The following is a 144,179-nucleotide window of genomic DNA, read 5'->3' on the forward strand; positions in this document are numbered from 1 at the left end:
TTTTTGTTAGTTTAATAACCACCATATGTCAATTCAAATATGCTATTGTTTGTCTTTTAATGAAGATGGTTTATATTGATTAATAAATTTTTTAATTGTATGCATATATGAGGAGGTGTAAAACTTACTCTCACTTATTGATCAAGAATTGCTTAATTTGATCTCGGAATAAAATTGCCCTTCAGGCAGTGAATTGCATCCAGTTTGGATCAGGATAATGACATACTAACCTTAAGCAATTGCCATTTATCGAGGTAACTGGTAGTATTCACTAGAAAAGTTAAAGAAATTTAGAGATTTAAAACTCTAACATAAACTGAATGACAATATTTGCTGTTTTTCATCCTCCCAAAATTACCAATTTCTATTTAATGGCGTACAGTATAACAATATTACATTCGATGCATTCATTATAGTATGACCACATTCCTAAACATCCTTGAGGATTCATTCCTGAGGATTAACTGACCTTTCACTCTTTAAAATATTTCACTCTCCTTAAATTTCAACTTCAATTTCTTCTCTCTGAAACCAAAGAATCTCACCACACCAGCCCCAAATTTAAGCATAATTGGCCTTAAATCAGTAGTAAATGATCAGATAAGAAAAGAAAGAGAATACTATTAGGAAAATCATTGTGATACAATCCTAAAGTATAATTATCTCATTAAATAAATGAATAGAAAAGACTTCTTCTTCCAGGGAAGGCCCATATTCTTCAGACAAATAAGATTACAATTAATCATTTGTCTTAAGGGGCCCCATTATGCCCCAAAGAAATCTAATTATCTGATAGCTCAACAAAAGCCTAGAACTGTATTGTCCAGCAGCTACAATGAATAATATAGAATCTAGCTCAAGAGCACAATAGAAGCCTAGAATTAGTAATCTAACTCTATGCTTTCAGGCAAATAGGCTTTGGTGATTCTACAAAGACCCTCGAGGACCCATTAAAATAAGATGCCTTGGGCTTCTCTGGTGGCGCAGTGGTTGGGAGTCCGCCTGCCGATGCAGGGGGCGCGGGTTCGTGCCCCGGGCCGGGAGGGTCCCGCGTGCCGCGGAGCGGCTGGGCCCGTGAGCCATGGCCGCTGAGCCTGCGCGTCCGGAGCCTGTGCTCCGCCACGGGAGAGGCCACAACAGTGAGAGGCCCGCGTACCGCAAAAAAAAAAAAAAAAGATGCCTTCCTATGGTTACAAAGCTAGTTGTTGTCTTTTTAAATAGTGCTCAGGTTGATAAAATGATATTATAGGACACTAGTGAGTTCATCACAACAAGACCAGTTTCTTTAAATACATCACCCCTCTCAAGCCTCCTTTTGTTAATCTAACTGTAATTGTCCCCCGCTTGACTAGACTCCCTTTCTCCAGCCCCTTCCCCGGAAGGACTAGCATACATTACTGGCTTTTTAGTTCATATGGTCACTAGTGGTTTTGGCTAGGAGGAATCAAAAGCCTAATCATCCCTTGAGTGAATCACTAAAACCGAGTCACTGAATTTGCAAAACCAGAGATTACAGTCAAGATCAAGGTATCCTCACCAAGGTGAATTTTTGTCCCATGGACCCTACTGGAAACAGTCTTCAACTTTAGTTAAAAGAAATGTACTAGAAATCAGAACAGAATCACTACCATTAACTTTCTTCTTTTAAACAACAGGGAAATGGGCCCAAGATTAAAATGTTATCAATAATTTTTAGTTCAAAATGAATTATTAAAATTATTTATTAAAATATATGCTGCTGCCTGTATGTGACCTTAACGGTTCTCAACTCCTACTGGGCTGTGAAATAGAAACTCGGGCTGCCTCAGCCACATCTTAGACCTACTGGATCAGAATCTCCAGAAGTAAACTCATTGACTGATCTGGAGGCTGTGACTAACTTTTATTGTCACATCATGTCATTTTTTTCTATGCCTTTATACAATATTTCATTCATATTAACATTTTTGAACACCACATATTTTCTAGGCACTGTACTATATAGTTTCACACACCATTTAGAATACATTAAGATTTAGAGATGGAATGACATTTTATATTTAACAACATCGATATGATTCACATCCCTATTAACAACAGAAACAAAATATTTTAATATTGATAGGAATACAGCATAACTCATTTAACTCAATACTGACAGTACGGCTAGTCAGACTTCAAATATTAAAGACTTACCAGATTACTTCTTTATTTAACAAGTCAAGCTAACACTACCAGCATGGGTTTAATAATCCAAGCAAAAATTTCTGCACTTCAGGTAGATTCCATTAAAGAATAGTTGTCAAAATTCCACTTCCTGAATGTCTTCTAATACTTCTAATATTTCTTCAAATATCTGAGCACTAAATAACTAAAACTAAACTAAAACACCTTTGGGGTATGATATTCTGTTTAGACTACTTCCCTTACCTTTCTGAATGCCTCTGGGCATAACTGAAATACCCTGTTACTTTTCCTGTACCATATGTTAAAGTTTAAATGCATTACATAATTGAATTAACAATTTTTAGAAGATTAATTAGCATCCAGAACAGATGGCAAACAGAACGTTTCATTAATACTTTAATCTTGATAGTACCAGTTTCCCCCTCAGAACACTCTGAATTCCCAGAAATGGCTTCTAAATACGGAGCCTCTATTTACGTAATGGAGCTTTGCACCCCTGAAAGGAGCTCTGTAGGGTGCTGGGGAACTCAGGAAAATGTGAAACGGGCTGCTTATGAATAAGAATGCAAACTAGGCCCTCTCAGCCTTGCAGGTTTCAAGCGCTATATATTCCTTACCCTGATTGCAACTTCAGCAGAGTGGAGTGGTTTGTTTGTTGAAATAATGAATAGTAGATGGCATCCACTTTAGTGGAAACTTTTAATTTGTGATTCCCTGAGGCTGTGTGAAATGAAACACCCTTATTTATTCCCATAAATGAAGCCGAATTTCTTCTGAAAAAGACCATCTAGGAACACTGATTTGACATATTAGCCTGTGAAATAAAACATTTAATGAATGTACTTTTGTAGTGAAGAGCACTATTTCTACGAAGATTATTGAAGTATGTTCTTATCTGATTAAGTTTCTACTTTTAAAAACTGATGCTGAGGGGCTTCCCTGGTGCAGTGGTTGAGAATCTGCCTGCCAATGCAGGGGACACGGGTTCGAGCCCTGGTCTGGGAGGATCCCACGTGCCGCGGAGCAACTGGGCCCGTGAGCCACAATTACTGAGCCTGCGCGTCTGGAGCCTGTGCTCCACAACAAGAGAGGCTGCGACAGTGAGAGGCCCGTGCACCGCGATGAAGAGTGGCTCCCGCTCTCCGCAACTGGAGAGAGCCCTCGCACAGAAATGAAGACCCAACACAGCCAAAAATAATAAATAATTTTTTAAAAAGCTGATGCTGAGGTACATCAGTATGTTTAAGCTTGCCTCAGAAATTCAGAAAATAAAAATGTCTATCTTGATTTTACATCTGTTTTAGTTGAAATATCAGTTACTACTGAAAGCAATCATTAGTGCCCCAATAACACATTATTAAATTTTAATAAACAAACAATTCAAATGGATTAAACAGTAGTGAGTGTTGGGAAAGAAGAACTAAAGTTTACCCTTGCAAAATACAGAAAGAGAATTACCTTAAACATTAGTAATTTTAAGATTGAAGAGAGATTTAAATTGACCAAGAGAACAAAAGCACCTTCAAAATTCTTAAATACTTAAGAAATCTCCATGATGAATAATTTGCTGTGCTGCTTTTATATCAATTTAGCTATTTATTAAATCTTCCCTCAGTGGTATTACAGGAAATATTAGGTTAACCTATTCCTTTCCTGATACGACTAAACAGCATTTACGTAGGAATGTAGATACTCATTTAGGTTTTAGAAGATTATTAAGTGTCTACGTTTCAGGTGCTGTTCTAAAGCCTGAGGAGACAGTGGTGAACACAATGCTTACTATCGATCCCTGTCTCAGTGGAACTAACATCCAATGGGTAGGAGTGGGGAGGGGGTGGGAGGACAGAAAATAAACAAGGCAACAAATAAGTAAATAAGATAATGTCAGGTAGGTAAAGGAATAGAAATAAAATAAAACTGAGTAATGGATAAAAAGTAAAGGGGTGGGGAGCTGAGTGCAGGTGATAGAGCTGAGACCTAAGTGATAAGAGACATCTATGGGGAATCTGAGAAATTGCAAATGCAAGCTGGAAACATCTACATGTAGACCACTAGCACACAGGAATAGAAACGTAACATATATAAAAACAGGCCTTCTTCTAACATTTGTGGAGTCCAGGGCAAGAATACAAATAGAGGCTCATATACCATATGTCAAAATATTTATAACTTCTAACTCAAGATAACTGGTAAAGGCAACAAATTCCATCCTCCTACGTACCTTCACAAGAATGTGGTGGTATGAGCTCCTGACCTACCCCACCCCCTCCTATTCTGGACTCAATTGTATACTGCAAGGAACCTTACACCCTCACATGTGGACAACCCAACCTACCCATCTGAGCCCATTCACAGATCCTTCCCACAAAGAGATATGCCTTGGCTAACCTTCAGGAGGCAAGACCCAAATCCAATAGACACTCCTGAGTTTTTCTCATGTTTAGCTTGACAGTATACAACGCTGAAACACCCTTTTATCTTGATTTCCACAACATCATAATTTTTAGTTTTCCACAAATTTTTTTGGCAGTTCCTCTGCCTCCACCCATGCCTTAAACATTTTATCCCTTCAGGCTCTGTTTTAATTCCTATTCTTTCTCACTTTACACATCTTCCCTAGGTGATCTCATTCATTTCCATGACCTAAATTATCATCAGCAGGCCAGTATCTATTTCTCTAGCACTGTCTTTTTCCCTAAGACTAGCTGCCTACTTGATAATTACACTTGGAACTCTCACAGGCACCTCGAGCTCGGTGTCTTAAACTGCTCTTTACTCTTTTCTCCCCCAACCTTGTTCCAGTCTTCCCTGCTTCTGAAAATAGCACCCTTCCCATCTGAGTTGCACGAGTAAGAAATCTGGAAATCACCCCTGACACTGCCCTTTCCTTTGCCTCCTTCCCCCACATACCACCAATTCTGTTTGCTCAGTATCTCTCATATCCATTTATCCATAACCCCCATGGCCGCTGTCTACATTGCTCAAACCACTATTACTTCTGTTACTACCACAATAGCCTCCTAACTTGGTGCTCCTCAAACTTTTTCATGTAATGGCACAGGTTGAAAATGATAATATTGTAAGATACTCTGGAATAAACTGGAAAAGATTTTAAAGAATCTATTTGGGCTTAACTTAAAAAAAAAACATTGCTTTTCTCACACTGTAACTTTGAAAAATAAATATAAAGCATTATAATGTTAAACATTGGAATTTTATAAATATCAAATACATTTTTCAAAATTTTAAGAGAATTTTTATAAGTTTTCCTTCATAAATATAACTTTTTAATATAAGCTTTTATAATTGAAATGCCTACTATCAATCCTTATCAAGACTTTTTAAAGATGAACTCTTCAAATTCCTGATAGGCATTATCTAAGAGAACTTATGTTCATAAAAGGAAATGAAAAAAATGTTTAAATATTTTTACAACATTTTAAAATTTACAAGTTGAAATCATATTTTAAAACTCTAACAGCTCTTCCTGTTATTTAAATAGCAAATATAGTGTTCAAATTCCTTCCAATAACATGAATGGATTTTGAAACCAGCTGAACTTTTTCATATCAAGTATTTCAAAAACAATGATGGAAATTTTATCTGCAGGACACACGGGGACCGTCAAATCAGTTGCCTTGCAGCTAGCACAGTGGACAGGAACAAAAAAGAACATCAGCTGCAAACAGAAATGTCAGCTATGTGTCATGTCAGATAATGCCTTGGAGCTGCACCTCTACCCCACCTTTCCAAGCCCTCTCTGACCAGCCACACTGCAGGCACCTGGAACAAAAACCCTCCCAGCAGCCCCATGGACTGTGAAAGATCTAGAATGAAGATGTGTGGAGTAGAAAATACAGAATAAACCCAAATATCAAAGAAATGCAGGAATTTGGGGAGCCACTCTCCATTCAGCCACTCACCGAATTGCTAAGGGGTTGGCTATCTTCTGCATACTGCAGTTTTGAATATAATGAAGCAGAAAACTATTTCTGAACTTCCTGGAAAGAATAATATTTGACTGGGGTGGGCTAGCTTAGTTCTGGAACAGGCAGTAAAGACACACTTTCTAAGAATAGAGCTCAACCTGAATAGACATGAATAATGAACATTTGTTGGTTGCATTCCCAGCAACCATTCCCTGCTTTGCCCCTCTTAAAAGTCTCTAGATTTTTCTTCTGGTTAGCAGCTCCTCCTTCTCAAAGCTCATGACTCTTTGAGTCCTGGATCTAGGATAAACAAGACATTCACAATCTTAAATGCCTGTCCCCATTCTTCACTCAAGGGTACAGTTGCCAAGGGCTTAAAGTTCCCTGCTCTTCTGAAACGGCTACCAAAAGAGATGCTCTCTGTCACTGTACTGGACAACGTGACCTCATATGAAAAATGAAACTGCTAGAGCATGCATTCTTAATGGGGGTGATATCATTTCCCAGGGGCTGAAAACTGGGGAGAGAAAAAAAACTTACTCTCTTTAGGTATAAAGCATAAATATGCATACCGTACATAAACATATACACAATATATATGTGGTATTAAAATGCTGGGGGGCCATGAAAAAAAGTCTTAAAAGGCTCCTTAGGGGATCAATAATGGGAAAAAAAAGTTGACAAACTCTGTTCTAGAGCAATGGCAAATACCACAAAAAGCAGAAGACAATAATGGAAACTAAATTATTGATGTTATCATTGTTTATGAAACAAATGACACCTGAAGCCTGTTCTAGCTCTTAGCTTCCCACTTAACTAAGCCAATAAATCCTCTTTATTGTTTAAGCAATGTTACCTTGAGTTTCCTGTTACTCATCACAAAAGTCCTATCAACAGATAAAATATGGAACTCTTTCTCTGAGGTATTATATTGACACCTGGCAGTGCAACAGAATATTAAAGTGAAACTATTTTAGTCTGCTTCTGCTAAGCCTCCATGAAATTAGGTGTCAGATACCTTCATATCCCAAATGAGCAAAGTAAGATGAGAATCCCACTTAAAACACACAAAGAGATGGTGAGAAATGGATTTCAAAACTCTTTGCCCTCATCCCCTGGGTACTATAAAAGGGTTAAAACTGAAGACAGAGTTGAAGGTTAGAGAGTAGTTATTAGGACACTGACATGAGGATGGGTGGTGGAGAGTCCTCAAACTGGGAGGGAATTCAAGGAGACCAGTTAAATAGCTTGATGTGTATCTCTGGAAATTTGTGGAGATGCAATCGACTAGTGACTGAAGTTGACATGAAATTGTGAGGTTCAAGCTTCCATCTGTAACTCATGAATGTTAAAGAAGTTAAAAGGAATACAAAGTCAAAATTGAGCTAAACTGAGACAAATTCTCCTCCCTCATTTCTCTGGATTCAAACTACATTGCTTAGGATTCTTTGATTGCAAGTGACAAAAATACAGGTTGAATCAGCTTAAATGAAAAACGGTTATTTATCGGCTCATGAAGTCAAAGCACAGAATGGGAGGGGAAGATTGGACCTTGGGGATGACTAGAGCCAGAGACATAAGCAGGGCTGAGAGCTGGGACTTTATTATCAGAAGCTAGTGAAGAGGTGCCAGATAGGGAGGGAGGGAGGGAGGAAGAAAATCTGCAAGCAAATAGGACAAGAATTGATTTTCGATTACTATCAATATCAGAAGTCCAAATCGGTGCATAAAACACAGAAGGAGAAGTACAGTATTGGGGTAGATGTTCAAGATCATGTAGGAAATTTACTTTGAAATGCATCCAACAAAATAAGACAGATGTATGAGTGGATGGATAGACAGATACATGATAAAACAGGTATAATAAAATGTTAATGATAGCATCTTGGTGGTAAGTATATAGGTGCTTACTGTAAAATTCTTTCAACTTTTCTGTATGTTTGATGTTTTTCTTAACAAAATTTGGGGGGAAAAATCAAGCATAACAGCATCATGGCTGTAGTGATTAGTCCCTTATCAGCAGGATTCTAGTCCTAAACTGAAGGTATAGAAAACAGATCTTGCACTCCAGGGAAAGTGAGGACTGGCAAAACCTATTCATTCAGCTAGAACATATAACAAATATTTCTTGAATTCCAAATATTTCTTGAATTCCCACTTGGTAGCATCCATTGTATTAAGCTCAACGTGTTAAAAAGAGAAATTAGATATGACCTGCAGAGTGAAAGGACAAGGTTAAGAGGTGACCATCGTAGTTTGGGAATTTGAGTAAAAAAATGACAGGTAAAAATGGTTATCCCACTGATTTAATATGCTTCTATTTGGTTACTAGTGCACTAAGCATCACTTCACATGTAGAAATAAAGCTCTGATTTCTCACTTGGACAACTGAGTAGATGAGAGGATCCTTCATGGAGACACAAAATGCACACGGAAGAATGTATCTGTGGTGGGTAATAACTTCTGAATTCGCTTTTGGAATCTTGAAGTTTGGGTGCTTACGTTACATCTAAATAGAGATGTCCAATAGGTCCGGAATTCAGGAAAAATTTTAACAGTGGGAGAAATTGGGAGTTATCATCATAAAAGTGGTCAAGACCCTGGGTAAGATCATCCAGAGATTGTGCTGTGAGAAGAAATTATTCTTTCTTTCATTCTCTTACCCGTTCACCAAACTACCATTGAGTGTTACTAAAACTACAAAAAATGACAGAATGTTTTCCAGGAGTTCATACTTCTTAATTGCCAAATTCAATGACCTATTTGCAATCCCAAATGAGTTAAACTTACTTCTCTACAGCATTTATTTGGCTGGCTATTCCTTAACTGAAAAGCTCTCCTACAGTGATATTCCGATCACCATTCCCCCACTTTTTTGCCTGTTCCTTTTTGGTCTCATACTGAGACTTAGAATTTGACATTCCCAGGGTTTCATCCTTGGTCCTTAAACCTTCATCTCTAACTCCAATTTTCCCAGTTAGGCTTCAGGTCAAACTGACTAAAGTTTAACAGCTAGTTTAAAACTAAAAATTGTGTTGATAGTATTGATACAACACCGGCATTACTTTCCGCCTTATAGATATTCGGACTTAGGTTCTACTAGCCTGTGAGAATCGTAATTGTTTTACTCTGAGCCTATTTTCTCACGTCCTGAAAATGGCAACAAAAATATTTAACTTGCAAGGCTACTGTTAATGATTAAACTATAAATGTAAAGCATCCAGCACAGTGCTCTGCACTCCAACACGTACCATAACACACCCCATAAATTCAGATGAACGACAAATTATGCCAAATTATAAGTATCTACCTTACCTAATATTAACTTCTGTTCGTGAGGCTACATAGTGTTAATCAGGTTACACGCGCTGGCTCGCTGTGTATTATTTTCTTTAGAATTTCTCATAGCATCAGGGACTGGCTCAAAGTAACAGTAGCAACCGCTTCCTTCCAAACACATTGAGGGAAACACGTTTTCCAAGGCTTTTTAAGAAATAGTTCAGTTTAGCTTAGGGGTGAAACTGAAAAGTAAGCTTCGTAACAAAAACTCAAGCCAACACTACCGTCCGTCTGCAGGTCTCTGAGGGAAAAGGGAGCGGGGTCACAACATAGTTCACGAAGCAGAGTACAAACCGAAGGTTTTATCTTTCCCGCCGGTTCGTAGACGACCAACCATACTGATATTCCATCATGCTCTGCGCCACTTCCGTTCGCGCGTTTTAATTACGTCACGCGCCAGTTCTCGCGGTATCTTCCGGTTGCTGAGGCCCTTTAACAGAGATCTCGCGAAATTTGTCCAACGGGTCCAATCTAGCCTCTCACCCTCCCCCACTCCACCCCCAACCCGTCCTTCCTTTCTCTGTCTCTGTCACCAAACTCTCTCCTCCCCTCCCTTGAGCTCACCGCCCACCTCTGGTTTCCGATTTTAGGCCGGAACCGGAAGTTTTGTGGGCGGGGCCCGGCGGAGGAAAACGCAGCGGAGCCTGAGCCGGGACTCGGCTGTGGCCGCAGCCCCTGTCCCCGCCACGGACCGCCGTGGCTCCAGGTTGAAGGTCGGTCCGGAGGCCGGTGGGCGCGGGTCTCCCCCGGACTGTCCGGGCCGCAACCATCCCTGGCCCCCCGGGTTCCGCAAGGGATCATGTCTACAGCCTCCGCCGCTTCTTCGTCCTCCTCGTCTTCCGCCGGTGAGATGATCGAAGCCCCCTCCCAAGTCCTCAATTTTGAAGAGATCGACTACAAGGAGATCGAGGTGGAAGAGGTGAGCGAGGCCCGGCACGGAGGCGCCGGCCCCGGCCGGTCCAGGTCTCTTCCTGGTCCCGACTCTTAAGGCGCCTCCTCGACCCCTCTGTTTCGTGGGGTCCACCCGGGTGTCCCCACACTCCACGGAGACCGGGCGTAAAGGGGACTCTCCGCGTTCACCTGCTCCGGTGTAGCTCTCTTTTTTCCTCACTTCGGCACTCTTGAGTTTGAATTTGATATTCCGGTGCCTGGATTTGGGTCATCTCAAACAGAGAAGAATGAACTGGTGCGGTCGTGTGGTCCACCAGTTCTCGAATCTGTTCCGTAGTAAAATTCATCAAAGACCATGGCCGTTTTGGAGTTTTGGTTCTCTAAGGCATAGTGTTGTTAAGGGCTAAGGATTTTATTATGTTCGGCTTCCAGCTCAGCGTCTGGCGCCCAGTGAGTGTTCTATGGATGCTTGATAAATTAATACATCCCCAGGTCTAACACAGTTTTTCCCCGAGTACGGAATGGTTCTCAGCTTAGCCGATTCCATAGAGCAGTAGTCGTAATAGTAAGTGTTCTGCCTTCAATTAGACTACTTTAGATTGATTTCACCTTTAGTACTGTAGACTGCTATACGATGAAAAGATGTTTCAAGTAGCATATTCTGAAAAGATAACTAATGATTTCGGTGACAACCAGAATATATCAGACCAAAAATCGCTGTTAGAAAACCCGAATCCATTCTTTATTCTGCAATAAATTATTTTAGAGCAAGGTAATAATGTGCCTTTAATAACTGCTTCTTTCCAAATTCACAGAGATTGGTTGTAAAGTCCACAAAATTTAGAAAAGTAAAACCTGTATATATGTAAAGATACACTTTAGAAAGTGTTAAAACTTTGGTTGAAAACTGTATCTGTTATTTACCATTTATCATTTTTAAAATGTACTAAGCACCTTACATTACATACACCAAAAAGAACCCTGTATGTCCTATATTATAGACTGTCAATTACCTCTACTTTAAAAATTGAAAATTATTTTTAGGTGGTGGCAAGCTAAAAGTAGTGAGATAATTATCCTTCAACAAATAATTTTTTTCTATGCATGTTTTGGAAGAATAATGGACTATTTAATCATATTTTTACTTGAATAAAATAACCTTAAAGGTCACTGAAAACAACCTCATTTTACAAGATAGTGTAAGTGGGAAGAGCAAAGCCTTTGGAAGGAGTTAGATGAAGGTTCAGTATATCAGCTATGCCACTTATTAGCTGTATGATTTGGAGCAAGTCTCCTGACTAACCTTGTTAAGCTTTCATTTCCTTAACTGTAAAATAGGGATAATAATTTCTATTTCATTTTATTTGTATAACAGATTTTATTAGGTAATACATGCAAAACACCCAACACTGCCTGACACACATTACTAGGAAACTGAGTTACAGAGAGGAACAGTGACCTGCTTTAAGGTCACATGGCTAAAAGAAGGACCCATAGTTTGGAAAGAGGGGGGAATTTGTGTGTGTGTGTGTGTGTGTGTGTGTGTGTGTGTGTGTGTGTGTGTGTGTGTGTGTTCTGTTGAGGCTATGATAAATTCCTTTTTAAGAATTGGATAGTTGATCCAGCTTTCATGGCTAACATTCTTTCTTTTTTAAGAATGAAAATTTGGTGAGTCAGTATAAAAGAATTACAGTTTTTAAATAAGCATTTACGTCTGCTCTGTGGTGAACTGTTATGCTTGTAGACTACAGATTGTCATATAATAATAACTTATACTTCATGGTCTTCCAAATGCTTTCACAGACTTACATCATTTGGTTTTTACCACCTTAGTTTTCCCACACTACTTTCTAAAGCATTTTACATTCTTCGTTACTAAGGTGTCATTTATCATTTTACTGCTCTTCCTCCGAAGCCACTTAACTTCTGATTGAGGTTCTGTTTCCAAAGACCCTTCCTTCAGTTTAGATAATATTTCAACTTTTCTTTGGTATTTTTAGGACATTCCTGAGGAGTAAATTTTTGTTTGTAGCTGAAGTTTTCTAATGTCAGGCAGTCATCTAATTTTATTCTTCTCACTTTTTTATTACGCAGTTTAATTTCATGTTAGAGATTGAATTTAGACTTTTCTAATGTTAAAACTGTTACATAATTTTCATTATATTCTTTATTTTCACATTAAAACAGTGTTACATAATCTAGGGTGCACAGCACTCGGTAACTATTTCTTAACTTAGATTCTACTTCTGGCTTAAAATCTTGAATAAGAGAACAGAGAAAGGTGACTAAAAACAAAAAGTATTTTATGTTGCTTTCAGTATTTTATGTGGTACCGGTATATTGCGTATAAATAAAGAAAATCATATTCTGTTTCTCAAATAAGTGTAATTGAATCAGCATTATATCGATTCAGTTGGAAACTATGTAAGAAAAATACTCCAACCATAAGCCAAATATGCATTCATTTCGTAGGTGCATATTTTTAAGGCATCAGCTGATTTTACGCCTTACATTTCTAATATCTGTAATATCATGACTCAGTAATATCAGCGTGGAACTTCCTAAATTCAGTTCTGATATCAAATTATGTCAGGTCTCAGCATCAGAAACCTATGTAGGTACTTTTTTTAAAGTCATTTAGCTTTTGTCGTTGTGGATCTGAGTGTAGAGACTGTTGGAATAAACTGTGAGGTATGCACATTGTGGACTAGCTTGCAAGAAGTGGTGAAGGCAGTGTGTTGTGGTAAAAAAGTGTACCCAGTAGGCTGGGTATTTAGAAAATGTCAGTGCCATACGGATTTTGCCATAATGTGTTTCAGTAACTTTGAGCAAGTCGCCTTATTTTTCTGGGCCTCTGATTTCTCATGTAAAATAAGAGATTGAACAAGATCATGTAAGGTCTCTTCCAGTTCTAAAATGAAAACACATTATTGTTTGCAGTATTTATGCTGTGTTTCCACAGTAAGCTTTAAGAACAGTGATCATGACCTCTTGTGGACTGTAGTTTGTGACTAACTAATCCTGGTTAAATAGGGCAAATGATACCCCCATTTTACAGATATTGACAAATGGTCATAGAATTTGATTTGCCAGAAGCCTCATGTCTAATTAAATGGTAGAGCCAGGAAATGAATTTGCGATTTCTCACTCCTGAGTCATTTGCTCTTTCCATTTGGATTTACAGGGTCACTTTGGTTCTTTCTGAAGTACTCTGTAACCAAACCTTATTGTAAGAATGGGGAAACAAAATACTGATTTCCTTTATAATAGTTGGTCTTGAGCATTTAATGAACAGTGTCTTTTGTGGATAATACTGCTAAGATTATGGAAGATGAATAGAAGGATCCTAGGATTCTCTCCTTAAAAACTTTGACTTACTGTGAGGCTAGATTTTTAGGACCACAAATTTAAAACTATGAATGTAATGTAAATTGAGCATTTAACCCATAATTTGAAAGTAGAGTTTATCACAGAAGGCTCCATTGAGTGGGAAAGATTTTGAAACTACGTTTTGAATAAAGTAAGCATCAGAGATTGGGAAAGATACTAAGATGAATTTTCTTTGCCGTTGTTCCTCTGCCTCTAATGCTCTTCCCCCCAGAACTTCAAATGGCAGACTCCTTCTCACCATTCAAGTCCGACTTCAAATGTTACTTCCTTAGAGAAGCCTTCCCTGAGCAACCTAGATCTTTGTCATTTTTGTTATCCTTCATGGCACTTACCAGTAACCAAAATTATGTATCCCCCCAGCAAAGTTTAACCTGTCTTATTCCCACTTGTAACTCCAATGCCTAGCATCTAAAGGTTTTCTATAAATAGTTGCTGAGTGAGTAAATGAAGTTACCACAGCATAATCATGAGAATTTTAGTGTCCATCTGGTTCTCTTATATGGTCTGGTTCTTTTATGTGATATAACCAGAGGTTAAGATAAGTTAGTGATTCGGCTAAAGTAGCATTTACACTAAAAATGAAATCTGATTCTCTTTGCAAATGTTGATTCCATTACAATCCATTATACCTAGCAAATACTTTGGTTTAGCCAGGGGTAAAAGATGCTGCAAAGGGTGAGGTGCTGAGAGTAAGCCATGTATTGGTGGGCCTTTACTAAAATGCTAAAAAGACCGTATTTAGTATGGTTGCTTTTTAAAGGGGAGACCCACAGTGTTGATGTCAAGAATAGCATATGTGCAAGACACATATAATCATTGCAGCATTTATATCTTCTTAAGTTTCATCATGGAGACATGCAAAGATTTTGTTTTAAAGGGAAATACAGGAAGAACTTTGGTAGTGATGTACATTTTGTAATTTTACGTTATAAGTATATGGGCGACTGATAACAGAGAAAAACCTAACTTACAGTGGCCTGAATAAACTGATTCTATAGATTTGTTAGTCAGAATTAATATTATGAACATCCAAAATTATTAATAAGCTCTTCCACGTGAAGCTTAGTAATTATTGTATTCAGTAGAAATCTGTAATTGTTCTCTCAGTGAAGAGGTAACCACAGCGATAACTTTTATATTGTGCATGTGTAGCTTAAAAGATGACATGGGCATATTATTTGAAAGAAGGGCCTATTAAACAGGTCGGATGTCTTATGGCTGCTTTTAAAAGACTGCATGAAAAAGTCAAAAGAAAGTTTGAATAATCAAAGTTTTACTTTTATGTTATCAAGTCTGTCTTGTCAGCAGATGGCAGTTCTACTCTGCCACAGTTTATTAATAGATATTGAAGTTCTGAAATAGTTGGAGGCTCCAGGTTCTAACTGATAAATGTTAAGATCTATGCTTGTTCTGTCATGTTCCAAATTTCTAGCCAGAGTAGTGGCAGCACAGCCACTACAGGGTCCATTCACATAGACCACAGAACAGAGCCAAAGCAAACTGACAGCTACAGTCACTGAACTAAAAATAACATGAATTGGGCACAATTAAGAATTATTTCATAGTAAATTAAGAGCACAGTGGCATACATGCTTTTCCATGTAGTTTTAGTTTAGGTGGTTTTTTGTTTTTAAAAACCTAACTTGAATAAAGGAATGGAGTAGTCTTCCGTCTTAGAGAAATTAGTTTTTAAAGGAGTTGCTTTCTTTAAACACATACACCAACTTCTGATTTTGGTTTTTGTGCCTTTTAATACTAATTGCATGGAAATATTCTATAATCATCTCTCTTATTCTTCTGTACTTTTTATTAAGAAATTAAATTTAAATCTGCTTTATTACATGAGACTAAAGTTGTGGACCCAAAACCATGAGGGCTAAACCATCGGGGGAGAGCTACATATAATAAGAGAATTAATCTGAGAACATTTTAATTTAGAAAACATTCATAAATTCAGAAGGAAATATTTCTAATTTGATTTCCCTTTTAAAACCAAAGTTCTCTTTGCGTTCCTCTGTTCTTCTATTTTTACATCTGAGGGATTGTGAAAAATATCTGAAATATTTATTTCTAGGTTCACCATTTTGGATGGATGTGTGTGTTGCAGGGGATACTTGTAATTTGGATGTGCACCATTTTTTACACTCTTGGTGAAAACTGATCTTTGGGGAAAGCTGTCAGTTCAAACTAATTGTTAATGATAATATGTCAAAGAACCTTACTAAGATATGAATGCAATCCAAAAAGCATATTTGATTGTGAACTTGAATTAGAAATTTGGTAGTAAGTAAAATGTGACTTCCTTTCAGTGTTTTGTAGTTTGAATATTAGTTTTTTCATTGTTTACCTCAGTTGCCATTGTGTCGCAGTTTGCCATCTGTGCCACTCTTTTCTCCTGATCTACCATGTGTCAGGAAAAACATTAGGTTGCTCACAAGAATTCTCCTTTTCCTTTCTTCCTGCCCAAGATGTCATGTCCATATTATTTATGGAAAACTTCAGCAAGGGAGGGCTCTCTGGTCTATGTCATGGTTTCCAGTGAAGTGTCCTGTCTCACAATTTTGGTTTTAATATAACCTAATACAGTAATTCTCAAATATCACAGTCACCTGAAGGGTTTGTTCAAACACAGATTGCTGGGCCGGACCCTCAGACTCAGTAATTCTGGGTGGGAACCTGAGAATAACATCTTCTCAAATTTCCAGGCAATGAAGATGCTTCCAGCCCAGAGACCACACTTAGAGAGCCATTGGCTTAATGCTTTTGCTGTTTTTATGTCTGCTTTCTTCTTGAAACTCTTCTTTTTTGGCTTCTTGTGGCACATTCCGGGTTTGCCTGCTACCTTATTGACTGCTGCATCTAAATGTTTGCTGGTTCCTTCTCCTCTGTGTTCTAAATGTTGAAGTGCTTCAAAGCTCAGTTCTGTTCATGTTATTTTTTGGTCACAGCATCCAGTTGATTGACTAGAAGTACCAACTGAATGCTGATGACTCTCCCAAGTTTTCATCTCCTGCCTGACTTCTCCCTGACTCATGTTTCCACTTTCTTTCTTGATATCTCCGCTCGGATATCTAATAGGCATCTTAAGCTTTATATGACTAAATCAGAACTCTGTGCCGTTAAAAAAAAAAGAAAGAAAATCTGCTTGCTCCAGTCTTTCTTATCCTTCATTAAACTGGTGCTGAGTCTAGACGTTATCCTTGATTCATCTCTTTTCCTGTCCACCTGTCCTGCCTGCAAGGAGATCATCATTGACTTTACCTCTAAAACCTATCCCAGATCTGCCCATTTTTCTGCACTACCATCAACCTTGTCCTCAAAGCTCTTCTCTCTTGCTTGGGCTGCTTTTACAGCCTCTACCTGGTCTCTCTTTGTATATATGCTAGCTTCCCTACAATCCATTCTTCACACTAGAGCCAGAATGATTTTTTTTTTTAATGCAAAATCATGTCACATTCTTCCTTAAATTCCTCTAATTGCTTCCCATTACTTAGACTGAAATCCACACTCCTTTTCATGGTGCCAAGAGCCGTTCAGGATCCAGAGTCTGCCTCTATCTCCAGCTTTATCTTTTTTAATTTTTTTAACATCTTTATTGGAGTATAATTGCTTTACAATGGTGTGTTAGTTTCTGCTGTATAACAAAGTGAATCAGCTATATGTATATATATGTCCCCATATCCCCTCCTTCTTGCGTCTCCCTCCCACCCTCACTATCCCACCCCTCTAGGTGGTCACAAAGCACCGAGCTGATCTCCCTGTGCTATGCGGCTGCTTCCCAGTAGCTATCTATTTTACATTTGGTAGTGTGTATATGTCAATGCTATCTCCACCTTTATCCTGCATCACTCTTCCCTTTTCCCACTATGCTCCACTCACAGCAAACACTCCAAGTATTCCTCTAGGTCACCACTAAAGTATCACCTTTCTCAGTGAGGCCTTGCAGGACAATCCTGTTTAAAACGGGGGTGGGGGTAGTGCACACACGTGTACACACACACACACACACACAATTATGCTGCTTTTCTTCTTAGTGCACTTATTAGTTTCTAAAATATATCTTTTTTTAAAAAAATAAATCTCGCTTCCTCTTTATGTGTCTCCCTCCACGAGAATATAAGTAGTTAGAGCGAGGATTTTGGTTTGGTTTGTTCCCTTCTTTATCTGGAATGCGTAGGATAACGCCTAGTCTCTAGATGGGGTTCAAATATTGTTGAATAGGAAATGAGGGGGTTTTTTCCCCCTTTAGGGCCTTTACATTAGTTGTTTCTTCTTCTTTGCTCGGTTCCATGTGTCATTCAAATATCAAGTTAGTAACCTCCTCAGATGGCATTTCATACTATCCAGCCATAAGTTTCACCAGTCTCTTTGTCACATTATTCAATTTTTTGGTTTTCTACACAGCATTTATTTTACAAGCTGATATTTTTCTTATTCATTTTTTTGTCTATTGACTGTCTTTTCTTTCCTCTCCCGGCCCCCCTTAAATTGAAAGTACATTCCTCGTAGATCAGGGCCTTTGTCTTATTTACAGCTGTATCTCTTGTATCCCAGATGGATATAGTAGACATTCAAGAAATATTGGTTTAAGAAGTAAAGAAATGAAGTTCATCATTCTCTTGGCATTAGCCTCACTTCACCCCTCGAAAGCAGGAGATCTTACCCATTTTTCCCTGCTTGCTGACTAGGCCTTCCCCTTTGGCTTTCATTGATCCTCTGAAATTCAGCTGAGCTCTACATTTAGCTCCCTGTATTTGAGCTGTCTACCATCCAACAGCCTCCTTCCTGCAGTCAGAAAACTCTTCAGTTACCTTGTTTTTCTCTTGGCAAGAGTTTTTCTGTATCATTTCCCTGTACTGTCGGGGCTGAGAGAACCTGGGTAGGGCCTCCCTCTGACTGTCTCCCTTGCCACACTTACTCATTTGCAGCTTCCCATGTTGGCAAAGCATATCCTGTGAGGCTGCTTCCTCCTGGGGATCTCAGTGAGAAGTTGGGAGGGAGGGGGCGTGGGAATAAGTCTTTCCTGCCCTTGAAGCCCTAAGTCTGTCCTGAAAGCCGCCATCATGGACTCTCACTTTTGGCTCTCTTCAGCCGGGAAGTGTTTTTTTTAAAAATTTCAATGCTGTTGTTTTGTCTTGAATTTCTTCTCTACCTCATTTTCATCCCACAAAGGCAGGAATCAATTCTTTATATATTTTTTTTCTTTCACTCCTAATATTTATGCCATTTGAAAAAAATGAGAAGTCACATTTTGATTCTGTGATATGGTGATTCATAAGAAATAGGTACTTGGTCGTTCAAATGATCAAAATATATTTCTCATATATATGTTTGGTCTTTGTCTACAGTTCCTGGCTCACAGCTCCCCAAACTCTCTGATTTTCGTAAGTGAAGAGAGAGATAAAGATGTCTCAAGGTTAATTTTGGACCACACCTAAGGATGGGGCTGGTTGCCAGGAGAACCAACAATGTGATTAGAGGGTTGGAATTTTCAGTCCCACCGCTCTGACCTCTGGGGAGAGGAGAAGGGCTGGAGGTTGAATCATTCATGGCCCTGTGATAAAGCTCCATATAAACCCAGAAGGACAGGGTTCAGAGAGCTTCCAGGTTGGTGAACACGTGAGGATTGGGGGAAAGTGGGGCACAGAGAGGGTATGGAAGCTCCGTGCCCTTTCCGCTTACCTTGCCTGGCTGTTCCTGAGTTATATCCTTGTGTAGTAAACTGGTAATCTAGTAAGTAAAGTGTTCGAGTTCTGTGAACCACTTGAGCAAATTAATCAAACCCAGGGGAGGGGGTCATTGGTACCTCCAGTCTATAGCTGGTTGATGAGAAGCACAGGTGATAGATAACCTGGCTTGTGACTGGCCTCTCAAGGGGGAGGGGTTGCACTCTGGTAGAACTGAGCCCTTAGCCTGTGGGATCTGATGCTCTCTCCAGGTGGATAATGTCAGAATTGAGCTGAACAGTAGGATGTCCAGCTGGTATCTGAGAATTGCTTGGGAGTGTGGGGAAACCCCCCTCCACACATTGGAACTGGTGATCAGAATCATTAGATACACAGAAATATAATTTGTGAAGCAATGACTCTGTGCCTCTAACCTTTGAATTCACAGCAGTTATTTTTTCTATCATGTGTTTCAGTTTATGTGTACAACCTTGGGCATCTTGGACTTACTTTATTATCATTTTAGATCTGTTGTTTCACCATACATGTGAAATATAATATGGCCCTAATGTGAGTGGAGGCTTCTTAAGTACCTGGGCTCTCATCTTACATGAATATGCCTGTTTGTATTTCAGACAGTTCAAAAAATTGCTTTCTTAAACAAAAGGGAGGAAGCTTATCATGTCCTTGCTTACCCACATTTTGTTACCATAGTTTTACGTTGCAAACTCAGAGTCAGCCATCATCTCAGCACTAGGTGGCATTTGTGCATCACAATTAGTCATGCACACCTTACACAGTTTTTACAACAGATGTATGATCCACAAATGCAATGTTTGGAATCCCTGCAGGGACATTTCTGAGAATAGGAAAATGAAACAAGAGGAGACCTACCGAGTACCAGTTGCTTTGATGTATTTGTAAATATATAATTGAAGAATGTATTAAATTACTTCACAATCATTATTTCATAGTAATATCAATAAGTTGGCTGGTCTCCATCCATGCTTTCTTAGCCGACATTGTCATAAAGTTGAAATTCATTTTAGGACCTGTTTGCTATTCATAGTGGTTAATTGTGAGAGAAATGAGGAATATAGCTCCTGAAACTGATTCATACTCTACTCCAAGCACTTATTATTCTTTTGTAATATTGAAGAATATGCCTGGTTTTGACTTATGAACACTATAGATATTCGCTGAGGAAAATGTAAGCATCTCCCTTTTACTGTTGAGAAAGCAGAAGCTCAAAGACATTAACTTGCCCAGTATTGGTAGCTAATAGGCAGACAGAACCTACACTTAAACTCAAGTCTGTTAGGTTCCAGATCCTAGGTGTACTTTTTCTGTTATTCTGATGGTACCAGGTTTAACCAATAACCATTCACGTTAAAGTAACTGAATGACAAGTCCAAATAACTGATGTTGGTTCCTTTCCCTCATGAGAGGTGTGGAGGAGGGCTAGAGCCTAAGCAGGAGGTCCCTGAGCACCCAGGGCTAGGAATGGAAAAAGGGAAAGTCACTAAAGGAAAGACAGCCCAGTTTCCTTTAACTTAATGACATCCAGAGGCTGAATATAGAGTGAATTGGTCATTACATACTCTAGGCTTCAAATCCTGGCTTCTCTGACCCTGTGATCTTGGGCAACTTGCAACCGTCTGACTCAGTTTACTACTTACCTTAATGGAGGAGGATTAAATGTGTTAATGCATGAAAGCACATAGACTAGTACCTGGCACATGATAGGCATTCAATAAATGTTAACCATTTGGGTGGTTTTATACATTAAGCAACATGAGAAATGTCCATACTGCTTTGTGTAATGTTTGAATTGGAATTTGAGGTATGGCTAGAATGGCCATCCATCTCAGTTTACAACTACTGTGCTGGTAGTTATAAGCACCCCTTTCTTACTCTACAAGGAGTCCCTGTACATGTAAGTTTGCCTAAAGTGAAGACTCCTCCTCCAAGAGAAGATATAACTGCTCCTTTCCGAAATATAATACAGATATATGTGTACAAATCAGGATCTCTAACATTCTGGTGTTAGACTTCCTGGCATCAGACTGCACTTGCTCTTTACTAGCTACATAGCCCTGGGCAAGTTAGTTGATTTCTTTAAACCTAGATGCTTCATCTGTAAAATGAAGATACCTCTAGTACCTGTCACCTAAGGTTGTGTAAATGATGTAATGTATGTAAAGCACTTAGCTTAGTGCCTGCTATATAGAAAGTACATCATAAATGAGAGCTGTACAGGGAATTAGATTTTTTGCTTAAGGAAGTACTTAGGTCTGTTGGAAGTTGAAATGGAGTAGATGGCACCTAACTAAGGTCATGTACAGTGATAATGTAGAATGATTTTGTTCTAACAAGTATCTAAAGCTATTCTTTTGTTGTTGTTTTAATATTTTGGCAAATTTCAAACGTTAATAGAAGTCGAATAGCCTGAGAGAGGAATGAATTCATGAGCTACCCATCAGCTTCAACAATAATACAACATATTGTCAATTTTTATTTTTAACTTTAAAAAAAAACTTTAATGAGATATATTTTACATATCATAAAATTTACCCATTTGAAGTGTACAATAATTTGTACAAATTTGCTAAGTTGTACAAACATCACCAGAAATCAGTTTTCAAACATTTTCATCACCTTGGTGTAGGATTCCTCCTACCCATTTACAGTTAATCCCAGTTTCCACTCTTAGCCCCAAACAACCACTGATCTACTTTCTACCTCTAAAGATTTGCCTTTTCTGGATATTTTATATAACTGGAATCATACAATATATGATCTCTTGTGTCTGGCACTCGAGCGTAGTGTTTTTAAGGCTCATCCATGTTGTAGCATGTATCAGTAGTTCATTCCATTTTCTTGACAAATAATATTCCATTGTATAATACGATACTAGCATGTATCCGTAGTTCATTCCATTTTCTTGACAAATAATATTCCATTGTATAATATGATACTATGTTTTTACTGTCCTTCACAGTGGCCAGTTTTTTATCATCTCTATTTTTAATCTTTCCCATCTACTCCCTACCCCCACTGAATTATTTAAAAGCTACTTTTTAATTTCATAAATATGAGAGCTTAAAACATTGATTATATGTTTCTGCTTTTTATTTATTTTTTTCCAAGCCATCTTCTCTCTATCCTCTCATTCATCTTGCCTGTTTTAATTTGTTTTCTGTCACTAAGAGTCTTTTTTTTTTTTTTTTTTTGGTACACGGGCCTTTCACTGTTGTGGCCTCTCCCACTGCGGAGCACGGGCTCCGGATGCGCAGGCTCAGCGGCCATGGCTCACGGGGCCCAGCTGCTCCGAGGCTTGTGGGGTCTTCCCAGACCGGGGCACGAACCCGTGTCGCCTGCATTGGCAGGCGGACTCTCAACGACTGCGCCACCAGGGAAGCCCTCTAAGAGTCTTTTTTGTTTGTTTTCAGTTTTGAGAATGAAGAGATGTCTAGACCATAAACTTTCAAAGATAGAGACAGTACATTTCATTATCTCCTCACTCTAATGAAAATTCATACCTACTCAGTGGCAAATCCAGATCGTGATGATTTCTAAAAATCTTCTTTAATAAATCTTTCAGATTGGCTTCATTGTTATGCATTAGGCTGTTATTTGTTTCTGATTCTCGTGAGTTTTTTTTTTTAAAGGTCGTTGGAAGAGGAGCTTTTGGAGTAGTATGCAAAGCTAAGTGGAGAGCAAAAGATGTTGCTATTAAACAAATAGAAAGTGAATCTGAGAGGAAAGCTTTTATTGTAGAGGTAAGTTGAAGTGTCATTTCTGTTGTGTAGTTCTTCACCTAAGATACTCTGTGAATTTAATATTATGAAAAAAAAATGTTTCTCGGTTGTCATTTCTCTGTATACTTGAACATCAGCAGTTTGGTTGAACCAAAGGGAATGCCATAGGAATATTTTTTCATTCACACTCTTAATTCTGATTAAAAATTAGGGGAAAAGAGAATTAGCTACATAAATGAATTTGTCCCTGAATTAAAATACAATCTCTTCCATGTAATTCAGGTCTATTTCAAGGCATATAATTTAAATTTTAAAATAGAAAAGAAATGGTAATCTCTCCCATTATCTAAAATTAAGAAGGGAAATTTTATGCACTCATTTTTGACTGAACATTTTTAGAAATTCGAATGAGATTATTTTAAGGAAAAACAATTTCAAATTGGTTTCTCTCATTTAACACGAAAATTTACAACTCTCTTCTCTTACATATTTGATGATGGAGGAGAATTTGATAATCATGAGATTATTGTATTACCAGCTTCATTCTTTTATGCTGTTTTATATATTAGATCACAGTATTTCAATAAATCAATGGTTTTATCACTTTTTAACTTCATTGGCCAGTAGATGAGTGGTCTTTACCTTTTAAACCTTCTGAATTTATATCTGTGATTTTATTTAATTATAATTTCAAAATATACTTCATGATACTTTTTAATGTATAGCATGAAGAAATGAGAACTTAGTTGTGAGATGATGAAGTGGATTTTTGTAATTAGTTGAATGAGTTGAGAAATGCTGATGAATGGTTTGATGTCATCATGAAGAAAGATGATCTATAGTAGTATGTTCCAGGAGTCTGGCTTTATCTTGCCTTATTCACAATTTTTGTTTATGGTTTATATGAGGTCATTGAATGTATACTGTTGTATTGGTAGTTTCCTAAAACTAGGTAAAAATATGTGTTAAAGGCTAGCAATTCAGAGTCAAAAAGATCATAATAGCTTGGAGAAAAAAGTTTCTCATCAAAGTTATGTATACATGTAATTTGTTGATAAATTGTCAAATGGTTCTCCATGTATTCTTACTAAAAAAAAACATTAATCCCCATACCTCCTCGCATCAAGTTTTCTGCTCCCAGAGGCAACTACTTTGAGATCATCCCTTAGTTTTATATGGTATCCCCCAATCCAGAGACTCACACCTTCTCTATAGAAGGTATTATTATATTTCTATCTCTGTATTTATCTCTATATTAAATATATATCTCTATATTTAGGAAGGTATTACACCTTCTGTAAAGAATCAACCTCTAATCTTTGAGACAGTAAAGAGGCAGTCACTAAGCTGTTTGAAGTCAGGGCTGGAGGGAATCTTTGGTCTAACTTTTAAGCAATCTCTCTGCTCTTTTATTAGCTTGTATGAATAGATACCTGGTACTACCACTACTCCTCCACCTTTTGGAAGGTTTGTGAGATAAATCTGGTTGCTTCTCACTTTTTCTCATTTCTTTTAGGTCTGCTGTGTTAGTTATTGCTAGTCATTTGTTGTCCAACTTCCAAAAATATGTACTGTTTTCTCATTTCACATTCTCTTCATCCTTCTGAGTTTATGCCTTGAAAAAAGTACCTTTACCTTCTTAGTGGTATTTGAGGAGGGAACAGGAATAAATGCTTGAATAATCTGCTATCTGAAGCTCAGTAGTGAATCTTAACGAGATGAAATATAATAAATAGTGATATTAAGTCTGTTAGGACTGAAAATCTACAAATGTTGGCTGTAGAAAAATACAGCTTTCTAAGTAGCATGTAGTAAAAAGGTTTACCTTAGTGGACTTCGTATGAGCCAGCAGTATAATGTAGGTAGTAGAGAAGGAAAGGAAGAAGAAAGGGGGAGAAGCAGAAAAGGGAGAGAAGAGAGAGCAAGGTGCAGTTTGGGGGGATATGTTAATAGAAATTTGAGATGTAGAGAAAGGGAGATGAGTACAGCCAAACCCCTCACTGACCTCCATATGAATCATTGGATTGGATTGGATAAAACTGGAAGTAAGGAGGCCAGTTAGGAGAAGGCTGTAGTAATTACTACAGTGGTTCAGGTTGGAATTGCTAAGGCAGTGGTAGTGGGAATGGAGAAGAGGGAGTTAACTCAAGAGATGGAAGATGGAAGGAAGAGAATGCAGATTTTTAGTCAGACCAAAGTTCAAACCCTGGCTGTACTGTTTCCTAACTAGGGTATTTAGCAGCTCATTTAACCTTCTCTGAGCCTTATCTTAAAGGTACCTCATCTTTAAAATGAAAATGATAATACCTACCTTGCAAAGTTGTGAGGATTATACAGTATCTATAAAGTGCCCACCAGTGCCCAGCGTAGAGTAGGTCGGCTATTCATTCAACCATCACCTTTGAAGATGATGATGATGATGATATGGCTTCTTCTGGTTTGGATGACTCAGCTCAGTGCCATCTCGGGGATGGCATCCTAACATTTCTTGGCAAAGTTAATTTCTTCTTCTAATTTGTACTTATGCCTTGTACATAACTCCTGTTATAGCACTTGGCACATTGCTTTAATTATTTGTGTACATGTCTCTCCCCCAGCTAAACTGTGAGAGCTCTGGGCAGGGATTCTGTGCCATTCTGGGCAGGCACTTACGACCACAGTGCCTGCTATGTGGGAAACAGTAATTGCTGATTGATTACGCTAATGTTTTGTACAATGTTAAGATTTGAATGATACTGTGAGATCACTTCGTTAAAAGTTAGCACTTTTTAAAAGAACCCTTAATTTGTCACAGCTTCGGCAGTTATCCCGTGTGAACCATCCTAACATTGTAAAGCTATATGGAGCCTGCTTGAATCCAGTAAGTTTGTCATTTTTTCATTATACTCTGTCTATAAGAAATGATGTGGCAGATACGTGCAGCTGTGTAGTTTATGAAGCTATTTTGATCTGTCATATTATTTCAAAAAAAATTATATGTGTTTCTAATCTGTTAGCAACACAATATAAGGGAATAGTTGTCTTAGGTGGTCTTATCCAGTAACCTCATCTTCTTAGGAGGCTTACAATATCCTATGACAGCACCTGTTCATTTGCACTGGAAAAAGTCACCACAGATCTCGTGATTATGTTTTTATATACATCTCCACTCTTAGACAGTGGTCCCCTAGAAGACAAGGTCTTAGATCATAGATACCTTTTATTTCCTCTAGCACTATTCACATAGTAGGGGACAAAAGAATGATTTTTAATGCATTTATAAAATCAAAGGTTGAACTAAGTTATCTCTCAAGTTCCGCAAGATGGTATAGCTCTGTGGTTAATTTTTCTGGCATATGTTTCCTTTAGGTGTGTCTTGTGATGGAATATGCTGAAGGGGGCTCCTTGTATAATGGTGAGTGTCATTAGACCTATCTTTATCTAGTAGAGTGAAATAATTGAAAAGCTTTTAATATAAATTGTAAGTTACTTAATGTTCTTCACAGTTTATCCTCAGAGTCCCCAAAGGAGGTAATTTAAAAAAGAAATCTGCTAAAGATTAAAAATGAAAAGACAAGATGCTACAACATTAGTATGTGAAATTTAGAGGTCTAAGGATATCAATCTTTTAAATTGATGGTACTCTGCATAATGTTAAAAGCATTTAAGTAAAGTCAAACTTGCTTTTTAAATAGATTTTAAAATATCTTCATACTTTTAATTTTTTCTTTTTGCCCTCTCTTAGCTTTCAGTCTCCTCTTCTAGAACTCTTTAACCGCACATCCTTATTCTGCTTTATTTTGCTTTTTTCCCCAAAAATAAAATTGTGAAAATTCACTTCACAAAACATTTTTTTTAAATACAGCAGGTTTTTATTAGTTATCTATTTTATACATGTTAGTGTATATATGTCATTTTGATAACAATGAAAGGAAACTGTATCGTTCAGTTACCTTTATAGAATAGAGCTAACCCTTTCACTGTAAGAAACACCAAACATATATATAAATAGTCTCTTGTCACACCATTTATATAAAATAAATTGTAGCATTTTATTTTTTAAATTAACATTATTTTATATAAACTTTTACTTATATTTACTGCTCATGTGATCATCATTGTTAATGGCTATCTGATACTCCTGTGTTTTATTTGGTTGAACTATTTCTAGTTTTTAGCCATTATAGAAAGCATAATTGTAAACATCTTGATGCACATTTTGTTTCCTTCCATAGTATTTCTCTGTATCTCTCTTATAGTAGTATGTCATCACATTGCTTATAATTTATAGTATTGTGTGAAAGACTGCATCTGTCAATATGAAAAAACCTGGTAATGTATATTAATTTTACTTGAATATATGTATAACAGTTAATGGAATCCTATTAAATGTTAGGTACTTATGTGGTAGTTATCCATTTTAAATCATTAACTATTTCCATCTTTTTATTCGGAAAAGAATGAAAAGCAGGACCAATGGGAGCATGTGTAGGAAAATACCCAGTCGTGTGTTCTGATAGTGCTTGCATTCACCTTGTGTCTTTTGTTATATGCAATAAAGTTCTTTTTAGTTTGTGCCTTTCTTTTGCAGTGCTGCATGGTGCTGAACCATTGCCATATTACACTGCTGCCCACGCAATGAGTTGGTGTTTACAGTGTTCCCAAGGAGTGGCTTATCTTCATAGCATGCAACCCAAAGCTCTAATTCACAGGGACCTGAAACCACCAAAGTAAGTTCTAATAATGTGGTGTCTCTCTCTCTTGCCATCCCCTACCCACTCCCTAATTTAAGCTGGTCGTTGCACATCAGTTTTTCTTCTCTCATCCCCTTTGGCTTGCTCAAGAATGTTTGTTTTTTATTTTTTTAAGATTGTTTACTTTTAACTCACCTTCATCATTTAGTCATTTATCTAAGCTTGCATTTTAGAATGTTGTCTTTAGTGGCATTTTTATTTTAGTTGAATTTTTATTTTTAATAACTTCTACCTTAGATTAGCATAATTCTAGAATCTATTAGTTTGTAAGTCCTATTTTGTGCCCACGGTATGTATTGTTTTCCCTAAATAGTTAGTTCCATGTGAGCAGAGACAAGTCTGTCTTGTTCCCCACTCTATCCCTAATAAGCACAATATCAACATTACACAAAAATATACAGAGTGGTTATTATTTGCCTTTTCAGAGGAAGGCAAAGGGCATTGCTGGCACATCTGAGTAGAAATTGAAAATATTCTGGATTTCTCCTTATTGAGGATTCTGGGACTTTGAAAGAACTTCAAAATTCCCTACATAAATATTTTTAAAGGCTAAAATTTTGTGGATTTTTTGTTTCTGTGGGTACACAATTAAAGAAAACATACATATTTTTGTCCCCATTTCTCTCTAATTTTTTTCTTCTCTGTCCACCTGTGAGAAAGTAAAAAGTCCCCATATGCTCTTTCCCCTCTACCCCTGGCCACCACATCAGTCCTCAGATAAGAGGTATCCCCTAGGAAATCAGTCTCAAGTATTCCATTCTCTTGATGCTGGTTTAAAGCATTAAAGCATCCCTTCTGGGTATAACTTCTCACTCTCCTATCTAATCTGATACACTCTACATAGGTTTCAACTCTTGGAATCACTGTTCTCGCTAGTGTACCTTATTTCCACCTCCAAGCTTAAACTGATTTCCCTTTCCCCAGGTCCCTGGTCAAATAATGTTTAAGCCCTAGATTTATGATACTTTTATTTTTTTAACTTGACTCCTAAGGTTGTTGTTGCAGCTACCTGTCTTGGGTAGTAAAGAAGAAAGCACTTTTTTTTTTCCTAGTTTTGGAGACTGTGTCCTCCATACCCACCTCCCCACCCCATTTAAAAGAGTTGAATTATCAAAGCAAACTCATGAAAATCGTAGCTCTTATCCAGCAACAAATTGGCTGATTTAAAGGATACAAGCAAGTAATCAGGCACAGACAAAGCATTCTTTTCCTGGACGAGCCAGAAACCATTAGATGCAACTCCCAAAAGTCACCCGTCTGCATTAGGGCCTTTTTGGCTTTGGAATAACTGAAGAGTTATTAAACAATATACTTTAAAATATCTCACAAAAAAGTTATTTTTGTTTTTTAACATCTTTTATATTCCATAATTACACAGCTTAAACAGCTACCTCCATTCTCCATCCAACCATACCCCATAAATCCGTAAATGTTAGGTTTATTTAACCGACGTGTTTAGACAGACCAGATACGTCCTACCAAAATCATCTACAGATGGGGACTCTCCTTTTGCTAATAAATACCATTAACATATTTAGAAGAGGTCTGGTCTGTCTAGGTCATTCATTTCTCTTGGGCATCCTCATGGTTGGACTCATCCTGTAGTGTTGCACATTTCCTGTGGGGCACCCAGCATACAAATTGGGCTTTAGAATTAGAATTGATTTTTCAGAATGTACTGGGGAAAAGAAAATTCTTTGGAATGACTGCTTTCATATATAATTGTATATACAAATACATGTACTGTATCTTATTGTCACTGGAAAACCTTTTGATTCTGTGGTCAGGAAGAGTTCCTCAGAATGGCATATAAAGAAGGGACCTGATGATGTGGTTAGGTGTTTTATACAGTATCAACTTGCACTAGTGCCCCTGTTTTATTTATCTTTTGCAAGTTCATCCAAAGTCTTATGAGTAAAGGAGTACTAATTGTAGCAATAATAATATAAAAGTCATTCAGAAAAATTATTATGATATTTTGAATGTACCAGGATGAAACAAGGAAGTCAGTTACAGAATTCTTATCTTGGGTTAAAAGTAGTAAGAACTTAACAACAATGAAACAAGGAAAAATTTTTTGTTTGTTGAAGTGCATGTAATTTGCATTTAACATTCTTTCCACTTAAATTGTCATAGAAGTATTGGTAGCATTATGGAGATGTGAATAGTAGTTTATCTGGCTTATCTTAGTCATGTTGGACTAAAAGAAAACTAACTTTCTAAGTAATCTCTCCAGTTAGAATTTTGTAACAAAATTATATACAAAGAATTTATTAACTGTAATTATAATGAATCCCCAACCCGATGTTGAATATTGCTACAATGTGATGATGCAAATTATATTACCCATCTTTATTTCTGTTTGTCATCAAAAGGAAAACCTGAATAAGAGTATGCTACCTGGTGATTATATTTGCGTAATATAGCACCTAGAAGAGTTGGAATCTTAAGTTCAGAAAATTTTCTGGAAATCTTTTATTGGGTCATTTTAATCAAGATAGGGTTATACTCTTACCACACACACATACTCTAAACATAAAAATGGTTTTGGGATTGAACATTTTTAGAAACATCTTCAAAATAAGGACATTAAAAATAAGGATAGGGCTTCCCTGGTGGCGCAGTGGTTGGGAGTCCGCCTGCTGATGCAGGGGACACGAGTTCGTGCCCCGGTCCGGGAGGATCCCGCATGCCGCGGAGAGGCTGGGCCCGTGAGCCATGGCCGCTGGGCCTGCGCATCCGGAGCCTCTGCTCCGCAACGGGAGAGGCTACAGCAGTGAGAGGCCCGTGTACCGCAAAAAAAAAAAGGATAGTTGTTTTCTTTCTTCTATATTGTTCATTTTTACCTTACCTTCTTTAATTATGTATATGTTGTTATTTTTAAAAATGTAAAGTAAGTCTTTTCTGCCTCCCATTTCCAATCCTCAGAGATAAGCACTGTTTTGTTTTTTAAGCATGCATAGATTACACTATACATAATGTTGCTTTTTTCACTTACTGGGACTTTTTTTTCATATTACTATATACAGATATTTACCTCTTTATTTTTAATGGATAAATAATATTACTTACTACCTCTTAAGTAAAGTGAGTTATTAAAATAGAAACTCTTCTTGGCCTGATGGGCAGTCTTAGACTGGGAAGATTTAATTTATAGAGCTGTTTTTAGAAAATACCATGCTGCCGAATCAGTTGACATTTTTGTCAGGCCCTGTAAGGCCCTAAATTCCTAAATTGGTGCTTCTCAGCTTTCCTCCATACCCCCCCACCCCCCAGAACAAAGTTATGATGTATATAACCTGAGTAAGTCTGAGAGTAGGGACAAAGCTTAAAAAGCCTTCTTAAGGAAAGTTGCGTAAGAATTTTGCATTTGACTTCCTGTGTTAATGCAATTTGTTTTGAAGTCACTGTTAGGATGTTAAAGATACTTACAGTTGAGTAAAAATGTTGGTCCAGGGAGATGTGCTGGCTTTAACCCGGGGCTCTGTTGGCTCCCTGCCACTTATCCCAGCATACACTAATATATTGGCAAAATTACATACCTTATTTTGAGAAGCACATGAAATTTAAGCCATGATATGTATGCATTTAAAATCTAACATCCTGTGTGTGCTCACAGGGATAGCTTGGACTCTTATACTCACATGATAAGAATTTTGACACTCCAGCAATATGGCAAACCAGATAAACTGAAAAAACATCCTACAGCAAGCACCCAGAGATGCTACATATTACAACAAACATTCTTTTACATGCATAGGTGATCTTAGAAGAAAATAAGGGAATCATTAAGCCAAAAGATGGAGAGAACTGAACCCGGAGTGGGAAGCCAAGGGCTCTCCTGTGAGCCTCTGCCAGTATCAAGAATGTAGAGGCCCAAATTTTAACGGCTTCTGTTTAACGGGATGCAGACCCTTTGTTGTGCACCAGGTGAGGGAGCAGAACTGAGACCTCTGCCTAAGTTCAGTATCTTGGACGGAAGAACTAAAAGAAAAGTTGACTAGAAAAAAAAAATGCGTTTTCTGACTAGACAAGCTTTTATTTTTTTAACTGAGAGTCTCCCCTCATGCTGTTGTGAGTTTGAATCTGCTCTACTTGCCCAATCAAAAAAATCCCAACAGGACAGGTTAAAAGTGCTTTGGAATTGGTGGTGTCTCAGGGCATTCAGGGTGACTGAAAGTATTTTAAAGTCATATACTTTCAATTCAGGTCTTTAGGATTTTTCCAGATTAAGATCAATCAAATATGAAGCCACAGTAAAAATTACCACACCCATAAGGATGCAAGTTACCATGAGTAAAAGTCAGCATAAAAAACACAAAATGGAATAAAGCCGTCAAATAGTAAGACGCCAGATATTTGGAATTATCAAATATGGAGGATAAAATATATATGCTCAAATTATTTACAGAAATGAAGGAATTAAAATGTGCAAGGAATGAAAACTATCAACATGACCAAAAGAACTAAATAAAACATTTAGAAATAATTAAAATTTTTAAATGGCAGATACGAAATAGGTGACAAGAGATTCAGTGAGCTGTAAGATATATCTGCAGTTACCCAGAATGCAACACAGACAAATAAATGAAAAAAATGATAGGTTAAGGAACATGGAGAGAAGGAAAGGGAGGACTAACAGCATAGAATTAGAATTCCAATAAAAGAATATAGGATGGGGAGAGACTAATTCAAGAGGGGTTAGCCAGGAATTTTCCAAATAAAAGATATGAATTCTAAGCAGGATAAATGAAATCTCCCCTACGACACACCATAATGAGGCTACAGAACAGCAAAAACAGAGGGGAGATTTTTCAATCAGCGAAGCGATTACCTGCAAAGGACTGACAGTTAGACTGAGGTATACTTTTCAACACCAACAATGGAAGCTAGAGGACTGGAATCATAACTTCACAGAGCTGAGAAAAAATAGCTCTCTACTCAGAATTGTGTACCTGCCCTAAATTACATTTAAGATATTGTGAAGCAAAACCTGAGTGAATTTATTGTAAGTAGACCTTCCTTAAAGGTGTTTGGGGAAGAAAGAAAATGATTACATAAGGTGAGCATAAGATTCAAGAAGGAATAGTGAAATAAAATCAGTAAACATACATTAAAATAAACATTGGCTATATAAAACAGTAGTACCTCTTTTGCATTTAAGAGAAGATGGTTGGAAGGGATTCAAAATAAAGAATTGTTTCTTCTGGTTTGCAGAATAACCCACATGCCTATAAGCCTTTTAGGTAATGATGTACACATTTTTGTATACAAAATGTATACATTTTTAAATGTATAATTAATTTTTAATAATAATAAGCTAATAAAAATTATCTTTTATGTTCATGGTTCTTTTTACACTTTCAGATTGCTTTATATATTTCAGTTCTTAAAGGAGTACCAAATTGCATTGGGATATGGAAAACCTAAGACTATGAGTACCAGTTCCCTAAGAGACTCTGATAGCTGAGTATAGTAGTTGTTTTAACACTAGCTGCTATGGCCAACATGAGGCTTATCACAGCAGAAATTTATTTCTGACTCAGGTGAAATCCAAAACATATTCCTGTTTGACAGATGACCTTCCATATGGTCATTCAAGGGCCTAGTTAGGCTCCCTCCATCTTGTACTTCTGCCATCCTCCAGGACTTTGGGGACCTCTGCATTCAGCCAGCAGGTAAAGAGAATGAAGCTGATGTATGAGAGCTTTGTGGAGCCAGACCCGTGGAGTGACCCCTGTCCCTTCTACCCACATACCAGTGGCCACAACTCAATCTTAGCCACACCTACCTGCAAGAGAGGTTGGGAAATGTCTTCTGTTCTCCAGAGGAAGAAGGGATGGATTTGGTGAGCAGCTGGTCAGTCCCAGCCACATGTGCATGTGGTTTCTACTACTCTTACCACACAAGTAGAACCACTTACTGCCCTTTGCCAGTTAAACATCTTGCAATCACCACCTGGCTCACAGTCCAGGATCTCAGGATGCTGTGTAGTCCTCTCCAGCAGGTCTGGATGCAGCTCCTCACGGTCTGGAAACAAATGAATTAGAAAGAAAAGTTATCTGTCACCCCCCACCTCACCCCTCCCAGCACACGTACACACACACAAAACAGTAGAAGAGAGGCCCATCAGTAAAAGGCTCCATTGGGAAAAGGAAACAACAGAAACATACAGCAGCTACTGGTCTGTAGCAATGAAGTCCTGCATTTTCTGGTCCCTCTGCCCTGGAGTTGTGAGAGGTTTGTCTTTTGATCAGACTCTGATCCTGCCCTAGGAGAGGAACTCCTTTTTCCATTGCTTGTGACTCCTAGCTTCACCCTTTAGTAGGCTTCTCCTTGTCCATTCTCTGTAGCAGTGTCAGGAGTAGATGTTGGGCCATATACTCTCCTCAGAAGCTGTCCAGCTTTCATAGCCTGCTTCCTGCTTCTGCACATCTGGGGTCCGAGGGCATTGTACGACAGTCAGAAGCGTCTTTATTCCAGGCCTGTGGTTCCGTTGGCAGTATAATTTCCTCAGACGCGGGCTTTTGATCCCCCAGGTTCCAGTCAGTTCCATGTTCCTGTGACTAATACTACCACAGTTCTTTCTTAGACAAAATCTTGAGCCTGGTTTATTGGATTCCCGGCCTCAGTGCCTTTTCTCAACTAAATGGAGGCAACTTGAAGTCATGAAGCTGAGATGGGAAGTACTTTTCTCTTAATTTGTTCTTTGCTGCAATGCTGTCTTAATGGGCCTTTGTGAATCTTATTTCCTTCTGTTTGGAGTTGAAGAAGACAGCTTTTCCAGTCCTTTAAAGCCACAAATCATCACAGGAGACAAATTTTACCAAATGTTTTGCCACGTCATTACACGGATCTCTGTCTTTCCAGCTTCCACTTTCAGTGTTCTTGCTGCCTACTGCTAAACCAACACCAAATATATTAGATTTTTGTTATAGCAACACCCATTTCAATACCGTTTCTCATAATGGTTACAGTGATGCTGTTATATAAGCCCTGAAGTCTCATGGCTTAAAGTACAAAGTTTGTGGGGTTTGCTCGTAAAGTCCAAAGTGAATGTTCCTGATGCACATGGTGGGTCAGGATCCCAGATTCCTCCTGTCTTGTAGTTCAGAATCCTGTGCCTTCAGTGACATACGGGGAAAGGAAAAGGAGTTTATATATGTGAGAGTTCATATGGGCCGGGCTTAGAGGGGAAGTACATCACATTCTATTGACTAGAATTGTCATATAACCATACATAATTGCTCAGAAGGCTAAGAAATGTACCCAGAGAAGAAAGGAAATAGGGTCAGTGAACAGCTAACCAGTCTTGCTATGTTAGGCTAAAGATTCATTTCTGCTCACTGCAAAGCAGGTGAGCAAAGCAGGTTTGCAAACTTCAGGACCATCATCCACAGTAAGAAATACTCGACAATCTATCGTGTGTACATATTAATGTATATAGAACTAAAACTGAACTTCCCTGAAACAATGTTTAATCTTAGTAGTTGTGATGCACTTTGATATTTTCTATTTTATTTTTTAAATGCTGTCATAGTCTACTGAATTGGTTTTGTGATGTAGGTTTCCAGATCTGTGATCTAGAATTTTGTGACTAGGTTTCTGCCTGTAGCTTGAAAAACACTGGTTAAGGTTAAGTATAGGGGGTGAACAATTTATGAAAGTATTGATATACATCCACTCCCATTTCAGGACACCATAATGTTCACTTGCTAGATGCTTTTTAAACCCCATGTTTTATTTTGGCCCACAGAGAAGCATAGTCACGAAAAATTATGGAGATAGAAATGGAGACATCAAAATTTGGGTCTAGCAGTCTCCCTAAGAGAACTAGGTTAAGGTCAATTTTTGCTGATATTCCTCTGTATTATTAAGCTGTTATAGGTGAGTGGGTAACATTTCACGGAAGTTGAATGGTGACATTTTGCTTAACCTTTTCTGTTTCCACAAATGTCTCTTCTTTTATTGTAGAGTCAAATATTGGTCTTATAACCTTTTATTTTTTAAAACAGCTTGCTGCTGGTTGCAGGGGGGACAGTTTTAAAAATCTGTGATTTTGGTACAGCCTGTGACATTCAGACACACATGACCAATAATAAGGGGAGTGCTGCTTGGATGGCACCTGAAGTTTTTGAAGGTAAAATGGCAAAAGCATGATGTGACTGATAATCTGCCTTATTACTCCATGTAAATCCAGTGTGTTTATGGCTTTGCCCTGTTTCCATGCTTTTATTTCTGCATAGTATATAATTATAAGATATATACTAAAGTCTAAGGAGGTATTAAATAAATATAGCCTTAGATCTTGAGTCTCACAGCAAGATTTAAGTTGTCTAGCACCCTCTATGAAGTTCAAGCATATGTACGGTTGATCCTCATTCTCAGGTTCCATAACTGCAAAATTGCCTACTTGTATCCTAAAATCAGTACTCATAATTCTTTCATAGTTATTCACAGGCATGAACAAAGCAGGGAAAAATTTAGTCACCCAACACACACCTTCCCAGCTGAGGTCAAACAAGGCAATGCTCTGCCCTGTTGTATCAGTTCTTATATTTTATCACTTCTGTGATGTATTTAGTGCCTCATTTTTTTCCTTTTTTTGTGCTTTGTGTTGATGATTTCACCATTTAAAATGGCCTCTACGAGTAATATTGAAGTGCTTTCTAGTGTTCCTAAGTATCAGAAGGCTGTGATGTGTCTTACAGAGAAAATACATGTGCTAGCTAATCTTCATTCAGGCATGAATTACAGTGCTTTTGGCCATGAGTTCAATATTAATGAATCAACAATTTATATTAAATGAGGTGTTTTGAACAGAAACACACATAAAACAAGGTTATGTATTGATCAGTTGACAAAAATGTCAACTGATCAGTATAGGAGCCCAACCCTGTAATTCCCCGAGGAGCAGATGATTCAGTGTTCACTAATTCAAGGTTCGCAGCAACTTTGTAGAACAATACTGGGAATAATGAGGATCTACTGTGCTTTGTGTTGGTTTCCTAGCGATTAAGAATTAGCAGTTTAAAGTTTAAATGAGCATGCCTTAGAAAGAATGCAAGGACCACAAGTAAAGATACTAAGGACCTTAAGTAAAGGATAAGCTTATGCCTACTTTGTTTTACGTCTCTGTGTCTTACTGAAGTTCTAAAAGAGTGGTCCATAAATTGCATATGAGGTTTCTATATAAAAACATCAACTTATCTTTTAAATGAGAAAAGTTGAACTGAAGATGTGTGATTCATGTTAGGAAGTATGAAAGCCCATAAAATTCAGAAACATTTAGTAATCAGATTCTGATTTTGACTTATTTTTGATGAATTTAAAATTTTTTGTTCTTTGTTTTTAGCCACCAAGAGAAAAAAATTTGCTATGCAGCTGGTCACTTGAGTGGAGCTATTTTGCCACAAAATTCAGTTAAAAAGTTAGTGGACAAGCAAGTGTTAAATTATATAAAATTAAATAATGCCGCCTGTTTTCAAGTTTGTATACAGAATGCATATAATTGGCATTGTTTTAAAATTATTTGTTTATTTCATGTGCCTTTCTTTGAGTTAAAATAACACAGTTATTACTGTAGTATGGAGAGCCGAAAGATTTGTTTATACAAAAGAACCTAGAAATAAAAGTTGCTGTTAATTGTTTAGAGCAACAAAGCTCAGACTGTTAGCCTATGTAGATTTCTTCATTTCTGAAAGATGTCAGCACCTGTAGCCCAAATCAGATTGTAAAGTCATTATAACTCTTACAGTGCACTGCCTAGTGCCTTTGTAAAGTACATGCATAGCTATTGCTGTAATAATTGGTCACTGTTATAGTGGGTTGTTCGTGGGTTTGGGGGGTTTGTTTGGCTATTTAATTGTGCTGATTCACCAGCCAACTTAGTAATCATATATATTTTGCTGCATAATCTGCTTACTGTAAATTTGTATTCATAGTTTTTCCTGCTTACAACTTATTTTTAAGTTTGTAAATTAATAATTTTATCTCACCAGATATTTTGAAAAGAAAATCTTAACACTAGATTAGAAATTTTTTCTGCTTTGATAGTAGCATCAAGAGAATGGGAGAAGAACATTTAAGATTAAGAAATTATAGAAAGGAGTGTACAAATGTTTTATACTTTGCCCCAGAGAAAATATAAGTCTAAATAAATAAAAGATAAGGTCTGTTTCTTGATGAGAAGGTAAAAAATGACCAGCTTTCTAAAGTGGATTTTTTAGTGCATTATTAATACTTAACTCATTTTAAAAATGTATTTATTGCAAAGACTTGAGGTCTTCAGAAAGAGTAATTTCTCAGCTCTACATGGGACATTCTCTTGTTTTTGTACATGATGCTCATTCTTAAAGTTTATGAAAGCAATTGCTTCTGTTAGTCATGTGGGAAAAAGTCTTGAAACTTTACTACCTTTTTTTTCTAGGTAGCAATTACAGTGAAAAATGTGATGTCTTCAGCTGGGGTATTATCCTCTGGGAAGTGATAACACGTCGGAAACCCTTTGATGAAATTGGTGGCCCAGCTTTCCGTATCATGTGGGCTGTTCATAATGGTTTGTGAAATTTTTTTCTTCAATATATTTTATATATTTTATTCCTATTTGGAAATTGTTTCTCCCCCAAAGAAGACCATTTATCCCTAATATTAAAATATACAATTTCTTATTACCAGTCTCCAGCCCTCCCCCCTACTCTAAAAACAGGCAAGGGCTGGGAGCAGTCCTGGCTTTGCACAAAGCTGAGAAGGTTTGCTGGCTGTGCTCATTAGGGAAAGGCCATCAGTAGACAGCCAGAGCCAACTACCTCTGTTGGCTCTCTGGAGGGGACAGAGAAGCACTGGACTGGACTCTCTTGGAAAAAATAAAATTTAAAGATTAAATTAAAATCTCTCACATGGTTCAGATAATTAGGGAGCTATTGCCTTTTTCTCCTTAGGAAGCAAGTGTCTCATTGAGGAGAGAAAGCAAAGCATAATACAGTAAGTCCCCTACATACGAACGAGTTACATTCTGAGAGCATGTTCTTAAGTCCAATTTGTTCATAAGTCCAACAAAGTTATCCTAGGTACCCAACTAACACAGTCAGCTATGTAGTACTGTACTATAATAGGTTTATAACACTTTTCACACAAATAATACATAAAAAACACAAAAAGTAGAGAAAACATTCTAAACCTTATAGTACAGTATCTTGAAAAGTACAGTAGTACAGTACAACAGCTGGCATATGGAGGCTGGCATCAAGTGAACAGGCAAGAAGAGTTACTGACTGGAGGAAGGAGAGGAGGTGGGAGATGGTAGAGCTGAGGGATCGTCAGCAATAGGAGACAGAGGGCAAGCTGCAATTTCACTCACACCTGACGTTGATGGAACGCATGTTCATATGTTTGAAACTTCGCAAGTTGAAGGTTCATATGTAGGGGACTTACTGTAATAAGTGTTGTTACTTAAGCTAGTCATAAAGGCAAAACACAAAGTGCTTCACAGAGTCTTTCTTTTTATCTTCTCATTCACTCTTATGAGGCGAGTACTATTATTGCCTCACTTTACAATTTTACACATTAGGGAACTGAGACCTAGAGCAGTTAAATAACTTGACTGAGGTCACAAGATTAGTAAGTGGTGTTGCTAGGATTTAAATCTGGATCTTTCTGGCTCAAATGCCCATATTTTTAAGTTATATTGATTTATGGACACAGTGTCCTTTCATCCCTCCTATTCCTTTTATACCTGTAGTTACAATGTTTCTGACCGCTCATGATATTAGAATATATCCTTATTAATCAAGTTACTTCCCAGCTGCTTTGGGGAAATAAACTTTTCATGAAGGGAAATTGCTTAACCTTCTAACTTTTAACATCACTCTCTGTTGTTTAATTTCTATCACTTGATTATAATTATTCTGATTAATGGCATTTTTAAAACACTGTTCCACATGTGATAGAAATAAATATATGCCTCACTATTTTGATCATTCATAGACATGTCAGGCAGTAATCTGAGTAATCTCAAATGTGTTTACCAGTTTCCTATGCTACCTTTCATTGTACTACCTTTCTTGTCATTGTAGAGAATGCTAGAGCATTGAACAGGACAGTTTGTTTTCTTTTTCTGTCAGTTGTCAGTAAATAATTGAATGTCCATGAAGTAAGGAATAAAAGAACTAACTTATTAATTGATAAACTTACAAAGATTTCATTATACTTGAGGCCTTCTTTAAGTTAGGGACCTTACTAATGATATTACAGTCTTGTTAATTACACAAAAGTTGGCAGTTTTCAGCTTGTGAAATGATTGATTCACAGCAACCCTAAGACCTGTCTCCCACAAAAGAGCCATTTGGAGGTCAGTGAGTATAACACCATAGTTGATGACTTTTGACATATGGAAGATGATTTGTCAAACACATTTGAAATTGTTACGATAAATCTGAAAATATAGTTCAAATAAGATTACCTCAAGCCACCATTTTATTCTTAGTAAAATACACATTAAGCCATTATTATTTGTTAAAAGAGTGTTTATAGCAAATGAAATATTAACTTTCAGTCATAATGTATATAAAATTTTAATTTGGCTTCTCAAAAGGTGTAGCTTCTGTTTTATGAAAATATAATGTTAATCCAAAAGACAAAAAAAAAGGTACTTTTAGTCCTCCTAAAAAAATCTTAAATTACAAGATCTGTAAAATAAATAACACTTCAGAAATGCATATTTAAAAAAAAACTTACACCATTCTTTGAGTAAATACATTCTTTTCTCCCCTCCTCTAATTTTCAATTGTAGGTACTCGACCACCACTGATCAAAAATTTACCTAAGCCCATTGAGAGCCTGATGACTCGTTGTTGGTCTAAAGATCCTTCTCAGCGCCCTTCAATGGAGGAAATTGTGAAAATAATGACTCACTTGATGCGGGTATAATCCTTCTTTTGAGGGGCTTTGGGTTTAAGGGAATTTTATATATACTGACTTTTAATGGGGTTTTAAATTAAAGGGACAGTATTGTTCTTTTTTTGCTTCACACTTATCTGTATTTTCCATGTTAGAATGGGTGTTCGTTACTCATATAATCAGAGGAGGAAACATTCTTTTGAAAAAAAAAGAAAAAGAACTAGTTTTTTATAATTGAAAGATGGCAAGACTAGGTTTCTGGACGTGCTTTTTTCCTTCTGCTCAACTTAGTTGACAGATGTGTTTGTTTCTGGGCCTGTTGCCTTATCTGTAATGTGACAGAAGTTGAATTAGGTGATCTCTAAAGCCTTTACAGGACTTAGGTATTTTATGGCTCTAATACTTGCTAAGTTTTAAATTTTCTTTAGTAGAGATCTTTATCAAGCAGTCATTTATGTAGTGCAGTAGAGAGGTTTCATTCCCAGACACATTTATCTAAGTAATTTTTACCTTTGGTTTTTCATTGCATATTTTCAGCTTTTCATTTGCCGTTAAAAAGTTAAACTTTCTTCTAGGCTCTGTAGAATTTTGGAATTTAGAAGGATCGTTTTAAATGATTATTAGAATTTCCTAATCTATAAATCAAACACTTAGAATTATTTGAATAATTTTAGGCCTCTGGTTTTTGGTGCACTAACAAATCTATTGAGTGGTACCTTGACTTTAAAAAGTTTATGTACTTATGAAAGTGCCTAATTTCAGAACAATTTGCTAAGTAGAAGAATCTTTCAATCTCTTTAAATATAGATTAAGTAATTTCCTAAATGGCCAAATATTTAGTTTTTTCATTCTAATGAAAATAACTTAGGCAAACCAGCTTGAACTAATCTGATTAAAGCTTAACTGCATATTTGGATACTAGCTATAAATAGAATCCTAGGACCTGAAGATACGTTCATAAGAAGAGAGCTCAGATACCTTAAAACTTCGGGTTACATAAATTGTTCACGTTTTAACTGTGCTTTTATGTGCTTTGTCTAATTTGAGGAGAAAACCTTCCTTTTTTTCCCGAAATTCTAATTTTCACCCGACAAATATATCCAGTATTTTATCTCTAGTTCATAGAGGGACATTCATAATCCTTGATATTTAAAATATAGGTTCTAACAAATTATGGCATACCATTTCAGTTGTCAGACTAAGTCATTTCAACAATTTGGAGGTTTACATCACTGCTGTGAGAACATAAATATGTTTCATTTAATTATGAGGAATAATACTACTGTATTTCATATGTTCCTCTAAAGGAATATTGGCAGTTTTCTTTAAGACTATCTAGACTATCTAGACTATCTATCTAATAGATATGTAGGTAGGTACATGGCATTGATAATAGTTGAAATTCAGAAGAGTAGCACATTATTGTCTTTGTAAAATCAAAACCTTAGGTATTTACAAATTCAGTGTATCCCTTAGTGAAAATAAAGCAGCAATTTTTGCTACATTCAAATCTCAAAAAGGAAGTAATTAAATGTACCTTTTAAGTTAGTTTTCACAAGATTTAATTTGTATTAAAGAAAGTTTAAATTGTTGTTTACTTTTTATATATATAGTACTTTCCAGGAGCAGATGAGCCGTTACAATACCCGTGCCAGTATTCAGATGAAGGACAGAGCAACTCTGCCACCAGTACAGGTAAATGGATAGAGTAGAACAGTAATAACCTAAATTTTTGTGTCTCTATTCCCATGAAGTTATAATCAAGAAGCAATGAATGATGTCCTCATTTGCATTTTAATTGCAGATTGACTTCAATTTGAATTTCCAGGTGCACCATTCTTCATGCAGGTACCCAGATTAAAGAGCTGCTGAAGACCTGTTTCCAAGTCTTGAAATTCTTACGCAGTTATATATAAAAAGATTGGATATTATATTGCTGTGAATGTCATTCTTTATTTGAAAAATAGTTCTTAGATACTGCTAGATCAAATAGTATCAGAAATTATTGTAAATATATATATTATAAATATATATCATATATATAAACATATATATGTCATATGTATATATATACACACATACATACATATATAAAACAACGTATTTCCTTTATCATGAACACCCTACTTTTTGGTCTTTGTAGAACAATCTACAGAGACTCTTATTTAAGAAGCTGTGTTTTAGTTCAGGAGTTCCTCAGCTCCATAGTTTGTGGTCATCAAAAAAGATAGTAGAGGGACTTCCCTGGTGGTCCAGTGGTTAAGAATCCACCTTCCAATGCAGGGGATGCGGGTTCTTTCGGGGAACTAAGATCCCACATGCCGTGGGGCAACTAAGCCTGCGCACTCCAGAGCCCAAGAGCCATACCTAGAGAGCCCACGTGCCGCAGCTACTGAGCCTGCATGCCACAACTAGAGATAAGCCCAAGCGCAGCAACAAAAGATCCCACATGCCACAACTAAGACCCGACACAGCCAAATAAATAAATAAATGTTTTTTAAAGAAAGCTCCCCCAGCCCACTCTCCCCACTGCCTGTATCTGCCCTTCTACTCTGCACTCTCTTCTGTTCTGTGGCTGAACTATCCATGCTCCTAGCCAAAGGCAAGCCTGTCTCCTTTGTGTGGCAGATCCCATCTGCTCTTCCTAGCAATTTTTCCCTGCCTCTTGCATCATCAGTTTTAGCCTTTCTGCTGGGATCATTCCCAGAGCATATATACAGTAGTCCCCTCTTGTCCACGGTTTCACTTTCTGTGATTTCAGTTACTCCTGGTCAACTGTGGTCCAGAAATGGAAAATTCCAGAACTAAATAATTCATAAGTTTTAAGTTGCAGCCATCTTGAGTAGCATGATGAAATTTCGCTCCATCCCGCCTGGGACGTGAATCATCCCTTTGTTCAGTGTATCCTGCTCTCTTGGTTGTCAGATCAACTGTCGAGGTATCACAGTGCTTGTGTTCAAGGGACCCTTATTTTATTTAATAATGGCCCCAAAGCACAAGAGTAGTGATGCTGGCAATTCGGATATGTCAAAGAGAAGCCATAAAGTGCCTCCTCTAAGTGAAAAGGTGAAAGTTCTCAACTTTAATAAGGAAAGAAAAAAAAAAAATCATGTGCTGAGGTTGCCAAGATCAGCAGTAAGAACTTCTATCTGTGAAATTGTGACAAAGGAAAAAGAAATTTGTGCTAGTTTTGCTGTTACACCTCAAACTGCAGAAGTTACAGCCACGGTGCAGGATAGTGCTTAGTTAGATGGAAAAGGTATTAAATTTGTACAATAAGGTAGTACAATTTGAGAGACCACATTCGTGTAACTTTTATTATGGTATGTTATAATTGTTCTATTTTATTGTTAGCTACTGTTGTTAATCTCTTACTGTGCCTAATTTATAAATTAAACTTTATCATAGTTATATATGTATAAGAGAAAACACAGTATATGAGGGTTCAGTACTATCCAAGTTTGCAGGCATCAACTGGGGATCTTGGAATGTATCCCCCCAGGATAAGAGGGGGACTGCTGTAGTCTGTATTTGTATTTCTCTAGCTTCTCTCTTTCCATTCTCTCTTGTGCCCACTCCGTTCAGTCTTTTATTATACCACTACTCCAGAATTGCTCTTGTCAAGATCACCAGTTATTTTCACATTACTAAAATCTAAATGAATGATTTTTCAGTTCTCATCTTTTTTGATTCTCAGCAGCCTTTGACACAGTTCACTACTCTCTACTTCTTTCAGCACTTTGAGTTGATCTCTAGGATACCATACCAGCCTGGGTTTCATCTTACATCTCTGGTCACTTGTTCTCATGTTTTCCTATGCTGTTTACTCCTCAACTTCCCAACCTATAAACGTGAGAGTGCTCAGGGCTCAGTTATTCAGCTCTTTGCTTATCTATCTAAATTCATTCCTTGGTAATCTCATCCAGTGTCATGGCTTTGTATACCATGGATTTGCCAATGTTTTGCTCCATCCCAGACCTGAACTCCACACTCATATATCCAACTACTTGCTTGATATCTACTAGGAACTCAAAATTACCATTTCCTAACTGAGCTCACTTCAAGTCATTCCTCCCGTGGTCTTCCCCATCTTGATTAATAGCCACTCCATTCTACTAGCTCAGGCTAAGAATCTTAAAGTCATCCTTGACTATTTGAAGACTAGGCGTTTTGGTTCCCTTTTTGTGCTATCCTTAAATTTCATTTAAAATGGGTTTGTTTGGGTATCTTCATTAGCTTGAAAAGTCTTCAATTTTATTTCTATTTATGTCTTGCTAGTTTAGAAAAGAATTTAAGTTGCATCTTATTGAATGAAGCATTTTGTATTATTCCCAACCTGTAGTCATAAATGTTTCTGCTTTCCTAGGCTCATTCATGGACATCACTTCTACAAATACCAGTAATAAAAGCGACACTAATATGGAGCAAGTTCCGGCCACAAATGATACTATTAAACGCTTAGAATCAAAATTGTTGAAAAACCAGGCAAAACAACAGGTTTGTTTTGTTACTAAAATAACAAAAAGTAAAATCTTTTGGTAACCTAACCAGTAGTCATGAGCATTATACTAACAAGTTAATTGTTTGTCCTCTTCCTCTATATAAGTCCTGAGTCTTGTTCCTGAAACAGACAGGCAAGCTTAAGAGTAGAGATGTGTAATGATTTTCTCCTAGAATTCACTACCAGTCAAATGATTTCCTCTTCTGATGATTGCTGCCTTTGCCACCTGTGCAACTCCTGCCTTACAGTGATCCCTAACTTGAACGGTTGATGGTTACAAATGTAAAATGCGTATTCCTTCCCCAGTTAAAGGAATTGTTCTAGATCTCTCATTTCATATTATCCAGATTTATTATATTTTTGCTATTACTGGTTTTAAAACATTTTAAGGAGTGATTTTATTCATCTTGTCTGATGCATTTAGGTTAACCAATATTTGGGGCATGTAACTCCCAGCTCTAGTGACCAGCGTATCCTAAAGGCCAGTATCTGCAGCTTGTTCTCCCTCAGCCTTACAGCTCCCTCCCCCTGAAAACTTTCTATTTCTTTCAGAACAGACCCCCTAAGAATCCCAGTTGGTATATTCCTCCTTCTAGGCTGTCCAGGATTTTTAAATATAAAGAGCTTTAGTGATTCAAATTGACCTGTATTTTTAACAGAGCGAATCTGGACGTTTGAGCTTGGGAGCTTCTCGTGGGAGCAGTGTGGAGAGCTTGCCTCCAACCTCTGAAGGCAAGAGGATGAGTGCTGACATGTCTGAAATAGAAGCCAGAATTGCTGCAACCACAGGTAAAATGAAAATAAAAGTCTAAAGAGGAGTGAAAATGGTAGTTTCAATTGCTTCAGTAGTGGGAATGTCAGTGGTTTTTTTTTGTGCATGTCCTAAATTTTTTTTAAAGTAGGAAGTTAGTTTACAATATACTTCCTATGCTTCTAGCAAAAAGTGTCTCAAATTCCAAATAAGGAAAGCATGATTTGTAAAATTATTTGGAGTATAAAATATACCTTCCTAATTACAGATTTTATCAAATGTAATTCAGCTCAAACACGAGCTGAAAATCTAAGTGAGAAATTGAAATTTTGCCAAAACCAGGATGTTTTGGAGGATTTTGAGTGATTCTACTAGAATTTTGCGCTGAACTCAAGTAATAGCAAATGCTTTGTTTTGAAATTAGCAGGAAAATGTACTCCAGATCCAAATATAATTTGGCCTTACTATCTGCTGCTGCTCCTACTTTCAGTGGCAAAAGTAGCTAAGTTTAGGATTAATTCTTTTAATTGTAAAATAAAAGATCACGGTAATTTTATTTGATCTTGAAAAAGCTAGCATTTATATTCCATTTTGTCAGAAAGACTGGTCAGCACAAAAATAATTACATGTTTTGTTACCTGAGTGAACTTCTAACCTTTTCTAACCAGGTTCATTTAGTAATGCTGGGTTAAATTGTTTTCTTTCTGATTCCCCCAGGGGTGGAGAGGAACTGATTACAAATACATTTCTATTGTGGAAAATGTGGAAATATAAACAAATAAAAATACCAGTCTTCCATAATTGTCCCACTCAGAGATAAACAATTTGTGTATTTACCTCTAGTCTTTTAACTACATATGTGTATACAAGTATATTTCCAAGTGTATTAGCCTACTTTTTTTTTAACTTAGCTAACCAGGTTTTTGGGTTTTATTTGTTTGGTTTTTTGTTTTTGTCCTCTTTTTTTTAGGTCTTTATGGTTTTTTTCTAAATAGAATATTTTCATTTTGTGTGAAGCTCTTTTCAGAAAGAAGTTGTCCAGAGGACCATCCTAACTATACTTGTCTTCAACTAATCACTTATTTTATTAGTTAGCATTAGAATCAGTTAGATATTACAGAATATCCAAAATAACAGTGTCTTTAACATATAAGCTTTATTTTTCACACACAAACAAATCTGGAGGTCGGCTCCATGATCGTTAGGTAACTGGGTTTCTTCTGTCTCTCTGTGTCATAATCCCTATTGTGTGGCTTTCATCCTGAAGGTTACTTTGTACTCCATACTGGCTATTACAGTTCCAATCATCACATCCACAGTCCTGGCATCAAAAAGCAAGAATTAGGGGAAGGGCTCATGCCCAGGCTTTTTTAAGGAGCATTCCCAGAAGTCCCTCCTAACAACTCCCACATAGATGTCATTGGCCATAGTGATAGGGTCAGATGGGAAGGAAGAGCCCTGTGCCTCCATGGGAAGGAAGGATCTGCAATCTTTTATCTAGGAGCATTGCTGTCCTGAGTAAAGTTGGGGTTCTGTTGCGCTGGTGACCAGGAGTCTCTGCCACACAGATGGGTTTTTAGAAACGATCAAGTTGAATGGAGGTCACCAGCCACTGTCAAGCTTTCCTGGCCTCCATGAGTCACAAGCGTTTCTGTGTGGAGTCGGGGTGTCGCAGCGTAGTGTCCAATGGACAGTGTACACAGGAACACATGCTTACACTTCGGCAGCCTTTTTCATTTCAGGAATATCATTCAAGTTAGACCTGCCAAATAGTGGTTGCTACCCTAAAACAGGAAATGCTCTGTAATGTAATAACAGTAATTTTATATCTGCTTGTGTCAATTTTTTAGTCAGGTACTGGTTTATAAGTATTCTTTACAGAAGTGTTATTTCACTAGATTAAAGATAACCACACATTTGAATTACCCTGTCCTTTCTCTGCCTAAATGTAAAACAGATGGTTGAACATCCGTTGGTGAACTGTCTTACTTTGAAAGGTTCATATTTTCCAGCCTTTCAATACTTTTCAAGTTTAGCAGGAATACACCCTAAACTTTGGAAACTACAATAAATATTCAGTTTACCAGAAGTATGTTTAAATATTTACAATTATAAAAGCATAAACATTTCATACTTTGATTCAGTAATTATCATTTAATCACTGAATTTTACTTTATAGCACACTTCAAGAAACACCTAATTGGACATATATTCCTGTGTTTGTTCATTTAAAACAAATATGGCAGCTTATCTCTTTTTAACTCCTCTTTTCCTTCCCAGTTTCATCCTAGACCCCCGCATTGTACTTCAGTGGTTTCACTTAGGTAGATTATTTCTATGAACATGTTTGAAATCTAGCTTTCTCATTACCCTGCAGCTTTGTTTGTCTTGGCCCTATTTTTTTTTTCCTGCTAATTAAAGCCAATATGTGAAACATCTTGTATTGGTAGTTGTTTGCTCCTTAATCACGCCTTTTCTAAGCATGGATGAAAAGTTAGATAGTTCTGCATGCCATTCTGCATGAAGTGTTATTAACATAACTATTTGAAAAGTATTCTGTTTTTGTTCATCGTTTTCTATTACTATTTGTAGTTGTTTGCATGTATACTGTATATATGTGTTTTTGCAGCCTTTTCCAAGCCTAAACGGGGCCACCGTAAAACTGCTTCATTTGGCAACATTCTGGATGTCCCTGAGATCGTCATATCAGGTATCATAGACCACCTGAGTCGGTCTAATAGCTGTGGAACTGGAGTAATGATCCCTGGTACTTAAAAAATGCTTCTTGCTCCAATTTGATAGAACGTGAAAATAGATACCTTGCATGCAGTAATTAGGGAGACAGATTAAAAACTGTATACATTTATCTACACTGAAGTGGGCTTGGCAGGAAACCTCACATCTCCAAAACTGAGGATAAAATAGAAGGTAAAGTGAACGTTTTCACGGAAGGGAGAATACCAGTCCAGAATTCTGCCAAGTTCCTCTCATCTTTTAAGTGAGCAGAAGAGCTGAACCCAGACCTTTTTTGCACCCAGGAGAAAGAGGAAAAAATCCTTTAAAAATATTTGTTGTCCTTCACTCCTTTCCTTCCTTCGTTACTACTTTGGGGCTCCCTCTAGGCATTCTATCCCAGCCTCTTTCTGTTGGGAACAAGTGAAATATGAAGTTGAGAAAAGAGTTGCTAAATACCGTTTTGCCTTAACCTAGAAAACAGAAATGAAGTAAAACTAAATGAGATTTGCTGTTTTGTTTGGTATCCTGCCAAAGAATTACGGTCAGTTCTGATTCCTGTGTATTATCAGGAGAATCTTCTTGCAAATTACGTGTTTTTATACCCAACTCACACACGGTACCTCCATGTCTCATATTGGCAAATTGCTTTTATTTCTTATGGTGATCATTTCACAGACGCATCTAAATCACCATTTTCAATAGAAACTTAAATGGCATATGTGACCTTCAGTATTGGTTAATATATGTTATCAAAATCATCATTTATTTACCCTTCTGCTTTAAGTTTTCCTCCACCTCTTCCCCTGAAATTTTGACAGGGAAATATAGTTTTCCCCACACAATCATGGGCGTAGTTAGGTGAATGCTCCAGCACACTGTCCTTTGCCTGGGATTGTGCTTTTAGCATAGTATTGGATTATATCTGAATGCCTAGTAGTTCTTTTCTCCTCCAGTAAACTGAAACATGAGGATAGAGACCATGCCTTTGTGATTAATTATTGATGGCACCAGCAGTATCTGGCTCAGTGCCTCACACATAGTGTTTAGTAAATATGTGCCTATTATATAAATGAACAAACCATTATTGAGCTCCAGCAGCTAGGAACTATGATACATGTAAAATTTGTATATAACAGATATGTGTAAAATATAAGTTATACAATTCTTAGGGGCCATTTTGTCTATACCTAACCATTTTATTTCTAGAGTAATTAACTTTTATTCTAGTTATCAAAGTGGTTTACTTTACAACATTTTCACTGTTGCCATTCAGAGAATACCGTTAACCCTTTCTTCACATAGTAATTTTATTTATTGAGTCATGAGCTGCTTTCAAAATTAGCAGAGTACTTAGGATCATTTTACCTCTACACTGAAAGGTCCCAAGTTTAAGGGAATAATATTCTGACTGAAGAAGTGGCAACATTTAAACATACATACTGCTGAGCTGTGATTATCTTAAACGTTTGAGGGAATCAGGAAAATTGAGGCAGATGGCACAATAATCTTAATCCGGTCTTATGGGTAAGCATTAAGAACAGATACACCCACACATAGTGGGTGAAATAGCCAATGGTGTACAAGATAACAAGGGAGAGAGAAGAGGAGAAAGAATAGTAGTCTCAGTGGTTCTCCTCCAGGGTGCATTTGCTCCCCAGGGGACATTTGGCAACGTCTGGAAACATTTTTGATTGTCAGAACTAATAGATGCTACTGGCATATGGTGGACAGAAGCCAGGGATGCTGCTACACGCTCTGCAATGTCCCGGGTAGCTTCCCACAGCCAAGAATTATCCAGCCGGAGGTGTCAGCAGTGCCAAGGTTGAGAAACCCTGGTTAGATGTGCTGTGTGGCCTATAAAGTAGTTTAAAGCACATCATCTTAATTACCTTCGTAAGTCTTATAACTAGGTTATCAGATAAAATTACAGCCATTTTACAGATGAAAATCCTAGACCTGATGATGTTGAATGGTTTTCCCAGAGTCACACAGCCAGGATCCCATCCTAGATCTTCTGATGCCAAATTACATCCATGTTCTCTTGTTTTGTTTGAGTCAGAGAAGTTAGAATAATTCTGCCTTGCACTTCGTTAGGGTTTGTATTAAATTTAAGTGAGCTCTTCAGCCAGGAGACGCTTTTTTATGACATTGGATACTTATGGAGTCAGAAAAGCTTAATTCTGCTCTTAATTGCCAGAGTAACAATGCTGTTCAAATGGAAATATCATTCGGTAATACATTTTATTAAATATTCTTGTTGGGTTTTTTCCCAGATATTCAAACATTAACCTAATAGGTTTCACTTCCTTTAATAAAAGGATGCAAGCACTGGAATTGAAACAATTGGACATAAAAGCTAAACATTAATTTGTTCTTAGGTTATATTTTTAAATTAAACATAAAGATATAACCCATGCTTTGGGAATATCTCAGATGTCTTACATGGCGATTTTAATTGTAAAGGAGGATGAAATTTAATTCCCCCAATTTTGTAATACCTTCTAGAATTTTTTTCCTCAAGGTTGGTTTCCCTACAAGCCCTGTGATTATATTACCAGATACTTCTTGATATATCCAAACTGGCATTAATTAGCATTGGATCCCATTTGTAAGCATTTTTTAAAATATAGCTGTACTTTTTATCTTATCTGTTTTGGATAAGTAGTTTCAATAATATTTTCCTTTGGCCAAGTGCAGTATACTGTCTAATGTACCTCTTGGAATAAACGGCCTCTTTTTAATAGGAGTGATCATTTAAGCATCACATAAATTTTTATGTGTATTTATTGGCAGTGTACAAATGTATCTTTTCTGAAGTGTTTGTTGTTTCTTGCATTTTTTAAAACCTTACCAAGTCTTAAAAGTTTTTAAATACACACTATTACTCTAAAGATTTTTTTTAATATATCTTTATAATGACTAAAATGCCTAACCTAGTCATAGGGTCAGCAAATTTAAATCTTGTGTTTTGCTTGCTTTTCAACACTATTATATACTCTGTCACCAACAAATGAGGAAGAACAAGCAACTTACAGCTAACACCAATATTCATCAATTTAACAGTCTCTCAGGTCGTGCAGAAATGGACCTTTAATACCTCAGGACTTCCTATGGATCAGACTACACAATATTTTGTACCCCTTCTACCTTGACCGTGGCTGTAAAGAGGTATTGGCAAACTTTGGTATGGATAACCCTTCTTTCCACTTTCCCCTGCCCACAGAGAGTGGCTATAGATCGATCTGGCTTCTTTTTACCAAGCAAGACACATAATTAAGAGCAAATTATCAATAGAGTATGACATTTTGCTAACTCTTCATTTGTGAAGAAGGTCCTGCCCAATAATGGTGTGCTACCTAAGCAAAGTTAATGTAAATGTAGAAGTCTCTTGCCCAGAATTTAAACCATTTGATCTATAGTTTTCTAATGCATTTGTTTATTGAACATTATAAGACTTCCAGGAAAGGAAATAGGCTTTCTTAAATGTTTTCCATTAAAACTTGGAGTTTTAAAAGCATAATCCTTTCTCCTTTTCAACCAGTACATTTTAATTTGTATTACTTTTATTTGAAGAAAAGAGAATGGGTGGCATATTATTGGATTGCTTTAAATGTTTCTATTTTTTTGTCCTTTAAGACTTTAATAAGATCATGGATTTTTGTTTATTCAGCTCTTTTTACTTGGATTTTAGAATGCTTTGACCAAAGAGCATTACGTACTCTCTTATGTACTGTTCTTAAGGATTTGATAAAGAAGATTGAATATGCAAATGTTTTGAGTCAATCTTGTTAATATATATAAAATATTTTTGCCCAGGTCCCTGAATTTAATTGATATTTCTTGTTTATAATATTCTTGAAGCTGAAAAGAAACTTTACGAATCCTTATGATTTCAGCTGCATTTAGATCTCTTAACTGAGAAAATTTTAATGACTATTCATTCACTTTTAATTTCAGTCAGGTACATTTAGCTCTATTGTATATTGGGTATTTTCCAAAAGTAAGTGTTAATATATAGTTAAGTAGAATAAGTAGAATATGGAAAAGGCCAAACATAATATTTAACAGAAAGTAAATGGGTAGTTAGCTTTCTAATACCTATGTGTTGTTTTCCTCCTTCAGAAGTTTCAAATATCTTAGGTAATTTAAGTGGGGGGGCCAGGGGTGGAGGGGAGTGGTGAGGACCTTGCAGAATGCTGGGCAGCTGGAGGCCGAGATGCTGTGCAGAGACACCTGGGCACCACTTTGCTTTTTCCATCAGGACGGAAATATAACCTTCTAATACTATATTTGGTTCAAGAGCCAGTAGGTACTGTTTGTAAACATTCCTATAACTGTATGTACGTAAATTATTAGTGCAATTCTTCCCCTTTTTAAATAGTGCAGCGCCAATATGAAGAGACCATGAGATAGAAAGAACTGAGCTTTTCTAGATCTTCAAGTTCCTACCTTGCACACAGTGTCATTAACAGCTGTAAACCTTTATTTAGGGACACTGAGGCCCAAGGAGAGCTCTACTGAGATATACTATACCTGCTTCTGCCAAGGGTAGCCACCGCACCTTCAGCAGAATTCTATATTTGTGACTAATTAAATAGGGAAGTGCATCTAACCTAACAGTGAATATTTAGGTAGTCTCTTTGCACCATATTGTGGTCTACCAAGATCACTTTTTTTTATTTAAATAATTGAACTCTAACCTAATAAAGTAGGTTTATTAGAAAGCAAAACTTATCAATAATAATTGCTTTCCTTTAGTGGGGGGAAATAACCCCCACCCTAAAGGAGGCTTTATTCTAAAAAACCGCCAGGTACTTCCCTGGCAGTCCAGTGGTTAAGACTTGGCCTTCCAATGCAGGGGGTGCAGGTTCGATCTCTGGTCAGGGAGCTAAGATCCCACATGCCTCGCAGCCAAAAAACCAAAACATAAAAAAAAAAAAAACAGAAGCAGTATTGTAACAAATTCAATAGACTTTAAAAATGGTCCACATCAAAAAAATGTTTTAAAAAAAAAAGAAAACAGCCAGAATTGTTAAAACTAGTAAAGGAATATGAAACTTGTGCCAACTTTAATATATATGTATATTTTTTTAACATCTTTATTGGAGTATAATTGCTTTACAATGTTGTGTTAGTTTCTGGTTTATAACAAAGTGAATCAGCTATATGTATACTTATACCCTCATATCCCCTCCCTCTTGTGACTCACTTTGTCCCAGCTCACCCTTCCCCCTCCCCGTGTCCTCAAGTCCATTCTCTATGTCCGCGTCTTTATTCCTGTCCTGCCCCTAGGTTCCTCAGAGTCTTTTTTTTATTTTCAGATTTCATATATATGTGTTAGCATACAGTATTTGTTTTTCTCTTTCTGACTTACTTCACTCTTCATGACAGACTCTAGGTCCATCCACCTCACTACAAGTAACTCAATTTCGTTTCTTTTTATGGCTGAGTAATATTCCATTGTATATATGTGCCACATCTTCTTTATCCATTCATCTGTCGATGGACACTTAGGGTGCTTCCATGTCCTGGATATTGTAAATAGAGCTGCAACGAACACTGTGATACATGACTCTTTTTGAATTATGGTTTTCTCAGGGTATTCGCCAGTAGTGGGATTTTTGGGTCATATGGTAGTTCTATTTTTAGTTTTTTAAGGAACCTCTATACTGTTCTCCATGGTGGCTGTATCAATTTACATTCCCACCAACAATGCAAGAGGGTTCCCTTTTCTCCACACCCTCTCCAGCATTTATTGTTTGTAGATTTTTTGATGATGGCCGTTTTGACCAGTGTGAGATGACACCTAATTGTAGTTTTGATTTGCATTTCTCTAATGATTAGTGATGTTGAGCAACCTTTCATGTGTTCATTGACAGTCTGTATGTCTTCTTTGGAGAAATGTCTGTTTAGGTCTTCTGCCCATTTTTGGATTGGGTTGTTTGTTTTTTTGATATTGAGCTGCATGAGCTGCTTATACATTTTGGAGATTAATCCTTTGTCACTTGCTTCGTTTGCAAGTATTTTCTCCCATTCTGAGGGTTGTCTTTTTGTCTTATTTATGGTCTCCTTTGCTGCGCAAAAGCTTTTAAGTTTCATTAGGTCCCATTTGTTTATTTCTGTTTTTATTTCCATTTCTCTAGGAGCTGGGTCAAAAAGGATCTTGCTGTGATTTATGTCAAAGAGTGTACCTCCTATGTTTTCCTCTAAGAGTTTTATAGTGTCTGGCTTACATTTAGGTCTTTAATCCATTTTGAGTTTATTTTTGTGTATGGTGTTAGGGAGTGTTCTAATTTCATTCTTTTACATGTAGCTGTCCAGCTTTCCCAGCACCACGTATTGAAGAGACTGTCTTTTCTCCATTGTGTATTCTTGCCTCCTTTATCAAAGGTAGGGTGACCATATGTGTGTGGGTTTATCTCTGGGCTTTCTATCCTGTTCCATTGATCTGTATTTCTGTTTTTGTGCCAGTACCATACTGTATTGATTACTGTGGCTTTGTAATATAGTCTGAAGTCCGGGAGCCTGATTCCTCCAGCTCCATTTTTCTTTCTCAACATTGCTTTGGCTGTTCGGGGTCTTTTGTGTTTCCATACAAATTGTGAAATTTTTTGTTCTAGTTCCGTGAAAAATGCCATTGGTAGTTTGATAGGGATTGCATTGAATCTGTAGATTGCTTTGGATAGTATAGTCATTTTCACAGTGTTGATTCTTCCAATCTAAGAACATGGTATATCTCTCCATCTGTTTGTATCATCTTTAATTTCTTTCATCAGTGTCTTATAGTTTTCTCCATACAGGTCTTTTGTCTCCTTAGGTAGGTTTATTCCTAGGTATTTTATTCTTTTTGTTGCAGTGGTAAATGGGAGTGTTTCCTTAATTTCTTTTTCAGATTTTTCATCATTAGTGTATAGGAATGCAGGAGATTTCTGTGCATTACTTTTGTATCCTGCTACTTTACCAAATTCATTGATTAGCTCTGGTAGTTTTCTGGTAGCATCTTTAAGATTCTCTATGTATAGTATCATGTCATCTACAGACAGTGATAGTTTTACTTCTTTTATTTCTTTTTGTTCTCTGATTGCTGTGGCTAAAACTTCCAAAACTATATTGAATAATAGTGGTGAGAGTGGGCAACCTTGTCTTGTTCCTGATCTTAGTGGAAACGGTTTCAGTTTTTCACAGTTGAGAACGATGTTGGCTGTGGGTTTGTCATATATGACCTTTATCATGTTGAGGTAGTTTCCCTCTGTGCTTATTTTCTGGAGAGATTTTATCATAAATGGGTATTGAATTTTGTCAAAAGGTTTTTCTGCATCTATTGAGACTGTTATGTGGTTTTTATCCTTCAATTTGTTAATATGGTGTGTCACACTGATTTGCGTATATTGAAGAATCCTTGCATTCCTGGGATAAATCCCACTTGATCGTGGCGTATGATCATTTTAATGTGCTGTTGGATTCTGTTTGCTAGTATTTTGTTGAGGATTTTTGCATCTATGTTCATCAGCGATATTGGCCTGTAGTTTTTTTTGTGACATCTTTGTCTGGTTTTGGTATCAGGGTGATGGTGGCCTCACAATGAATTTGGGAGTGTTCCTCTCTCTGCTATATTTTGGAAGAGTTTGAGAAGGATAGGTGTTAGCTCTTCTCTAAATGTTTGATAGAATTCGCCTGTGAAGCCATCTGGTCTTGGGCTTTTGTTTGTTGGAAGATTTTTAATCACAGTTTCAATTTCAGTGCTTGTGATTGGTCTGTTTATATTTTCTATTTCTTCCTGTTTCAGTCTCGGAAGGTTGTGCTTTTCTGAGAATTTGTCCATTTCTTCCAGGTTGTCCATTTTATTGGCATAGAGTTGCTTGTAGTAATCGCTCATGATCCTTTGTATTTCTGCAGTGTCAGTTAACATATATTTTTAAATTACATATTCAGTTTACCATGAAGCAGTAGTATAATCCTGCAGTGTACAGTGCTGTGTGAATTTTTTAAATCTTGTGTATTTTACACATAAGGATAGTGTCCCATAATTTTTAATATTCAAAACTTATGAATATCAGAATTTCCAATATTTTATTTAAGAGATGTCTCCAGAAAAATGTGTTGATTTTTACATGAAGAGAGTCTTCAGGAAGTTGGAACATAGAAAAATGTAAGTAGTTAAGGTAAGGAAACCGATCAGAAAAACCTCAAGAATTACTCTCTGGGACCCAATCCAGCAGTCTCTGGAGGGACTCTATAATGATGACTTTCAAATACCAGCTCAGGAAATCAGTTGTACTTAAAAAGAGCAGCTTTTTGAAGAGATGGATTTTGTTTTAGTGTGGTAGTTATGATCGACCTATCAGCTGCCATTCCAGCCACCCTGTTGGGTGGGGGAGGGGCTTAGGGATATAGTATATTCCTTTTGTTGCTCTTACTTAGAAAAGTTATTCTTGAAAAGATCATTTGTTCCCTACCCGAAGTCGTGAAAGTTCCAGAATTCGTTACAGAATAAAATACTTAGGACATCATTTACAGGTTTCATATTCCTTGATTAAGCATCTGTTAACATCATATTGTCCCTCACTTCTACTTCTTTTTTCCTTTATACTGCCATGTGTAATATAGTTATGCACATATCAAAGAACCCTGAAAAAGTATAAAGTTAGTGAGTTTCTGAATTAGTGTTTAGTTACCAAAAAATTCAAAATCAGTCTAAATTTACTGAGCACATACCCAGTAATTTTCATTTGCGATAATAGGAGCTTGATGTTTTTTACATTCATATTTCTAAATTATGACTTAAAACTTAATATTGGAGCAACAAGTATTTGTTGATTGCAGTCCTTTTTTGCTTTGTCTGAACTGTTTGCCAGATGGTTTCTGCCATGGTTATGCTAATGAAGTGCATTACCTAGTATTGCTTGCTTTGACTCATAATGTAGCTTGAAGATTTCTCATTCTAAGGCATTTGTTAACTATCAGCTCTCCTTTACCCTACTTAAAAGCTTTTATTCCCCTTTCCGCCTTCCCTCACCTAGATTGGAGCTTGTTTTTGTTGTTATTGCAATGGTGATGTACTGATTTTTAGACCTTGTGCTGGGTGGTTCCCCAGATTCACAAATGTTGCTAATCTGAAAAGAGAATTCCAGACACTTTTACAAGCCTGTCTCATCTAAGCTAATTTTAGAATGATTGTGTAGAATGAAATGTGCCTGAAATTGCTTATTAGTCATGGTGGTAGGGATCCATTTTGTCCTCTGGAAACAGGGATAATTAAAAGTTTTCACAGAAATATCTTAATGTGCCTGATTCAGTAAATGTGCAGTTTGTTGTTATGTCAAATTTAATCGAAAGTTGGAGCTTGGAATAAAATGAAACTCGAAATAAATTTGAGTTAAGATTATGCAAAGAATTCTAAAACATAGCTTTAAATAGAAAAGAGTTATACTTTCAAGGTGGCTGTAAATTTGATTTATTCTGTTCACTACATGCATTATTGCATTAAACATTATTCTTCTGTTGTAAGGTCCTTTTAGTTTATGTAAAAAATAATAGGGTCATCTTGATTAAGATGCTAAATATATTGCTGATTGGTTTAAATAAGGTACTGAAGGTTATGGAAATACAAAATTTTAAGAATGAATTTTGTCTTCTAATCAGGCCACAATTATTAGAGTACGAGATCTGAGTGCTGCCCACTAGTTGAGAAATTACATAATACAGCTTTCAGAGTCAAAAGAATTTTGACTTTTTTGTCAGCTGTTACTTACAATATTTTGGTGTTTCCTTTTAGACAGCTGATCTCTCATCTTAGAAGATACTGTATAAACAGCCCTATTCCCAAGTAAAAGTGCTGAGTGAAGCTGTTGTTTAATTCATTCCATTTTACTGAAGACTTACATGTGTAGAGTTCTTTCATAAACTGATTTTTAATTAAATTATTTTTAGCATAGAAGTTCCTGAAGCAGGATTAACACACTAGCCCATTTCAACAAGCTGTGTATTTGGGAATGGAATGAGAGTCATTCATCTCCACTAGGAAATTAAGAGTTGTTGTTCACAAATAATAAATTACTAGATTCTGACAAAGACTAATGGGATTAGGTAAGTGTGACTCAGTGTAATAAATGCAAGCCTAAGCATCCTTTCAGGCCCTGAATCAAACCAGGTACTGCTATTGGTTAAAGTCATTCATGGCTTACAACCTGCTAGCTGTCTTGCTGTAGAAACTGTAACGTAAGGCCCTTGAAATAGATGCCGTCATCAGCCCCAGCCCCCAAGCATTCATCTGTTTAAACACATGACAGAAGATGGTAGAAGAGAATTCAGCAGCTCTTCGTGTAGTAGGAGTGGTTATTGTATCAGGACATACTTTGTTGTAGGCCAGCAACTTTTGAGTTAAAATACTATAGCTGTTTCTCTTCCTCTCCTTACATCTTTCTTTCACTCTTTTTTTTTTTTTTTAGGCAATAAACTCACTTATTTTTCTCACAAATATTTTGTGTAGATCCAAGGAGCAACAGATTCCAACTTTCTCCTGTAGCAGTTAAACCCTTATTGTCTCTTCAAGTAGATTTCAGTATTTTACTTCTTTTATTTTTTAAAAGGGAACGGGCAGCCAAGACGTAGATCCATCCAAGACTTGACTGTTACTGGAACAGAACCTGGTCAGGTAAGATTTAATATGTGAATTCTCTGTCTTTGAAGAATAGTAATGGGCAGAAATCAAGAATTAACTATAGTATATATATATATATATATATATATATATATATATATATATATATATATATATATATATACACTCTGCAAAATTAGTTTTATGAGTTGACCTAAAATTATGATAGAGAAATTCATTATCACCAGAACTTAAATACTTGAGGGAAAAACAGTATAGATGCCATTATTGATTTAACTTGAAGGAAAATTTGTGAAAATATGTTGATTAATTCAGTAGTGCTCTATGTATGTTATATGGTTTTTATATATGCTTTAATAAGGAAGTATTCAATTTTGTAATTTAACAATTTGTCATTAACATTGTCCTCTAAAATGAATCATTAGTATTATCTCCTTTTTACTAATGAGGGGAATAAATATTTCCCCAAAAGATGTCACTCCTCTGGGATCACAGGCACTGACATACTTGGCGGACTTTTAACATCTTTTAATTTGTCATATCCCCTAGATTTATATTTTTGTGAAACATCCTTAGGACAGTATTTACTAAGCAGATGGATAAACTCTAGAAAGTCTTCAATCCCAGTTGTTCAGGTTTTTATTCTTCATCTTTATATTTCTGGATATTCTTCTAAATGCCCCTTACCTCTTTGTAGATGACCCAGACAGTGCTATAATTTAAGCCATTTCTGACAAGTGCAGAGTTTTAACCAACCAAGTATATAAAAGTAGCAGTCATTGCTTTTTCTGTTACTCAGGTCAATAGACTTAACATATATAATTTATATCACATTCTTAAAATGAATTGAAAACTAATTATGGGGTTTTGTTGCTTTCAGTTTTGCTGAAATAAATTTTAAGACTATAGCATGCATCTGAAGTAATAAAAATACCACATTATGGTTCATATTCATGAAAAATTATAGGATTATATGTTATAAATAATGTGATTTAATTTCTGGTAAAATGTATTAGTACTTTTCATCTAAAAGGTGTTTTATTATTTCATTTTTATAACATACTTGAAATTTTAGAGATTCTTTATATAGTCATTAATAAATATTTGAAAACCTTTTCTAGCCATCAGCTAACTTAACTAACAAAACCACTTGAGATATTTAAATGATAGATAGCCTTGATCTTCATTTATATCTGGAAATATTTTTATTTCTCGCAATACCCATACACATACTCAAATACATATATACACACATACGTACATATAATATATATACATAATACATATTAATTTATTATATATTTTATGATATTAAGTGACCTTAAATCTTGGTTTTATTTATTTAATAGCAGCTTTTTCAATATATCTGCTTTCATGAGATCCCAGAACTTTTGAATGAAGTTTCCCACTTTCTCCCACTCAAATACTTAAAGTATTAACCAGGGCATTCAGTAACAGATAGCTTGACATCTGGTATTTGCTGTGATTCCTTAGAGGCTTGATGAGCTCAGTCTTTTTAATGCTATTTACTATTGCCATTGACATTCCAGTTATGAGAAACTCTGGCCAAGTATTCTCCCTTTGACTAGGAATGGGAGGCTTGCTCTAAGACAGTTCAGGAGCATCTGCCAGTGCCAGTGCTCTTCTCTGTATTCTATATTAAAGGCATTGCTGTATTTCTGGACTGACCTAACCATACCAAGCCTTAACTTATTTCCTCACAAACTCCATATTACTTGAGACGTCGATCATTACCATTTTCATCTATAAAACACTGGAACTGAGGCCGACTTTGATTGTGGGACAGTCACCTGCATGAGTTGTCATGGACTACTCCAGGAGATTCAGAGTGAGGGGGAGTTTGATATGGTGGTAAAACCTGTTCTAAAACAGGTGCTATGTAGCCATTGTCTAGCCAGTTTTTAAAATTGCTCCGCTCTTTCAGAATTACTTAAGTATTACAAACTTAAAATGCCTAATATCCAGTTTGGGGTGAGAATGACAAGTGGTAATCCTCATATACTATGAAAACATTTTCCCCTGAAAATGTTATGATAAATGAGCGTTAAATCTTTTTAATTACTACTGAAAATAACGTTCATTATTTGAAGAAGAAAAGTATGCACAATCTGGATTTTCAAAATTGAAGGTATAGTTCTTTTTAAAATCTGGCTAAGCAGTGATTAAACAGATGCATAGCAGGGTTTTTTGTTTGTCTTGGCCATGGAAATTGATAAAGAACATAAAAGCATTTGCCCAGTCAGTACAACCATCAGAGGAAAAGAGAGAGCTTACTAATGAAGTTTACTGTCACATCTCATAGGGGAAAGTGATCTGATGAGAGTTTCTACTATGACTCTTGATTCGAGACTGATCTTAATAAAATCACTTAAACTTTTCATCTGTCAACTAAAATTAAATTGGTTGTTTTTATACTGCCATTTCTATTGAGAGGAGGAATAGTGAACGTAGCAAGCTTCTTAATTAAAAGTGGTTGTGTAAGTATTCATGTAAAAGATTGCATCCACACAACATACAACTCACTTTTAAATTAATTGATTAAGGTTTTTAATTAATTCAGGAAGCTCATTAAGCACATGTAATGGATTTGGCCTCCATTTGAGAAGATGCTGAGAAAAAAGCTGCCCTTGATGTCCAGGAACTGATCTGATACTAAAGCCTTGGTGTTGTTAGAAGCTGGACATAAAGAATGTCTCAGAACACCAATAGACAAAGTGACTCTGAGACCATGATAAAATGAGACAAAACAAGACCATTTTATAGTGTTGTCCAAGCACAGACAAAAACAAGGTCACTGTGCCACCCACAAAATACAAACATTGCCCTCTCCCAGTGGATATGAGTGACTGATGCTTCTTTACCAGATGCAGCTTTACCCTGACCCTAGACTGCCCTCCCTGTAGAATTGCCACTGCTTGCTGACAGTAGCCAATCTAGAGTGAACGCCTCTTTCTTTGGAGCTTCCTCAGAGTCATTCAACAAAAGCCCAGATCCTCTAGTAAGCTCTTTCTAAAACCCTCTTACACCCCAGAGTGCCCCAGGGGGAGCACTTTGCTTTACTGCAGCAAATACTAAACCCAACTAACTCCACGACCGGTGTGTTTGTGGTAGTCTTTGGCCAGGGTGCATTGACAGTACCAAAAAGGCCCAGTCTCCCAGGAGCTTATTTGGGCAGATCAGACTTATGCCCAGATCATCTAGAGAACTTTAACAGTAACAGCTGCCTTTTATTTATTGTGCACCCATTTCGTGCCTTTAATGTATATTATTTAAATCTTAACCCTATAAGTTTGGTACTTTTTATTTGCCCCATTTTGCAGATGGATAAACTGAGGGTTAGAGAAACTTACCTAAGTCTTTACTTCCCTTACACTGGCCAGTAATTGCTATAACCAAGTTTTGAATCCAGATCTGATTCCAAAAACACACAAACTCTATACTCTTTCACTCTGTCTTGCATATAAAACTGAATGCAGTGCAGGGTAAAGTAATCCTAGACCTCTTCAGTTTCAAGTGTTTTGGCTTCAGGTGGTCTACATCATCATTAATCATTTAAATATTGTTTATTGATGATCATTTTTTGTTGTATTATATTGTTGAGCAAGGCTAACCCACCTTGATAATAAATTTCTTTTTTTTTTTAATTTACTTATTTATTTATTTTTGGCTGCATTGGGTCTTCGTTGCTGCGCGCGGGCTTTCTCAAAGTTGCGGTGAGTGGGCACTACTCTTCGTTGAGGTGCACGGGCTTCTCATTGTGGTGGCTTCTCTTGTTGCAGAGCACCGGCTCTAGGCGCGTGGGCTCAGTAGTTCTGGCTCGTGGACTCTATAGTGTAGGCTTGGTAGTTGTGGCACGCAGGCTTCAGTAGTTGTGGCTCGTAGGCTCTAGAGTACAGGCTCAGTAGTTGTGGTGCACGGGCTTAGTTGCTCTGCGGCACGTGGGATCTTCCCAGACCAGGGATCGACTCCATGTCCCCTGCATTGGCAGGAGGATTCTTAACCACCGCGCCACCAGGGAAGTCCGATAATAAATTTCTACAGATGACTGCACAGATTTATTTTTTATGATACATCGGGGTGAACCTTTCTGTGTTTCCCTAAAATTATACATTCTCATGTATGCCTGCATACCCATTCTGGAATTGTATCCGATGTGGATCTGTTTTCAAGATTTCTCTTGGAGAGTGCTGCAGTCAAGGAAAATTTCAGCTGCAGGATGATGTGATGATGATTCTTTAAAGAACCAGACGTACTGATTTCTATATGGACTTTAGAATCTACATTTACTGGTCAGATGTGTGGCTTTGGGCAAGTCCTTAATTTCCCTGAGCTTTAGCAACCTTATCTGCCAGTGGGGACCATAACATCCACCCCCTAGGGTTCTTATAACATGTGAAAGTACCAGACACACAATAGATGCTTAGTACATGCTTATATGCCTGTCCCCCTTAGTGTGCCTCCCAGGGGTCTTACAGCTTATTCTCACTATAATGTATTACTATAGAGAAATAAAACAAAACTAGCACTTGGAAAGAAGTAAAATCCATTAGCGTTCTATTCCTGCTGTATCATAAGAGAAGCTTCTGTCAGGGATCATGGAAAGTATTTGCTTTAAAGGCCTTATATCACATATCAAAAGCTGTATTATCATACATTGTTGTTATTTATTTAAGGAATATAATTTATCATATTACTTCTTTTGTCCATCCTCATTCTGTACCTCCTTTAGTGTAAATAATTTTCTGTTAAAGCTCTAAATCAGAAGCTTACATAATAGTCTTAAATAATTCCTGGCTCATAGGATACCTTCCTATTGGAGAGTTTAAAGACCATATAAGAAAAATAAAATTCTAAAATTTCCCTTATAATGAACTATGGTGAAGCCAGAATTAGATTGAGCCCGTAATTTTGGATTAGGAAGGATGTTTTTAATATACCCTGTCATGTATAGATTTAATTAATCTGATTATCATAATGAGGAAGTACCCTTGTAAATCCACATTACCTGCTGATACCCATTTCTTTTTAATATTTATGTTGTTCAGATGTACTTCACAGAAATATCATATAAATCTCTGTGTTTTGTGGTTCTATAATTTTAGCAACTAAGATGATTTCTGAGGGTTTTAAATAGCTTTCAAATGTCAGTCTAAATAGTAAGTAACCCTGGCCATAGATTCTTGACTTATGAAAATATTTTCCCAGTCTTTCAAGTGAGACATAAAAAGCAAAGCTTTATCTTTGTAAATAACTTCCAATTCCTCTTTATAAATATAGAGATAAAGTTTTGATCAAAGTCCAATTCTGGTTCATGTCTACTGATGGTAATTTGCCCTGCAGTTTAAATTTGGCTTAGTATTCTTTTGCTGCCTTAAATTGCTGTGTGGCATTTCTGCACTCTCAGAACCACTTTCATAGCCAACCCTTGTGGTAAGTCAAGTATTTCTATATCTCTTAAACTTTTCAGTTTCTTTGAGAATAGAAAAAGTAATTGTAAATGTCTGGAAGGAAAGAGCAACCTAAATGAGTTTTAATAGTTTCAGAGCATTTATGGCCATCAGAATTTTATCAGTAACTTTTTTTTAAATAGCTAATATAAAAATAAGACTTCTTTCCTACTAGGTTGCCAGCAGTTTCATATTTTTTAAAAATTATCAAATATTATCTGTTCTTATCTATGCTTTATATTTTTTAGGTATTCAAAAAATAAAGTTATGGTTTATTTTTATTTATTTATTTATTTTTGCGGTACGTGGGCCTCTCACTGTTGTGGCCTCTCCCGTTGCGGAGCACAGGCTCCGGACACGCAGGCTCAGCGGCCATGGCTCACGGGCCCAGCTGCTCCGCGGCATGTGGGATCCTCCCGGACCAGGGCATGAACCCGTGTCCCCTGCATCAGCAGGCAGACTCTCAACCACTGCGCCACCAGGGAAGGCCATGGCTTATTTTTAAATATTCTTTATTTTTTTTAAATACAAACATGTTAGCGTATTATATTATTCATTGAGATACTCATTCCTTAAAATATAAAGACTTATTTAGTTAATTTATGGTTTTAAATTTAACTCGTAGCCTTTCTTATAGCTTTAAAGAAAGACCAGTTTTGAGACTTGACCTAAAAATATGAGCATTATTTCTTAGTTTTATAGCTTATGGGAAATATGAAGTAGAACAAATGAGTGTGCACATGAGGTACTAAGAGTTTCTTAGAACGAAAGAAATAAAGTAGCAAAGAATTCTCTTAGGAAAGGTTTAAGTTGAAGGAATATGATAATTCATACTAGGTCCAAGTAGGATAATTTGTTTTAATATCACAAATGGGGCTTCCCTGGTGGCACAGTGGTTAAGAATCCGCCTGCCAATGCAGGGGACATGGGTTTGAGCCCTGGTCTGGGAAGATTACACACGCCGTGGAGCAACTAAGCCTGTGCACCACAATTACTGAGCCTGCACTCTAGAGCCCACAAGCCACAACTACTGAGCCCGTGTGCCTAGAGCCCGTGCTCCACGACAAGAGAAGCCACAGCAATGAGAAGCCCACGCACCGCAACAAAGAGTAGCCCCCGCTCGCTGCAACTGGAGAAAGCCCATGTGCAGCAACAAAGACCCAATGCAGCCATAAATAAATAAATAACTTTAACAAAACAAAACAAAAGCAGTAGCAAGTAAATTTGTCTGTCTTGGGTAGTAGCTCTGGGTAGAGGGGAGAAAATGTATCCACTGTGAATCAATAAAAACTTTCCCAGCTTGATGGAAGATATAACAAATCCCAACCACAACAAATCCCAAGCAGAAAAAAAAAGAGAAAACCTATATTACTGGGTTAAAACACAGGGCGTACTATAGTCAAATTCTAGAAAACAAAGACAAAGAGAATAGAGTAAAAAAGCAGCCAGAGAGAAAAGATTGTCCACAAAAGAATACCAGTTAGATCCTCCAAAGCAACAAGGAAGACAGAAGAAAGTAGAGTATCTTCAAACTGCTGGAAGAAAACAGCTGTCACCCTAGAATTGTTAAGTCAACGAAAATGTGAAGAATGAGGTCAAAGTAACATTCTCAGGTGAACAAAAACTGAGTTTACCATCCATAGACTCTAACGCTAAGAATTTCTAAAGCGCATATGTTAGGGAGAAGGGGAGTCCTGCTATTGCTTTTGTAGGGTAGGGTTTTTTCCCTAGTTTACTGAGAGTGAAGCCTTTCTTGGGTTTTGGCTTTAAGCAGGGGGTTCGCCAGTCCTACTCACATCCAACAAAGACGTAAGACTTTATGCCTGTTTCTCTGAGTGCAGCAGGCAGTCAGAACAAAAGCTACAGGCCATTGGGGTTCAATTGAAATTCCCAGGGCTAGCAGCTTAAGCACTTGCTAGACTTTATTTCTGGTCTCAGAGCTTTTCCCTTACTTCCTTGCAAGCTTATCAGTTTTTTAAAAGATATTTTATGTGAGTGCATATAAATTTTTTTAACATATGTATATTTATCTAATATTCTTAGAGGATTTATTTGTTTTTTGCAAGTGTTTTGGGACCTCTTCTGATAGAAATGGAAGTCTCTCCTGTGTCTTAGAATGGAAATTATCTCTTGTTATTTTGTTTTCATATCAAAATCACACTTTGTTCCTCCTGTCACTTCTTGCAGGTGAGCAGTAGGTCATCCAGTCCTAGCGTCAGAATGATCACTACCTCAGGACCAACCTCAGAAAAGCCAGCCCGCAGTCATCCATGGACCCCTGATGATTCCACAGGTGACCAGTTTATCCTCATTATAATTATGAAGTTGAATTTATCATGTTTATGTTCATTTAATCATGTCATTTCTCTAATGCTTACAAAGGCAGGCATTATACAGTAGTTTAGATTTCCCTGTTAATAAGATCAGATATTTAGCAATACGTTTTAAAATGCCTTTTTGAGTGCTAAGACAGAGACTACTACCTTGCCCCATGTGTTTTTTTCCCCCAGATACTAAACATGTATTTTGAAGATGGTTTGTTTGGGGAATTTTTCAAATAGGAAGATATTCTATTCTTGATATTTCAGTCTGATTGTCCTATTACAATCCATCCTTTTCAGTAATAGTAGTAAATTCTCATCTTTTGATAACTAAAATTAGAATGGTAAAATAATCATCTTCATCTCAGTCTTGTTTTAAAAATACAAGATATTATGTACCTTGGTAAGAAAAACATTTCTGACCGTTGACCTTTTGAATCATTTTTAACTGAGAGGGAGACCTCATTTCAGTTACGTAAATATTCTGTTAAATAGACTTTTAAAAGCCTGGTAAGAGTTATTAAATCTCCCCAACATGAAAAACTAACTGGTCAAAATCAAAATATTAGTATTAAAACCTGCCTGTCTGAAGGTCGTAAGGGAATAGTTTCATTATGGGTAAGCAGGAAATTATGTGCCATAATAGAAATTTTCTTTAGCATTAAGGGGATACCTTGATAAATACACAGCAATATACTTCTATAAAAATTATTTATATGTTACTATGTCAGAGAAGGAAGATGATCTCTTAGATCTTGGAAAATTAAGCAATTTGGGGTTTTATATAAGATCAATTATGTTACTAATTGTGGCAATTAAAAAGTCAGCTTTCTGTCTTTACAAACTAAAATTCTGCTTACAGGTATTTGCAGATACTTGTCATGGTTTAGTCAAGTTCATAATTTAATTTAAAAAATTAACTGGGTGGCTTTTCTCCGTGTCATGTAAGATGGAACTATGTTTAGCCTTGGGTGTACTCACTAGTTTTAGTGAGTTTAAATTCATTGGCGGCAAAAACTCCTAAGTTTCACCCTCAGCACAGCGCAGCCTAGGATTATCCAGAACATTCACCATTACTCAGCACGTGTGCAGAATTTACCATGACGTACTTCTCCTCAGAGGTGGGCAGGGAAATGCTCTCAACAGATTTGACCATTAACATTCAGGTAGTGTCAGCTCTTTTTGGTTCCTACATCCTTCGGTGAGGGCATGCTCACCCAGACATTACAGCATTTGGCAGGTCTCCTCACTTCAGCCTGGACTAATCTAGACACGCCAGTCAACGTGTGGCAGATAGTGAATTCATGAGGGAAAAATCAAAATTCTCCTAAGTCCCTCTCACTTAACTGCTGCATTTTGTTTCTTTTCTGGGACCTAAAATACCACAAAATAGCAATAGCTAGATATCATACATAGGTCCAGGTTGCAGTATCAACTGAATTTTGACTTTGCCTTGAAATATACTGCAAATGTGTGGTTATCGTTTTTAAATATTTTGAATACAATTTTAGAAGTTGAGAATCTGGTTTAAGTTTATAATTAACGAAGTTCAGCTTTGCACTGTTTCTAAGAAAAATACTGATAATCAAGCTAACAGAATAAATTGTAGGAAAGAGATAGGTAAAACCTTTTTCTTTGAAGGCCCACTGACCCAGAAAAAAATTAGAAGTGCATACATAAGTTAAAACAACATAATTAATTCGATTTTTTAACTTAAAAGGGCAGAGGTTTTTGTGCTTTTTCAGAGAAAAAGAGCACAATGATTTAATAATCATAACACATAAGTACTCTTGGGTTTCTACGTAGAATGTATTGGCGATAGAGAAAGATATACATACGCAAGAGCAGCTAGTGAAAGAGATGCCTAGACCCAGTAGAGGGTCCCACCGTGGGCGGGGAACGGTGCACAGGGGGAACATTCACTCAAGAGTTTGTCCTGTGCTTAGTACTTTGCAAAGATAGAAATATAAGACATGCCCCATTGCTTGCATTCTGATTACAGTTACAATACTGACACATTAAAAATAAATTCATCATGCTGTATAACAAACTACTACACCGAATGTTTTAATAGTTATAAATAAGCATAATCCTGGCATAGTCTGTGACTTTTCTGTAAAATAGTGAGATTAGTCACTATTGTTCTTTAGTCATAAAGCAGAAAGGAGAAGACAGCATTCCACATGAAGGGAGCACATAGAGAATATGAGATAGTTATAAGTATTGTGTTTAAGGGGCTAGAAAAGAGATTCCACCTAACTTAACCAAATCAGTGTGAATCTGGACATTTAAGAAAAGAGGTTAGATTTGATCAACAACTAAAAAACAAACTTTTGTGGCATAGCCTTGCTATCTTGTAACCAGAAACTGAAAGCTAAATTTCAATTTAAGTGAGAAAGTAAAATCTCATGTCTTGGTTTCAGAGAACAGATGAAATTCAGTAAAGGACCTTAAGTTTCCCACTCTCAAAGGGCTTTAAAATTGTTTGAGTAGCACAATCCTTGGACTTTTTTTTTCACCCCCAGAATACTGTGAAACACTGATATATTTAATTCTGAAATACATATTGGATATAGGGGACTGATTTAATAGGATATATCAAGTATCAAAGATTTAAGAAAGAGCGATAGGAGTGGAAATATTAAGTTGAAAAACTCTTTCAAGACACTTAATTTTTCCAATAAGGTCAGGGGGAAGTCACTTTTAATCAGTTTAATTTTGTGGAAAGCAGTGTTTGGTGGGAGCATTATTTGAAACTATTGTAAGGGGGTGGGGAGAGGTTTCGTCAGAGAAACAAATGTATTTCTTATTTAACCATTTCAGAAAAACCTTTATGTTAATATATAATTTTAGGGTAAAGGCTCTCTTAGGCAATCCTCTGTTATTCCTTCTTTAGTGCACTCCAATATTTGATTAACAGTAATTTTTTAATCTGAAATATAAACTTGAGTATTTAAAATTGCCCTCATTTCCCAATTCTTCGTTTAGTATCAATAACAATAATTTTAAAACAATAATAATAACCACCACCAGCACCATGTGTTGAGTGCTCACCATAGGCTAGCTAGCACTGCATGGTATTCCTTACATGCATTATCTCATTTGGTCTGATTTAGCTTTGCTTTTGGAGTTATTTGCAAGCACATTCTTAATGGCCTTTTAAAAAAAAACTGAAGCTAGAATATCAGTCAGCAGTAAATTAGGAGGCTACTGAACCGTCAAACTGTCTTAGTTTCCTATTGCATTTGAGGCAGTGCCTTGCTGTCGTCCTGACCTTGCCTGCCTTCATCCGCACCACTCTTTCAAGGAGTCACTTATAGAAAAAGGGCTGAACAGCTCACTTGTTTAGCTCACTTATTCTCTATTATAAACGATGGGAAAGCAGCTACTTCTGAAATAAAAAAGTCCATATTACTTCACAGTGATTCTTCCTGCTTCTGGAACTGTTGTACATAAATGTTAATATTGGGAAGCAACCATCCCATGCTTCTCTTGCAAGTTGTTATGGCAGTTTTACCTCTTTTGAAATACAAACAAAATCTGTCTGTTCAAATAGTCTGATAAAATTGACTGGTTGTTTGAATTAACCCTTTTAACTATTTTTGGCATGATATTGAGTCACAGTTTCCATACTGTCAATGTGTGTAATATACTCCCATCAATAACATCTCTCATTTTCTGCAGTGATTCTCATTGGGAGGAGTGGGATGAGCAGCTCATGTTAGAATCTATACTAATTGAAGGTGATCCACTGGGAGAGAAAGTGCCTCTTGCTTTCCCCCTTTCCCTGTGAAGGAACACTGATGTTGCCGGAGTTGACACAGCCTTAGAGTAAACTTAGCATGATCAAGGAAAGAATGTGGAATTTGATTAGGTAGAGTCAGTTACGACTGAATTTAAAATATAAAGGTCCCATATCACTGTTTTTGTTTTTAATTAAACAAGGCCTTACATGCTTTAATATATTGTGTTCTATTCAACTTATAGCCAACTTAAATTGTAGGTGTGAGAGTATGGTTGTATTCCAATTATCTGTAATTGGATATCCTCTGTTTACTTTTAGAATTCAAAAATTACCAGTAGCAATAACTTTTATTTTACTCTAAGAAAAACAATACCATTATCTCATGCATACTTTCTTGCTTTTTGTTTCTAATTATTTGTAACAGAAAATAAATAAAATACATACTCTAATTCCAGATACCAATGGATCAGATAATTCCATCCCAATGGCTTATCTTACACTGGATCACCAACTACAGGTAAAGGATTACTTTCTCAGCAAAGTTTACTTTTTCCTTTTAGAGAAGTTTATCTTTAAAGCTGATGGTTGTGTTCCTATCTGTTATTGTATATTCATTTATTTATGCTTTTAGTTGACCTCCTTAAACTTTTAAAAATCAAACTGAAATAACTGATTCTCAGTTAAGTCAATTAAAATTGCCAAAATCACTGTTCCTGTTCTAACAATCATCTTAAAATACTCGTACCTTTGTTCAAGACTGCCAAGAATAGCATTTTGCTCTTTATTTTTAGTGCATTAAAATGTAAAAGCCATATAAGCTCATTTCTGCTTAATAGATTTTGTGGTACTTTGGCATGTTCATGGTGACTGAAAATACAAGTAATGTACTTCATTGTCTCCTCATGCGTGTGAGAGCTATAAACATCTTTCAATATAATAAAGTCTGGCAACCCGAAATGTAAAACCAGAGGCCAAGAGTACTCGACTCATGGTTCTCTGTAACAATGAGAAAGTGTTAAAGCGGCAGGTGTAAATTTAAGATCTGAGTTAACGCTGACAAAAGGGCACTGAGATTTTCTAGGCCTGGTTTAACACTTATTTTTAAAAGATCATTGCTTTAGTGCTATAAAAATATATCACAGTCTCTGTCTTAACTCTCAGCTAGATATTGAGTTTGATTTAATTATGTTTTAACATTCCTGATTTTTCAGCCTCTAGCACCATGCCCAAACTCCAAAGAATCTATGGCAGTGTTTGAACAGCATTGTAAAATGGCACAAGAATATATGAAAGTCCAAACAGAAATTGCATTGTTATTACAGAGAAAGTAAGTTATCTTTTATGAATAAGAATAAATCATTAATGATCATTAAATCATTTTGAATTTAAAACGTGTTAAGGTGCAATATTGTTTAAAGACATGAAAACTTAATAATTTTTAGAATTAATCACTAAGCGTATTTCTAATGTGGAGATTTTCTCTATGTTTAAGTTTTAAGCACCCTTTGGCTAATTTTCCCTGCAAAACTCATCTCTTTTGACTATTTCTTATTATATTAGGAAAAATATAACTAAGGGAAATAAACTAGTGTTCATAACCATGTGTTTTATGTTCTCAGAATTTTAAAGTTAAAAGCTGTTTAGATTTATTTTTATAAAGATTTATTGTTTCTTTGGACAAAGGTAAAATAATTTGATTTACTAATGTTCAGTTGCGCTTTATCTTAGAAACATATGTAGATATATTCTTGCCAGATGTGTGTTTAGGAGAGTAGAATTACTTATTAGAGGGCTTTATTTCATATCTATGAGTGTTTTTCTAGGGAGTTTTGTACTTAGATTTTTCTGGGAGATACAGAGACTGCTTTACTCCCCTTTTAAAGAAATGCAGTCCAATTTCCATACTTCTCTATTTGAGATTCTTTAAAAAACAGTATTTCAGTTTTCTTAAACATGACCTTCATGAAATAACCTATGGAGCTGATTTATGGTGGTAGGTAGTTTTTTTACAGTTTACTATTACAGTGATGTAGATGAATTCAACTTAATATTTTAAAGGCTAAATACGAGATTAAATATTACAGTCTGCAAACTGTAGAACTAATTATGGAACTCTGTGGCACTTTATGATAAGAAAAAAATGATTTCTTATGTCTGAATATGTATTTCTTATACCTAACCTATAATTTTTTCATACTTTAATCATTTGAAAGAGGAGTTCTATGCTAGAGAAAAACAAATGGTGAATTGTGGGCACTGTAAAAAATATGATAGTTTTAATTGATTTTTAAATACTTTAAATAAGAAATGTTACTAGTAACTTTGTGTTTGAGGACTTTTCATTAATTATTCAGTTATTTCCAGCAGCCTCACTTTAGGAGCTAATACATACTATCCCCCAAATAAAAGGCACTTAAAGAAGTGTATCAGGCTGGGGGCTTCCCTGGTGGCGCAGTGGTTAAGAATCCGCAAGCCAGGCTTCCCTGGTGGTGCAGTGGTTGAGAGTCTGCCTGCCAGTGCAGGGGACGTGGGTTCGAGCCCTGGTCTGGCAAGATCCCACGTGCTGCGGAGCAGCTAAGCCCGTGCGCCACAGCTACGGAGCCTGCGCGTCTGGAGCCTGTGCTTCGCAACAAGAGAAGGCCGCGGCAGTGAGAGGCCCGCGCACCACGATGAAGAGTGGCCCCCGTTCGCCGCAACGAAGACCCAACGCAGCCAAAAATAAATAAATTTTAAAAAAAGAATCCGCATGCCAATGCAGGGGACACAGGTTCGAGCCCTGGTCCGGGAAGATCCCAATTGCCACAGAACAACTAAGCCCATGTGCCATAACTACTGAGCCTGCGCTCTAGAGCCCACGAGCCACAACTGCTGAGCCCACATGCCACAACTACTGAAGCCCGCACGCCTAGAGCCCGTGCTCCATGACAAGAGAAGCCACTGCAATGAGAAGCCCACATACAACAAAGAGCAGCCTCCACTAGCCACAACTAGAGAAGGCCTGCACGCAGCAACAAAGACCCAATGCAGCCATAAATAAATAAATAAATTTATTTATTTTAAAAAACCAAAAAAATTTATCAGCCTATAAAAGACTCTGGTTTTTCCCGAAAACGTTTGCAAGAGTAAGTGGTTCAAAAGTGGTATTTTGTATTCTCACTATTTTAAAATAGGAAGGAGATTTAGGTTGGATAGCACCTATTTTAATTAGCTTGCAGATGTTTTGTTAGCTCCCACTTTGCACTGTAGTTAAATAGGATTGTGGCTTCAGAATATGAATACGACTACGTGAGTATAAAAGTAGAATGTGAGGCTTCCCTGGTGGCGCAGTGGTTGGGAGTCCGCCTGCCGATGCAGGGGACACGGGTTTGTGCCCCGGTCCGGGAGGATCCCACATGCCACGGAGCGGCTGGGCCCGTGAGCCATGGCCGCTGAGCCTGTGCGTCTGGAGCCTGTGCTCCGCAACGGGAGAGGCCACCACAGTGAGAGGCCCGCGTACCGCAAAAAAAAAAAAAAAGTAGAATGTGAATGATTAAAACTTCAAGTGTTATTTTCAAGGATAGCTAGATAAAGCCCTTCCCAGCCTTTTTCTCTTCCTTCTTACACAAAAGGGATACCAAATGAAATTTTCTGCCACTTTTATTATGCCATGTTATCTGTTTTCACTACTTATCTAAGTACAGTTGCTTATTAAAAGGATTATGGTATTTGTATGGTTACGCCAGAAGAACGGATGATAGTTTCCATTCCACCCCATAATTATATTTGAATAATGTACCTAAGATGCATAATGATAGACCCAGAATAAAAGTTCTAATTAATTGAGCTTCCATCATTAGCTGTTAAGGTATGAATATTTCCATCCTGTGTAATATGTGGTATTTGTTTTTAGGCAAGAACTAGTTGCAGAACTGGACCAGGATGAAAAGGACCAGCAAAATACATCTCGTCTGGTACAGGAACATAAAAAGCTTTTAGATGAAAACAAAAGCCTTTCTACTTACTATCAGCAGTGCAAAAAACAACTAGAGGTCATCAGGAGTCAGCAGCAAAAACGACAAGGCACTTCATGATTCTCTGGGACCGTTAAATTTTAAAATATGCAAAGAAAGACTTTTTTTTAAAGGAAAGAAAAACGCTTATAATGACAATTCATGAGTGTTAGCTTTTTGGCGTGTTCTGAATGCCAGCTGCCTATATTTGCTGCATTTGTTTCATCGTTTATTTTCCTTTTCTCATGGTGGACATGCAATTCAACTGTCTCCTCATATAACATGGGGGCATCTGTACTTGAATAAGCAGCAGTTCTCAACTTCAAAACAGATGCAGTAAACCGTGGCTGTATATGCATGCTCGTTGTGTGAAGGCTAGCCTAACAAAAGGGGTATCAAACTAGCTGCTATGAGCAATCATTGTCTTTTTTTCGAGGTGGAACCTCAAGAATGATTTTGTTCTTGTATCTCATCTCAAAAAACCAATAATTTTTTTCCAAAAGATGGTATATACCAAGATAAAGACAGGGTATTATAAATCTAGAATAATTGGTTTTACATTATAGAAATACAGAACCTTTAGGGATAGTTGAGAGTGAGGGCTTTGATGCCAGCATCCTTGGATCAGTACTGAACTTTATCCATGAAATATTTAAAGGTAAGTGGCGGCTGCTGTATTTAATAAAAGCATATTTCATTAGACTAAACTTTGTCTATGATACATTGAACAAAATGGAACCCTTTTTTTTTTAAAGGTATAAAGATTTTTAATCCTGTGATTGCGTGTATGTGTGCTGAAACTGTAAAGCTTTTATGACTCTAATATTAATATCCCTCAAATGAAATTAAAAGGTAAATGAACATGATCCAGCTTAAATGATCATTCCTTCCTGCAATGATTATTGGATTGTTCTACTGTATATTTGAAAAACTGAAGAGAAATCATGGAAAATGGAAATAATTGCTCCAGCCAAAAGGCTTGGGCCTAGATTTCTTTTACAATACCAAATGAGCAAAAAACCTGGCAAATCAGGACAAGTTAATGAGGAAGTTAAAGGAGTAAATCTAAATTCATCAAGTATCCTATTATCGATACTGGAATGATTGATTTTCCTTGCAAGCCCACCCTAGGATGCCTGCTGCCTTTCAACACTTTTAAAGGAATTTCACTTATAAATAGAAAATTTATATTGTTAACAGTAACTTTGCTACCAACTTTGAAAATAAAAGTAATAATAAAACTTCATTGAAATAATAAACTATATAAGCTCTATTTTTTCAGTTGGTATTAAAATTAATTACATTTTGATACCAGTACAAGGTGTCTTTTAAGTAGGGATGTCATCGACCTCATTTTTATAGCATTAATGTTTTATGAAGAGAAAATTTAAAATGAAAGCATAATTGCTGTGATTATTAGACTTATATTGTGATTGTATTGTAGTTTTGCTCTATTTCAGATAAGCAAGCTGATCTAAGAATTTATCAAAACTATTCTTAAAAATACTAAAGCAGGTAACTTTTTCTTCCATTATTTTTTCTTCTTCCCACTGAGTTTTATAATGTATTCCTTATGTATACAAGCAATAAAGGTAAAGGACAGTTTGTACTAAACTGTGTCATTTTTAGCTTCTTCAGAATCTATTATTAAGAAGTTTGTGGTAAATAAATATTGACCATCACTTCATTTAAATAAAAGGAGGTTTTCATTCCCAAGTAATTTAATTACCTAGCTGAAAGTGATATTAGGCTTAATGTATTAATAGTAAAATAAAATTGGCACAGAAAATAACTCTAAGGAAAAGCTTCACTCTCCCATAGTATTGCTGCTTGTCTGTACATCTATCACTCCACCAAAAGGGACCTAGTCAGTGTTTAGAGACTTTTCTAATTATCCCAGAGCATGAGGTAGCCAAGCGTGGATGCTAAGGCTGAACTTTTCCATTAGGATTTAGCATTTTAGATTTCAGATTTTATTTCTAGTCACGAATGTGTTTTTGCTATACACCACACACTTAAAGGGAAAGTTTATTATTGTTATTACTACATGTAATCACTTCATTAAAATATCCCAAATAAGTAAATGGAAGAAAATAGTAGTTTTAAGTCATGATGCCAAATGCAAAAAAGGCTGTTGAACGCTTGCTCGTTTGTTTACAGTATGTTCCTGGGGATTTTCAGTACTGTAGCGGTCCTGTACACTGAGTGCAATTCAGCCTTACTTGGTTTTTAAGTACTTGCCAATCTCATATTTTTCAAGTCCTTATTATCCTTGATGATGGGAGAAAAGCATAGCAGGGATGATTAAAATCCACAGCCAGTTTCATCAGTGTTCTCACCCATCAGCCCTTCAAACAGAGGTGTTAACAAGCAGCCAAAATTGTTATTAATTCCGGTCTTACCGTTTATTCTAACCCTCGTTTTTTGGGGTGGAAATAGCAAACAGATAAACAAGTATCTAAGAGGCCCCAGTCTGAAAAATTCACAAACAATCCTTGAATAAGCCCTAATTACATTTTATTTTTACCTCCAGGGAAGGAAAACAAAGCTTTTATCTAACTTACAGGGAAATACTCCTCAGCAGTAAAAATAGCTTTTTTGAGTCAAATAAAAATCAGTTAAGAATATTTACCTTATAGCAACATAGCATATTGAAGAGGTCTGTTTAAAAGCTGTTTACAAATGTTTGACTATTTTTGGTGAAGTATTTTAGAGCATCAAATGTCTTTTTTTTTTCTGCAAGTTTCTTTTATGTTCCTAGTTTCAGCTCCTGCCTGTAGCCAGATCACAGGCCTTCCCTGTGAAACCTTTGTTTCTTTATGTAAGTGTGTGTGGTTTTCAGTGGTCAGCTCCTTTCTTCAAATGGTAGGAAGTTCTACTTCTGTCATTCAGAACATTTTATGTAAAATGATGTGATGCAGAAATCCTTGTGCATACTGTATAATTGAAGGAAGCTTTTTAGATTTATTTTTGTTTGTAATAAAATTCAGATTGTTACTCTAAACTTGGTCATAAAAATGGTGAATGATTTATATCAGCAAATGAGCTGTGAGGTGTTCTACTCGAGCAGCATGTTTACGTTATACAAAATCGAATAAAAACTGAAAAGTCAGTAATCGTAATACTCAATGCTGTTGTAACATAATCATGATTTTTGAGAGGCTGGGTGATTGGCCAGTTAATACATCATTTCCCCCAATTCTAATTTTTGGTTAAATGGATTCTCTTCACAGTTTCAATGAATCCTGATTTGTATGAAGTATAACACGGTGTACATCACTACACTTCTGCTCATTAGAAACCTGATTTCTTGTAGTCTATCTAAATTACATTAAGTATTTCATTTCTTTATCAACCTACTAGCCCTCTAACCTACACATCTGTGCACACACACATTCTTATAAACTCTGCCTTCACTTTAGTAAATATACCTGCTTATTCACTCATTCCTCAACAAATATTTATTGGGCACCTGTGATAAGCCAAGCTGCTATGGCTAATGCCAAGTGACATGTCCATTGCAGTCACATGGTAGTTAAATGGTGTTCCCATTTCACAGGTGGGAAAATAGGCTTCTAAAGTTAAGACTTGTGCCTGAGTCTGCTTTTCTATCATCATCTGGTTTCAGCAGAATTACATGCCTGGAGACTCAGCAGCCACTATCAGCCCACGTGAAGGAAAATGGAATGGCAAACAAAGGAAGGGGAACGTGAGGTAACTTTAAACTTGCAGGCACAGGGACTTTGTGACCACTTTAAAACCCAACACTGAGACCCATATTTGTCTTTTAAAGCCAAGTCTGTGTTTTAAGCCACTTGGCTGTGCTGTAACTTAAAATGCTCACTAAGTCCCAAGGTGCTTCAGCTCTTTCACTCACTTATTGGATGGGTGGGGTTATCTCCAGTCTTCCGCCCCAGCCTGCACCCACACACCTGAAGGATGCGCTGCAAATGGAAATACAGGTCATGGGGCTGTGAGGCTTGGTCTTTAGACTCGTTCTCCACTCTACAGGAAAGTGAGACTTAGCCCAGGTTTTTTTGTTTTTGGTTTGTTTTTGGTTTGTTTTTTGCCCCTTTTGCAGGTGTGGGGGTCTTATTAAAGAGCAATTGGGGTGTAATTTTTATACGGTAAACTGCATTCATCTAAAGCGTGCAATGTATTGAGTTAGACATATTGTATATACACTTGTAAAAAAAAAACCACGCAGCAGCCAACATCCTGATCATCTCCATCACCTCCAGAAGTTCTCTCATCTCTTGCTGTCTATCCCTCCCTTCACTCCAAGCGCCAGACACTGGTCTGTTCCCTAACCGTATAAAATAGTTCTCATTTTCTAGAATTTTACATAAATGATACAATATGTACTTTTTTTAAGCTTTTTTTCTCCTCTCGAAGAGTTAACTCCTTTGAGAGGATTTCTTTTTAAGAATTTTTTGATGTGGACCATTTTTAAAGTCTTCATTGAATTTGTTATAATATCGATTCTGTTTTATGTTCTTGGTTTCTTGGCCACGAGGCATGAAGGATCTTAGCTCCCTGACCAGGGATCGAACCCACACCCCCTGCATTGGAAGGTGAAGTTTTAACCACGGGACCGCTAGGGAAGTCCAGGAATTTTTAATTAGACCATTTTTAGTGATACTTGAAAACCTTTCAGTATCAGTTTTTGAGGGCAAATGTAGGTTTTAGAGGGCTGTAGGTATGTCCAGTATGACCTGCTTGATTGTGCAGTGTTACCATCTTCTGAAACATTTAAGATCACTTTATTTTTATGTTCTTACAGAATCTTAATACTTCACTCACAAAATCCCTTGCATTTGTTTTTTAAAGTAAGTATATTTGTATATGTATTGCTTCAGGTGTTAGAAATGTGAATGGACATGGCAACATTAATAAGTACTTGGTGGTTTTCAGCAAATATGCTTCATAAATGTAATTTTTTTAAAGTTTTCTTTTTTTTTTAGGTTGTAGTTGCTTTTTGCTTGCTAAAAAAAGGAAAGATTAGGTTGATTATACCACAAAACAATACGCAGAAAAATATTTTAAATACCAATGAAAACAATCTTCTTTAAAAAGTATTTGACATGGTATCTCATTCAGTTTTCTACCAGTGGTCCTACCTGGTATAGTGGTGCCCATAGTAGTAAGTAAGAGTGCATTGGCAGAGTGTGTACTGCTTACCACCAGGACCTGTACTCCTTTTCCATCAGTGACTAATCACTGCTCTCAGTGTATCTTAGGCCCCTGCCACAAGGTCCCACTAAAACTTAAAACTACTGTTTAAATGACCTGCCCGTCATGTCAGTTGTTTCAGTGAAACTGTTCTGAGAAACAAATGGTTATTTAACTTTATCTGAGTTTCATGGTACTTTTACATTTCCAGGTAGTGAAATGCATTCTTTATTCTGTAATTTAATGGTTAGTGATATCTTACAAATGCCATATGGCAGCAGGATAATTGCTTTGAAAGCACCAGAAATTATTGAGCAAATGCTGAATATTTATCTTCTGAAAAGCAAAAGTAATTCACAAAATGAAATTACCTTTCAGCCTTATTGCTTGTGTCTCTTTGTGGATACCTGCCTCTTCTTTAGTTATTACAGGAATGACGATATTAGTCATTGATTGATACATTTACTAAATTCAAATTAGAGACTAAAGAAACCTGAAAATGTGTGCAACTTTTTCTGTGGTTGAAGGAAAAATGGTGATACTTCTTCGTCAGACACTCTAGAACCCTTCTGACTTTTAATCAGTTTCCTACAAAGATACTTAACTAAATATACATCTAATGTCATGTAAATATACATGACAAAAGAACAGAGAAAAAACTAGAGAGATACCTCAGTTTTGAAGCTACTTCAGCTTATTCTCGCATTTACAAGGCATCAGATGAGTCTGTTTTTTTCCAGTATTAGCCATGCCAACTATCACAGTTAAAACTACATGATACTAACTTAAGTGACTTTCTTAAAATCAACAGAAATCATGTGCAACAGTCCCCCCTTATCCGCAGGGGATGCGTTCCAAGACGCCCAGTGGATGCTTGAAACTGCAGATACTACTGAACCCTTTTTTTCTTATACATACATACCTGTCACAAAATTTAACTTATAAATTATGTACAGTAGGATATTAACAACAATAACTAATAATAATATAGAACAATTATAACAACATACTGTAATAAAAGTTAAGTGAACATGGTCTCTCTCTCAAAATACCTTATTTTACAAATTTAATGCTTTTCCATCTTAACTATGCACTTACCATGCTAGCACAAATTTCTTCTTCTTTCTTTATAATTTCACAGATAAAAGATTTGTTCCTACCATAGATCTTAGCAACCTTAGCGTATGATTTTTTTTTTTTTCCTTATTAAGTCAGAAACTTTCACCCTTATCACTTAGAGGAAGCAATTTATGGCTTCTCTTTGGCATATCCGAATTGCCAGCATCGCTACTCTTGCACTTTGGGGCCATCGTTAAGTAAAATAAGGGTCACTTGGGCACAAGTACTGAGACACTGCAGCAGTCAGTCCTACAAAGGAAATGGCTATTAAGTGACTAACGTCACAGAGGGTACACTGGAAGGATAGGTGACTCAAGTCCCCGGCAGGACAGCACAAAATTTCATCACACTACTCAGAATGGCTCGAAGTTTAAAACTTAGGAATTGTTCGTTTCTGAAATTTCCTATTTAATATTTGGGACCGTGGTTGACTTCTGGTAACTAAAATCACAGAAAGCAAAACCGTGGGCAAGCGGGGAATGCTGGTCGTCTTTGGGCAGGTCTGTAAATCAAAAAGTACAGGAAATCTGCATTTAATTTCCTTCCTTGCCCAAACAAGGGAGGACCCAAGCCAGTTTTTTTGCTGCCTGAAATGTTTAAGCATTGTTCCTTGCAACTTCGTTTAGGATCCGAACAACCTGCCATTCCCCTTAAATAAGAGCCTGTCACAGTGACACATGTGGAGGTGGTTGGTCGACGATGTGATCAGGTCTCAGCAGACGGTTCCATGCAAGAGCATGAGGCACATCCACTAACATGGGACAGACACGTGTGCCCCAGACACAGTGCTTTGGCTCTGTGGGGAAAAAAGATCTTATTTTACACTTAAAAATAGCCAAATGGGACTTAAATATTTGTTACTTAAAGATTTCCTGTACCACCTTTGTCCCAAGAGCTCTTATTCTGCTGGCTGTTAGGAATGAGACATTTTATTATCCATTAAAACATGATATTTCATCCCACAGGACTGTCCTCTACAAACTGACTTCAAGAACACATGGATATGCTGCTTTAACTTTTCCTTGGTGAATAGCCATCTATATTTTAAGTGATTTTCTTTTTTTTTTTTTTTTTTTTTTTTTTAGTGTAAAGAAAAGGAGGAAAAAGAAAAAAGCTGAAGTAATTGGGACAAGGTCAGACTATTTACTGACATAACCGTCTCCAGTTTGTATTATTCGTAATTCCAAGGTAGGCATGCCAGCTATAGATGTAGTGGTAATAGGTACATTTCTGCTTTGTCTTACATCAGCATTCATCAAATCGCTCCTCGATGCAGGGAAGACGCCGCAGTCATCAAATGAGCTTTGCCTTGGAGCCTGAAAACGGGAGGGTTGTAGCTGGCTGTGTGAGAGCTGGCAAAGACCTGGGAGGCAGACTGGCTCTGGTCCTGGCTGGACGCCACCTTGCTGTTGGGAGAACTGGGAGGCTGGGCCCCAAGTTTCATCACTGGTAAACACGGGAATGGCCTAAATCCAATTCTAAATGCCTGTAATCTCAGTATTTAATATTACCTTCCCCATTCTCTGCTAGGGCTGATTCATATCTTCTGTCACATTATACCTCAGGTGTTGATGAGAGAAGAATGATTCAAAATGTTGGGGAAAATAGAATTGAATGTTTATTTGTGGATTCCTTCTTTCAGAAAAGATTCTAAATCCTCTGGTTTACAATAACACCAGTGTTACCATAAATTCTTCATAGTCCTTTAGAAAATGTTACCTGGATTTAGGAATCAGTGAACGTTCTGGCAACAAAAGTAAAAGTCAAGCTCCCCATGGAAGACCCCTAGGTCTGTAGGGAGAGCCCTGGATTGGGGTCAAATTGCCGCTGCTCTGCTCCAGAGACGCGTTTGCAAGCTCAGCACAATGCGAAGAGTCTCTCTCAGTAAAATGGCACGGTAGCATTCCCAGATACAACATGTGACCATTTTAAGTCTTGCTGTATTAAACCTGAGGGACGCTGACAGAAAAAGCTGCCTCCAAACATAAGTGGAAATTGAACTTAATACTTTAATCACCATAAATTGTAGTGATTATTTGTGTAAAACCATAAATGTACACTATGACTAAATGAGTCATTTACGGAATATCCTTTCAGTTATTAACTTGGCATAAATACTAATCCCTAAAGATTAAGTTGAACACTAATCACTTGGAGTATTCAAGGACCTTTTGTAATCCAAGTATCGTATTTACATATGGTAATTTCCCCCGTGGTAGCTGAGTGGGGCGGCTCACTGCTATGTAAGCAGTAATGTATGACAAGGATGCTGTAACCAGGAACAGGGTTTTCATCTCTTCTCCCAACCCTTCCCCCTTCACTCCCAATTTGAGCTTAATTAACACTCTTAAAAAAAAAAACTCCTCAGAACTTAGCTCTGCTTAACAAGAGGGCAAAACCAACCCTGAAATGCTGACACCTCCTCTACTTCTGCCTGCTGGGTGGGCTCATTAAGGGTCATGATTGGAGAGCACCTCCACAGCGGCCTGGCCATAGGTCAGAGGCAGGAATTCTCAGAGCAAAGAAGCAGAACACACCTCAGCAAGTAAATCAACAATTTGCCTGACTTTTAAAATGCATTTTTAAAGATGAGTTTTAATTTTTTAAGGTAAAACGTGCACATAGCCCTAAATCAAATTTATCTTCTACAAAATGAACAGCTGCTGCCCCACCCCCTGCTCTCAACCCATCCTAAATATTTGTCCCATATTTGTAAATAATGTTATAATAACTGCTACTTCTTGATTTATCAAATTTGCATACCAAAATTCTGACTTTGTATTATGGTTGCAGAGGATTTAGCTGTGTTACACACACAGCTCTCGGTTTCCCCTACTCTTTTATCCCAACACAGCAGATCACAATTTTGGATTAAATCAGCCAAAATTACATTATCATGACTATGTAACTAGTGTTCACTGCTGAGCCAAGTAAAGTATGACTGTACTTACATTGCCTGTCTCTAAAAAACATGTTTCTCCTAGTGCTTTTTTCATTTGCCTATAGATTTATCACCTTTTCAAATAAATGCTTCAAACAGATGTATCACCCACACCCATCAATAATTTTTCATATTCTCTAACACAGTTGCAGATCCGGTTCCCCTGTGGAGCCAGCATTCTCCCTGCGCAGTTCAGCTCCTCCAGCTGCTGCAGAGGCGTGGTGCTTTCCAGGCCAGTGCTGAGCTGTCATCCTGTGAGCACCCCCTTCGCTGCTTTCTTGGGCTGGATCCCTGTTTCCTGGACTTCATGTCTGTCTGTTTCATGATTTACTCCCTCATTTTGCTGAAGTATATCATCCAACACCTTCAGAAAGAAAGAACACAGCGAGGTAAACTTTTTGATCCATTATGTGTTTGAAAGCGCCCAATGACCCATATATTTCTCCCCAGGGTGCACCCTGTTCTATAATCTCTGCATCCCCAGAAGACCGGGTACCTCCAGATCAAAGGACCCTAAAATGTCCCTCTTGCTCAACTGTTTTCTGGACCATTTTAAGCTAGAAGAACTAATCTTTTCAGCATTCAAGGGTCCCCACTCTTAGCGTGTAAGGAAATTCTTCCTGCCTTATGTTACGTACTTTTTTCATTATATCCTTGGGCTTTTTCTGTCTAAGGACGTGGATTGGGATAAAGGGAGGGAGGAGGCCTAAGAACTCAACTGCCTGAAATTGACTCTCCTTGGCCTAGGAAGGCTTGGCAGTTTTCAAAGACAGAGAGCGTAAGGTAGTATTCTCTCGGGCTGCCCCTTGTCCAGACGTTGGTGCCCCACCTCACCGTGGGCCACGCATTCTGGGGGCTCATACACAAAACGTCTGACCCTGAAGAGTCAGGATTGGCCAGTCTCAGAGAGAGGAGTGAGCTGTAAACCTATGAGAACATCCATACCATTTTTTCCTAAAGGAGCCAAAGCAATTAAGGTACTTCTGACAAGGAAGAGGGAAAGGTTTTCTAGGGTGCTGCTCAAATTAAGGGGAAAGGGGGGGAAAAGATTTATGTAAAAAAAATTATGTAAAAAAGATTTCCAGCAACCACTGTCTCCACCATGCTTCTCCCTTGCCTGCTTCCTTCTATAGAAGCGGGAAACATAAGATTTGCATTTCAAGCTCTTGTTACTGCTTGGAGTGGCTGAGTGACCTATATAAGGCCAATGGGCAGTTGAAGGGGAAGACTGCTAAGAGGCTTCTGAAAAGGCCTTCTCTTTCCAGACAGCAGAGGCTTGGAAGAAAGAAGCCTTTTGCTCCCATGTCTCCTTCCTGCATAGGACCCAGTGTGAGGACCTAATACATAGACACTGTCATATGACAGTGGTGACAGAGAGCCCACATGTCAGGATGATGGAGCTGAGGATGGGAATGACCTTGATGGGTTGCCCCACCAACCCTGAGATCACACTCTCCAGACAGAAGCAATAAATGTCCCCATGCAATAAGCCACAGCAGCTCGAATTTTCAGCCACTTGCAGTTGAAAGCTTGCCTAAACGATGCCTACATAGCTTTTCGTACCACCACGTTCAGCCATGCTCCTCCATGTGGCTCGGCTCAGTCCTGTCCACAGACGGGGAGTGTGGGCCATTCAGGGACTCAACGTCAGGGCCCCCTTACTGCTTATAGGGCTCTGAGCTTGTGCCCTAGTAGGAGGACAGCTTCCCCTTAGCACTGGATTCCTGCCTTGATCTTGGCCATTGCAGACGCTAATCCCACCAACCCACACCGTGGAATCTGGACCCTGTTAGCAGCTGACCCAAGCTTCTTGGGCTGACCGGTTCCTGCTTATCTGACATCCAAATGTGGTCTGTTCCCAGATGCCCTGTTCTGGAGCTCATGACACCCTGTCACCTCTTGCTGGAACTTTCCAAGGTCAGCTACTTGCCTTACCTTCTATTGGGCACCCTGCTCTCTGTACACCAGGCTCCACCTGCCTGCCTGAACTGCCTTCCTGACCTTCAGCTGAATTTGCTGACCTTTCCTCTCCCAACCCCCAGCAAGGTGTCTAGCCCCATGTCCTGCCCCCGAGTAGAATCACAGGTGTCGAGTAGGTGGTGTCTGAGCCATCTGCATCCCCGATATGGTTGCTAGTCTACATTTAGTCCCTCATCCTATTACCCACTATAGTGAGATTATGGACTGCTTCTACATTTTGAGGCAAGCAGGGCATAAATGCGCTTTATAATATATTATACCAATGTATATAAAGTATATAAAAATACCAATATAAATACCAATAAAGGTTAATTAGAAAGTTAATAGAGGCAAAAAGTAGCAATGGCTCAATCATGTCAGTTTTTCTTAGCTGAAGAAAAAATCATCCACAAGAAGTATTTTCAATTTCTAAGTATTCCTGATACTGTCCCAGACTGTCCCAAATTTTAGCTTTTTCATAGCAATTGTTTTTAATTAACTTTTAAGTTAAGTTTTTAACTGCTATGAAAATTAAGTTAAAGCTATAATGTAGGGAATGTTCTTTTTTATTTTTCTTTTTTTCAGTGGGTGATGATATTTTCAAAACAGCCTAGGCCTTCAAGAAACTATTTTTATCTGTTCGATCAATGGGAAAGCACCAGGACAATCAGATCAGAATTCCTGAAGCTACTGTGGCTCAGAAAGATAGGTTCCGCTCTCAGGTGTGTTGCCAGAGCCCACTCCCCATGTGGAGCACCGTTTTCCCGTGTCGGACATCGGCTGGCCTGTCCTTATTCTGCCCGTGGCCCTGTGCAGAGGGGAGGTCCCGGCTGCCCCAGCACACACAGCTCCTCCTGTTCTCTTTCCCCTTCTTCGGAAGGTATTTGTTGCCACTGCAAATGCCAGCCACCGTCCTGAGTGTGTTACAAGTAGTAACCTGCTCAGTGTTCACAAACTTCCTGAGGTAGGCACTGTTATCCCCAGTTCACACCCGAGGAGGACAGAAGGCCCGGAGAGGTGGATCTTTTGCCTGAGGTGACCCAGCTAGGGCGTGGCCAAGGTGGGGTTCAGTGGCAGGCAGCTTGGGCTCTTAACATAATGCTGAAGTCTGAACATCACTCAGGGAGACAAAGGCCAATGTTTTGAAAAAAGATATGAGGTCCCGAGTAACAATGAAATGAATATATTTTAAAAATCAGATCCTCAAGAGAGTAAAAACTAGACAAGCACTTGCAATGTGACCATTAGATGCCCATTAGAACTATGATGTCTTTATTAAAATCAGTTCTAAACTGATAATTTCTGATTAAAGAACTAGAAATGTTATTTAAAAAGGAAGGAGGGCTTCCCTGGTGGCGCAGTGGTTGAGAGTCCGCCTGCCGATGCAGGGGACACGGGTTCGTGCCCCGGTCCGAGAAGATCCCACATGCCGCGGAGCGGCTGGGCCCGTGAGCCATGGCCGCTGAGCCTGCACGTCCGGAGCCTGTGCTCCGCAACGGGAGAGGCCACAGCAGTGAGAGGCCCACGTACCGCAAAAAAAAAAAAAAAGAAGGAAACTATCCTAGAAAAGTATGTCAACATTTTCCATTTTGTGCTCTTTCTGAACAAAAGCAATGGTGAGAGGCTTGTTCACCATCGAGAAGTCTGGAGCACTGAAATGTGATTAGTATTTGATAAGGATGGAGATTCTGAAAAGTGAAGACAAGGGACAGTATCTGTGGGCGGGTGGGAATGAACATCTTCAGGAAAAAGAGAAATGTTAACTGAGAACTCTAGGGAAAGCTCGAGGAGAGCCACCTAGAGTCCTGACTCATGGCTCTTGAGAGCATTCCTGCATCCACCCCCAGGCATGGCACTGGGGACACCAGGACAAAGGCGTGCCTGCCTCAAGGGGATCGCAAGTTAATGGAAAAAAAGTGGTACAACGGGCAAGGACCACCTATTGTGATGTGAGCCATCATGGTATGAGGTCAGGGTGCTAGAGGGAGCTCCAAAGGGGGGCCCTGTGGGTAACCTGGGAACTGGACAGCATCTGGGAAGAAGTGATGCCTTAGCTGAATGCTGATGGTTGCCAGGCAAATATAACAGAAATGGTCCAGAAGTAGGAGTAAGATGTTCAAAGGCCTGAAGCGGAAGAGATTGTGGTACCTTTTGGACTCAGAAGTACTGAGGGCCCTTCCTTATGGCTGGAGCAGAGGCAGGGTGAGAGGCGAGCCTGAGGAACCAGGAAGTGACCAGGTCATGATGCGCCCGTGTGTCCCTGGAGGGATGTGGACCAAATTGACAGCCCCAGGGAGCCTTAGTCCAAGTCACTGTCATCCCTCACTTGAGCTGCTGTGGTTGCATCCTTCCTGCATCCCTCCTCCACTCCCGTTCCCCTGCAGTCCATTCCCAGGAAGCAGCAAGAGTAAGATTGTATTGTGACTGCCCCTGGCTTAACTCACTTCATTAAGATCTGAGACACTTCACATGCCTACAAATCCTCACCTCCTCTAGGCTGCCGATGGCAATCACTCACTAAATGATGCCGTGCACTCTTTAGGACTCTGCAGACGTAATCAGAACAAATGGGTCCAAGGTAAGGGGACAAGATTTCAGCCTAAAAGACAGAACAATGCTCTAATGTAAGCTCTGTGAGAGCAGGGCCACATCCATGTTGTTCCCTTTGGTATTCCCAGTACCCACCACAGGGTGAGGACACACTGTTGACTGTGTAGTGAGACTGACAAGGGTGGAATGGGCAGCCTGTGAGGTCGAGAGTCACTCATCACTGGAAGTAATCAAGCCAACATTGAATGTCCACCTGCCCAAGACACAGGAGAGGGAAGCCTGCCCTGGTAGGACCACAGACGCATTGACCTCAGAGATCCCTTACAACTCTGGGATGGTTTGTGTTCTTTGATGACCCTTGTGAGACAGCAAATTCCTCCAGGGCAAGAATTGGGAACGAAGAAAACAGTGTCTCTAGAGATAAGGGCTACCAAACATAGTACTTTTATTATCTCTTGTGGGAAAAGAAAAACATTCAAAATGACTCAAAACTGAATATGATGAAAGAGAGTGAAATTTGGGATTTTCTCAGGAATCTAAGTTTAAAGATAAAGGAAAGCTTCACAGAAAGCTAGCAGCCTGAATCTCAAAAAGATATTTGCACACCCATGTTCATGGCAGCATTATTCACAGGACTCAAAACATGGAATCACCCTAAGTGTCCACCCATAGATGAATGGATAAATGTGTGTGTGTGTGTGTGTGTGTGTGAGATGGAATATTATTCAGCCTTGAATAAAGAAGGAAATTCTGCCAATTGCAACAACATGGATGAACCCGAAGGACATTATGCTAAGCAAAATAAGTGAGACACAGACAAATACTACAATACAAATATTTTCTTATATATGGGATCTAAAATAGTCAAACTCATAGGAGCAGAGAGTAGGATGGTGGTTGCCAGGGCCTTGGGGTGGGCTGGGAGGGGAATGGGGAGATGTTGGTCAAAGGATACAAACTTTCAGGTATAAGATGTTTAAGTTATGGGGACGTAATGTATAGCATGGTGACTAAAAATAATATTGTATTTCATACTTGAAATTCACTAAGAGGGTAGATCTTAAGGGTTCTCACCACGAAAAAAAAAATAGTAAAGGAGAGAAAGAAAATAGTAACTGTGCAAGGAGATGAATATGTTAACTGGCTTTATTGTAATGATCTTTTCACAATATATACATATAGCAGAACATCAAGTTGTATACCTTACAACTTTTATATGATTTTAATTTTTTTTTTTCGGTACACGGGCCTCTCACTGTTGTGGCCTCTCCTGTTACAGACCACAGGCTCCAGACACGCAGGCTCAGCGGCCATGGCTCACGGGCCCAGCCGCTCCACGGCATGTGGGATCTTCCCGGACTGGGGCACAAACCCGTGTCACCTGCATCGGCAGGCGGACTCTCAATCACTGCACCACCAGGGAAGTCCCTAATTTTTAAATTATACTTCAAAAAAGTGTGTGTGGGGAAGCTAGGAACCTGAGACTCCCATATAATTATGTTTTGCTTAATGGGCTTTTCTTTAGCAACTGCAGAAACTTTCATATTTTCCAATTGGAAAATTTTAAATATTATTTTCATTGTGGTAAAACATACATAAAGTTTACCATTGTAACCATTTTTAAGTGTACAGTTCAGTAGCATTAAGTCCATTCACAGTATTATACAACCTCACCACTATCCATCTCCAAAACTTTTTCATCATCCCAATCTAAATATTTTTAAATATTAATATTTTATCTAGCAAATGTGTTCAAAAGTTGGAGGTAAGCTATTAATCAGCAATTAGCTTTAAAAAAACAACAAACAGGAAAACCAATAGAATGTTATTTTTTGCTCTAATCAAATGAAGTTGCTTTCAAAAGGAATAAAATAGCTGAATTTCCTGAGTAGGAAAAGAGCTTTCAAGGTATTTTCTATGTTTATAAACTGATTTAAATGTCACTTATTTGAGTATCCAGAGATTAAAAACCACATAGATTTCATGCCTGTCAATCACACTGGTCAATAAAACCCCCAACACCTTCTATTCCCAGTCAATACATGAAGCTTTACAAGTATAAGTTCTGGAAAATCTTAAATCATCAGCCTCGGGTAATTTGGTTACTTGCTTTATTTGCACCTGTTCGAACTACAGTTGCTTCACAGCAGGGGTATAATGAACTCCATGTGCACATAGCAGAATCTCAGAGATAAGACTTGAAATCCATTAACAATCAAAGTCATTTTTGACAACAGAGCTAGTTTCTCTCTCTTCTCCAGCTGACCTCACCGGCCTCTCCACGCAGATCTGCTTGCATGCTGGTCTCTGCTGCCAGAGACCAGTGCAGAGGTGGGCCTGGGCCACAAAAATCACAGACTCCCAGGGTGATCCATAAGACAGCCCATGACAGTACCTGACGAGTGTGCACAGCGGGGCCAGTCAGACCGATTATAATCAGCTTCATATTGTTTCATTTTACTTCCTCCATTTGCTAGAATCACCAAATTCAAAAGATTACTGGGCAGCAAAGGTGAATGAAGCAAACAGCTAATATCAGACACCATTTCAAAAGCAACTGCCTGGATAAAGCCTTTAATAGAATTTCCCAGTTTACACCTCTGAAGATGAAGAAGGCAAGTTACCATGGAAACAAACAGTCTCTTTAAAGAGAGACAGGCTCCTCTCCTGGTCTGAGCTTGTTCCAGAAGGGAGGAGGGTGGAGGGAGGTGGGAAAACGCAGGCCAAGCATCTGCGACTAGAACAATGAAGGGAAGTTTTCTTCTCATTAAAATCTTACCAATGAAATAAGCTTGGAGGGTCAGCACAAGACAATTTTTTTTTCTTGGCTGTGCTATTGAAAAAACCTCGTCAGATATTTTGAGACACTTAAGCAAAATGATATTTTATTGGTAGTTTCTTTAATTTTTTTTCTTTATTCAATTAGTGGCACATGCTGGTGACAAGTGAAACCTTCCAGTACCTGACATAAAAGGCAAAGAGGACTCGCTTTTCCTGGTCTTCTATCACCAACACATACCATCTGAGGTAACACGCCATTGGCTGCTTTTCTCTGCCTCCTCCCTGTTTATATATGTGTGTGTGTGTGTGTGTGTGTGTATACATACATTTAAAAGAATATATACAAAAAACCTAATTTAAAAATTGGACAAAGGACTTAAATAGCTATTTCTCCAAAAAAGATATACAAATGACCGATAAGCACATTAAACGATGCTTAACATCACCAACCATTAGGGAAATGTAAATCAAAGATATCACAATGAGATGCCACTTCACACCCACTAGGAGAGCTATTTTTAAAAAAAGAAAAAGAAAAAAAATAGAAAAGAAGTATTGTTGAAGATGTAGAGAAACTGGAAACTTTATACACTGATGGTTTAGCCACTATGGAAAATAGTGTGATACTTCCTCAAAAAATTAAACAGAATTACCACATGATCCAACAATTCCATTTCTGAGTATATACCCCAAAGAATTGGAAACAGAGACTTGAACAGCTGTTTGCATACCCATGTTCATAGCAACACTATTTACAATAGCTAAAGAGAGGAAGCAACCCAAATGTCCATTGATGGGTGAATGGATAAACAAAATGTGGTATATACGTACAATGGAATATTATTCAGCCTTGAAAAGGAAGAAAATTCTGACCCATGCTACAGTATGGTTGAACCTATAAGACATTATGCTAAGTGATCTAAGGCAGCCATAATACTGTATGATTCCACTTATATGAGGTACCTAGGGTAGTCAAAGTCACAGAGAAAGAGGGTAGAAGGGTGGTTGCCTGGGGCTGAGGGGAGGTGAGAGTGGGAAGCTAGTGTTAAATGGGTACAGAGTTTCAATCTGGGAAGAGGAAAAAGATCAAGAGACGGATAGTGGTGATGGTTGTACAGCAATGTGAATATACTTAATGCCATAAAACTGTACATGTTAAAGAGGTAAATTTTATGTGTCTTTTAACACAATAAAAACTTTCAGATAAATATATATTTATATATATATATGTATATATATAGGAGTTCTGTTGTATACACAGATGTTTTGTATATGTAGATGTACAGGGATTTTGTTTTTGCTCTTGATCGCTTACTTTTGCTAAAAGAATTATGCTACACACATATTCCTTATGTAACAAACCCCAAACCTTAATGGTATAAAGCGACCGTTTAATTATGCTTCAAATTAAGGATTCTATGGATCAGGGATTTGACTTGGGCAGAGAAGGGACAGCTGTCTCTTCTCCATGGTGTCTGAGGCCTCCTCCGGGAAGACTCAAAGGCTGGAGCAAGAATCATCTGGAGGCTTCTTCACTTGACTGTCCTGCAGTTGCCGTTGGACCCTCACTTGGGCTGTTGACCAGAACGTCTACATGTGGGCTCTCCACCTGGGCTGCTCCTTTGAGCTTCCTCATAGCATGGCAGCTGAATTCCAAGGGCAGCATTCCAAGAGAGCAGAGCAGAGTACGTGGCTTTTTACAGGGTAGCCCCAAAAGTCACATTGCATCGTTCGGTATACTCAATTGGTTGATGGAAGGGAGATGCCATTGTGCCCTCTTTGGAAAATACAACCTGCCATAGCACACTGATTCGTCTTCTACCTGCTTTTACAATATCTCATTGACAATCCCTAAAAGTCAGTAAAGATGTAATTTTTCAATTTTTCTCATTTCTTTATAATGACAATTACTTTGAATTCTAAAAGTAATATAAGTATAGGAACAAAACTTGGAAAACATAAAAATCTATTCACAATTCCCCCCCTTCAACCAATCATGGTAATCATTTTTAGACTTTTTATTCCATAATTTCCTCATAATGTTCATAGAGTTTATGTTTGTTTTTTAAAATTTCCCCTTAGCACATAAGCACCCAAATTCACATCTCAACATTAAGTTATCTTCTTTATTTTTCGTGTGTGGACAAAGCAAAAATAAGAGTAGGGTACACCACGGGATAAGGTCTTCAGGCAGGAACTTGCTTAGCCTAATCCTACTGACAACTACTAGGGAAAATCACATCAAGGCTTCAAGTCTTCCATCTTCTTTCTAAGCAGCATAAAGCAGAGACATAACACACTAACTCCGGAAAAGTCATGTCATGAGTGAGCTGTGCCTTCCGCCCCGCTTGTGTAAGGAGCAGGTGACTGACCTCGGTGTGGAATACCAGCTGGTGACCTTTCACTGTTTTCTGCTACAAAGGCTTGGCTTTGGGGTTTCAACAAAATACGTGGATCTAGCAAGTAAAGTTGGGCAGAGCCTGTGTCTCCCAAACTCAACTCCAAACTATCGCTGGTTTTCATTGGCCTGCTGTGAAATGAGAAAAATTCAGTGGGGTGAGTTTTTCATGAAGCTAAATGGATTCAATTTTTAAAAGCTGGGCTTTATTCAGAGATCATTCCTCTTTTAAAAATGTCAATATTGGGAATTCCCTGGTGGTCCAGTGGTTAGGACTTGGCATTTTCACTGCCATGGCCCAGGTTCAATCCCTGGTAAGGGAACTAAGATCTCACAAGCCATACAGCCAAAATAAAGGAATAAATAAATAAAATAAAAATGTCAATATTTTATTACATAACTCTGAACATAGATTTTCTTAGCATTCCTAATTAGCAAAGTAAAAAGTTGGCAAATCTAAACTTAGTTTCAATCATCTGACTGATCTGTGACATCCCAAATTCTGAGAAACACTGATCCAGTCTCCTTATGAAGAGCCTTTGGGTTTGATGTACATTATTTGTCGAAAGGGATTATACTCTGAGGCTGGGGGAAAAAACTGCTTGGCATGGGAAGAGAATGCAAAACTCTGGGCTCTGCTTGTGATGGTCCAGTTGTGTGGCCTTGAGCACGTCATTTATGCTCAGAGCCTCTTCAGCCATCAAATCCAGTCCACAACGCTGGCCTTCTCCTCCACAGAGCAAGCGGGGGTGAAAGGCTTAATTGTGGAAAGTGTAGAGAGCTGTGTAAGTGCTGAGTGTCTTATTGCTGCATCCTCGGAGCTTTCCCTCACAGAGCTGCTCAGTGGGTCCTGTAATAGCTTGTGAAATACGTGAGGAGGGACATCCCAAGTATTTCCCTGGGAGTTCCTAATTTTAATGAGAAGAATGTTCTCTAATTAAAATGGCGCCGCAGAAAATTTTTTTTAAACAAATTGCCATCTAATTTCCCTTTGATCTGTTTGTTCCACTTGGGTTGCAAGGTTTTACAGAACTTTCCCCAAACGCTTGGAGTCCGCGGTAATTTTATTTCATTCTGATTAAACTTCAAAGGAGAAAACACCAAGCCACCAGAACAAGCTCAGCTTTTTTCCACTTCATTTATTCAATAAGCATTCTCGGGGCATCTGCAACGTGCCTGACATTGTGCTGAGTGTTGCAGATACAAAGATGAATAAATACAACTCAGCCCTTGCCCTCGCTGGGTTCAGTGTTTCCAGGACCTCATCAAGCCACAAACAAAACATTGTAATGCAATGGGATGACAGTAGAAACACCACCGCACAGCCATCTTCTGTAGGGTCTTGTGGGAGCAGAGTGGTGGCCCTGGCTGAGCTGACACTTTAAATGAAACTTAAAGTGACTAAAACTTAATCAAAAGAGGGCATGAAGGACATCCCAGGCAGAAGAGACCACAGGTCCAGGGGTGGGAAATGGCATGGCCTCTGGTGTATGCGCACGTACGTATCTGATGCATGTCCATGTATGTGTATATGTATGCATCCATGTATGTGTGCATCCCTGTGTTTGTGTGTGTGTGATTGTGTTTCCAGAATAGGAAAGGGCTGGAGTAGGTATCATCAGGAGACTCTACTGCATGGCGGGGGACAGGCAAGTTAACCTCAAACAAGCTGGCAACAGCCTATATTTGCTGTGGGTCTCCAGGAAAGAGATTCAAAAATTTGCTTTAGACAACCTAGAAAGAAGAATAAAACACTCCTACGTGGAGTATTCAATTAAATTGGACTTTAATGCATGTTTTGAACACACACCTTTTGGAGGCTCTGCAGACACCAGCGCTGACCCTGGAAAGAAGGACCCGAGTTCTCCTGTAGAGGTGACGCGGAGGCACGATCCAGGGCTGCTCAAGCCCTGATGTCCACGTGAATCACCGGAGTTATTGTCAACATGCAGTTTCTGACTCAGTGGCCTGGATTCTGCATTTCCATCCAGCTCCCAGGTGATGCGAGTGCTGCTGGCCCACGGAGCACACTTTGAGTAGCGAGATCAAATGCACTTGTTGCCCGATGGCCTACCAATCTAGACCTGCCACAGGGGATTCACTGCCCTCAGCTCGGTGCAGAGACCTCCAGAGGACCGTGTTCAGATCCTCCCTGCAACCGGGAACAGGGCCCCATCCAGCAGGAGTCCAGGCCCTCTGGTCTGAGAGACCACAGACCTAGAATTGAAGAGCGGAAGTGGGGAGGAAGGAGGCAGAAATGGTGGGATGGGGCTGGCACTTGCTCAGAAAATAGGCCCAGAGTGCGCCTGTGACGGGAATTAAGTGAGACACCAGGGCCACAAGAAAAGGAAGCAGGAACTCAGACGAGGGCCCAGGCAGAGCCTCAGTGTCAGGGCAATGAACACTGACCATGTGCCAGGGACTGTCTTCATGTTTTACACAGATGTCACATTCATCTTCACCCAAAGCCCTTGCAAAGCAGGCCATAAATCCCTGCTCACAGATGAAGCACTTGAAGTGCAGAGCAGTTCAGTGAATCACCCGACCCCCCAGCAGGCACACAGTGGAGCCACAGCTCACACCCAGCTCTGCAGGATCTGAAAGCCCAGGTCTTCCAGGGACCACACACTGCCTGCTTTAACAATGGACGAGATCCAGGCCCTGTGCCTGGGCCTAAGGGGCCCTAGGCTAGGGTCTTTCGATGTCTGAATCCAAAAGCAAGTGATGTCAGCCATGAGTGTCAGGCCAGGAGGAAGCAGGTCAGGAGAAGTCGGCATCTGAAGAAGACCTGGTATCTGGAGCTGGACCACCCTTGGACAAAGGCCCAGCCCTCCTTGTCCTGAAGCAGATCTGCCTCCAGCCAGGGGTCCAACACGGCCCTCATGGTCTTGGCATGTGCAGAGGTAGACAAACTGGTTAGTGGGCATCTTAAAGCCGTCTTGGATAGAAATCTTGGCAGAAATGGAATATGTACCTGAGAGGAAGGAAGACAGAGCACTAAATGGGAAGGACTGTCATCCGACAAATTGTCCTAAGCATAGTGATCAGTAATGGGAGCTGCTGTTATTATTATTATTGCTGTTATGGGGCGCTGTTTCTGTGCATTGCTGCAGAGCCAGCCAGCGATATACTAGGAACATTCTCAGGCATAATTAGATATGAAATATTCCCAGCAAACCGAAGTCTAAAGGAGTCCAGCCAGGTAACTAAACAAACCAGCTGAAGCTTCATGCTGTATGAGGGAGGGCCATTCATCCCCCAACGTTTTGTAGTCACTAATATTCAGATATCAGGATGCAGGTTGCACGTGGTCACTGCTTATGCCCACTGCTTCCTCCTCGTTGGACTATCACAGTTCAAAAATTGTATTTCTAAATGCCAGGAGCCTTCCTATAGAAAGAGCCTCAGACTGGAGCTGAAGGACCCACTATCCTCCTCATTGACACTCTCTCTTTCTCTTTGCCCTCAAAATGGAGACGACTGCACCTGTGCTACCTGCCTCAGGACCAAAGGAGATGCAGTGAGTAGAAGGAGGTAAAGACTGCCGAGCCCTACACACAGAGAACCCGTGATGTTACCCTGACGATGTCTTGCCATTCTATTCTAATTTGGGAATGAATTGTTTATTAATGTTATTATTGTTCTAATATCCTCTCTGTTTCTTCTAAACTGCCTCGATCCTTTGAGGAGCAAGATAGCATTTACTAACATACATATATCCATAAAAGTCTACATGGAACCTAAAAACAAACTTATAGATAGATCTTATGTATAGATCTAAATACACCTAATATGTATATAGACATATGTATGTATGTATACAGACATATATTATGTGTATATATACAGCTATAAATACACACACACATATAACTATATATATATTTTTTCTTCTGTACTAAACTCAAAGGACTGCTTGTTAAAGCAGGTGAGACATCTGCACAATTAGTTTAAAAGATTATTATTTAAAAATGGAAATAGCTTGGAGCAGATGACTGGAAATCATTCCTCGCTGCAACTCAAATGGAGGAAGCTGTCTAATTCTTGGAAATTTAGACATTATTCTAGTAATTTAGTACAAAAATGGGCCTGACTCAATCTGTTCTTCACATTTTGGTAATTTAAAAGGACATACGGAATTTTATTTTAATGGTAATTGCAAACTCATGCAGAAAATGTAAATGCACATTTCATGATTAGCTTACAGCATAAACTATGGCTTCTATTAATGTATTCCAATTTGTAATTCTTTTCACAGTATGAGATTTGAAAGCTGTGATTAAAATTAATTAGGTTAAGTAAAGTTTATCCCCCCTGAGCACTGCTATTGGGAAAAAGCAAGAGGAAAATGCGAACTACATCTGGCTCTGCAGGAAGCTGTGTCTTCACACGAAGTAGGCTGACTTCTCTTCTCCCCACAGAGGTTGCATGCTGCTTATTTGGCATATCTCAAGCACCGTGTAGCTCCTCAAGGAGCTGATTGAACCATTAAACTATTCTTTGCTGGCTCACAAAACCACATAGGCTGACTACCTCATCTTCAAATAAGGATATTAGGTAGATCCATCGATTGTTTAAACACAATACATCTTGGGGGAAAAACACATACATACCTTAGGTAAACCTAAGGTAATGTGGCCACCTAGAATTGAGCGCCATAATTGCGTGAAAGAGGTGCCAAATGAGGGAACAATAATAAAGATAATAACTAATCCACAGTTGTACAGAGCCCTCTGCTTTGCACAGAATTGTCTTGAATATTACCTCACTAGATCTCCTCAACAATCCTGACAAGAAATCCTTACTGTTGTCCCATTTCACAGATGAGGGTACTGAGGTTAAGTGAGGTACCCAGGATCAAAGAGTGCTGGAGAACAGACCCAGGTCTTCTGAATTCCCATCCTGCACTCCTTCTATGGCTCAGCTCTACAGCTACTGAAAACAAAACTGAACTAAACTTTTAACCTATACCATGTCTATGTTTTCACAATGGGTTGAAATTCATTACCAAGTTTCCTAGGGTATGAACTAAGGCAAAGTTTAACAACTCCGGAATGGTGTTGTACATCCCAGCAAGCAGAGCATAAATCTGGAGGGCCAAGACAAGACAGAGTGAAAAGCTGCCACAGCGACACTCTCTTCTTATTGAAGATCTTGGTTAGAGTTCTCCAGTCTTCCCTAACTGTCCTTTTGCTTAATACCCAACCACTCATGCCACCCCTGGCTCCTCTTGTTTCCTTTGGCACAATGGAGTCCCAACTCTGGTCCAGGCGGGGAAATACAGATGTGATGACACACGCCCTGCCTCTGGCTTTGCCTGACCCATGCCCTGAGTCATGATGGACCCTCATCTCCTGTGATTCATTCTTCCTGGCTCTCTGCACTGCCTGACCTGGCTTCTTCCAGGGAGGACATGATGGTCCTATCTGTTAACTTGCGATGATGTGTATTAACATGCCACTGAGAAACTCCTTCCCTGGGTAGTTTAAATGACACCTCCTCCAGTGTAGTAAGAGAAGAATAGCTTTCAAGTATGGAAAAATGGGTTTCATTCATAGTTCTGCCAAGGCCCTTCAGTGAAGCATTTAATCTCTCCTCTGTTTTTAAAATCAGTGCTTTTGTCTACCAGCACTATCTGATAGAAATTCTGTGATAATGGAAATGTTCTACTTCTGTGCTTTAAATATGGTAGCCACTAGCCACAAGTGGCCATTAAGCCCTTGAAATATGGCTAGTGCCAGTGAGAAACCATCTTTTAAAATTTCTTATTTAACTTTAATTAGTTTCAATTTAGATAGCCACATGTGGCTAGTGGCTGCAGTGTTGGACAAAGAAAGTCAATGACCTCTTCAGCCTCCTTCATCACTAGAGCTCTATATAAAACAAAATCTAAAGGTGAGAATCTCTAGCTCATATGATAGTAGATAGTGGGAAAGATGGGGGAGTGGAGGTAGACCTAGTAATGACCCTTATATCCAGCCGCATGGAAAACTACAAGCTCCCGGAGATTAGACACAAAATAAATCTTTGCTTTTTTTTTTTTTTTTTTTTTTTTTTGCGGTACGCGGGCCTCTCACTGTTGTGGCCTCTCCCGTTGCAGAGTACAGGCTCCGGACGCGCAGGCTCAGCGGCCATGGCTCACGGGCCCAGCCGCTCTGCGGCATGTGGGATCTTCTCGGATCGGGGCATGAACCTGTGTCCCCTGCATTGGCAGGCGGACTCTCAACCACTGCGCCACCAGGGAAGCCCGCTTGATATTCTTAAGGAAGCTGATTCAAGGGAACAACCCCACATGCTGAAACCAAGGAGTCTCCAGAAACAAAGGATATTTCCCTGAAATTCAGGAATTAAACGATTGAGGTTTTACATGATAGTTCAATTAAAAAAACAAACAGCCTGTGCTTAGAAGTTGGAGAACACAGTTGGGGTGGGGGTGGGGGGTGGGGGGAGGTGGGCGTCCTCCAGGCTGGAGGCCGGGTGGATCCCTGTTAAATGGAGGGAATATCTTTGTTCTCAAACCTTTCCCTTCCCCACACAAAAATGTCCATATTTGGGCTTCCCTGGTGGCGCAGTGGTTGAGAGTCCGCCTGCCGATGCAGGGGACACAGGTTCGTGCCCCGGTCCGGGAAGATCCCACATGCCGCGGAGCGGCTGGGCCCGTGAGCCATGGCCGCTGAGCCTGAGCGTCCGGAGCCTGTGCTCTGCAGCGGGAGAGGCCACAACAGTGAGAGACCTGCGTACCGCAAAAAAAAAAAAAAAAAAAAAAGTCCATATTCTATCATAGAAGCATAGAAGTCAGAGGTCAGGAGATCTTGGGGAGTGTTTTGTCCAGCCCCTCCATTTCACAGCAAGAAAACAGAGGTTCGCATAGGCTCTGAGCCCGGATTCCCGGCTCTGTCCGGCCTTCGGCCAACCTGACAAACTAATCCTGCTTGATGTAACCCCTCCAGGTCCAGGAAATCTTCAGCTGTGGGAGAAACCCTTCAGCGAACCCCGAATGCTGCTGTTTGGGTCCTGCTTTCCCGCTTCCCAGTCAGCAGAGCCGGACTGACTTGGACAAGGAGATAGAGGTTACAGTTTCCAACTTTGAGGTCAAACATCACATTTCCACAAGTCTCTAGAACTGGTAACTCTGAGCAAATTACTTAAATCCACTAAGCTTTTGTTTCCTTTTTAAATAATACAATCAACTCACAATGCTTTTGTGAGGAACAAATGGCAGCAGTAAAGCCTTTATAAAGATTAAGCACTCCATAAATGTCAACTTATTTTATATTACTATCAAAAGTTAACTATTGTGAATTTGTACGATTAGTCTGGGGCTTTAGAAGCAGGCAGACTCTACCTCTGGGGCCTTGAGGGCATGACCGAATGTCTCCTAGCTCAGCTTCCCTCTGCAGTGCGGGGCGCGCACCTGTCTCTCAGGATGGCTTTGGGGAGTAAATGGCACAATGTATGTACATGAACCAGTAGCGCTTGTGTCTAGTAGCTGCTGGAGAGCTTTTCCTCTTTACTTCAGCAAATCATGACAAGAGTCCTCTCAGGAGAGTCAGAAGATGCTGTAACACAAAGCAAGAAAGCTACTGGCCTCTGTGTCCAAGGTTCTCACTGTGCATGGCTGCGGTCTTCTGAGATGCCTGATGAGGAAGGTGTAATTTGCGAAGAGAATCATGGCTCCTTCTCATGCCTGACTCCCCTCCTGGCAGAGGTCTCCTCCAGCTCTGCGTTCATGACGGGGCTTCAGGAGAGGGTCCACCTCATATGTCTTATTTCTATTTCAAAGTTTGGGATATGTATTTAAGTGATAGTTTCAAAATCTTTCCTGAGAGTTGAGTCTGTAAACATACTTGTAGCTAATTTTTAAAACTTTTCAAGTGTTTTGTGCTCATAGGGAATATTTTTAAAATATATTTAAAAAAACCTAAGCCTGTGGGGCTGCACCCACTCCAGGGCATAGGCGTGATGATATATACATTATATTTAAATTTCTCATCCTTTTAAAGTATCTGTCTTTGTGAAAGTCCTATAATATACATGATGTATTAATACAGTAGTGCATATATATACTGAAATCAATATTCATAGTGAGGTGTGTGCTTACAATGACTTTACAGATAGGGGCGCCTCATCATCAAGTTTGGAGACCTCTGCCCTAGAGGTCAGCTGGGGATGCAGGACACTCAGAATATGAGGGGTAGAGGGCTGAGCTAGGGGAGCCCATTCAGGTGTGCAGAATCTCAGATCCCTGGAGAATTTCAGAGATCAGAGAAGGGCTGAGCAGGGCAGGAAGTGGTTCTGAGGAGGCCTCCACCCAGGTCAGGCAGGAAGGCCCAGGCCCAGGGCTGGGGCTGGGGAACAAGCAGAACCCTCTGCTTGTATCTGCTTGGGGAGCCATCACTCGGTGTAAACGCAGCATGACCTGTCGGGTGTCAACCCACCTCAGGGTGTGTGTTGTCCTCTGAATGAAGTTTTCTCCTGGTAAATGCAGGCTGTGAATGGCAGGGGTCTCCCTTGACTCTTTTCATTGTTAACTGTCCCATAAGCACATCCGGGGCTGGATCTTTCCCATTTTTTGTTTTTCTTTGGTTTTTCTGTGCTTTCTATTTTCAGCACTACTAAGGGAGAGGGGTCCTCCACTTCCTGGGGGAGAAGAGGGGTTGGCTGATCGGTTTTACTGAAATGGGGATGTGGGCATTGGAGTGCAGAGAGGCAGAATCCCAGGGAAGCAGAAGCAGGATGCTAGAAAGGGAAGAACACCATATGGTTTACAAAGGGGCTTCACACTCAGACCTCACAGCCGCCTAAACCCTGGGTATTGTTAGATTCCATTTTTCTAAGAGAAAATGGAAGACTTAAGCCACTTCCCCAATGCTGAACAGTGAGCTAGTGACTCAAATGAGCCTTTAGACTCCCAGGCTGGTGCTTTTGCCCCTACCTTGAATCTCACAGCGTTTCAGTGCTTTGGTCGGGGTGATCAAATTAAATCAAATTAAATTAGGAAATTGGGTTGTAAATCTGTGAATAAAATGTTCAACTTATAAAATTTCTGTGAGGAGGATGTTGGTTCTCGGTGATCATTGCCCAGGTGGGTCTGTCTGTGGGTCCAGAATCCTTCCCAGACTGTCTTGCTTTTTGTAACCACTAGGTGGCAGTGCAAGCACAGCCTTCCAGGGTCCCCTTACCAATGACGATCCAGGGCGGTGACAAGCGGAGTTTCCTACACCAGGCCGGGATGAGTCATCCCACAACTCCTGTGTCTCCTGTGTCGTGGTATCAGTTTCAGTGTGTCTGATTATCTGGAGTTTTCTCTGTGCTCTCCAACCTCACCAGAGGCTGCTCTATCTGCATAGACATACCTGCTGTGGGACCTTCTACTGAATTAAGTAGAATTAGTGAATGACGGAGATGCTTAACGGGGCTGCCCACCATTTGAATACTAAGTAGTTGCCATCCTTCTGAGTAAGCAGGGCTGCCCGGGATCCTAGAAGGAAAATTCCAGGGCTCCTGCTCTGTGCCTCAAAACCAAATCCTCAGGCTATGTAACATCTCGGTCACTTTCAGTTGCGACCAGTTACAGAGTAAGTGCTGTTAATAGGAAATCAGAGACTCAGAGGTGGTGAGCTAATTTCTCCCAAAATGCAGTGTGTAACAGTCTCATTGCAAAGAAGGGCATCTTTGGGGTGTGACCCAGCCTGCCTAACTAGAAACGAGCACCCTGAACCCAAATTTATATTATTAATATTAATGCATATTGAGCACACAGAAAGCACTGTGTTATACACTTACTACAGATGACCTCCTTTACGCTGACAATGGCTAACAGAGATATATGTCATCATGATCTCGACCTTCAGATGAAGAGACTGAGGATTAGAGAGGGGAAGTGATTTACCCAAGCCATGGAATTGGCATGAGGGTCTCTCTGATTGAAAGCCTACCATTTGTGTCGCTCTGTGAGTGGTGAGCACATTCTTTAACCATGTATAGTGTCTCACCCCAGCTCTGCCACAGAAGGGGACTCGCAGGGCCCCCGGGTTCTAGTGCAAATTCTTTGGCGAGGTAGAACAAGATGCAAAGATGCCCGCCCAGCTGGGACAGGCGGGAAGTCCCCAGAGGCCTGGCTCAGCCGACGTTCAGCTACACAGGGCCCATCCCGAAGGCGAGGCTGGCCAAAGACAGAGGTAGTCCAGACAATGAGGCAGGTGGTTCAACAGCAATGCAGCCAACATGGGGGCAGGTATCCCATGTAATTGTCTAGACACGTGCTTCCCTAGTGCCTTCTATCAAACCCAGCTTGACCGAATGGCAATCCCTGCTTCTCCTTTGTGCCTCCAGATGGAAACCCTACTTAAGTCTTAGGATCAGTTTGGAAGTAAGATAATGCAAGGATCTTGATTTCACTTTGGAATGGCACATTTTCCTCTAGGTTTATTTCCCAAAGGCTTGATCATGATGACTCTTCCACGGGTCTGCATGAAAATGAGAACACAAGGACAATGTGGTGAGTTTTTCATAAAACGACATTTATTACATTGAGAAGACAATCCCTAATTTTGAGATTCTGCCCTTCCTATTTCTCTATGGTTAAAATGTTTCTCTTAGGAAGCAGTGGAAGTTGATTTATATCTTAATAATGTTCCCCGGAAAAATAAAAACTTGACAAACCTACAGAGCGCTCCCCTTTTCTTATTCTTCATTAAAAAATTTTACAGATTAATATCTGGGAACCCCAGCTCTGGGTGGTCCTCAAACTTTGCTCCCCTGAGCGCCTTAGGAGTGTTTCATATACTGCCATCTAGTGGTCATCCCGGCTCACACTTGCTGATTCCTCCCTTTGAGAAAATAGTGTGTATGAACACAAGGGGTGTGTGTGTGTGTGTGTGTGTGTGTGTGTGTGTGTGTGTGTGTGTGTGTGTGTGTGTGTGTGTGTGTGTGTGTGTGTGTGTGTGTGTGTGTGTGTGTGTGTGTGTGTGTGTGTGTGTGTGTGTGTGTGTGAACTCAATTAGATGCCGACAAGCAGAGAGATGTTAGCATGGAAAAATGCAGGTTTTGAAAGCTGTGTAAAAGATTCGGAGTGAACAGCCCTCCTACTCCAAACCCACGTGGGCAGAATTGAAAGCAGTTGTGTGGGATTAGCACTCTATTTTTTTTCCAACATCCACCCTCAAAAGGGCAGCAGCACAGAGCCGTTCGTGCTCAGGAGTGCACTCAGCTAATAGGACGTGAGAAGTTGAAGAGGAGAAGCTTTCAAGACTAAACTTGAACCAAATGTGTTCCCAATTTAGCTCATACCTTTTGAACCACAGAGGCATCCCTTCCAACTCTGGGAGGACCCATCAACCTTTCAGAAACGGGTGAGTGTAGATTTCTGCAGGCGCCTGGTGTACTTGGGAGCGTGGCAGGAAATGTGGGTTTGCAAATATCAGACAGACCTGACCTTTGGAGTGACCTATGTGTAGAGGTGGCTGCCACTAGCAGCTGGTATATCCCACCTCTGTCCTTCACGGCTGCCGCAGCCTCTGGAGTTCTCTATCTGCAGCCTCCTGCTGACCTCCTCCAAGCTGGCTGCTCATCCCCTAGCTCGTTTCAGACTGCTAGAGGGAGAGAAAGGGGAAAGGGGAGAGATGCAAAAGTCACGTCTAGGGTAGACAGGAGACGGGGTTGCTCCCTTGGAAGGCCTGCACAAACCCAAAGAAGACCTTGTGTAGAAGGGCCTTAAACCACATGGTGCTCTGTAACTCACCTGAGTTGTCCTGAATTGAGTCAGGGGATTCAGGTTCTGGACGCTGGTGCACGAGCTGACAGGCTATAACTTGCTAACGGGTTGCATTCTGAAAGGTTACATGTATATTAGCTCTACTTGAAATTTGAAATACGTTTACACATAAAACCAACGAGCTACAGTGCTGAGGTTCTCAGGCTGGCTCGGAAAACCCATGTAACCTCTTCTGTGTTTCTGAGCTGCACGTTGGACCTCCTTTGAGCCACCTGAGCTTTCGCTGGGTGGGGCACATGGTGGGGATGGAGAGGTTCTGCAGAAACTTAATCACTGATTCTTTTAATAATTCTCAGTAGAAACTCCTTAACACATCAGAAGAGGACCCGGGGGGGAAAACTAGAAATAAAGAAATAAATCTGAATATAATTAATCACATTTGCCAAGGGGATGTATTCAAAGAATGCTTAGATAAGACAGCAGCCAATAATTAAAGGAAGAAATTGCAAGGGTACAAACGGACTTGCTATGGTGCCCTTGATCCCCGGGCTCTGGACACCCAGGGCTCACCTGTGCCCCTTTCAGTCTTCTCCTCGGCTGTCTGTGATCCCGGACAGCTCTGCAGCCCTTAGGTCTGGCTCATAGTAGGTGCTCAATAAGCATCTAATGAATAGAACTGCCAAGAGCAGGCATAATCTCTTGCATTCATTCTACACGTAGTAATCAAGTGTCTGCTGCCATGTGGGTGTGTGCTAAGTACTGGATCAACAGAGGGCTGGGAGGTTGGGTCCCTGCTTTTGTACCTTGTGGCAGACTGAATCCTGGCCCACCAAAGTGCCAACATCCTAATCCCTAGAACCTTGAGTATGTTGTTACCTGACATGGCAAAAGGGACTTTTCAGACATCATGAAGTTAAGGATCTTAGATGGGGAGATCATCCTGCATTATCCAGGTGGGCTGAATGTACTCACCGAGGTTCTTATGAGAGGTCACAGTGATGCAGGCCCACAAGCCAAGGAATACAGGTGGCCATAAGAAGCTGGAAAAGGCAGGAAACAGATTCTCCCCTGGATCCTTGAGAAAGATCACTGCCCTGCTGACAACTTGATTTTACTCTGGAAAACTCCTTTCAGACTTCTGACCTCCAGATCTGGAAGATAATAAGTTTATGTTGTGTTTGTTTATTTATTTATTTATTTTTGGCTGTGTTGGGTTTTTGTTGTGCACAGGCTTTCTCTAGTTGTGGTGAGCAGGGGCTACTCTTCGTTGCAGTGCGAGGGCTTCTCATTGCGGTGGCTTCTCTTGTTGCGGAGCACGGGCTCTAGGTGCGTGGGCTTCAGTAGTTGTGGAGCGTGGGCTCAGTAGTTGTGGAGCGTGGGCTCAGTAGTTGTGGAGCGTGGGCTCAGTAGTGGTGGCCCACGGGCTTAGTTGCTCTGCTGCATGTGGGATCTTCCTGGACCAGGGCTCGAACCCGTGTCCCTTACATTGGCAGGTGGATTCTTAACCGCTGTGCCACCAGGGAAGCCTTATGTTGTGTTTAAAGCCACTCAGTTTATGGTAATGTGTTACAGCAGCAATAGGACATGAATATAAGCTGAATAGAGTTGTAGCTTATTAACTGTTTTGTATAAAGTATAACAGACATTTAAAAAGTAATCCCAATAAATTATGATAATAGAGAGAGTATAGAATGTCGATTCTCTCTTCACAGGTTGGCTTAATAATTCATTCTTCTCTTCGCCAGTCAGAGTACCTGTCTGAGGCTGTACCCCTCTGGGGGGGGTGCGTAGGAATTCACTTTGCAGCTTCCAACATCAGGTCCTGAGGCTCCAAATGCTTATGAAAAACATTTTGATATAAAATCCCTCCCTATGATAACAGCTTTTACTTAGGAGGGATAGTGTTCCTTAATTGACAGTGAAGTTCAACTTGGATTTTTGGTTACAGCACCCTAAAAAAGAGAGAGAAGATCTTATCTGCATCCCATTTCTCCAATGGGGAAACAAGCACAGATCTGATCAAGTTTGCTTCGCCACCCACAAGCAAGAATATGAGCTCAGCTCTTTTGACATGTCAACCAAGGGCGTTCCCTTGGCCTCAGCTCTTTGTTTTAAAGGCATTAAGAAGGGGGGAAAGAGGTGTTAAACACGCAGGCGAGGGGCAATAGTCAGCTTGCTACAGGGAAAGGAGAGGAATTCTGGAGAAACACTAATAGTCAGAACCTCTGGAATAAGAGAGCCTCCAGTTTTTCAATTAAAAAGAGGGGGAAAATTTGACAATCGGATGAGTTTCATTTTGAAACTCATTTAACCCGAAAAGTCAAAACGAAACTCCAGGGGTGCACACCCACAACAATCAAAATAAAAACAAGTTTTCACAAGCCCACTGCAAAGCTCAATATGGGCTTTTCAGGTAGACCCACTCAGCTTCAAATTCATGGCTTTTGAGAACTATTTCAAACATTATGTTAAAAAAGAATGTCAATCAAAAGAAAAATAGTTTCTCGTGGGAGGTAGGGTAAGGCTGGGCTTGTGTGTGTGTGTGTGTGTGTGTGTGTGTGTGTGTGTGTGCGTGTGTGTGTGTGTGTGTGTGTGTGTGTGTGTGTGATGGGGGAGCATTTCTCTGACTTAGCTCCCCCCCAAAACCGTCAAGCTGGTTTTAAATACCATTTGTGGTCACCTGCTCTGGCAATATGTTCTAATTGTGGTCAAAAGAAGCTGACTAAAGGTTTGTGTGTTTGTTCCAGGGGGAGACTGTCAAATGCCAGGGCCTTAGTGGATGGCCCTCTGTCACTTTATTTCTCACCTGGTTCGCTGGTGCATCTGTGGGACCCTCTCTGTGTTCTGACATCATAAAGAACACAGTTCACATCAGAACCCAAAGTGCTCTGGCTAAAGCAGGGACAGTGCGTAGGGCCTTTCCTTTTCCTGCTCCTCCGGCCTCACCTCTGTGCCCAGGAGGAGGTGGAGAGAGGGGCTGGAATCACCTGGGGCCCGAGGGTCGCCCCCGAAAGAAGGCCCCTTTGTTCCTCGACGTGCAGTGAGGGCTTTGAGCCAGGACTTTGAACTGCTCAGCAATTTCTTAGTAAGACGTGAGCACCAGAGTGTCAGCTGGAGCTTTAGGCTTTTATCTGTGGTGGGCTGTTTTCCTGCCACGGTTGCTGTGGTTTACTGTCTACCTGAGTGTTCAAAACTGCTTTGCAGAACCCAGTGACTGAGCTTCAGATTTGGTACCACTCCTTCCCCGCCCAGCTGTGGCCCCTGGGCCACACGTTCCACCGTGCGTCTCCTCCCACGCCCTGCTGTGTTTCCATCAGGAGGAGAATCATTAGTGAACAGGCACCCACATTGTCAGATCTTCAGTGTGTATTTCCAGGAAAGGTAATTTGGGGAAAACTAGGTCCCCAGACTGCTGTACCAAAGATGATTTCCCCAAATGGACAGTGGAGATCAATCATAACACCATGCAGCCCAAGAAAGGACTCGGGACCTCAAAAGTCTTAGAATTTTGCGAACCACGCCTAATTTATGCTCAGTAAATAACCATGAATATGTAAAAAATTTTTCAAAAATAAAGTCACAAGGATATTTATTAGGAGTTTACCTATAATAACAAAAAAATGGGAAAAAATCTAAATAGCCAATAGGTTATTGATTGAATATATTATGTTATACGCATATTTTTGTCACAATCAATAACTAGCAATTGTTGCATGCTTACCATGTCCTGGATATCAGCTTTACGTGTGTTATTGCATTTAGTCCTTAAAATAACCCCAGGAACTTACACTTAGAGAGGTAAGATTCCTTATCCATGAACACAGTGCTAATATAGTGAGATAAACAGTATCCTCCCCAAATTCATTTCCACCTGGAACCTCAGAATGCGCCCTTATTTAGAAATAGCATCTTTGCAAAGGTAATTAAGGATCTAAAGACAAAGTCACCCTGGATTCACCTATGACTGGTATCCTTACATGAGAAGAGAGAGAGCGATTTGAGACCCACAGAGACACAGGACAGAAGTCTATGGGAGGGTAGAGAGGAGGGAGGGCAGAGACTGGAGCAATGTGTCTACAAGCCGGGGGACGCCAAGGGCTGCTGGCAGCTGCCCGTAGCTCACAGAGAGAGGCATGGAACAGATTCTCCCTCAGAGTTCCAGAAGGAACCAGCCCTGCTAACACTTTGATTTCAGACTTCTCACCTCCTGAACTATGAGAGAATAAATGTCTGTTGTTTTACGCCACCCAGTTTGTGGTAATTTGTTATGGCAGCCACAGGAAATGAATACAGATAGTGAGTAGTACACACAGGATTTGAACCCAGGCTGACTCCAGAACCAGAGCTCGCCCACTGTGCTATGTAGACTCCAACAGGCTTAACATTGTATGTTTAATGTCACATTTGGGTAAAAAGTTTGAATATATGCATAGAAAAGAACTGGAAGAATATACAGCAAAATGTTTATTTCTGGGTAGCAAGACTCCAGATGGATTTTAATTTTCTTCTTTTTGCTTATCTGCTTTTTCCTTTTTCAGCACTGAAGTGCAATACTTTTCATAGTAAGATACACACTGAATGATGTAGGAGTGAAGGGGCATCGTGCTACAACTTACGCTCAAATGGTTCAGGCAAAAATCTAATAAATATGTATCTATGCAGAGAGAAAATGATCAAGCAAATGTGGGAAAATGTCAACCATTGGAGAATCTGGGTAAAAGGTATATAGGAATCCTTTGTACTATTCTTGCAGCTTTTCAGAAATTCTGAAATTATTTCAAAATTTAAAAGTTACCCCCCTCCCCAGAAAAGAGCCCTCACATGGAAGATATTCAAAGTTGAAACAGAAACAACTTTATAAACATAATGCCAAGACACGGCCAACTAGTGTATTCCAAGAATCAGAAAAATTTATTTTGGAATAAAAGCAAGTATTTGCATTACAGCAAAGATGAGTCTCAAAGGAAAAACAAATGCAGACATAGAAAGAGACAGAGTAAGAGGTGACAGAAGAAAGTAATACCAAAAAACAGTCCCTGTTGAACTATTGCTGTGAGGCTAGGACAGCTGGGCAGCCCGCTCCAGCCCTCCAGTGCCATTTATGGCACATACTCAAGACCAGTGATTTCGGGCCAGGCCTGAACAGGAGTCAGAAGATGAGGGTCTGCCCAACCTGTAGGGGAGGCGTGTGGTCTAGATCATCTTTACCGTCCCTTCAAGCTCTGATGGTGGCTTTCAGTCACTGGTTACTCGTTCCCCAGAGGGTGGTCGTTTGTTAGTAATACATATACGGGTTAGATTTTTTTAAAAATATGGATAGACAAACTAGAAAAGGATTTCCTGGCCCTTTGGGAATGTAACATTATTGACAGGCCGCTTGGTATTTTTATTTTCGTAGAACAGAAATTCTAATTGTGTGCCAACTTTAAAGCTCACTTCCAACGGGCGGGTCTAGTTTACCATGTTGGCAAATACAGGGAAGAGTACGTCCATAATGTGGACTTAGCTAGAAGGGAAGAAAGTCACATTGCTAAATGGCTTTATTTCAGATGGTCCCTTTCTCTATCGCTAGTTCGTATAAAAATCTGTGACCACTATGAAAAATAACTCAGTGTTGGCATCATTTTACTTGTGTACAAGATAGTGTGTGGCCAGGCGATAGGGCTCATCTGTTTGCAGAAACCACTAGTTGCTTCCATTCCATGGTGGGTGAGGGGCAGGGCTGGTATGAATGGGTCTCGCTTAGAAGTAGCCCCACCCTCGCCCTCAAACAGCACAGATAAATATACGGTTCGGCAAAAGCATATTGAATACATCATGTGCGCCTAATTGAGTCAAAGAATAATAGGTCCATTTTTATTCCATTCTCAAGTTGTTGCACGCTCAACATTCCTTCCTTACAAAGGTTTGCTAATTGTTCCAATTTGCAGTGCCAAGTAATTTGTGCCTAGTAATTCCATAAATGTTTGCATTTCTGGGTTCCTACAAAGCAATTCCTCTTCACAGTGCCTCTAAGTCACCTTTTGGAGGGAAAGGATCCCACAAAGACCCGTCCTGACGTCATCCGTGCGTACACTCAACGTCCCCAGAGCCACGGAGAGTAGTGCCATGGTGCCCAGGATGCCACCACAGACCATTCAGAGAGAATTACCAGCCAGTGGGAGGGTGTCTGAGTGGGAGGTTTGCAGTGTGTATACATTTTTTTCCCGAATGTATTTAAAACTAGTTTGAAGTTCAGATGGGAAGAGTCCCTTTTTAGCCTTTCCTTTATGGAAAGAAAAGCAGATTCTTGGTAAGATTCCAGACCGTCAGCCCCACCTCCACGTTAAGCTCTTTGACCTCATTTCTGACGGTTTTATTAACGTTTTCTGCTTTACAACATCCTCATGGTGTAGAAAGAATGCATCCCTTTGAGTCCTAAACCTTCCTTTCCAAGGGAAATATCCTCCCAAAGCCTGGCCATGGCCTTTTGGATTTTTGTTCTTATTTGGGGGTTAATAGCAATCGTGCTTACAAATTTATGCATTAAAGCATGACCTAGCAATGATAACGAACCCTGAGTCCAAGGGCTGTATTTAGGCCCTTTTTGTTCAGTTAACCTTAACAGGTGAGTATCTGAGGAACTGGTGACACTGATTAAGATGCTTGCATCCATCCTGGACCACCAGACTCACACTCCTGAGAGGAAGGATGGAAGCCATCTACTGAGGAGTTTTCAGCTGAAATGATGATAAAGACTTCCTTTTGGAAATGACATTAAAACAGAGTTATCCTTGTCAAAAATGGCCAGTGTATTTGTGATTTTGGTGGGGACTGTTTTCATATTTGAACTCTGTGCACTTAACCCACATGCATTCTTGTGTTCTTCAGTCCCTATAAAGGAGGTGGAAACCAGATCCTTGCAATTCCTTGCCTAGCAGTAGCACACAAGGATTATGTATATATTGTGTGTGATGAATTCCAATTTTTCCATTTCCAGCACAAGAAATCTAGGGTCAGAAAGGCGGTTTTCCTGAAGGCTTACACACTGAGTTCATGATGCTTGGGGCCAAGGTCTCTACCAAGGCTACCTGTTTCTTAGGGACCTCAGGTAGTACCGATGCCTGCACCTGCAGTCAGTGTAATGGTCACCAGGTGAGCAAATATGCCTTGGGTTTAGGGTGGCGGCTCTCAGACTCCAGTGTGCATAAGAATCCCCCAATGTTGGGGGTGGGGAATGGTTAAAAATATAGGCTCTGGAACCCCTACTCAGGTATAGACTCTGCAGGATGGGGACACGTGCATTTTTAAAAAATACTCTGCGTGATTCTGATGCAACAAGAAACACTGTCCTATAAACTCTGAGGGAGACTATCTGGACATGTGCCTTCCTTCATCGTTTTTTGGTTTTCGTATTTTCCACTCAAAATTCTATTATTTAAAATATTTTTTCCTAATACGCAAACATTTAGGACAAGAAAAGACACTCAACATCACTGTCACTGGGGAAATGCAATTGAAAATTCCAGTGAGATACTACAGCACACCAATTAGAATGGCTATAATCAAAAAGACTTATAATACCAAATACAGAGAGAGGATGTGGAGAAACTGGAACCCTGATGTACTGCTGATGAGAGTATAAAATGGTAAAGCCACTTGGGAAACAGTCTGGCAGTTTCTGAAGAAGTTAAACATATACTTATCGTATGATCTAGTAATTCTGCTCCTAGGTATGTGCCCAAGAGAAATGAAAACAGATGTCCACACAAAGGCTTGTACATGAATGTTCATGGTAGCGTTATTCATAATCGCCCTAAATTAGAAACAACCCAAATGTCCACCTACTGGTGAATGGATAAACAAAATGTGTTATAGCTATACAATGGAACATTATTCAGTATTTTAAAAAAAGAACGAGCTACTTATATCTGGTACAACATGGATGAATCTCAAAAACATCACATGAAATGAAATAAGCCAGACACAAAAGACAACAGATCACATAATTCCATTTAGATAAAATTTCTAGAAAAGGCAAATCTATAGAGATATAAAACAGATCAGTAGTTGCCTGGGGCTGGGAGAAGGATTGCCTATGAAGAGACAAAAGGGAACTTTCTGTCCATGTGGAAAAGTTCTAAAACTGGATGGGAGGAATGACTCAGAACTCTAAAAAGTTACTAAAAAATCATTAAACTACAAAGTTACCATGGTTGAATTTTAAAGTATATAATTTTTATCTCCATAAAAGGTGTTTAAACAAACAACAGGCTCTCAAAAATGGCAATTGAATGGTACAGGAGTGAATGAATCAATCAAAAAACATTTCAAAGTATTTAGGAGATGGTGTTCAAAGAAATGTATCTACATATGATTAAGCCTTCCGCACATTGTTACAGCCTAATGGGAGTCTCATTAGTAGGTGGCTTTTTTCTTTTCAGCACGCTTTGAGTCACAGTTTCAGCCTCAGCGTTCACCAACTTATCCCCAACTTTCCAGCTGCTCTCAGCTTTTCTCAACCTTAACCACCACTAGTCTCTCCCTTTAGGCTAACAGGCAATTCTGTCAGTTTAGCTTTCTTAACAGGCAGAAAAGACCGTCTACCAGTCCCTCTGACTCATCTGCTTTCTTTTCCGTGTGGCAGGAGAAGAAAAAAGAGTTTTCAGTCCCATCATATGTCTCCGTGTCAGCAATTCAATTGTTCCCTTAGCAACCATAGCTTTTACCGCCGGCTTTCTGATACACGCTGCTTTCTCAAAGAGCTCAGGCTCACAGATGATCTGGTTCATGCCAGAAGCAGTTTTCTAAAAAGGCCAATATCTCTTCTAGAGCCAGTTATTTTTAAAACAATATTCAAATAAAACATACCGGTTTTAGACAAAGGTGATAATGGGGATAGCACTGAGGAGATGATAAGGGCGGGTGAGAAGCCCTAGCTCCCTGCTCCCCTCCCGGTCGGTAGATGTCGTGGGTCACAGGGGAACTCAGAAGCGGAGGAGGGAGGATCACACCAGGTGGGAGCAATCCCGTGACTTTCCTTTGCTGATGGAACAATCGAGGCATTATTTTTGCATCAGACGTTTTCCAGATTTTCCATTTTTCAATCTGACTACTTATGGGAGCATACTGCCTTCAATGGATTCCTACATCCAGGTGAAGACTAAGACCAAGGGATAGTTCAGAAGTGTGGTTCCCTTTATTATTCCATCCACTATTTATTTTCTAAGAGAATCTGCAATTTTTTTCCCTTTAAAAAAAAAAAGACACATTGGGACTTCCCTGGTGGTGCAGTGGTTGAGAGTCCGCCTGCCAATGCAGGGGACACGGGTTCAAGCCCTGGCCCGGGAAGATCCCTCATGCCACGGAGCCACTAAGCCCATGCGCCACAACTACTGAGCCTGTGCTCTAGAGCCCGTGAGCCACAACTACTGAGCCTGCGTGCCCAGAGCCCATGGTCCGCAACCAGAGAAGCCACCAGAGCACTGCAACAGAGTAGCCCCCGCTCGCCGCAACTAGAGAAAGCCCTCACGCAGCAACGAAGACCCAGCATGGCCATAAATAAATTAGTTAATTAATTAATTTAAAAAAGACACATTTCCTATGTCAGCTGCTGAGTGAGAAACAAAGGTGTCTCAGACGTTGGATATCATGTGAATAGTCTCTCAAGAAAATTCCCAAACACCGTGAGAAGGATTTGGAATTTACAATATTCTATTTCATAGGTCCACCTATAGGAATAAAAATCACTCAATAATAATGGTAACAGTGGTAGTTTCTTCTTTAATTACCAAGAGTGAAGAGGTATTTTATCACTATTTAAGAACACTGGGGGCTTCCCTGGTGGCACAGTGGTTGAGAGTCCGCCTGCCGATGCAGGGGACACGCGTTCGTGCCCCGGTCCGGGAGGATCCCACATGCCGCAGAGTGGCTGGGCCCGTGAGCCCTGGCCACTGAGCCTGCGCGTCCGGAGCCTGTGCTCCGCAACGGGAGAGGTCACAACAGCGAGAAGCCAGCGTACCACAAAAAATAAAATAAAATAAAAAAAGAACACTGGCTTTTCAGCATTTCAGAACACCTGTACTTCAAACAATTGATACCAAAGATCTTGCTGAACCTCTGCTAAATATGAAGTGCACTAGGGTTGAATATATTACTGACAAGATTTTGGTACCTACCTTACTTTAATATATGTACATATTTGGGGTGGGTTTTTTTTTCATTTTATCGCCCTTTGCTTTATTGCACTGTGCAGATACCATGCTTACAAAGTTTTCTAAATTTATTTTTTATTGAGGTAACACATGACATTAAGTTTCGTGAGTACAACATGTACTTCTGCATACACTACAACGTGAAAAACCAAACCAAACAAAAACAAAGGTGTGGCTACAGAGAACAGAGTAGTGGGGGTTTGTCCTTTTTTTAATTCCTTCTATTTCACCTTTTCCTTTCAATCAGTTCTGTTCCTAATTTAGGTCGTTTTCCTTGATATTAGCCCAAATTAAGGAGATTTCCCTGTATATATACATATTTTTCAACTATTAACACAGGAGCTATTGACCCAGTGGGCTTATAAAACAGGAGGAAATCCTCTGGCATGTTTTATAACCCTCGAGGATAGAGACTCACAGTTGTAAACGTGTTCCTGCAGGTCCCAGCTCTGCGGCCTGGATGTCCCCAAACTAGTCCTCCAAGCCGTTTTAAGAGGTTGTATTTAAGGCCAATCCACTCTCTTAGGGTTTCCCAAAATAATACAAAGTCACCAAGAGTGAAACACTCAGAACCACAAGTTAAGGTTCTAAGTCCTCTCCCAAAGCCTCAAGGATAAAATCCACAGGTGATTTATCACAAATAGGCCGAAGGCAAACACCGCCAACCTTTTCCCACCCACAGAAAGAAAAAGAGGCGGCTCCTTCTCAGCTCAGAAGTGGTAAAGGGAGTCCTAACAATTGGAGTCTGCCTTGGAGGAGTCAATAATAACATTCTGTTTTATTCTGACTAAATAAGAATAAATGTCTTCCTAATTCCTCCGTATTCTCCGAAGCCTGTCACTTTGAGACTTAGGTAGGTAAGTAAGTTTGAGTCTGATCTGCTGTAGCTGAGCTGCTGAAGAGCAAGGTTTTCCCTCTCTACCATCTCTGGGCACCAGTTTCCCCGCCTGCTGAAACAGTGGGGCGGGATATGAATATCCTCCAGGCCCTTCCATGGCTATAATCTGTGTTTCTATCAACTTCCTCTGGGCCTGGACTGTGGAATTCCATGATGTTCCGTGTGTCTGTCCCAGCTGCCTGGACCCTCTCTGGAGCCCTTTCTTCCTCTGGGAACCAGGCAGCTCTCACGTACATTGTTCATACATTCTGGTTCACACAAGCCTTTCTTCTCACCACCACCCAAGTCCGAGTCAGAGGTGTGAAAGGGAAGAAGGAAAAAAATATACAGTCACGTAAGTATATGTATCTGTAAAACTATGTGTTCTAGGCAAGTCCAAGGCCCGGGGTAGCCCAGAGCTTAGTGCTCTGAGCCTCACGAGGTGACTGTCCTCGGCAGGAAATGACCCGTCACATCCTGCTCTGTCTCGGGGCGGTGAGAGTGCCTATCACACATCCTGTTCCTGGCTGAGGAGGCTTGCCTGCCACAGTCTTGCTTTCTAGGCTGGAAGGCCAACTGGGGAGCTCTTAATGGCAATTTCTGCATTAAGTTATAGCGCAGTTTAGCTCAGGACCTGGCACGCCACCAGTCCACGTATGCAGCCTCCCCAGTCCTGTTACAAGAGCCACATGCTGACAACCTGTCCTCCCAGTGGAAAGCACCCCGAGTCCAACTGTAGTGGCAGAGTCTCAAGCCATTCTGCTCTCAAGGCAGGCCGATCAGCCTACAAATGATGCTATTAGTCCTAAGGTTCTGGACACTCCTTCAGGAACCAAGGAACAAAAGTCTCTCCATGCTCCTGTCTCCCTGTCCTTTGATGGTCACCCACCCCTTTCTCTGGCCCATCAAAAACAGGCCAGTGCCAAGGTGATTCCCACGGCAGGTGGGGTCTTCAAGGCTATGCCTTGGAGTCGTTTTTTAAGGGAATGAATGGATGATTGATTGCTGTGTGACCGCTGAGGTCATACGGATGTTCACTGGAGAAATGGGTTTCTGGGTTTGGGGGGTGTAACAAGACGGTGACGGGAACAGGAAAGGGGGGAGGCAGGGGCAATCAAAATAGGAAAAGCAATATGAAGACCACACTTATGAATGCATATACATTTATGTACACATGCATATATTAAATTATATTAGAAGATTTGGAAAGAGTTGGAAAATGTAGAATAGTTCCAGGAAAAATAAAATAAAGTCTACAACTTTGCTTCCCAGAGAGAACTCTTGCTAACTTTACATCACTCCTGTAACCACCCGAGGGATTTGTTATTTATTTTCTGACTTATGATGGAGCGTTTGGTTTTGACCTGGGTTCAGTGACAGAATCATTCCATTTTCAGACCCACAGAACGACAGCCTGCGATCTTGCAAATCGAACCCCTCGTTTCACAGATGAGAAAACTGAGGCCTGAGCCGCAGCCAAACACAGGACCGGATCCCTATCGACCGCTCCTGGTCTGTTTCCACCACACCACGGCCACAAGCGTGAAAAAGCTTCTCTTTCAGCAAGCAGCCCACGACGAGAAGCGTCGAGGTGGGAAAGGGGTGCAGCCTTGCCGGCATCAGTGGGGCGGGCTCAGCCTCCCCCCGTAGTGCCAAGGCTGGGGAGCATGGAGGGCAGGCTGGGGACTGGGTGGGATACAGTGAGTCAACAGCCCAGCTGCTCTCACCGAGCCCAGAGGAGACATCCTGCTGGTCCAGGGAAGGGGGCCTCGCCGGCTGAAGGCACAGCTCTGCCTTCTAGATGCAGAACTGGGCCACTTCTCACCACCTCCTCCACTGACGCCCCATTCAGCGGCGCCTTCCCTCTCTTGGGTTATGGCAGGAGCTCCTTTCTGGGATTCCTGCTTCCATCCTGCCCGCCTCAGCCACCACACTGACCTCCTACCACAGCCAGTGGGCTTCTTTTTTTTTTTTTTTTTTTTTTGCGGTATGCGGGCTTCTCACTGTTGTGGCCTCTCCCATTGAGGAGCACAGGCTCCGGACGCGCAGGCTCAGCGGCCATGGCTCACGGGCCCAGCCGCTCCGCGGCACGTGGGATCTTCCCGGACCGGGGCACGATCCCGTGTCCCCTGCATCGGCAGGTGGACTCTCAACCACTGTGCCACCAGGGAAGCCCCCCAGTGGGCTTCTTTTAAAATGAAAAACTGCTCAAAACCTGCGTTCTACCTTACTCTGGCTAACGGCCAAAGTTCTTACAATGTCCCCACCCATCAGCCCCTCTGTCCTCCTACTTTCCTCCCCGCCTTACTGGGCTCCTGCCGCACTTACCTCCTCCTCGGTCTTTCTCACACTTGCCTCGGAGCCATTGCACTTGCCGGTCCTTCTGCCTGGAATGCTCTTCCCCACATACCGTCCTGGTTTGCATTCTCATCTGCTTTGGGTTTCGGCTCAGACATCACATTCTCAGTGGGGATTTCCCTGAGCATTTTAAGTTGGGGTCCCTACTCAGGATTTTAGATGCTTTCCTTCCCTCTTCCCTGATTTGATTTTCCCTGGCCCTCATCACTATGGGACATACCACATACTCCACTTACTTTTCCTTGTCCGTCTCCCTCCACTTGAATGCAAGCTCTAGGGGTTTTGTCTGCTCACATAATTAGTGAAGGTCTTTTGTTGCAAGTCATGGGAACCAACTGCAGCTTAAGGGGGAAGGGAGGCCATTTATCCCAAGGAGTCATGAAACCCAAGGGCCAAAGGGAAGTCTGGACTCAAGAAGGGATTGGGACCCACAGAGAAAGCTCTCACTCCCCTCTTTGTAAGTCTGCTTCCTTCTTCTCTGTACATCCTGACTCTCCTGCTTCTCTAGACCATAGAACAGAATATGGCCACCCTGCAGCTTCCATGCATCAAGGCAACTATGATTTGTTGGGTATAGGACTTGCCAGGCACTGACTTAGGTGCTCAGGCTGCCTCAGTGAGCAAAGCGGGGGCCTGCCTTCACGGAGTTTACATTCTAGTGGGAGAGAGAGCCTGCAAACAGAATCAATGAGCACATGCTACAGCACATTAGATAAGAAGGCTTTTCTAAGAGAATTCTGAGCCTAGAGGACTAGCTCAGAAGACCCTCCTTGCATGTTCACAGCCTCATCTGAAGTGTTAGCCTTTGAAAAGGAGACAATTAGGACTTATAAATTTATGAATTTAGAGCCTCAGACCCCATTATTAGAACCAAGGAATGTAGGACTCTTGTGAAATTTAAACACAGCGTGTAGTTCCTCTCTGGCTGTGGGGTCATGGCAGAGCTCTTGGCTGACTTTTGAGTACAGAGATTCACCCACCACACTCCCACTCCGCCGGTGCTTATAGGCAGTAGAGACTGAGGCCCTCATATGTGGATGAAGATGCCACAGGTAAGGTAGAGAGATGGCAGAACCACAGGAATGTCCTGTGTGCCATGGCCAAAAGAAGAAAGAGTGTACGTGGGCTCTCAGCCCCTGGGGGCCCCTTATGGGGGCTGAGCGCCTAAGACATCCAAGCCTGGAGAATATGCCAGTGCCATATCTGGCTTGCATCAATCCAAGAGCCAGAGGCTACCAGCAGCTCCTTGGGAGACAGAAGATCCATTGTCCCTGGGTCACCTTTGGTCACCTGCCTCTTCAGAGTAGGCAGCAAATGCAGCATCACAAGCAAAATGGAGTATTTACAAGAGTCAACATCAGGAAAATGTTTTCCGATTTACTTTTGAGTCTCAAGAGAATGTTAAACACTGAGTAGCTTGCAAATACAGGCTGTTATTATACTTACCTGGGCTTCCATGGTTTGAAATAGATCCCTCAGGGACCACCATCCATGCCCACCTCCGACTGTTCAAGAGACCACAGAACAGGGACCTCAAAAGTGTTTCTGGAGAATGCTACTGTGATCACAGGCTGGTCTCTAAAGCTTGAGAATCTTAGCTTTATTAACCCAGTAAGGAAATATCTCCGGGGTTTTTCTGCAGCAGAAGGAAAGCCTCGCAAATCCAGCTGGCTCCTCTTTTTACCGAAAGTTCCATCTAAGGCGTTGCCCGGAGGTCAGTTTCTCTGCTGCATCTTGTCACGTCTCCTGTAAATCAGACTTGAATAAGAAAGGCCCCTCTGCCTAAGGTGGGTCCACTGCCCGGGCCAGCCTCCCGGAGGCTGGGATCCAAGGGTTGCAGAATGGCCGTGCGGAGCGCCCAGCTCATCATCACCGAGCACCACGGCCTCCGGGTCGAGTCCGCCCCAGGAATCAAGGCTTGACCTTGCCAGTGTAAAATCTATTTCTATGCCAGAAGTAACACGACCATACCTCTTTGTCTTTTCAAACTGCGCGTCCCAGTATTTCCCAGAGACCTTGCTGAATTCTTGGAAAGATTGGCAACACGAAGCTGTCGAGCTGCGCTTCCAGGGGTGGGAGCGCGAGAGCAGAGGGAGAGAGTGCGCATGCGGGGCCGGGGCCACGTCCCAGGCAGAGCTGGCTGCCCCGGCGTGTGACCACAGTACTCGGGAGATGTCTTCAACATCAGGATGACTTTCTTCTCTTGAATAACTTAAAGGAGTTGTAAGGGGGCAGCAGGTGGGTACGAGACGGAGCCTGCTTATAAAAAGAATGTTGTAGTGATTATGAAAAATCTATATTTCTTCATGTGTGTGGATCACTCAAGACTAGCGGTACGCGGGCCTCTCACTGTTGTGGCCTCTCCCGTTGCGGAGCACAGGCTCCGAACGCGTAGGCTCAGCGGCCACGGCTCACAGGCCCAGCCACTCCGCGGCATGTGGGATTCTCCGGGACCGGGGCACGAACCCGTATACCCTGCATCGGCAGGCGGACTCTCAACCACTGCGCCACCAGGGAAGCCCTCAAGACTATTTTTGATCCAGGTATAGAGGCCCTGCCTGCACTGGGAAAGAGCATGCGCTTTGGAGCCATAAAGACAGAAGTTCAAATCCCAGCTCATTCACTTCTTAGGATGTAGCCTTGGGCAAACCGTTTACCCTCTCTGAGCCTCAGAGAGGCTGTTTACTTACCTGTAAAATAGGGACAGTGATTTTCACCTTGCAGGGCGTATTATTGTAGTTGGATTAGAGGAAAGGTAGAAGAATCAGCTAACACAATGCCTGGCACACAGTAAGTAGTCAATAAATGATAGTTGCTGCTGCTATTGCCATTTTTAATAAAATTGATGACATTAAAGGTAATAAAAAAAACCTGAATGATTCAGAGAGGTGCAGTAAGACACTTTCCCTGATGCCAGGGAAGTTAATGGATTAGGCATATGGGTATACAAAATGCGCTGACTGGCCATTCTTAACCTTCTTTCCTCCTTGTCCCTTCACCCTGGAGGCAAGAAAAGCTAAATAGTCACTTTCCAACCTCCCTGGCAGCAAAAGATTGCCATAAGACACAGTTCTGGTCCAAGAGATGTGAACAATGAACTTCTTCCCTGATAGAGACATGGCAAGTGATACTCTTCCTTTCTTTCCTCCTGCCTTGAATGTGGATGTGATGCCTGGAGCAGAGGCAGCCATATTGTAGTCATGGTGTAATAAGCCACATGGTAGGGATGTCAGGAGAGAACAAGAAAAAGGTCCTAGGTTCTTGTTGACATCATTGAACTGCTGCACCAGCCCTGAGCTACCTACTTTCAGACTTCTTAGTCTTGTAAGAAAAATACCCTTCTATTTGTTTAAGTGACTCAGATGGGTTTTCTCTTGCTTACTGCTGAAAACACTCTTAGCTGATAAAGAGCTTTGTGATAAGCTACTGAAATACCTTGCTGACCTAGCAGAAAAATCGACAGTCACTTTGACTCTCAAACTCTCAAGAGCATGAGCTCTGTAGGCATTAAATAATCCTAAATATTTTAATGAAAATAAATATATATCTAGGAATGTAGGATACACACACATATTTATATAGTAGCTTATGAAACCTGGGAGGTTTGCTTTAGATGCAATTCTCAACCTTTAGTGTGCATAATCACAGTGAAACATCCCAATACCTGGGCTCCAACCCTGGAGCTTCTGGCTTCATATTCCTGGGATGAGTTCAGGGCATCACAAAATTTTAAAGCTGAACAGGTAGCTGTGAGGCACGGGGCTTAGGGAGAACTATGCTATAGCCCTCCTTAGCAGGGATCTAAACTCAGCAAATCCTAGGTACTAAAGCCTTCAAGAGTCAGAGTGGAAGGGTAAAATAACCTTACAGGCAGTGTGACACAGCTTTGCTATTTTAACTCAACAGAATAATTCCTCACAATTACAAAGAGTTATCAGGTTTCATAAAACACAGGATTTATATGCAGTCCTCTATTGCCAGTTACACAGGGTTCCTCTTTAATTTTGCACAGCACCTGGTGTGGATAAACCAGCATTCAACCTGTACAGGGATCAGAAATAACAGAACTGCCGCCTTATGACCTTATTTTAGCAACTCGAATGACCATGATAGAAACTCCGTAAGATAGGATGGGGCTCACCAGCTAAGCCTGACATATTCACATATGGACAGACTAGGGCCCTTCTGATGGGAAGACAGCCAGCTAACTCCTTGTCTTTGGAATGTTACTGTAATGCGATATAAAGTGCCCATATGGTAAGATCAGATTCACTGACATTGCTGACACAACATGTTTACTTTGAATTTGTTATTTTTCATATTTTCTATGGTTTCTCTGTCAGAGTTACATATTTGCTTATATTTCCTGAATAGATTTTTAAATGAGATCTTTATATGTATAAATAAATATGCATAAGGTCTCGAAGGTTGTTTTCTGTTTTGGGTTTTGTTTTTTTTTTTACCCAGCAGCAGTTTTTTTTTTATGGGCCAAATCTATCGCCTTGTCGATTAAACTTCTATTCTATATACTTGGTGACAGTTATTGCTAAATCATTTTACGTTTGTACATAGAGTACTGTGTATATTCTTTTGTCAACCCACTTCTGAGAAATAATTGCTGGGCTTCACATTTTCATACCTGTTGATACAATTTACAGCAGCCCATCCTCACACTGCATTTTTAGTTTTTACTACTAATAAAAATTGTATAACTTTAATGAGCCCTAACTGTATACCAGACACTGTACTACACTCTTTACATCAATATTTTATTTAATCCTTACTACAACCCAGTGAAGGAGGGTACTATTGTCATGACCATTTTACAGATGAGTAAACTGACTTGGGGAAGTCAAATTACTTGTCCTCTCACAAGCCCTGGAGCTCACAGAGCCAAGCTTTGAATCTAGGTAATTCTTTATCCCAAAGTCCACCCTCTTAACCACCATGCTATGTTAGCACCATTTATCATCCATGCTTATCAACCTTATTTTTCTTGGGTCATGCTGTAAGAATCTTTTAACGGTTATTCTATCATGAATCACCGTCATCAAATCTGTCAGCCATATTCTGCTACAGCATCATCTTTAAAATCTTTTCAAAACAGATATGGTCACGGGTCTGAGTTTTACTTGTTTCTGCGACCGCACTTGTTCTGAGTCACTTCCATGGGTGCTGGTGTGGTAGAAGAACACGAGTTTTGTAGTCAGATGCTTTGCTTACGTGACCCATGCTGGACATTCATTCCCTTTAAGTTACAGTTTGGAACATCTCTAAAGGGGAAGTATTCATGCTACCTTCTCACTCCCCAGGATTATGTGATGACCAAACAAGTTAGTGGGTGTGAGAGGTGCTTTGAGAACGATGGGGTGGTACACACATTATTATTTAATTGAACTGCACTTTACTTACCATATTTTATTAGTTTCAGGTGTACAGCATAGTGATTCAGGTTTCTTTTGGCAAATTATGTCCCATTATGACTTATTACAAGATATTCACATCATTATTTTACAGAACTTTCTTTTCAATACAACGTTCCTGACTAGTTTCACTCCAATTCACAGCCACAAAATCTCCAACTGGCCTTCAGCCCTGCCTGGTATGCCTACCCCACTCCACATCTGTGAGCTTTCCCACTCTCCAAAGTGACTGTTCCACATCTTCTCTCTTCACATCATACCCACCTAAGTTTTAGTTGAGAACCTTGCCTCTTCACACTTCCTCCAGAAAACAGAAGCAACTAGAAGGGCCTCCCTTGTCACATCACCACCAAGACAATCACCCTATGTCCTCAGGGCTTCCTTCCCATGGTCACCAAGGGTCAGGTGTCCTTCTCTCCAGAGACCAGCTGCCCTCTGGCTCCCATCTTTCCTCATCCGTCTCAGGGACTTTGTTCCTCCAATTATTCCTTCTCTTCAGCACCATCCACTTTACTCCCTCTATCAGAGTGCGATCCTGTGCTTCCCATATGAAAAAGTAGAAAGGAAAAACACAAAACAGAACTTCCTCTACCCCACATTTTCACACAGCCACTGCCCTATTTCTCTGCTGTCCTTCACGGAGAAATTTCACGAAGGTTGCCCACTGTCTCTGCCTCTACCTCCTCTTCTCCGTTTCTCCCCTCGGCCCCTTCTGCCTGGTGCCTGCTCCACTGAGTGTCAAGCTGCAGGATCAACACGCGTGCCCTGCCTTCATCTACCCCTCCTCTCACACAGAGTGTACCACTCCCTCCTCGTAGACCACTCTCTTCTCCTGACTGTGAACACACGCTCCCGGTTCCGCTGCCCATTTGCTGGTTGCCTCTTGTCCAGCTCTTTCGCCAAATTTGCTTCATTTTTCTGACCTCTGAGCGTTAGAGTGGCCTAGGGTTTATGCAATGACCCCTTCTCTTCCGCGTCCTCATGCGTCCTCTAAGGGGTCTCGTCCAGCGTTTCGGCTTTATATAGCACCTGTATATCAGCCACTCCCACTCTCTTGCACCAACTATTTGGCATTGCCATGTGGATTTCAGGCAAGCACCTCAGACTTACGGCCAATGAACATTCTTGATTTTCCTTCCCAAAGTGTCTCCGCCAGTCTTCTCTATCTCAAGGAGCGCCATAGCGATGCCACCAACTGGTACCATTAAATGGTACCACGTGCTCATGACAAAAATCTAGAAATCACCCTTGATAATTTTTTGTGCATCACCCCCCACATGGAAACCATTAGCAAAATCTCTCAAGTTCACCTCTAAAACAGAGCCCGAATCTATCCATTTCTCCCCATCCCTCTGCTAACACATCTTGAGATAAGCCATTTACACTTCTTATGAGGAATGCTGCAATAGCCTCCTAACTGTTCTCCTTGCTTTGCACTTATTTCCCTACTTTCTCTTTTTTAATACACACACACACACACACACACACACACACACACACACACAGAGAGAGAGAGAAAGGAAAGTCCTCCCCTACAGCTGAATTCCAAATAATAAAGTGTGATGGATTCAGAAATTCAACAATGGATGCTAAGACTTGTCAAGTTTGATGAGCAACAAGATATTTACACAGAGTCTCAAAGAAACTCCCTGCAAATCAGTTACTAATTACAAAGGGAGAAATAGTATCTTTATAGAGGTGAGACCTGGGGAACATCACCTTAACCAAGTGATCAAAGCTAACATCACTAGTATAGGGACAAACCCATCATGTGCCTCTTGATATCATGCACTGAGGTGGACATCACAATGTTTCTTTGATATCCTGCCAAAAATGCACAACTTGAATCTAATCATGAGAAAAAAATCAGACAAGCCCAAATTGAGGGACACTGTACAATACAAAATATTTGTTCTTGTTCTTTAAAAACGTCAAAGGTCAAGAAAGACAAAGAAAGCCTGAGGGCTGTTCCAGATTGAAGGAAACTAAAGACACAAGACAAAGTACATGCAACACTTGATCCTAGATTGAATACAGGACCTGGAAAAAGAAGTAGCTTATAAAGTACATTATTGGGACAGTTAATGAAATTTCAGTGTGGACTACAGATTAGAATAATAATACTGTATAAGTATTAAATGTCCTAATTTTCGATGAGTACTGCAGTTACATAAGAGGATGTTTTTGTGGTTCAGGAAATATATTTTCGAAGTGTTTAATGTTACAAGAGTGTGATGTCTCTGCTTTATGTTCAAGTGGTTTGGGGAAACATGCATATATTTATAAGAATATACAGCAAGCCTGCTGTATCCACCAGTTCCACATCCTCAGATTCAGCCAACCGCAGATCGAAAATATTCAGAAAAAAAATTCCAGAAAATTCCCAAAAGGAAAATTTGAAGTTACCATGTTCTGGCAACTATTTATATAACATTTACATTGTATTTACAACTATTTACATAGCATTTACATTGTGTTAGGTATTATAAGTAATCTAGAGACGATTTAAAGTACATGGGAGGATGTGCATAGGTTACACGCAAATACTACACCATTTTCTATAAGGGACTTGAGCATCTGCAGATTTTGGTATCCATAGGGGCTCCTGGAACCACTCCCCCACAGATACAGAGGGGCAACTGTACAGAGAGAGATAATGGTAAATAAATAAGCCCAAAAATGTGATCAACTGGTAAATCTGGGTAACAGTTCATAGGAGCTCTTACTAATTTCGCAACTTTTCTGTAAGTTTGAAATCATAGCAAAATAAACAGTTTTCAAAACACTATACATATCTGACCATGTCATCTTCCCAGCAAATTTATAATAAAATTCAAATCCTTCCCCTGGCTCACACAGCCCTGCGTGACCTGGCCCCTGCCTGCCTCTCAGATTTCACGCCCTACCATTCTTTCTCACTTACCTTGCTCGGCCAGGTCAGGTGTCTTTCTGTCTTTGAAATATTCCAAGCTCATTCTCATCTTAGAGCCTGGAAGCTGTTTCTCTACCTGGAGCACTCTTCCCCTCAACTTTGCATTTTACTTGGTTCTTCCTTGACAGTCAGAAATTGGCTTCCAGGTCACCTGCTCAAAGAGCCCTTCCCTGAACAACCCCTGTCTCTCTCTCTCTCTCTCTCACCCCACCCAATATTTAAGTCTCTGCAAAGCACTTACCGTTCCATGTGTTTCTTATTTGTTTGTGTGTTATCTTATGCCCCTACTGAACTGTCAACCCACCAGAGCTGGTATTTTGTTACATTCACAGCTACATCCTTTGTGCCCAGAATAGTGCTGGCTCAATAAATAGTTGCTGAGTGAACCTGGGTGTGTCTCATGTATTTTGATAATGCCGTATGTTACTCCCACATTGAAATAAGTCTCCTACTAGTAGAGAGAATCTCCTTCTCATCAGTCATGAGTACCCTTTCCCATATAACCCCAGGGTTTTCTGTCCTGAGGATCATTCTGTGGTTACACTGAGAGCAATAGATATTTTATTTCATTTCCTATTTTCTAGGAAGCCAAAACTCATTAAGCCCCTTCCCCATTAAGACGCTTGGGGACCAATTAGGAGGACAATGGGTATTATGTCTCCTACACTTCCCAGAAACGATGCCTGCATCTCAGAAACGGCAGGGCCTCAGTATGCAGTGATTATTTTTATCCTCACTGTTTTGACACAGCTGATGAAATACCTTCACATGCCAATTCCTAAGAGCCATACAATAGCCATAGTTGTCCTAAGTTGGGACCGGGAGAGAAGTTTGATCCTGCTGTCTTCTGCCAACTCCGAGTGGGGTCTCAGATTTGCCATTTGACTTCTCTCTGGCAGCTGCCTCCCTTTGAATTTAGAAAGCGGCTCTTTCAACTTTGTGAATGAAGCATGGGTCCAACAGAATCAGAAACATGGGCCTCCTTCCCGCTGCTAACCAGTCTTCACAGTTTCCTGTATTAGTCACATTCGTGAACAACAGAAACTCTCGGGACAATGCCATGTAACACAGACACTTGATCTGATCCAGAAAATTCATACCTGTCGTCATCTTTCATCCACTCCAGGAGGCCTGTCCATAGGACTGCCCTTCAAAAATCTCCCCAAACGCTTAGGAATAGTGTGTCTCCTTGTTAACCCACAGAAAACGAGGATGCGGGGAATGTGTGCTGACCTAAAACAAGGCTTCCTCGGTGCCTGCGCTCTCAGAGAGGTTGGCGTTGCTGCAGATTCGCAGGAACAGATGTACGTGGTGAGAGGGTGCTGCTCAGAGGCACCGCTGGGCAGATGGCTTCATTACCCCACCTACTAAAAAGCAGCGACTCGCCGCGGCCTGAGGGAAGGAAGGTTAGAGTCATAAAGAAGATACAGGCACTTGGACACGTGTGCATGCAGAGATGTGCAGATGGGGAATAAATGACAGGACGGGCCAGGTAAGAAGATGCTCGTGCTCCTCTGAGGACGGCCAGAGAGCTCCGCCTGCATCCGGTTTACGTCCAGACCCACGCTGCATGGGAGCCAGTGTGACCGGCAAGGTATCATGACCAGTAGTAATCATTACAAATTATACAAACCCACGATGAAACAGTGGATGGAGATAGGCTGAAGTGGATTTAGACGGGTACAGTGTGGTGGTAATCTTGCTTCCTATTAATTGCCAGATGGTGACCTTGGGCATTTTAATTAACTTCCTAAGTCTCAACCTACTTATCTATAAAATGGGGGTAATAATAGCATCCACCTCATAGGGTTAATGTGAGGTGTAAAGGTCAGGATACATAAAAACCCTAAGGCTTGAGCAGCACTGAACTTGCCCATTTCTGGACAAAGCCTCCACCAGTTCCAAAGGTAATAAATCAACCACATGGTATCTGTCACCCTGACTTCTCAGCCGCTGCCCAGTCTGAGCATCTGCCTCCAAAATCCCAAGTCAGCATTTTGTGCGGCTCTTCCATAAGCTGCTGCTTCCTCCATAAGCCCAATCTTTCAACCCAGAGGCAGTTCATTGGATTTTATGAACAAAAGCAAAACAAAGATGAGAGACCATCCTTTATAACACTTGGGAGTCTTATTCACGTGTCAACTGACCTGAGTCTGTCACAGCATATCATTGTCACTGTTGAATAATGTCATAGGTAGATAGGAATTCAGTGCACTGACCTAGGATAGGGAGTATGGTGATCTCCATTTAGGAAGTAGACAAGGAAAGCCAGGAGTTAGATCATAAGATTCTCCTGCCTAGTTCCGCTGTTTCTTGCTAATGATGCTTAAATTGTCCTGCCCTTGAGGTTCAATGGCCAGTAAAAGATTTTAAAATAAAGTTTAAAATGACTTGTATTTGTTGCATAAAGACATTTCCAGAAAGGTTAAATGTATTGTTTGAGACTGCAATTAAAGTTCACAAGTTTCTTAAATCCTGAACCAGTACATTGTCTAGAAGTTGTATTAGTAGTAATAACAACTGTAGATAGCAATTACCAGGATTAAGGTCACCATTACTTCACAAATATTATTGCCAGATATTAAGAGCCAGATATTATTTCCATTTTTACCTCCCAGAGAACTAAGATCTGGCCACTGATATGGTGACCATGATTGAAACCTCAGCAAGAGCTCAACCTGTCAAGCCACCCAACACACACACACACACACACACACACACACACATACACACACACTGATATTAAATTTGGGTTCACTGCCAGATGGGCTAAAAATAAGAATAACTTCAGTCAAATGCAACCACATCAGAGAATTCACACTAAAAATGTCACTTTCACAAAAGGAATGCACTGAAAGGTCAGATGGAAATTTCCCCTTCCCACCCCCAAGTGCTCAAAGAGTGAATAAATATATAGCTCGCTATTGGGGCGAGTATCTTCAAGGAGGTAGCTGTGGGCAAGAATCAGCACTCCTCTGTTCTGTAGAAACGGTTTTAAGAAGAAACATGAAAATAAGTGCAAGGATTCAGGGAGGTGGGAGTAAGGTGATTTTCCACCATCTGAGGTCAAGTGTAGAGGATGTAATTTATTTCCTATATAAACCTCAAAGTCAATTTTCTAAAATAGAAAAAAAATTCAAAGGGGGCTTGCTTGAACTGACTCTCTGGCCCTTTGTTCTCATCGTTTGCATTACCCATCCAAGTTAACCTATCACTCAGAAAATGTGATGAGAAAAATTAGACAATGTCTTCAGAAAGTCCACATCGTTCTAATGGTCATTCACTTTTTTTCTCGGTAATTTTGTCTTTGTTAATAAAGCTTAGGCAATAGAATTGTACTTTGAGGTAAATATTAAACTAGACCAACCCACCAGTGGGCAGCCATTCCTTTCCAGGAAATGAAGTGAATAATTAGAAAAATGGAGAAACGGTTATCCATAGCCCTTGCTTCCTGCTTTCCCTTTCTTCTTTCTGTGTAATTTCCTTTCACAAAGTACTTTTTATGATGCTAGTTCTTAATGAGGAGCCTTATCTCTTGCCCTGAAATAATTGACCAGGTGAAGGGAGTTCTCTTTTAATGTTGCCTCACCGAGCGTGGCCTTTGTCTCTTTCCCTTTTTTTCTATGCTCTCTTTCAAAGGAGTTGACCCAACATCTCAAATTCATTATGTTAATATAGAGCAATAAGAATGTGTTCAAATTGTTTCATTCTGCCATCTTGTATGAAAATCCTATCCAATAAATGTTTTCAAATGGCCGTTTATCTGTAATTTAACATTAAAAGCATTAAATATAAGATTAACCCAAACGAGGTCTGTGGGGGAAAAAAACACCAGCTTAGTCAGAGTCTAATCTATTTCAGCTAAACATTCATTGCATTCCCTCCTCTTCTTCCACAAATTTTCCATCTCCACAGGATGGATACTAACTCTGAATGTTTGAGGATACAGACTTAGGTACAGCAGTTTCCCTTTATCCACAGTTTTGCTTTCTGTGGTTTCAGTTACTCAGGGTCAACCGAGGTCCGAAATATTAAATGGAAAATTCCAGAAATAAACAATAAGGTTTTTTTCAGATTTCCTTTTTTTTTTAAATTTCTTTTTATACTGGAGTATGGTTGATTAACCATGCTGTGTTAGTTTCGGTTGTAAATTGCACTCCATCCTGAGGAGCCTGAAGAAATGTGATGCTGTCCCCCTCTGCCCTGCCCGGCAGTGGTGAATCATCTCTCTGTCCAGCCCATACCCACACTGTATTCTCTACCCACCCATTAGTCATTTAGTAACCATCTGGGTTGTCAGATCAACTGTCATGGTATTGCAATGCTTGTGCTCAAGTGACCCTTATAACTTTTATTACAGTTAGTATATTGTTATAGTTGTTCTATTTTACTATTAGTTATTGCTGTTAATCTCTTACTGTCCTTACTTTATAAATTAAATTGTATCATAGGTATGTATGTATAGAAAAAAAACCATGACATATATAGGGTTGAGTACAATCCGAGGTTTCAGGCATGCACTGGGGGTCTTGGAACTTATTTCTCTCAGATAAGGGGGGGCTACTGTATTTTATTTTTGTAACTTTACACTAACCCAACAATGAAATTTATAGCATTTACAAGGAGCCCTCCATGTTCTAATCAATTGCAGCTCTTCCACTCTGAGTACCAGCACCAGACGGTTATGTTTCCCACGAGCCTTTGATTAACACAGAACCAAGGCTTCAGACAGAAACTGAAAAAGCAGCAAAGACATGAAGCTTTTTTTTTTTTTTTCCAGCACTGATTTAATGTTGGTTTGGCAGAGAGAAACTGCATGGAGAAGTTGACTATCATCACATGGCTGGTTCTTTGAGACTGATCTGACTTTTCCACTTGAAGGGTTCTAAGCATTCAGAATGTCATGCATAACCTCAAAACATCCTATGCCTGGTTCTCAAAGACTGGGCTCAAGGAGCTCCACCTTTCAAAATCAAGCTGAAGCTAGAGGGCTGGGAAAGTCCGCAGCTGTGCTCTGAAAGAACCTTGTCCGAGGTACGTCAGGAAAGAAACTTCAAATGGCCCAGAGAGCACCGAGAATCTCTCGTGCTGTTTCAGAGTAAGGACATATTAGAAACCCCATTGCCATGATTGGAGGCTGGAACCTCCTGGCCATAGACACAAAAATGTCTACAAAATCATCTTACCATTCAAAACAAGCTTTTGCTGAATTCAGACTTCAGCATTGCTTTTTTCATAATTCAACCTGAAATTGTTTTTCATTTGATTCCACTTTTCAAAGAAGAGAGGAGTCTGGGATTTAAAAAATGTACCCTTCAAGCTCTACATTAAAACAAAGCCACATATTTTACTAAAATACATATAATCAAGACCACGCAAATCTCAATCCTTGTTTCTAGGTTATAACTACTTTTGCTTGTCTACCTGTTTCTGGCCCAAGCCCTTAATGCCTGTTACCAAAGGATAGGTAGAGAATAGGCGTGCTTGCCTGAAGACAGGGAGGACCATTGCCCAAGGCCAGGGAACCTTAAGACATGAAGAGAAGAAAAACTGGGAAAGACAAATGCCCAGTCTTAAAGCATATGGTCAGACTCAACATATAGCCATTATTTTTAGCACAAGAATCTGTGTTACTGCAGCTCAATAACAGCAATGCCTCCGTCTATACTAAATCAGATTAATTATCTTCATGAACCCATCACCACTGACTGCTGTGTTTTCTCTTATTACATGCTCTCCTGCCTCCCTCCAAGTCTTTCCAACTCTTCCTTTGCTTTACCCTTTTTTCCCTATTCCAAGGCCAACGCTGTTATTACACTAAACTTGACCAATTCACTATTTCCCTAGTTTGTCTGCCTGCCTCTAGTCTTTTTCCTTGCCCACTCCATCCTACATCCCATCATTGAGCAATTTTCCTAAAACTCCATGTTTTCATCATGTTAGCTCCATGGATAAGAACAAGCAAGGACTTCCCATTGTCTACACGATTCAGTCTAGTGTTGCAGAGCCCATCCCCATCCCCCTCTGCCCTCATCCCTACAGCATCACCTGCCACCTCTCCCTTGAGGAAACGGCCTCCCTCCAATAGTCCGTTAAGATGTTGTCCATTGAAAGTCTGTCATATTGAGATTCTCAGTGGTTATTGTGATGGGAAAGGAGGGAAGAGGACACCCAAATCACTTGAAAGGGGCTGAGCTGGGAAAGAGCAGCCATTCCTCGGACTTAAAATCCTTCTGATGTCTTTGCTCTGCAAATGAGCTGAGAGTAGAGATGCCTCCCTCTCAGACTGGGAAGGGGAATTCTGTGGGGTGTGGCGTTGGGGCAGATCTTGGAAGCAGATCCTCCTGTTGGCTAAGGCGGATTGAGGCACATGGCTCCACTGCCCACAGCCTCCAGGGAAGGCAAGTCTGATGTTAGCTCAGCTGCCAACCCAGAATCATGGATGAAGACAGACCCAAGCATCACTACCTTAACACACCGTGAGTGAATGCACTTCAGGCAAACTTCTCAGATGCAACTCGAGGGCCATGTCCTCTGGGAAGCCTTCTCTGACCTTATGTCCTGTCTGTATGACCTCCCCTGAGCTCCCTTCACATTCCACGGCGACCTAAACCAGAGCTCCGAGCTCACGGAAGGCAGCTCTCTGTTTTCTCACCTGTCTCCTCCACTCCCCGAAAGAGCTCATCACACAATGCCTGGTATGTGGAGCAGCTCAATAAGTGAAGCCAAGCGGTTCTGAAAGGAAAAGCCAGGGGGAGAGTAAAGTGGATTGGAAGCTTTTCATGTGAGCGGGACTTTGTCATACACATCTTTCCTCCGCAGAGCCCAGCTCAGGACTGCACGCAAAGAAGGCACTTGATGAGTGACCCAGTGATTGATAAGCAAATGCCATTTTTTTTATATTGTAGTGTCCCCTTCATTTCTTTCTCAGATCAAATGTGAAAGCCCAACACTGTTACTACTGTAATTCTAAGAGCTTTATTTTCAAAACTAATGGTTAAAAGTATGCCAGGAAAATTTCCACACGTGCAGCTTTAGTGCAACTGTCTTAGAGGGCAGATAGATTCATTTAACCTTCTACATCATGGCGCACATGACTTTGGAGGATTTACAAGGTTGTCTGTGACTTGATTTCCAGATGGGGCTGCAGCAGCAGCGCAGCAGCTCCCCTAATTGGACGTATTGCTGGTGAGGGCGAGGGGTTTGCCCTTGCCTTTTTGTGTACACATTTCTCTCTGATGCACACGTGCTCTAATTTAAAGCACAGCTTAGACTGCTGGCTGGGGAAATCTGGCCTGCAGGGTCTGACTTCAAAAACAGAAAAAAAGAGAACTCCCAATCCTGGTTTCCACTCTGGCCTTAACTAGCTCCTATTGTGTCCATATGGCAGGACATATGTTTCCCACTGCACAAATTTAAAACATCTGAAAATAATATTTTCCTGATTGAGCAGCCATTAGGGATGAGGCAGCACTTTCTGAGTGAAAGCCTGAGTCAGTGGCTGAACCTAAGAGGAAGGATCCCAAGGACAAGGTCACGGCTCATTATGGCTCATCTCAAGTCCAAGAACAACCTATGAGTCCTGGGGTGGGAAGCAGAGCATTGTCACGCTGCCCCCAGCCCTCCCCGCAGACCCACAGTTCTCTGCCTGGAGTATGAGCTTCATAATAAAAAAGAATAAACCATGCACATTATGTAAAAAGCAGTATTGAAATACACGTATTTGAATAGATTAATTTTTGTGATCTTATCTGTGTTTTCCATCAAGTAGTTTTTAGGCCTTGGAGAATTGTGGGAGAAAAAGTGGAAAACCTTTCCCATAAATTACCCTGGATTGGACAAGAGGGGGGGAAACTGACAGCTCAGATGAGGAAGTGTTACTGTTTTGCTGACGGTGTGGCCCTGTAATGCCCTGAGATTCTGGAAGGCAATTGGTTGGCAAGGATATGGAAGGGCTCGGGTAGGAGATGTTTGGAGTCTTTGGGTTATGAAAGGGTAAAAGGCAGAGAGAACGATAGTAAAGCCCAAGACGGCCCCATGAATAATGGACGCTGAGCTGGGCAGCCAAATGCAACAGGAGCAGCCCATAGGAGGCCTGGGATGAGGGCAGCCTTGTCACAGAATTCCTGAGTTAGGGAACTCTGCAGAGTCAGCATGCAGCCACCCTTGTACAGGAGTTTCAAGTAAGCCAAGAGAGCTGCCCAGGGTCCAAACAGGAAGGAAGGAAGGAGGGAGGGAGGGAGGGAAAGAGGGAGGGAGGGAATGGATACGGGGAAAGCCTGGAAGGAAGGACCACATTCAAACTTGCTTTAGAGCAAGGGCATGTGTTCTCTCTCATCTAAAGTGTCACCTGGGGCTTCCCTGGTGGCGCAGTGGTTGAGTCCGCCTGCCGACGCAGGGGACACGGGTTCGTGCCCCGGTCCGGGAAGATCTCATGTGCCGCGGAGTGGCTAGGTCCGTGAGCCATGGCCTCTGAGCCTGCGCGTCCGGAGCCTGTGCTCCGCAACGGGAGAGGCCGCAACAGTGAGAGGCCCGCGTACCGCAAAAAAAAAAAATTTTTTTTTAAATTAAAAATAAATAAAGTGTCACCTGACACTTCAGACCCCCCTCCCATCCCTCAGTTTTCCTAACATACCAAGTATTTTTCTTACTTACCTTGTTTTTTCCTCCCCGACTAGAACACTAATTCCATAAAGATAGGAAACAGTGTTTATTTGGTTCCCAGCGCGGTGCCCTCTTAAATGAAGTGACAGCAAAACTGCCCTCATTCCAGGTGGCCTCTCATGGTCTTGAGCTGATGAGGAAGGGACAATAATCAGGTGCAGGAGAGGAGGCCAAAGAGGCCAGCAGGAAACTCCTGAAAACCTGGGCTGGCAAGGAGAGACTCCTCTCCCCAAAGGAGGTAGCCGCGCGAGGCTCCCACGCGGCTCCCACACTCCGTGCCCATCGGCCAAGCTCCCACACTCCGTGCCCATCGGCCAAGCTCAGGTGACACCCTGCAGCCACACTGTGTCCTCCTATTCTCCCAGCCCTAGAAGGCGTGCACTATTTTTAACTTTATATTTAACATAAGATAACTGAGGAGCAGAGAGGTAAAGAATTAGGTTGAGCCATATACAATTGTCATTGTGTACCTAAAAATTATCAAATAGGGACAATATCATATAGTTTGACCCAACTGCACGTTCAAGATCATTAAATTTCTTAAGCGGCACAAGGCAGATACAAATGCATGTCTGTCCATCTAACTCCCAAGTTCAAGGGCAAAGCCATTCCTGTTGGAAAGACACCATGGGGAACCCATGCCCTTAGATCTTGTTAGAATAGTCATACAATGAGGCCTCGGAGACAGAAGAGAGGATTGGGAATAACTGCCTGTGTGAGCTATAGCCATATGGTCTTCCTAAAATACCTCAATTTTAAAATGAAGACTCCTTATTCAGCCTTAAAAAAGAATGAAATTCTGACACATGCTCCAGCATACATGAACCTTGAAGACATAATGCGAAGTGAAACAAGCCAGACATAAAAGGACAGTGTATGATTCCACTTACATGAGGCACCTACAGTAGAGAAATGCATAGACAGTAAGTAGAAGAGTGGTTGCCAGGGGCTGGGGGCAGGGAAGATAGGGTGGGATCCAGAGTTTCAGTTGGGGAAGATAAAAATATTCTCGAGATGGATGGTGGTGACGGTTACACGACTATGGGAATGTACTTAATGCCACTGAACTGCACACTTAAAAACGGCTAAAATGGTAAATTTTATGCTGTGTATATTTCATCACAAAGGAAAACAAAAAGGAAGGCAGCTCTTGCTTCAGTTTGGATCTATTGAGTAATAAGCATCGTTGGATACTTCGATGCTAAAAAAAAGACTATTATTTCAACTTTATGCCTTTATGACATATAGCGTACATGTGTATGCAAATATAGTTGTGTGTACTCTCTGCAAATACTGCTACTACTACTAATAAAGATAACTAACGTTTACTGAGCGCTCACCTCTTGCCAGACTCTGATTAAATGCTGCACGTGTACCGTGGCATTCCAAGTTCACAGGAACCCTGCAAAACAGGTACTTGGATGAACTGCTTTGTTTCATATGCACCGCCCTATAACGCGTTAGAGTCCAGCCACCTTTTTTCCTTCCGTGTGGAGGTTCCCTGGAGAACTCCAAGAACAAAAGACTGTAAAGAAAACGGATTCGAAGCAGAGGCTTGTCCTCAATAAATTTTTGTTAAGTGAATAGCCACATGACCCGAGAAGAGCTCCTCGGGTTTTCTGATCATATCCTTAATGTTTGTGTCATCAGAGAAGTTTAAATAAGAGGAAGTGAAAGAAAAAAAAAAAGCACGGTGAAAATTTCTGCCAAAATGCATTCTGATATTTTTACCAAGTAGAAACATGACTAAATATAGTCTACAAAAGCTGGCTATTTTTAGAAATGGCCTTTTTTTGCTGTTTGTTTCACCCAAAGTGTAGTATCGTAAAAGGTCTCAGTCTTTTCAGATGAAAGAAGTTTCATGAAATGGTTCTGGGGGGAGTCTGGCTGTTGTTTCTGTGGGTGATATTATCGCCCCTAGCTACCCTCAGCCCAGGCTCCTCAGAAGCAGGACCGTCTACAGTTTGACTACAGGGCATTTTTAGTTCCTTCTGGCAGGACTGGAACTGGGTGAGGATAGTCAGCTAATAGTTCTAATTGTCACACTTACTGCACAGAAACGGGGGGGGGAGAAATATGATTGAAGCTCCAGTCACAATCCTCCTGGAAAACGTGTGATGTCTGTCAGCTCGTCAAGAGTTAAGCAGCATATCTTGCACTTTCAAAGCCCGTTGTTTTGCAAGAAGTCTTAGGTGCAAACAATGAGACAAAAGCACGCTTTGTGAAAGACAATGACATCCATTCAAATGTCTCTCATTATATGCTCCGATTTTGCAGAGCCTTGTATCCAGAATTATCCTGTTCTATTAACTAGTCTGGTATAGTCTCAAAAAAAAAGATTTTTTTTCTTAAATGTGGAGTTAGTGGGTGGAGAAAAAAATTAAAGCAGAAAGATATCTCTTTCAAGTCATTCAGTCCCAGCGTTCACTGGTCTTGTCACACGTCCCTTTTAGCTCTTTATGGGAAGAGCTCAGATCTTCTCAGAAGCGTAGATCCCCAAGTGCGCACTTGAAGTTTACAATAACTCACTTCTCTACAAATGGAGTAATCCCCACAGTAAGGGACAAAGGGAAATGTCTGATTCTTTTCTTCCCTCCTTCCCTCCTTTTCTCCTTTCTTTTTCCTTCTTTCTTTCTTTCTTTCTTTCTTTCTCTCTCTCTTTTTCTTCTTCCTTCCTTCCTTCCTTTCTTCCTTCCTTCCTTTCTTTCTTTTTTGCTTTCTTTCTTTCATTCAACTTGTTGAACACGTTTTGTTACAAATCCTGGAAACTGGGGAGGAAAACATCTCATTAGTTCTCTGGTCCACTCTGTTTCTGTCTCCTTCAACACACTCCTCAGAGATGAATTCCATCAGATCTTTAATCTGGTGAACAGAGTCATGCCCACCGCTTCCCAAGGAGCTGAGCCGACAGTTTATGCGATTTTGTGGTCAGGATGTTTAGGCTTTTGGTCTGTGGTTCAACCTTACTGCAGTTCAAGTTCACAGGGCTCAGGGTGTGAGGGAAATGGATGCAGGAAGGTGATCTCCAGGCAAAGCTGAAGGCGAGGAGAGGAGGCTGGCTGATCACTGGCTGGGGGCCTGGGTTTGGGTGAGGGGAATGATGCTCCCAGGCTTCCTGGATGGGTGGGGGAGTTGGGTGCAGCCTTTGGGATGCCCCTGCCAGTGGACAGCCCATCAGACTGGGGAACTCTGAACTCAAGGCCCTTTACAACAGCAGTCTCCAGCCTTTCTGGCACCAGGGACCGGTTTCGCGGAGGAGAGTTTTTCCATGGACCAGGGGTGGGGGGATGGTTTGGGGATGATTCAAGCACATTACATTTATTGTGCATTTTATTTCTGTTATTATTACATTGTAGTATATAATGAAATAGTTATACAACTCACCATAATGCAGAATCAGTGGGAGCCCGGACCCTGTTTTCCTGCAACTAGACGGTCCCATCTGGGGGCGATGGGAGACAGTGACACCCGAAGTGTGTTGCTTATGTCCAGTCTAGTCCGCAAGGTGCAGTTTAATTGTCACTTCCCACTCACTGATAGGGTTTTGATATGAGTCTGCAAGCAGTCGATTTATTATGGTCTCAGTGCAGTCAAACCTCTCTGCTGATGATAATCTGTATTTGCAGCCGCTCCCCAGCGCTAGCATCACCGCCTCAGCTCCACCTCAGATCATCGGGCATTAGATTCTTATAAAGAGCATGCAGCCTAGATGCGTTGCATGCAGTTTACAGTAGGGTTCACCACACTCCTATGAGAATCTAATGCCGCCGCTGCCGCCGCTGACCTGACAGGAAGCGGAGCCCAGGCGGTAATGCGAGCGACGGGGAGCAGCTGTAAATACAAATGAAGCTTCGCTCGCCCGCCATTCACCTCCTGCTGTGCGGCCCGGTTCCTAACAGGCCATGGACAGGTACCAGGCCACGGCCCAGGGGGTGGGGACCCCTGCTTTACAAACTTCATCGGCAGGAGCCAACATAACCAAGCAGCCACAAAACAGGATGCTCCGTGTGAAAAGGCCCAGGTGGCTGGGCCACCCTGGCCCTGCCCATCACGGGGGATAGCTTCCTCCTGCAGTAACACCTTTTCACCTAAATAATTAGAGATTGTATTTATCTGTCTAATCACTGTGCCCTGGTTTCACCAACCTGCAAAAACCAAAGGAGGTCATATTTACAATTAGGCCTAAATGACAAGGGCTTCAAGCCCCCGTTGCTTCCAGTCTTTTCCAGAGCAGCTTTCCAAACATTTCAGAACTTCTCCAGAGCTGTCTGCACGTATCCGTGAACAAGTCTCCATTATCATCCCCGGGCAGTGGTTGCAGAAACCCAAACAGAGCCTTCTATGCCAGATTCCCTGGTCACTGGCCCACCCAGCAGCCTGCTTGGCCAGCGTTCCGTGATGCTATGGTTAATGCTGTAACCATAAGGTTACAACCGAGCCACCTGTTCACTGACCCTCATACCTTGCTGTCACCGCTATCACCATCTCCTCCAACACACAGCCACCCCCCTTCACCAACCCCAGGGTAGACCTTTGACAATTTTCCTGGCTAGCGTGGTTTCTGGTGATGAGTGGAGATGTCCCTCCCTCTTATTGCCTCCAGAGAAGACCCACAGCACCATTGCTTGGGCCCCAGATATCACAGCGCTTCGACTGAATATCACAGCTCTTTCAGTTGCCATGTTTGCAGCCATTTCCCCAAAGCTCTCCCTTGGCAACAGGTGGCTGCTTCTGCAGAGCTGCTAGTATCTTTCCCCAGATCAGCCCTCATAGGGTGACCAGCTCATCTCTTCAGACCCGTCCTTCCTATGCTGAGTCTCTCGCCAGAGGCCCTACTATCCTCTCCCTCAAACTCATCTGGGACGCTGCAGGCCAGCAGTCAGTTTTATGTCCTCATTTCTCCTTTGTAGAGCCAGGGGCAAGCCCCTCCACCCCTATGTAAATTTCTGGTGGGACAGGGCTCAAACACAAATGGCTATATTGGGGGGAGAGATAATGCTTTTAGCATCTGAGCCCCAGACGCTGAATTAGGCCACATTATCCTGATGTGAACACAAACTGAATCAGATTCTCTCTGTGCCCGCGCATCAAATGTCTACGGCCATTTATTCACCCATTTATTGATCCAGCATTTATTGAACACCTCTTATGTGCCTGGCAGTGTACTAGGCTTTGGAAACAGAAAGATAAATAAAACAGAGTCCCTTAACTCAAAGCAGTCTATGAAAAAAGACAGATACATAAGTTACTTACAATGTAATGTTGTAATGTTCTCTGTAATAGGGCTAGTCCGTGCTATGGAGAGCAGAAAAATGGAAGATTCCTCTGTCCGGCAGAATCAGGGATCTCAGAGGCAGCTTCTGAGAACAGAAGACATTTAGGCTGCGTATTGAAAGATGAATAGGAGTGCCTTAGGAAGGGAGGTGTAGCGAATTCCAGAGCTGGTAATCAGCATTGGCCGAGAGGCATGGAATTTCAGGGCTTACTTAGGAAAGCATTGGAATTAGGTGTGGTTACGGCACAGGGACAGAAGAGAGACTGGGATAGCAGGGAATGAGGCCGCTAAGGCTCACTGGAGCAGCTCACAGAGCAGTTAGTATGCCCTTCTAAGAACCTGTGCTTTTGTTCCATTCAGAAAACATTATGAAGCCCCTACTAGACACCTGACTTTCCGCTGGGCACCAGGAGTGGAAAGATGACTAAAGCATGGCCCTATCCTTTAGGAGGTTAAGTCACCCGGGGAGACAAACTTATAGAGATAATTTCAATATGATGCTAGGGCATGCATAAACATAGGATGCTCTGGGGCACACAGGCTGGAGGGAGAAGGGGTGGGAGCATGTCGGGGGTACACTTGCTGAAAGCATTATCGCTGAAGTTTAATCTTGAAGGATGAGTGGGTATAACCCAGGATGAAAAGGGAGGAAGGGCTTTCCAGGCAGATGGAAGAAACACAGTGAGCAAAGGCATAGGGACACCAAACAGCATCATTTATTGTTTTTATTTACTTTGGAGGAGGAGATAAGCATCTCAGTGTTGCTGACATAAAAAGTGACAAGTTGGAAGTGGCAGGAGGTAAGGATGGGGAGAGAGGTAAGAGCTAGGACACTGCGGGCCTGATATGCAAGGCTAAGGCCTTTAGACTGTGTCTTGTAAGAAATAGGGAGCTACAGAAAAGTCTTAAGCATGTAGAGAATGGACTTGAAGACACAGGGAAGGGGAAGGGGAAGCTGGGACGAAGTGAGAGAGTGGCATGGACATATATACACTACCAAACGTAAAACCAATAGCTAGTGGGAAGCAGCCTCATAGTACAGGGAGATCAGCTCGGTGCTTTGTGACCACCTAGAGGGGTGGGATTGTGAGGGTGGGAGGGAGGGAGATGCAAGAGGGAAGAGATATGGGGATATATGTAATGTATAGCTGATTCACTTTGTTATAAAGCAGAAACTAACACACCATTGTAAAGCAATTATACTCCAATAAAGATGTTAAAAAGAAAAGAGAAAAGTAAATAACAATAAAGTGGATTTAAATATTTTTTAAAAGTCTTAAGCAGAGGAGGGATGTGATCAATTTTGCATTTATATAGATCACTCTAGTGGCAGTACAAGGCTATTGCGATGTCCAGGCAAGAAATGAGAAAGCCCTGAAGGAAGGGAATGCACAGGGAGATGACTTGGTTGTTTGTGTTGATATCTTCTATTGAGCTAATTTCTAAATGACGCTATTAGGCTAAATGTGACCCTTTAGGTCCCTATCTGTTGTTAGTTCCTATCCCCGCTGTGTAGCTCCTAGACAGAAAGAAAATGACTGCCTTAAGGATGAGTCTAGAGCCCATGTTCATAGCAGCACTAGTCACAATAGCCAAAGGTAGAAGCAACCCAGGTGTCGATCAACAGATGAATGGATAAACAAAGTGTGGTATACACATACAAGGAAATATTATTCAGCCTTAAAAAGGTAGGAAATTTTCACACATGCTACAACATAGATGAACCTTGAAGACATTATGCTAAGTGACTAAGCCAGACATATAAGGGCAGTGTATGATTTCATTTATATGAGGCACCTAGAATAGTCAAATTCATACAGACGGAAAGTAGAATTGTTGTTGTCAGAGGCTGAGGGGAGAGGGGAGAATGGAGAGTTAAATTTTTTTTTTTTTCTTTGCGGTACGCGGGCCTCTCACTGTTGTGGCCTCTCCCATTGCGGAGCACAGGCTCCGGATGGGCAGGTTCAGCGGTCATGGCTCACGGGCCCAGCTGCTCCGCGGCATGTGGGATCTTCCTGGGCCGGGGCACGAACCCGTGTCCCCTGAATCGGCAGGCGGACTCTCAACCACTGTGCCACCAGGGAAGCCCGAGAGTTAAATTTTTAATGGGTACTGCATTTCAGATGAAGAAGATGGAATGTCTCTGGAGATGGATACAGGTGATGATTATACAACAGTGTGAATGGACTTCATGCTACTGAACCATACACTTAAAAATGATTCAAATGGTTGGATTTATGTTATGTGTATTTTACCACAATTGAAGAAAAGAACACTGGAAGAAGATAAAGTGTGCAATATTTATGGTAGGTATCGATGTTTTTCAAATAATTAATAGAAATGAAGAAAATCTAAGTGGTAGGATGACACTAGCTGAGTAATTCAATTCATGGAAAACCTTCTCAAAGCCAATAATGACCTCTGACATCTACCTTGAACTGTGAGATTTACTAACTCTAAAATATAACCTTGCACCAATTCTTTAAAAAGAAGAGTCTAGATCAACCAACCACATTTTTAAAATTAATTTTTTGTTGTTGTTGTCGTTACTGTACGTGGGCCTCTCACTGTTGTGGCCTCTCCCGTTGCGGAGCACAGGCTCCGGACGCGCAGGCTCAGTGGCTATGGCTCACGGGCCCAGCCGCTCCGCGGCACGTGGGATCCTTCCGGACCGGGCCACGAACCCGCGTCCCCTGCATCGGCAGGCGGACTCTCAACCACTGCGCCACCAGGGAAGCCCCTAAAATTAATTTCTATTGGAGTATAGTTGCTTTACAATGTTGTGTCAGTTTCTACTGTACAGAGAAGAGAATCAGCTATACGTATACCTATATCCCCTCCCTTTTGGACTTCCTTCCCATTCAAGTCACCACAGTGCATTCCACCTGTTTTTGTAAATACAGTTTTATTGGGACCC

At 40.2% G+C, this 144,179-nt stretch overlaps 1 protein-coding gene across 5 annotated transcripts; it reads left to right on the plus strand.

Moving 5' to 3' along the window:
- Window positions 1-10,005: 10,005 nt before the first annotated feature.
- Window positions 10,006-77,908, plus strand: MAP3K7 (mitogen-activated protein kinase kinase kinase 7). Of its 5 annotated transcripts, XM_060167750.1 has the most exons (17): window positions 10,018-10,353; window positions 23,053-23,163; window positions 25,937-26,002; window positions 26,491-26,536; window positions 27,713-27,851; window positions 35,891-36,015; window positions 38,305-38,433; window positions 40,666-40,796; window positions 42,386-42,467; window positions 45,139-45,269; window positions 45,933-46,062; window positions 48,654-48,734; window positions 59,350-59,414; window positions 67,037-67,142; window positions 71,371-71,432; window positions 72,127-72,242; window positions 74,805-77,908. In XM_060167750.1, the coding sequence occupies exons 1-17, from the start codon at window positions 10,234-10,236 to the stop codon at window positions 74,983-74,985; spliced, it is 1,821 nt and encodes a 606-aa protein (XP_060023733.1). In that variant the 5' UTR covers window positions 10,018-10,233; the 3' UTR covers window positions 74,986-77,908. The 5 variants fall into 5 exon arrangements, with proteins under 5 accessions (XP_060023736.1, XP_060023737.1, XP_060023735.1 ...); XM_060167753.1 differs by lacking the exon at window positions 72,127-72,242 and having other exon boundaries at window positions 10,006-10,353; window positions 74,805-74,976; XM_060167752.1 differs by lacking the exon at window positions 23,053-23,163 and having other exon boundaries at window positions 10,017-10,353.
- The last annotated feature ends 66,271 nt before the right edge of the window (window positions 77,909-144,179 follow it).

This window comes from Lagenorhynchus albirostris, chromosome 12, assembly GCF_949774975.1.
Source record: "Lagenorhynchus albirostris chromosome 12, mLagAlb1.1, whole genome shotgun sequence".
Taxonomy (NCBI): domain Eukaryota; kingdom Metazoa; phylum Chordata; class Mammalia; order Artiodactyla; family Delphinidae; genus Lagenorhynchus; species Lagenorhynchus albirostris.

Excerpts from the sequence above, each read along its gene's own strand:
- MAP3K7 (XM_060167750.1), top strand. The coding sequence starts at position 10,234 with ATGTCTACAGCCTCCGCCGCTTCTTCGTCCTCCTCGTCTTCCGCCGGT. Across the intron at positions 36,016-38,304 it reads GGCACCTGAAGTTTTTGAAG|GTAGCAATTACAGTGAAAAA; the intron begins GTAAAATGGCAA and ends TTTTTTTTCTAG. Across the intron at positions 42,468-45,138 it reads CAACTCTGCCACCAGTACAG|GCTCATTCATGGACATCACT; the intron begins GTAAATGGATAG and ends CTGCTTTCCTAG.